The sequence below is a fragment of the Tachypleus tridentatus genome, chromosome 8, assembly GCF_004210375.1.
Source record: "Tachypleus tridentatus isolate NWPU-2018 chromosome 8, ASM421037v1, whole genome shotgun sequence".
Lineage (NCBI taxonomy): Eukaryota > Metazoa > Arthropoda > Merostomata > Xiphosura > Limulidae > Tachypleus > Tachypleus tridentatus.
Genome location: NC_134832.1, coordinates 39,943,059 through 40,051,193, shown reverse-complemented (window position 1 = coordinate 40,051,193; position 108,135 = coordinate 39,943,059). Strand labels below are relative to the sequence as shown.

The 108,135-nt window shown below is 30.8% G+C and overlaps 2 protein-coding genes across 14 annotated transcripts; one reads left to right on the top strand and one right to left on the bottom strand.

Moving 5' to 3' along the window:
• Window positions 1-204: 204 nt before the first annotated feature.
• Window positions 205-23,952, top strand: LOC143222226 (V-type proton ATPase subunit E-like). Of its 3 annotated transcripts, none has more exons than XM_076448409.1 (8): window positions 209-399; window positions 5,873-5,938; window positions 8,998-9,107; window positions 12,042-12,108; window positions 13,995-14,084; window positions 15,640-15,803; window positions 20,544-20,631; window positions 22,344-23,952. In XM_076448409.1, the coding sequence occupies exons 1-8, from the start codon at window positions 235-237 to the stop codon at window positions 22,404-22,406; spliced, it is 813 nt and encodes a 270-aa protein (XP_076304524.1). In that variant the 5' UTR covers window positions 209-234; the 3' UTR covers window positions 22,407-23,952. The 3 variants fall into 3 exon arrangements, with proteins under 3 accessions (XP_076304523.1, XP_076304524.1, XP_076304525.1); XM_076448410.1 differs by having other exon boundaries at window positions 260-399; window positions 5,852-5,938; XM_076448408.1 differs by lacking the exon at window positions 5,873-5,938 and having other exon boundaries at window positions 205-399.
• Window positions 23,953-29,371: 5,419 nt separating this feature from the next.
• LOC143222225 (mitochondrial glutamate carrier 1-like) lies at window positions 29,372-93,029 on the bottom strand. 11 transcript variants are annotated; one of them, XR_013012107.1, is made up of 10 exons: window positions 92,787-93,022; window positions 88,601-88,735; window positions 83,378-83,433; window positions 68,119-68,212; window positions 67,495-67,610; window positions 57,888-58,157; window positions 57,061-57,136; window positions 51,568-51,705; window positions 37,228-37,292; window positions 29,372-33,046 (listed from the first exon to the last, which is right to left on the bottom strand). XR_013012107.1 is itself a non-coding variant. In XM_076448406.1 (10 exons), coding segments are annotated over exons 2-9 (837 nt in total). In that variant the 5' UTR covers window positions 88,603-88,667; window positions 92,787-93,024; the 3' UTR covers window positions 29,372-33,046; window positions 37,228-37,241. The 11 variants fall into 11 exon arrangements, 9 of the variants coding, with proteins under 9 accessions (XP_076304521.1, XP_076304513.1, XP_076304514.1 ...); XR_013012108.1 differs by having other exon boundaries at window positions 29,372-33,043; XM_076448406.1 differs by having other exon boundaries at window positions 37,228-37,323; window positions 51,565-51,705; window positions 88,601-88,667; window positions 92,787-93,024.
• Between the last annotated feature and the right edge of the window lie 15,106 nt (window positions 93,030-108,135).

The window sequence follows — 108,135 nt, the reverse complement described above, 5'->3', positions numbered from 1 at the left end:
TACCGTACCCCAAATAACTATTTTGTGAAACATAAATATAGATCGATAAAAATAGAAATGATGTGAATCCTAAATAGGTGTAATAATAATGTGCATAATATTTTTAAATGATTTTTTGTTACATTTAATCACGCTATGTTAAAAATCTGCTTATAATGGTATTATTATTTCGTGTCACAGTTATGATAAATATATCATCTGATTTTGACTACAGGTGGCCAACCAAACAGTCACATGAATTGTCGAGAAATTTCACAAAGTTTTTCAGTTTTTAAATGTTGGGTTGTAGTTTGTACAAATCAAAGAAATCGTGAAAGTTTAATTTATATTTGTAAAGTTGGATGTTGTTTTGTTAAGAAGTTAACCATGGCACTAAGTGATTCAGATGTTAAAAAGCAGGTAATAATCGAGTTACTCTGTGTTTTAACTTGAAGCTTAAAAACTAATTGTGAGAATTGAAATTTACTCATTATTTAGAGCAACGGATGAGTTGGTTGGACCTGTTGAATAATTTTCACTAAAATTTTACTATATCTATTAAAATAGATAATAGTAATATGCTACAAATGGGCAGGTTATGTAGAATGTCTGTGAAGCACTCAATGAAAATAAATTTGTGTAGTGGTGAGACATAATCTTGAGAAGTTTGAACTAAATTGATAGAATAGCTAGGGTAACAAGGAGTGGGAATAGGAAAGTTATAATAAGTTTTTTATTTTTTAAAAAGTCTTGCAACTATGTCGGTCAGTTTGAGGATAAACACAGCAGACTGAAGAATTATTTTAGTGTTTGGATAATGTTGTTATTGTAATACTAATAGACTAGTTCAGGGCTCAATTTGAAGTGGATTATGATGTAATAGGAATTATTGAAACTAGATTAGATTTGATCAATTTGATAGTAGAAGTTATTTTAAAATGCCATATTACAAGCTCTTAATAATTGTAGACTTAGAAGTCTAAAAGAAGAGGTATGTTGGTTCTTTATTCAAGGGATGAACTGCAGCATGTTAGTATTGAAGAAATATAAAGTGGTTGACAAGAGAAGATTTATAAACCTGTAGGAAAGATTTAGTTAACATGAACAATATTTGAAAGATTTGTAGACATTGTGCCTACTACATAACTTGATAACCAGGAAAGTAAGAGCTATAATACCATTTTAACTGAATTTTTGAACTCTTGTGATTATCCTCTTCATACCAATTGTGGATGTAATTGTTAAATCTACTAACAATAGTTATCCTAGAAGTTCAACAGATAAACAAACTTGTATATAAAAATGCACAATCTTTTCAATTTGTTGTGCCCATTCACTATATCATAACTATGATAATTGAGCAATTTGTATCCTGTAGATTTTTCTTAAGTCTTACGCTCATTAGCTTGGAAGGTAAAGGTCTCAGTATGCTTTTGGTCCCATTCATCTTGTGATTAACATCCTGAATTTGTAATAAATAAGTGATTCTTACTGCAAAACTTCACTTGGTAGCTGAAAAAGTAGGGGTCACTACTACTTTCTTTCAGTCATTGACCTTTTAATAAAATGAACTGTTCTTACTGCTGGCTTGGCAGTTAATCACGGCCATATTAGTCAAATTTTAACATCTCATTGCTTCCTCATTTGACACATTAACTGAATCAAATGATAATGCAAAACTGTATTTCTACTATCCTTTGACTCTCAGTCCAACCAGTGCTTGAGATGGTCTCATCTCATCATCATGTTTACACACTTAATGTAACAACTACATCTCATAGTTGGAAAATGATACAAGGATCTGTCCAACCAAAATGGGCTTCTTTCTGGACACTTGTGCTGACAAGCTTGCTGTGACTACTGTGGTAGAATTTCTCACCATGAGATTTTGGTCTTCTCACTTTCTGAATATTAGGCAGCCTTATTTCATGCCATTACTGATTTATGCAACTCAAAGGAATGAATTCAGAATTTGTGGCCAAACATTTAGCTTATTGTAATGATGATAATTTTACAGCAAATATTGATTAATTAGTTAGCTAGGCTATGTGTCTTGTTTTACCCACCATAATTCCCAAAGGTGAACAAAAAATGTAGCCTGGCTAGCTATTGAATTAAGGTTTTGCTGTAAAATTTGTATCAGTGCTATAGTATAGCTATACATTTGGCTGCTGATTTTGATTTCATTCTGTTAAGTCACTCAATTCTTTTTTGAGTGCACTTTTTTTTTTTAATAGATATGATTTTTTTGGTCAACACACACCAACAAACCCCACCAAGTAAGAAAGTGACAATTAACATTATTCTTAGGACTGCAACACCATTATTTGGAACAGACCTATACCTTCCAAAACCAACAAGGTTCTTCAATATCTGATGATAGTTTTTGTCATCACCTACATGTACTCAGTAAAACTGTATTTTGCATAATATTTATGCTAATTGCTTAAACTGATAGTGTAATGCTAAATTTTCTGTAATTAGGAGAATTTCATAAAACTTTGTATCAAAGTTGGCAATGGGTAATAACTGTCTTTGTATGATTCTGTTGAAAACTTGAGCAAGAAACTGCTAATCCAATGTGCTTGGCCTAACCAGTACTTGAGTATTTGCATGTTTCTTCATGTAGTTTTGCTGCTCTATTTCATTAATCTTTAACCATATTGTTATGGATCAAAGACTATGTCATCTTGTTTTTCTGACTCTCATTCAAAATTTTATTAAATTAATATTTTATGAATTTATGTTAGTAAGTTTGGTATCAGACTCTTGATTATAATTTAGACTTCAGTATTATACATTATTCAATTTTTTAATTTAAAGGTAAATACTTTTAAAAAAAATGCACTTAAACATAGTTTTTGTGTGTGTTATGGTATGTTGAATGCAGTACCGGTTCAAATTAAATACTTGTGATGTAAAAATAAAATGTCTTTTTGTTTTTCCATGTGGTATAAATAAAATAATTTATTTTTTGGTTATTCAAATTTATATATAAAACTTTAAAAATTTTCATTTCACATTCTCCATATGCAAAATTTCTTAAGGCTTAGCAAGCTATGAAAATCAGCAGCTGAGTACAAATTTTGTAACAACAAGAGGTAATTGTTTGCTTTATTTCTTTGTTTACTCTTCTAAATTTTAAAGTTTAAGAACTTGATTGTAAATAATAATCTAAATTTATGTATAATGTATAGTAATTGAAATGTGATTGTTTTACAAAATACTAGTCCACTAAAACACAGTCAAATAGATCACTTTTGTAAAGATTAAAGGTCAGTTTCATATTATTGCATATGTTAATGTGCTTCACATCACAGTAACTTCTGTATTATCAGGCTAGCATGAATGGAAGGTCAGTATAATAAAAATGATAAATAACATAAATGTATAATGTCATGAGATTTTAGCTATTTAGCCTAAACACTTGTTTTTGTTTTATAATTTGCAATCATTCTAGAACAAATAAAGCATAATTTTTCTCCTAATGTTATGATTGTTATGAGGTTGGTCAAATTGACAGACTGCCCATCATTACAGTAGACAAAATAATAGAGAAAATACAAAGTTCTACTGAAATAAACATTTGAAATGTATTTTGGAAGTTTGAGATTAGACAAATGATATTTTGAATAATTTTTAATCATAACATGAAAATCAATTTGCATTCAAACTAGTAACAAAAGACTATTTTCACAAAGAAATCTTTAGTAAAAATACTATTAAAATCAGTTTTTTGTGTGTAAAATACTTGTAATGATTACTGAAAGTGTTAACAAGTCTGAAGATGCACAACTTTCTGCACATGGTGTATGTTTAGGCTAAATTTGACACCAAATTGCAGGTTGTAAAAGTATCAGTATAACAGATTTGAAAAAATTCCATTGCTTTTCTATCAAGTAAATGTTTTTTACTTTTGATACGAATAAAAAGAGGGTGGATAAATAAGAATTGGAGATTTTGTATCTTGTATTTCTTAACCCTTTCACTATGAGCTTGGTATCATATACATGAGTTTGTCTACGCATTTGCACACGTTAAGTATTTACACTATAACTTTTGATACAGCATGTGCATCTTCACAGAATCTGGTAGCCTTTTATTAAAGATTACAAATATTTTGTGTATAAAAAATCAAACTTTTTGAGAAATATTTTTTACTGAAGATTTGTTTGTGAAAATAGTCTTTTTTGTTACTAGTCTTAGTGCAAAGTGATTTCAAGTTGTGATTTAAAAAAACTAATTTTCATCCTAAAAATCTCAAATGTTATTTGCATAATCTCAAACTTCCTAAATACATTTCAAATGTTTGTTTTCAGTGAAACTTTTATTTTCCCTAACAATGTAGGGTCTATCACTTAACCAACTTTACAACCATCATATTAAAAAAAATATTGTGCTAAAATAACTACATATTATAACATGAAAATACAATTGTTTAGCGTAAGTGGCTTAAGTCTTTGCTCTACTAGATATGTATTTTTTATTATACTGATCTTCCAATTATGTCTACCTAACATTTCATAAATTGTATTAATGCAGTGCATGTGCACTCATGTTACCTATCCAGTAATATAAAGATGACATTTAGATCTTCCCTGTCTTGGCTGTATTTTGCCAAAAAACTCCAAACTGCTAATATTTATACAGTCAAATTTTAATTATTATACACTGTGTGTGTGTGTGTGTGTGTGTGTGTGTGTGTGGTGTGTGTATATATATATATATATATATATATATATATATAATTATTTAGAAATAAATGATTTAACTTATTTTTCATAAAATATAGAACAATAAATTGGAAAGTCAAGCATACAATTATCTCTTCTCTATATAACTTTTGTATTTGGTTGTTGCTGAACATAAGTTCCTAAACCTTAAAATTCACACCTTTAGGTTTTATATATACAGTTAAATAACCAAAAAAATCATAATTCCAATGATACCATAGAATTACACTATAATTTAATACACTTAGTAACTTAAAAACAAACTTCAGACTAAAGACACAACCCACCTACTTAAACTTGGATCAATAGAACACGGCAGCTTTTTTGCAGATGAAAATGTCTGAGAAAATCACTCTGGGAACAGTCTAAGCTGTTGATTTGTTATTCACATATAATATACTGTAGTAAGAATACATAAGGGACTGTTTAAAAAAAAATGAACGAGGCCACTGTGGTTTGATTCAGTACATAAGTTGCATCTCAGCAAACTAAAAAGATGTTCTTATTTTTATATTCTAGCTCGATAATATTAATAATTTGTGTTCCTAATTTGTATGAAACTATAGACTTAGTGTTTTGACATCACAAACATTAATTTGAAACTGTTGCATTCAACACACTGTGACTCCCTAATTTTAGATGTTTGTGTAATATTTCCTTTGAAATTAAGAAATTAACTCGGATATAATATTAAAGTTTGAATTGTATTCTATAATTTGATTCCAAACTTATTGACATAAGTTCATAAAATAGTAGTTCAATAAACTTTGAATTCAAGTTAACAAACATGATGACATGGCCTTTGACCCATGACCTGTTGCCAAAGGGCTAATGGATTGTCTTGAAATTTGGTATGTACAGTAAGGTTCCAGTAGAACACATCCATTGAAAGTATATGATAGGTTGAATTACCAGTCTGATGTACAAAAAAATTGAAAAATTCCTAAGCTCCCTCTCTCTCTCTCTCTCTCCTGTTAATATATTTTTGGTCATATGATACTGCTGAATGTGTTGATCTTTTGAGCATCTATGAATTCTTTATACATGTTCACTATTAGTGTTTTTATACAATTTCGAGAATAATGGCTGTAGGTTAAAAGTTATCAAAATGATATGTAACATTATCTCCTAATTTTAAGGCCTGTGTGATGTTTCTGTAGATAGAGCATATGATGGCTTTCATTGAACAGGAAGCAAATGAGAAGGCAGAAGAAATAGATGCAAAGGTATAGTAAAATATCAATACTTTTTCCTAATAGCTTAAAGTACTTTACGTGTTTGGATAACATGATATTCCATCACAGTTAAATAAATTATTATTCAATGGGCTAACAGGACTTATTTATTTGCAAATTTCTTTTCCTAACCAAAATGTTAAGTTTAATGAAAAAGAGATTATTAGTCTTAATCTATTCTTTGATTTGTTGCAACAGACTAGTTTGTTGAATTTACAGCTCATTGGTGCTGATTTGAGGAGCAAAGCAAATTGTTTTGACATAGTAATACTATGTTATTGGAATAGACTTTCTAGTTTTACTATTATTCATTCCCTACTGGTTCTGAAACTTTGTAATATAAAGTTAATCAAAAGTTCTATTTTACAAAAGTAACTTCATCCTAATTTTTATGGCATTTGAATTTATATTTAAGCCACTTCAAAAATATTCAGCTAACTTTAGCTAATTATGAATTTTTTTAAAAAATGAGTTTCTCTTTATTCGTACAAAGCATTTAAGTGGCTTTGTAATTATAAGACAATTATCTAAATTATTTTAAATGTACTTAAAAACATTAATCATAAATTGTCTGGAATAAAATGTCTGAAAAGTATTCACAGTATTGTTGTAACAGGTGATTGATATTGTATATATTGGGAACCATGGTGCCTATCTCCCATTTACAAGTCACATCCTGTGCTGCATTTGAAAAGCTCCATTTACTTTTGAAATGACAGGAGAACAGGCATGAATAATATTGATGCTAAATTCAATTTCACAAGCATAATATTCTACACTGAACTCTTAGGAATTAGTCATGCTATTGTTCATATTTCAAAATGTGACATAATTTAAAGAATAAAGCTGTAGATTTGTCGTCTGTTATTGTTGAGTAGCTTTTAGCATGAGTGAAAAACTCTGCATTCGCTCTTCACAGTAGTTGGTCAGAGCTTTTGTTCTGAATGAAACCAGTGTGCAACACAACTAACATTTTTATTTATATCCATGAAATAATTTAAATTAATAAAATAATTTAAAACTTTTCCCATCATTGGGGCAGTTATTTTTGCTAGATTAACTTAAATTTTCCCATCAGTTGTTACAAGTACTCCTGTTTTGTAAATTTAGCTTTTGCTGTTTCAAAATGTTCAACAATCCACATACCTAGCATATGGTTTCAAGATGTCTGTTATCCCCTGTATCACTAAACATTATTATATATGAATTAATTTCATAAGTTAGACGTAAATATTAAAGGAATACCCTTAAATACAGATTTTAGTGAGCCACATTGTATGCTGAATGGAGCACTGTTCAAAATTAGATGTTTGTGATGTCAAAATACTAAGTCTATAGTTTTGAATAAATTAGGAACATAAATTGCTAATATTATCAAACTAGAATATTAAATCAGAACCTCATATCTTTCTGTTTTGCTGAGTTGTTATTCATGTACTGAATCAAACACAGTGGCACTGTTAACCTTTTCTATTTTTGGAAATGGTCCCTTATATACACTTCCTTCAATATATGATGTGAATAACAAATCAACAGCTGAGAATGGCCCCCTAGTGGTTTCTGAACCACTTTAATCTGTGAAAAGGCTACCACATTTTTTCAAACCAAGATTTCAAGAAGGTAGATTCTGTCTTTAGTCTGCTCTAAGTTTTGTATTTTTTTTAACATAAATACATCTTAGTTATAAACTTAATAAATTGTTACAAAATAATAGAACACTAAAAACACCCAAAACAGGGAAGACTAAAGGTCATTCTTATGGTATTGAATACATAACATGAGTTTATGGGCACTGTGTCAAAGAAAGTTGTATAGCATTATGAGACTTAAGCTACTTAGACTAAACATTTATACTTTTGTGTTATATCATTCTCACATGAGAGAAGTATAACTTATATTTCCTGTTTTTTTATGATTGTTATGAGGTTAGTCAAGTGACAAGACCCCACATAGTTAAAGTATAGAAAATAATATATAAAGTCTTGCTAAAAACAAATGTTTAAAATGTATTTTGAATGTTTTGTAGATTATGTAAATATTATTTGAGATTTTTGGGAGGAAAAAGTTTTTTTAGTCATAACATGAAATCACTTTGCACTCAGACTAGTAGTGAAATAGACTATTTCCACAAACAAATCTTCAGTAAAAATATTTTATTAAAATCTGTTTCGTTTTCTTACATACAAAATACTTAATTTAGAAGTATGTCTAATTTTGTGAAGATACAGATGCTGTATCAAAAGTTAGTGCAAGTACTTAACATGCATATCTGTTTACAAACTCGTGTATATTGTACCAAGCCTGTCATGAAAGGGTTAACTTAGCTGATCTAAAATAATGGTAAATTGAGAATTAACTATTTTAATATAGTGTGTGTAAGTAATGGAAAAAGTATTTCTAACATTCATAAAACTATCTGTAGTCTCTTTTTAAACTAACAAAACACATGCAGTCAGGTAAAGCTTCTGATGCAGCACATAAATTAGAATACCATACAATCAGTTTATATATTGAAAATTAATAGAATTCTCTGAAAATTGCAAAGAATTCATTAACCGTTATGATCTACCCTTACCACTTTGCAACTTGGAAGAATAATGTATACATTTTTATGTGAATATCATGCTGACAGTTGTTAAAATTAGTGTGATTTAGGTTTTTTGATCTAATAAGTCTCATAAAGGTATATAGAAACAAATAAAAAATATCATCTAATCTAATACAACAAGCAGCTCTTCCATTTTAACATTTTTCAACTGTAAGCTACCTGTTGTATATTCATTCATCAGACTATGCATATAGACAAAAATTCAGAATTCATTAACTTGACTAAACTTGTATCTTTCAAGAAACGTGTATATATCCACAAATTCTCCAACTATCAATATTGTATTCCAGCAATAAATCTGAAATTAGTATAATGTGTTATTAAAACGTTTGCAACAATAATCAGCAACTGATTATTTTAAGAAAACAAGTCTTTTATTTTGGTCAATGTAATATTATGAATAAAATCATAGAACTTTCAATACTGCTTTGTTTATTTATAGGCAGAGGAAGAATTTAATATTGAAAAGGGTCACCTTGTTCAAGATCAGAGAGTTAAAATAATGCAGTACTATGAGAAGAAGGAAAAGCAAATAAAACTCCAGAAAAAAATGTAAGTTGTAAGAAGATGTAATGTTTCATGCTGTTGTACTAGTTGGGATACTTGTACCATGGATGGAAGTTATGTAAAGTTGTTTAATAAAAGGTTATCTTAGGACATGAAAATTTGTTTTCTTTATATATAATTTTTGGTGACTGATTTTTGGTCTTTAACTCAGTAAAAAAAAATGATTGGAATTTGATGAAACTTGGTGGATATATGTAGAATATTGTTTCTCATTTCTTGCCAAAAGTAGTCCATGTCCATTGATAACATATTTATGGAAACATTTTTGTATTTTTTTGAGAGCCAAGTGTGATCAGTGCTGCATGGTGGAAGTATGTGCTTTAGGGACAACCCCTTTAGTTATATATTTATTTACTTGCATTTATTTTGTAATATTAAAGTTTGTTGTAAGTTTAAGCATCTACTTATGATGTGAAAGATACATAGAGGAATAGTAAATATAATTGTATTATTTGTAACATTTAAAATGTTTTTATTTACCTTATATATTTAAAAACAACTGGTATAGGTAGAGAAAGCACTAGTAGAGGAGCAAACGTTTTGACCTTCTTCAGTCATCGTCAGGTTCACAAAGAAAGAAAGGGTTACTGTCCGGTAGCTGACCACATGTTTGAAGGCGGTTGTGTAATTGAGTATAGGAATGTAGGAATCTACTTTATTAAGTTGATATATCTTCTCTGTGTTTAATTGTTGGTCGGATCTGTTAAATATGAGGTTAGTCAGTGTTTTGTCTTGTTGGTGTCTTTTCTGTTGTTTGCATCTTAGTTTCTAGTTTTTTGTTGTGGCAGATCTTTTTGTCCCTGTTGTTCCTAGTGTTGATTTGGTTTATGTTTCGTTGTATAAGTCTGTAAATCTCTGGTTTTATGCAGCATGCCAGTTGGTCTAGGATCATTTTTTGTTTCTGTAAGTCGTAGTTCTTTGTATTTTGTGTTCTCGTAAAGAAACTAAGAAACTTAAACCCAAAAATTATCAACAAAAGAAATGACATCTTTTTCATATGTAGACAACACGATTGTGGGATTCACATCTACAGAACACACACTTAATTTTTTCAGTCACATTAACTCTATACATCCCAACATTAATTTCATATGTGAACAGGAAGAAAGCAATCAAATATCATTTCTTAACCTAAAAAATTACAAGAACCATTACACAGTTTAAAACGGGAATCCACCATAAAATCACCCATACTGGACTCCATACAAGGACCATTCCTTGGGACTCAGCACATGAAACAAAACAAACTCAATATACTAAGAAATCAATTAAATACAGCCGTAAAACTATGCTCCCCAGTTAAAATTAATGATGAATTAAACAAAATAAAACAATACTTCATTCCAACATCAATAAGTTTCCTCCACAAACCATAGAAAACATTATACGCACACACATGAACAAAAAGCAAAATCAACTAACAAAAGTAAATATACCTCACGATTTAAAAAATCACAAAACCATATACTGCTGTATATCGTATATTCCTGACATCAGCAGAAGAATAACTAACATTTGGTAAAAACTAGTAACAAAATATGACATCCCAGTTAATAACAAATTTATTCAAAAACCAGGCACAAAACTAAGTTCTTTACTATGTAAAAACTACACTGATAAACACAAGACCAACATTATTTATAGAATACAATGTGATAACTGCCACGACTTCTATATTGGAGAAACAAGTAGAAAAATGGAAACCAGATTCAAAGAACATAAAAAGTCACCTTCACACATTTTCTAACACTGCAAATCAAATAAACATAACGTAACCATAGAAAACACTCAAATACTAAATAAAGAAGAAAACATGAACAAATGCAAAATTAAAGAAACCTTACTTATACAACAACTCAAGCCCAAAATAAACCAATACAAAGGAACACCTTTATGCCTATATTAATAAATATAATCCAACATCTAAGCATGCCCTCTACATTCCTACACTCAATTACACAACCACCTTTAAACGTGGTCAGCTACCTCTCAGTAACCCTTTCTATCTTTGTGAACTTGACGATGACTGAAGAAGGTCAAAATGTTGTTTGCTCCTCTATTAGTGCCTTCTCTACCCATACCAGCCATTTTTAAATGTATAATTTTCTCTTAGAACACCACAGCCTCCTCTGTTGATTGGTTGTATCAGAAATTAACAAAAGTTTCAAAGCAAGATCACCTTAAAACTCCAATTTATTTACTGTTCTCTACTTCATGCTATTTGCACAAATTATGTCATTAGGTTTTAAAAATTTGAGTGTATCTGATGACATTTTTTCATATATAGTGAGAACTTGTTTTTGCTACCTTTCTTTCAGTGGTGTATATTTATTACAGTTGTATGTCTCATACAAAAAGTGTGATGAAAAGTTTTAAGACATTTTTTTTGCAATCCTAGATTTTTTGGGGGAGTCTTAAAAATATAAATTTTTTCTCCAAAGCAAATACTCTTGAAATAAAAAAAAAATAGACAGAAACAGATCATAAAACTATGCATTCTATGAACTAATAAAATGTACATTAAACATTTCGTGTAGGCAAGGTGTATGTAGCTACATGTTTGATGCACCTGTTTTTGTACCATTATACTAATATATTTTTTAAGAGTTGTGGTATTGAATCAAGCAGTACTTTCTTAATTGTTTCTTTTTCATCTGGTTCCATTACATTAACAATTGAATATGAGCCATTAACTTTCCTATGCTGGTTAAAGACATTACAAACAAAGAAGAAAAATTTCTTTTAAATGTTTTTTTAAACAAAAGATTTTCATTACTTTCCAAGTAAAGTCAGTAGAGAAAATGCATTTGAGACATTAGATTGGAACTATAATTTATCTTGGATCCATATGGACCCCACATTGCTCTTTAAAGTTTTTAAATAGGCTAGATTATAATAATTTTGTTTTTTCCCCCTCAGTCAGAGTTCTAACATGTTGAACCAAGCTAGACTGAAAGTACTGAAGGCTAGAGAGGATCATATCAGGGTTTGTTATTTTTTGTTTCTTGTATAGTAGGATAAAAGTAGAAGGATAATACACTAATTAGTATTAGAATGTTTAAACCACACACATTTACAAGTACATTTTAAGTGAAGATTATGAATAAAAAATTAAACATTTGTTGAACATATAATTTTCTCACCCAGAGTAGACGTGGTAGTTTCATTTGAAAAACTGAATTACGTGTAGTTTTATAAATGCAGTATTGTAGCAGTAGTACAAGGAGACTGGATGAATTTATTATTTTAAATATTAAGATGTTGACATATTGCATTTATTCTTGAACATTTAATCTCTTAATTAGCCAATACTAAATTTATAAAACCACAGAAGTGCAAAAAAAGGATACAAATTTATCTTTGTTATAATTACCTTACCAGCTTTCAGTTACTTGTAGATGAATAACAGGAAGTCATGTTTCATTGTTTGGTTACAACTTGAGTTTATCATGAACTTAATACAAAATATACACAATATATTAAATTTAATTGAAATAATGTTTAGTGATATTATTGAACTCTTTCATGAAACAGAACATGACTATTTAGTACATTTGAATGAATTGTTTGTTAATCAGCAGTTAAAATATTCTTTAGAATATATTAATTTTAACTAATTTTGGCCATATAAGAATGATTATTTTCAATTTATATGAGAGGTGTGAAGATTTTTCTTATTATGAATGTCAGTTTTATGTTTTAATGTCATGTGGTATGCATGTAGTTTTTAATGTTTTGTAATGAAAGAAATTGCTTGAATAAAGTTTTTTTTCAAAGTCTAAGTTTGGTGGTTTTATCATCCACTTTTCTCAAAAATATTCAAACATTTTAGGAAAACATTTTTTTAGGTATGACAGGTATTAAAAATATTTAGGTGACTTGCATTAAACATGACATCTTTTACTCGTGTAGCAGTGAATAAGGATTCACTTTGAGTCACTTTTTAAAAATTCAATGAAACATACGATATTAAGATTTAAATAGGTTTTTCATTCTTGGTTCCTAAGATCCACGAGAACTTATTTAAATTTTTGCTTATACTCTGAGAGTAGTTACTACATTATCTGTTTGTATGGTTGTAGTGATAAACATAGTGATGCTTTACTTTAGCTTTGTGCATTTATGATGTTAAAAAAACGTTGAGGTTCAAGAAGTCTTGATAGAAATAAAATAGAAATACTATAACCCGAGTGTTTTTGTAAGGTTCTATCTTTTGAAATTGCTTGGGTTGTAGGGTTTCTATTTCATTAGCTTTATACATATCATTACTCAACTAGATAGCTTATGGTGATTATTATCATATCTTTTGAGACCCCCCCCCCCAGGCTAACAAAAAATGATTAGCTGGTACAAACTATCTAGAGAAAATAAGAATTTTATTTTGAAAAAAAGTAACTTAAATTTTAATAGTTTTTGATGAAATTCAATTTAGGTAAAATTAAGTTGTATATTGGTCTCATTCTTAAAATCATCCTTACAACCAAAATTACTTGGTTAAGTATCACAATATTGTTCAAAGTTAATTCCACCTCATCTTTGTCATTTTGTGACAAAAAGGTAATTGTGGAAATTAGATAGATTGAAGCAATTGATAATGTTCTATTACATATTCTGAATATTAATTTTTTACAGAATTTGAAGATGAGTAGTAGAAGTTGTCTTTTTAAGGATAAATAATAACTAATATGCCTATTATTATTTTATGTAGTTGTTGAAACAGTAATAAATGCTTTAGTACAGCTACAAGATCTTGATATTCAACTGGATAATTGGGGTTATTTACATTCTTGTAATGCAGATCTGTTATTTACCCATAGAATTATGAATATGCAATAAATGTTATTTCATAACTAATAGTTTTTTGCTTGTTAGAATGTTTTGGATGAGGCTAGGAAACATCTAGGAGATTTAACAAGAGACCAAAGTCAATATCAAAAGATCCTTCACAGATTGATTGTTCAGGTAAAAAAAAAATATTGTTTGTCAAGAAAAATTCCTTAGTCAGATGTTTAACACAATAGTTGCAACTCTGAATATCTTAAGGACCAAATAAGTTATTTTGTCAAATTTCCATAAGTCCTACTATTTCATTTTAATTACCTATACATGTAATTATTGCTGTTTGTTGTCAAAGCAGGTAAAATTCTCTGCATTTCATAAAATGTATTTTTAAAGCAATAAAAAGAAATAATTAAAAATGAAATGTAATTTACTTACTGAAAAAGTGTACAATACAGTATTTTGTAAATGTGTTAGTGGAAGTTTTTTAATATTTTGTGTATGGCAAACATGCTATAGAGTGAATTTGGCACTGTTAATTTTTATTCTTTTCCGTTATTAATATCTGTGATTGATGCAACCAGGAAGTTTTGCATGATTTTGATAATACAACCATTTGTAGTGGTGGTGTGAGCATTCAAAATGTGCAAGGTTATACTCAGTTTACTATGGTGGGTTGTTTTTTAATACATGTTATGGATACTAAAGTGTGTGCATGATGAGAGTACTTACTGTGTTTTATCTTTCAAAGTTTAGGATTACAAACAAAGTGAAATATTTTGATTGTATATTTTGTTTCTACTCCTGAATAACTGAATAGATTGTGTCAAGCTATATTGCTTACAGCTCTCATGTTTTATTCACTTTGTGGTAGTAGACTGAAAAAAGGAAGATTTTATTACTTTTAGATAACAAACCTTACCCCATGACCAACTACAGTTTTTGAGTTATATCAGCTCTCATCAGAGAACAAAAGTGAATTTTGTGTCTATCACAAGACATCTTGTCAGTTTTTGGTTTTTTTATGCATCATAGTGAAAAAGTGTAAGAAGCTGTCTGCTTTTCAACTAGTTTTAATATTCCTATATCACTGATCAGAACAATTATACTACAACATTACAATTTGTAAGAGCTTATGATATGTTTCTTATTTTGGTAAAGAAGCCATTTATATATGGTCATAGACCATAAATAAAATTTATGACAAATGTTAACAGATTGTGGGTATCATGCTTGATGAGATGCGTTTTTTAAGTAAACTGTGAACCATGTTCAGGAAGAGCTTTGTCTCAACATCAATCCAATGTTATCAACTTGGAATTATACAAACTTAAATTCATTTTTCAGCTACTTACTAACTTTGCAGTTCTTCTAAGGGTCTGTAGTTTGAATTTAGTTTGACAGTGAATGAAAACAGTTTAATATAATTGGACATTTTGCATTTTATGAAAGGCATATGCTAGATCTTAGGCTTACTAAAATTTAGTTAGTTACCATAAAATAATTTTAATATTAATTTTATGAAAATTAAAAAGAAAATATTTCTGACAGAATTAATATAATAGTAAAAGGGAAAAAAAATCTGTATTTACATGTTTATTCTGATGATATGGTAATGATATTGGTAATGTTGGAAACTGTTCAAAATAATGCATTATTTATCCTTAACTGTATTAATAACATTATTGATATTATTAATATTATGTGTACAGCATTTAATATTTACTTTTATTTACAGGCACTACTACAGATGTTAGAAAAAGAAGTAATTATTTTTTGCCGTCAGCAGGATTTCATAGTAGTTCAAAATAGTGTGACACCAGCTTTGGAGGAATATTGTAAGACCACTAGCATGGACTGCAAAGTTGTTGTAGATCCTGAAAATTTTCTCCCTTCTGACATGTAAGTGCTTAAAGGAAGTTAGTTTCTTTTTTGTATTAGAACTTGAGAGTTAAACATTAAAAAATTTATGTTCAGGATTTTCAATATGTACACAAGTGTAGGATTATTAAAATGTTCCTAAAGTATATTTTGATAACCAGTATTTATCAAGTGTAACACTTTTGCTAGCAGTATCATGTAAGATTACTTCTAGTTCAAAATTTATATACCTACATTACAAAAAAAGGAATGAAAATTATATATTTTCATACTTTTGTGCCAAAAAAAAGAAATGATTTTACAACATTTATCTATTTAACTTTATAAATAAAAAATTTAAAAAAGTTGCTTTTATTTTTTACTGTCTGAATTTCACATTTTTCTATTTACAACTACAATAAGTGGTGTGTGTGTGTGTGTGTGTGCGCTACCAATAAACTATACTATTATTGTTATAATACATTCAGTGTTAGACATCAGTTGTTGTATAGTCAGTTATATTTAACACCAATATTATAACATAATCTATACTTACATAGTTGACTAGGTGCCATTTAGAATAGGTTTCAACATTGTGTACCATTGGCACATTACATGATGTATACCTTGACTCAGTTTGAGGAGTTGGGGGTATGAATACTTGTACCATCAAATGTGTTTTGTCTTCAGCCATGGGAGCATTGTAATGTGTTGGTCAATCCTACTATTCATTGGTAAAAGAATAACTGAAGAGTTGACAGTGGATAGTGATAACTAGCTACCTTCCCTCTAGCTCTTCACTGCTAAATTTGGATGGGTAGTGCAAATAACCCTTGTGTATCTTTTCAGAGTTCAAAAACCAAATCTATGTGCAGTGTGATACAATTAGATGCTTTTTCAACAGAAAATAATGTAAAATGATTTAACAACAGTATACAATGGCTATCTTGTTACTTTTATAAATAAACTTTTTTAAAATGTCAACTTTTGTTTTGGTATTATCTGAAGTCATAGCAACTGCCTTGTTTCTTTTTCTTTTTATTAGTACCATAGTTTATGTGGGTATTTACTAATGAATAACAGAGAAATATGTATCAGGTCATCCATTAAGTAATGTCCAATTTTAGGTTCAGGAAAAGAGAAAGTATTTCATACACTTTTTTAATGTTATTTAATCAATAATGTATGTTCCATTATTATTAATTACTTTCTTCCAATGATTCACAAGCTTCTGAATACCACTTCTGTAAAATTCTTGGTGTTTGGAGAAAAAGAATGTAGAGTGGGTAGTTTTGACATCTTCATGTGTTCCAAGCTCTTTTCCATCAAGATAATTCTGCAAACTTCAGAGTAGATGATAATCAGATGGGGCAAAGTCTGAAGAATAAGGAGCATGCAGAAATTTTTCCCAATCTAGCTTTTCAATCTTTTCGGATGTGATCCTTGCTGTATGGAGTCATGCATTATCCTGTTGTAACACAACACCTCTAGGATTGATCAAAGCAGGCCTCTTTCTTCCAGTGAAACATTCAAGCACTCTAACTGTTGACAACAGAAGCCTAATGTAATTGTTACACTGAGTGGCAGCAACTCAAAGTGGATCACACCAACAGTATCCCACCAAATGCTTAAGACTTTTCTTGGGTGGAGGTTCATTTTAGGCTGTGCTTTAGCCAGTTTACCTGTACTGAGCCATTGTCTGCAGTGCTTAACATTTTTCTATTTTTCACCTCCAGTCATTAACCTGTCCAAAAAAGTGAGTTACATTTTTGAGAGTGCAAATATCCATTCTTGCTCTGAGGTTGGCTTCTGTCAAATCATGGGGGGGACCCATTTTCCAAGTTTTGACACATTTCCAAGCTATTGCTGATGATGGTAAACTGTTGAATGGGTTTAATTAAGCTTCTGTGCTAGTTCTTTAACTGTTACAGCACAATCTTCATCAAGTGCAGCCAGCAGCAAATTATCATTAAACTCAACAGGATGACCTGAACATGGCAAATCACTTAAGCTGTAGTCACCTAATTTGAACTTCTGAAACCACTTTCAACATTTTTTTTTTCATTGAGTCTCTGCACCATAAACACCTTGAATGTTTTGAGTAGTTTCTGCTGTGCTATTGCCTTTTTTAAACTCGTAAAGCATTATGTGCCTAATGTGCTCTTCAGACATCCATCTTTATAAGGATTTATTTAATTAGTGATCTGAAAAAGTGGAGTTGGGTTAGTTTCTTTTTATTTGTCTGAACATTTTTATACATGTCCTACAATGTATTTTAATTGTTAGTCTTCTACAAAGAGAGAAATGATGCACTTTTTGTATTAAATTTTTGAACATTACTTGTGGGATGATGTGATACATTAGGTTTATGGAGGCATAAGCTGTCTGTGGTTGGTTTAGTAAACTGATCTTTTATTAGAGGTGAGTACTGCAACTTATTTTGATATTTGTAATTGTATTGCAAAAATCTTTGAATACTGAGGTCACTTTTGTCTACTCACTTATTGGTCAGTTGGGTTTTATTTAGGTTATGTTGCAATATTGTATACCACTGGTGGATTATATGATGTATGCTATTAACCTATGTACAGATTGATCCACTCAAAGTCCATGCAATTGGGATTACTCTTAGAATATAATGTTTAGTGTTAGGGCATTAAGGATTGTTTTGTCAATTTTATTTAACAATGCAGTTTAGATAGCTGAGTCTTGATATTATGATAGACAAGTTGAAACCATTCCTGTTGTCTGATGACTGCTTAAGAAAATTATAACTACATGGAGATTATTTAAAAATATTGCACCATAATTTAAATAAACTTAAATTTGTTGCAGATTTATCTTTTATGAGGAAATGTCAACACTATTTGTCAAACCTTAAGCTTGTGTGCATTTTTTTATGATTGCATTTTTTGCATCAAGCTATGTCTTGTTTCTGTATATGCTTTTGAAGATTTCCATTCCTTCTTTTTAAAATTAACATTTTGTAATAATATTCTTTCTTTAGTTAATTTATATCTATCATGAACATATCTCCATAGCAATACTGCCCTATTTGAAACAGTTTAATGCAGTACGTAGTTGGTGTGTGATGTTCTCTTGGGAAACAGTGACAGCCTTTATAGTCTCCTCATACAACTAGAGTACAAATACAGAAGCTATGTATATTTTACAAACGTATATATAATGTGGTACATTGATTACCGTACAATACAGTGATCTTACATGCAGTGCCACTATCAATGATAAATTGTGGCAGTGATATCAGGAGCAATAGCCATTACTTTGCATGAAGCCATTTCGAAAACTGTAAGGTTTAACAACATACTATTTGTTAAGTATATGTTTAAAATATATATAGCTACTGTATTTGTACTCTGTAGCTGTATGAGGAGTCAAACACTGGATTGAAGGGATGGCTGAACTATACTGGAATGGTGAATGGACTGGATTTTATAACTGCACAAGTTTTATACATACATGCCTTTGGAATGGCTTCATGCAGAGTGTATGGCTATTGCTCCTGATATCATTGCTGCAATTTATCATTGATAGTGGTACTACATGTAAGATCACTGTAATGTATGGTAATCAACACACCTCATTATATATACGTTTGTAAAATACATATAAGTACTGTATTTGTACTCGCTGTATGAGGAGACTATAAAGGCTGTCACTGTTTCCCAAGAGAACAACATCCACCAACTACTTACTGCATTAAATTAAACTGTTTCAAATATGGCAGTATCGCTATAGATCTATGTCCATGATGGACATAAAATAACTATAGAAACAAGATTATTACAAAATGTTAATTTTAAAAAGGAGGAATGGGGATTTTCAAAAGCACATACAGAAACAAGACAGGGTGTTTGGAAAGTCACTGTTCACTTATATATTTATTAACAGACATGCTTCAATATAGAATACAGGAGGTTAATATGAATGACAATTATAAACAATGTTGAAAAAGACCCATGTTGGCATCAATACAGGCCTGGATCCTTCTTATTTTGTTTCTAAACACCACTCTCAGTTACTGGCTTGAAATAGACTGAATAAAATATGATTACAAAACTGCACAGTGACTTTCCAAACACCATGTATAAGATCTGAAACCAATTACTTTAAGCTTTTTTGTTTTTCTTAGTAGCTTTTTCACTTTTTGTCTTATTCTGTGGTTACTTTTAGAATTGGCTGGAACTTTGGAAAAGATACTTTGTTTTTAATTGCATTGCATTTTGTTTCATATAATTTTGTTATTCTATTACATGAAACTTTTTCTGTTGTCTTTAGATTTATACAAAAAATGTTAAAGATCTTTTACCAAATTGTTTATTAAGGAAGATTATTTTATTTTGCAGCCTTGCTAGCATTTCCAAGTGCCATGGGAATTTTAGTCAGTTCCTATCAATTTAGTGGATATTGCCATTAAAACAATAATATAATATAGTGTGACTTAAATATTAATATCAAAAACATAGGTTTCTGTTTTTGGTTTTGAGTTTTTGTAGATGGATGTCAATGTTTTTGTATCTGATTAGGTCCATGTTTAATATTTTATGTGGGTGACAGGATAAGTTGTTTTATAATTCATCATACAGAATAATTTCTTAAAAGTTATGATTTAAATATTGAAAACTATGAAATGCGAAATGCTAAAATTTAGATTTGTTTTATAAATTGGTCACTGCAACATGTTCATCAGATATTTCTAAGTGAGGTCCAAGTTGTTTTTTATTTCATTTTATTTTCCATTTTTACTTCAAATTGTGGTAGGTGTGGAGGTGTGGAATTAATTGCTCAAAGAGGAAAAATCAAAATCAGCAACACTCTAGAGAAAAGACTGGAAATGATTAGTCAAAAGGTAAGTTTAATAATTTGTTATTGATTTAACAAAAAAGTAGAATTTACAATATGTATAATTTTGAGCGTGAAGTATACAATATTTGTACCATTTTTCATGCCAAATCTATCATAGTTTTTTCTTTTATTGTAGTTTGAGATGTTAAAATGAGACTTACTAGCAAGCATTAGTAAGATTACCCTTTATCTCAATTGATAAGGCACTCACCTGGCATGTTACAATTCTTTAGATTAAAATCCAGTGCAAGGAAATATGTTGCAAACAATTATCACAAAGTTCTGAAATTGAAAAAAATTAGGAAAGATAATTACTTAATCTTATATTACACCTGGTAAAAGAAAAAAAATAATTACTTGTGCTTTTGGCCTCTTAATGGAAGGTAATTAAGCTTAACATAACTAATAATCAGGAAATATGCCAGAAATTGAAGAATTGCACATAACTAAAGATTTATTTTTAAGACTTGAGGGGTAAAGAAAATTTGTTTATTTTGCAGCTGATTTGCAATAAATGCTTGGAGAATAAGGAGTGTAAAAACTATAATAGTTATTCCAATATTGGTTTATGTTACCGTTTTGCATGTTGGGTACGAGAATATTTTATTATTCCTGTTGTTTGAACTTTAACTTAAAAGGAACTCAATAGCTGTTTGCCAAGTACAAGCAGAAATACTGGTGATGCCAAAGTATCAGCTATAGGTAGAGTAATATGTTGTTTTTCATGCAGTTCTCAATATGAAATTTTATCCTTTTCAGAGAATTGTTTAAATGAGAATGGCACCCACAACTGGGTTGAAAGTCACAAAAACTGCCCATAACATGAGTTTGAATAAATTAAACAAAAATTAACATAGAATGTTGAACTGTAGTACAATAAAATGGCTCAAAAAAGACTAAATGTTTAGGCTATGCTACAATCATCAAGATTAAGAATTAAACTTGCCTTCAAGCTACATAAACCTACATTATACCTTTTAGTGTCATGTTATGTTTAATTTTGCAACTTAAAAGCTGAATAGCTTCAAACTTGCAGCACCATGCCAATATTTCATGTTTTATATTTCTTTTCTGTACAGTATCATATTTATGAGAGTGCAGGATTCTTGGGTAATGTTATTTTACTTTAGGTTTTTTTATTATTAGTAGTAGTAGTATTGATGGCCCATGGGCTTGTATATCCAGCTCATAAATGAACCCAAAGTCCATAATTTCAGACAAAAAAACCAGTTAACTACACCAGTAGGAAAGGATTTTTATGATAACTGAGAAACAGTTAGAACCTTACAAGGCCATAGATTTAGTACTGTGTTTAGGAGGAAGTAAAACCAGGTATCTCTAGGGCTGCTCTGAATGAAATGCATAATTTTTGAAAGTGACTTTTCATGGATAGCTTCAACAAAGTCATTTTATTTAAACAGTAAACAAACAAAATCATCCATGAGACACTTATCATTCAAACTTAAGTTTTTCCAAAGAGAAAACAAACAGAACATCAGCATATTCTATAATTTAACACTATGATCTGTTTAGTTGACTGCTTTGCTAGAATTTAACAAATTGAAGTAGTGGCAGTGAAGTTGGTTTACAAGTGATCTGCAGCTTTTAAATGTTTACTGCACATTTCCAGTATGTGTGGAATGTAGGAACTCTCAATACTTTTTGTAATTGTACATCTAATTTAACTCGCCATTTTATTTATTCTTTTAACTTTAGCTCTTGCCAGACATAAGAACAGCTCTTTTTGGAAACAACTCAAATCGAAGATTTATGGACTAGTATGGTGTCCATACCACAAAAAAAAAATCTATAGTGATTTCAGCAACTGCTTCATGCTGTAATAAATGAATAGAAACAATGTTATTGATCAAACTTGTTTTATCATGTGATGTTATCTTTATCATGAGATTGTAGATTAATTGTATTGTAAAGGTGTGCACTGAATTTTAAAAAAATTCAAGATTAAACTTGGCTTTCTGTTTTTAATGTAGAAAAAATGTCTTGCCAAAGGTTTGAGTATAAAACTTATTACTTTTGTTACTGTAGTTTGATAAAATGTAATTAATTTTATTGTTAAACTTTAAAGTAAGAATAATACAAAACTTTCATTTTTTTATATTTAAGTAAAAATTTTACTACTTGAAAAAAGTAGTGAAACCTCTTAGTATGTAATATTTTTAAATAACAAATTAATGAAGCATTTTAGAAGCTATACATGATATTTTGTAATATTTGCAGGTACAGAAGCTGTGTACAGCTTACATACAGTGTATTTTACTATAAATTTTACAGCTTTTCTAAATGCTGAGATAATTTTTTTATGGTTGATATACACCTGAATGTCTGAATATTTTATGATTAAACAAATTATTGAACTTATCCCAAAGAAACAAATTGAACTGTATATTAAAGGGGTGTGTGTTTTCTTATAGCAAACCCACATCAGGATATCTGTTGAGTCCACTGAGGGGAATTGAATTAAAAGCATGGCTTTACATTACTGTTTAAATTATAAAATACACTTTTAAGGAGTAAAATAAAAGGTTTACATATAAAAGCTTTCGAATTTAGTGCAAAGGGGGAAGAAAAGGGGAGGGATGGTAGGGTATAGAATTAAATTTTTAGGCATGCATTACTGCTTGCTATCAAACTTTGCAGTAATTTTAAATGTAATTAGATAGAAATAGCAAGAAAAACATTTTGTTTTCTAGGATTTACCATGCAACTTGATTTGTCTTTTAAGTTATTGAAGGTTATTTGAATTTTGTATGAGAAACTAATAAAACACCAAAATAGAAGTTTCATAGCATGTATAGGCCAGTGGTTTGACATTTTTACCACCAAGGACCCCTTTTATTATTCTCCCTCTTCCTCAATGTTATTGAAAGATTCTACCTACCCAACAAACTTTTTTTATCAGCTAATAATTAACCTGTTTTCTATTTTGCACTATCAGATATAAAAGACGTGTATAACCAAGTGTACATTTAAAGAAATGGCAGTATTAATAAGATGGGTATACCTTTGCAAACCTCAAGTTAAAAACCACTGGTATAGCCTGTGCTGTATATCACATGCTGTATATTATTGATACATAATATCAAGTATAATGATGTTTTGAATGTTGTAATGGTACGTTTTAACAAATGTGTAAACATAACAGCTCAATTTGTGTGTGAGGCATGCATGCACACTTTTATTTTGGTTCTTATTGCAACTTTAATTATTTACAGTTAAAATGTGTAAGTACTCTTGTATATTAATCAAAGTTGTAAATATTAATTTTTCCAGTCTGTTGATAATTCTTACAATATAGTTTTTACAATAACTATTTTTCTACTCCTTCACTTGCACAAGATTAACATGATTTCACTCTCATCAGTGATGTCAAGAAAACCCACTTGTAGAGAAATATATAGGCAAAAACGGCTCATTTGGGTTGAGAAAATATTTTACATAGAAGAGCGAACAACGTTTCGACCTTCTTCAGTCATCGTCAGGTTCACAAAGAAAGAGGTAACTGACCGGAAGCTGACCACATGTTTGAAAGGGAATTGTGTAACAGAGTGTCGGAATGTAGAGGGCAGTGTCAGATGTTTGAATATATAATTTTATTTATTTTATTATATTAATATAGGTATAAAGGTATATAGGTATAAAAAGTCACCTTCACACGTTTTTGAACACTGCAAGTCAAATAAACACAACATAACCATAGAAAACACTCAAATACTAAATAAAGAAATAAACATAAACGCAAAATTAAAGAAGCCTTACTTATACAACAACTTAAATCCAAAATAAACCAATAGAAAGGAACACCTTTATACCTATATTAAAAATAATAAAATAAAATTATATATTCAAACATCTAACACAGCCCTCTACATTCAGACACTCAGTTACACAACCCCCTTTCAAACATGTGGTCAGCTTCCGGTCAGTTACCTCTTTCTTTGTGAACCTGACAATGACCGAAGAAGGTCAAAACGTTGTTCGCTCTTCTATGTAAATTATTTTCTCAACCCAAACGAGCCGTTTTTGCATATATATGATTTCACTCTGTTCCAAAGTTCCTAAGATAGGGCAATGAATTTATTTCTTTTACAAGGTTAATTTGTAATGAACTATATTATGTGAATTAAGGGAAAATATTCAAATTGGTTGTTTAATATATGTTGTGTAAACTTGTAAAAACTAATCAACTACTTTTGTCATAATAAATAATGAAATACCCAGTTATTAGGATCTTACAAATCAGGAAATATAAATTTATTATGCAAAGAATGGTCTCTGTAGTCTTGGTGCAGAACTTGCATTTCCTTAGAATAAAAAATAACCAAGTAAATTAATTTTGTTTTAAATAGTTTAAGTTTATTAAACCCATGATGAATTTTATTCCAGATTTATATTGTGATATGGCACTGCAATATCCAAAACATGATTTGCTTGGGAAAGATAAAACTTTTTACAACTTATAAATATACTATTATCAGCTTATGCAGATACACCATTTATAGAATAAACTCTTGAAAAAGGGTTGTAAGGTTGATTTTAAACTAAAGTATGGACTTTTGGTATTGCAGAGAAGATAAATACCATCCTTCTATATTCTTATAGAGAACTTAGTAAAATTTACTAGGTTTTATTGAAGACCAAGATAAAATTCACAAAAAAGTGAATTAGATATTCCACAGAAATTACTCTCTATGCTATCTGTGGCTGTAGTACCAAATTGTTCCAGTAATACTTCTGTTAATTTGTGTAATATACATTGATAGAACTTAGATTTGTGGTAAATTTAGGATAACAAAAACTACTTGTACACAAGATGGCCATATCAGGATTATAGGCAGACTCTAATCATCATTTTAATATGATGGGTGTAGCATTTGTTTCTGTATACGACCAAAATAATAAATGCAGGGTGGCACTACAAACAAAAATGCATAAAATTTCACATTTGGTATTCAAGTTTTAGATAAGAAAACAACTGGTATATGTAACAATCGTTTTTATCACAGAACATAATTTTAGATAAAGGTACTCTCCTCACAACAAGAATGCAACTTTCACTAGGACTGTACCTTAGGCCTTTACTATATCTTTATTTAGATAAACTAAAGTTTTTAATTTAAAAATAAATTTTCAATAAAGAGTACCACATGAAAAAATAAATACATTAGTTTGTATTAGCACAGTATGAACACTTTTCCTGTGTTGCATTTCCCAGAAAAATCCTATTAAAAAAACAAATATGAGTATCATGATTAATAGCATAAATGGACATTTATAGGGTGGCATTTTTGCTAGTTATTATAATTAAAGCATAATAAACTGTTTAATGTTAGAGACTTGGAAGGAGGAAAGTTGATTTTCCACAGCAATTGAACATTTCTACAGTTTAGCCAAACTTTGTTCAGTTTTTCCATTAGCTTCTTCAAATGTCGTGATGGTTTTGGCATGATCCTTGCCACTTCCATCTTTTTAGACCAGAGCTTAACAAAGGTAATACTATCTCTCTACAGTATCAAGTGTTGGGTAAAAATGTGGGAACCAAAGTTGATAATCAAACAAGTGCTGGCAAATTTAATTTGCTCCTTTCACATCCCATGCTGAAGCCTAAATGTAAATTAAATTAATGTTAAACCTATGGGTACATGAAGCTACAACACCCATTACCATTATTATTACTATCTAAAAGTCAGAAAACTAAACTCCATCAGTCATAAGTAACTGAAGCAAAATTCAGTGGAACTAAGACTTTTCAATGCAGTTTTTATAACTAAAAGTAGTATTCTTGATGTCCACTGCAATCAGGACAAAGAAGGTAACAGTAAAGAACATTTATTATAACAATTTGAAGTTCATATTCTGTACTTTGTTCTCAGAACTGATGATGTGTCATTGCAGCCACCTTTTGGTAAAGAGTTTGTTTTTATATGTACGTTAGTTTACTGGTAGGAGATTTTAGCATTCTTGGATGGAATTATTCCTGGGAATGTAGAATGGCAAAAAGAAATTAAAGGTAGGCACAACATCACATTTGGTTAGACAATAGTTTTTAATTCTACTGTAATAATATGTATTACTATTTCTGCATTCTTTTATTTGACTGCACAGCCTTCTAATAGTTGATCCAGAATATCTCCAGTTGCATCTTCTGGACATTATCTTGCATTATCAGAATTGTGGTATTCTGGGAATGTTGTCTTTAAAGTTGTAAGAATTGTTGAATATGAGGTGCAATAGAAACTCTTTTTAGCTTAACTACCAACATATGTAGCTGTGCTATCATGTATGAATTGGAAAACCAACTACAGTGGAACCCCTCTAAAGCAGCCACCTTTGGGACTGAGACAAACTGGCCTGATTAGAAGGGTCCCACTGTACATAATTAAGGATTATGTAAACAAAAAAATGGACTGTGATTGAATGACCACTTTCAAGGGTTGACCGAATCTGAGGGGTGGCTGCTTAGAGCAAAACACAAAATACAGTCTTTCTCCATGAGGATAAGAAATCTGCTTGAATTAACAATGTATTCTCAAGACGGCTGGTTTGGGTATTAAAACTAATTAAAATAAAGTACAGAACAATGTTATATTGATACTTAGTTAACCTGAAGATGACCTAAGAAAGTCAAAATATTCTTCTGTACTTTATTTTAATCACAGTTTTAATACCTATACCTGCCATCTTGAGAATAGTCTTTTTTCCATTGTAATTTGCTACAGCCAGAGTTATTTCTTTTATTAAAAGAAGAGTAAATGGATCCTCCTTAATAATTGACTGGTGTGATAGAGTATTAAAGAAAATGATAGTACTTCCCATCTGAAAAGACAAGTATCCTCATGATAATAATTACAATTCTAAGCGACTCTCAAGCAAGAGTTGTAAATCTATGAAATATTTAATGGTATTAGATAGTCTACAAATCATTACAATTTAGCCATTAGTACCACATGTATATGAAAAACCATCATGACCAGCCTGGGAACTACCAGTGGCATCTATCTCATCGTTGGTTGAGTTGAGGTAGTTATATATTTTATATATTCGCTCGGTGAACTGGCTGGATCAGCAATTACAAATGGCATGGTCAGTGAGAGTTCTTTTTCATTTTTGCACCAGGTGGCTCATAGTTTGACAGAATAAGTTGAAGTATGAGATAAGATTAAGACTAACCAGAAACAAGTTGCTGGTATAAACCACAGCAACATTCAAGTCTCTTCACTCAAAATAGTTCATATTTTATTGCAATATCTCCCTTGTAATATGGCTGCTGTACAGAGTCATGAGCATCAACAAATACGTAACTTAACCATTCTGCATATTCATGCACACATTGGCATACGAGTTCAAATCTGAACACACCAGATTGGAAGAAGAGCTCAAACTGTTGCTCTCCTTTGAAGCATGCTTCCATATATTATATGGTTACCTCACAGCCAGCATATCTTCAGAAATACATAATCCTAAAATCAGTAAAGGACGTTGGGGTTCTCTTTCATAACTACCACTGTAATAATTAAATGCTGTTATAACAGTTTTGTTATTATTACCATTCCTAATGCTCCAAGGAGTCAGGTGGTGGTTTTCCAAAAATGTGTATGGATAACGTATATGTAATAATTAATTGAGTTTTCCCTACCTCATGTGATCATCTTATGCACACATACAAAAAAAAAAATTGCCGTTAGATACTGAGATTGTTATGTTGAAACTGCACAATCATCAACCAATGATTTCAAATGCTCTCAGATACAATAGAAGTAGCATGAACCACACAGCTAATAGATTTTATTATGTATTGTACCATCACCTGTCACTTTCATGCAATAATTTAATCACTGTGGCAGTTCGTGATAATTTGTGAAACTGAATTAGCCTAAATCCATAAAATGCCTCTTGATCATAAGAAGAAAATTGAATTTTATGGTCAAAACAAATTTTGGGAGAAGCCAGTAGACTGTTGCAATTATTTTCTTTATCCACAAGTTTAATTTTGTGAACACCACGAAAATGTTGATTGATTTTGACATATGGAATATTTTTAAATGTTTAAAAATCTTGCATCAGAGTAAGCAAAATTAATTGGTGGAAAATAATTTACTATACTTTTGAAGCTCTTGAAGTTATGACAGGAAACATATTTTGAAATCAGTTTTTGGCTATTTTACAAAATCATCTGAATAATTATATACTGCAACAAATTCACTATCCAATTGAAGATTAAACAGTTAATCAAGGAATTTTAAAATTTACTATCCTACCTGTTTTCTGTAGGTATCTCCATATATGCTACCCACCACAGGGGTCTTGACTTACACTGGTTAAAGTACACCCCTAGAAATAATAGGCAGCTCAAGATGAAAAGCTCCTACATTACTCTAGCAATTCATGATGAGATAAAAGGCTACCCTGAATGTCTTATATTCATATCTTGGTCTTCTAAACTCTGAACGTATAGTTTTGTTTTTAGTACCACTTGTGTTGCATAATTATTGTTTTACATCAAATACTAACATTTTTCATACAATATCCTTGGAAATCCTTGCCCATAGAGAAATTCTTACTCAAAACCAATTTAAAATTTTCTTCCCAATACGTGAAAACAAAAAACATTACCCAAAGCATACAAGTCATTAGAGAAATTAAGGAAAATGTGACTAAACTATAGATACAGAATTTTTTTTAAACTTATAATGTGACCACTACACCTATAAAACAAAAAAATTGTGTACAATAACAATATTTATTATACATCTATAAGAATTACATAAAAGTTTTAATCAAATACATGGACAATTACTCTATTCCATCACAATATGATTAAAAAGTTCACCTGAAAAACTTTTACCCTACCAATAACATGTAGCTTTTGAGTATGTTAACCATCTCAATTCCGAAGTTAACTCGTAGAATGTTAACATATTGTCAGCAGCCTCAAAGCTACTAGCAGCAACTTAAAATGATAAACTTATAATTTTTTATATTTTATCTGATATATTTTTAAACAAGTCACATATTCAGTAAGCTGGATAATGAATCACCTTTCTCATATACCAATCAACATTTTATTAATTTAATACAACTACTCTTTATAATGAAACACACAAAAACACATTTCAATGAAATGCCTATTTTCTACACTTGGAATAAAACTAGTATGTCTCCTGACCAATCTGCTGATTCTTAAAATTAAAGACAAAAAAAAAAAAGAGGGGGGCAGGGATAAAACTAGTGAATAAGCCAAATCAATCTCTTACCAAATTGGTGGGGGTTGGGGGAATAAAAGGTATTTAATAATGTGAATAGCTAGAAATTTTTCATTTAGAAAAAAGCATTATGTATAACTTTATACTAGTTTTTCACCTAAATGATGGGGATACTTTTTTAATATTAATTATTTGGTATTATAAATTTAAAGTGATCCAGAATATCAAAATGTTTTAAGAAATTGGGCATTATTATCATTACCATAATCCATTTAAACAAGAATGAGTTGGCACCTATATTAGACAACCATGTTTTGAAAATATTTTACTATTGTATTGATACAATTAATTACAATAGGGCTAAAATACACACACACACACACATATATATACTGCAGGTCTGTGCAGTATGGTGTTGTTAGAGTTTGTTTGATTTTCAAAAACAAAAAACTGCATCAGATAAAGAGTCATGATGCAAAATGAAGGGTTAAGTTTATCTATACGACACAAAGAGAAAAAAATATTCATTGCAAATACTACAACACCAATCAATGGCTAATAAACAGTGTTGACCACGTTTCTTTTGAAAATCATTTATGTTTAATACTATGAGGAATTCAGAACATATACCAGTGGTTATCATTGGCTGTAATTTCTTTGTTTTAAAAACAAAACTATTTTACATGGTTAAACTGTATGTGTTCTGTACTTACTAATACATACATCTAAAATGTGAATTATATTTTTTCAGTTCATTTAACACCACCCAAAAATGATGTATGAGCAATATTGTTGTAAATTATAAAAAAAATCATAACATCCAAAACTTACTAATTAGTGAACCATTAACATAAACCAAAACGTTATAAAAATATTTGTACATACATATAAGATTTACTTGCCCCATAATATTTTGAAATATTGTGTAAACACTTCAAAGATAATATGTAAAAAAAGGTTAACATTAACTTCATTTTTTAAAAACAAAATTCAACACCAATTCCTCATTTCAAGTCCAACTTCATACAAATCCTTATAACAAGAACCACAAATAAAACAATCACTAAATGTTACAACCATACACTTATAAACAATTTTAACAAATTAAAAAATTAAAATTGAAAACAAAAACTAACATCATAGGATAATCTGTCAAAAAAAGAACAAGTTTGTAAAATCTATCATTGTTTATGTTCCTACCATTACAGTATTAGTTGATTTACATTACAAAGTAATTTTAACATTTCCAGTTACAGCAAGAAAATTTTAAATCTTTGTCAAAACCCCATTAAAAATATTCTTTGGAAAACCACAATAACTCATGAGACCACACACAAAATACAATCTATAACCTTAATTGCTTTGTAAGTAGTTGTAAAAAGGATATTAACCTCAAATAACTATTTAATCATAACACAACAAGATGTTTTCCTGAGATATTTTAACAAGTCATACATCTTCAAATAATGTTCATTAAAAAAAATTGTATTCATCTTAACATGTTTTAATGACAAAATTTAAATTTACACACATTTCACAGTACTAAAGTTTTTCTACAAAATGTGACAGAAACAATTCAGCTGGTATGCCCACATAATATTGCATTAATTTTCCAATTCACAGTAATTATCTAAGCTCACAGGATCAAGATATGAGACTTACTTCAAGAAAATGTGATTTTACGTTTCTCAAAATACTTGGTTGTCTAAACCAACCACTTGCAACAGAAAATTTTCAATGGACTATTATCAATAGCCTTATATTTTGATAGTTAGAACACCCAAATGAATGAACAAACAATTAAATGCTCAATAGTTGTTGGAATGCAAGTCATCATTCAAAAGAATAGCAAACTTGTGGAATGAAGCAGTAAAACCAGTGTAGCATTACATCACATGTAAACAGATATTTAACTTACACTTTTATTCTTACCTTATTTCATAACCTTCTATGGGAATATTAAGGTTTAACTGTATATACTTTCTATTAAACATGGGATTTAGTAAACTGTTTAAATAATGTGAAAATTGGAGATACTGATGAAGAGAAGAAAATACCAAATGATGATAAATTTAAAGTGGCCTTATTTAATTGAAAAATATTACATTACCAAAAATTATCTTAACAAAGAAAATAAGTTTGTCTATTTTTGAGCAATTTATTCATCGAAAATTTACTTTATGTTCAATGGTACCTTTTAAAAATTTCATAAAGATTGACATATTTTATTTTCAGTAGCTGACAAACAGTTAAAATTTCCAGAGTTGCTCATATGCACAGTCTTATCCAAAACAGATTACATCTTCACTAAATAAACTCTACAAAACATGTACTATTAAATGTCTCACACAACATTTAAACAGCAACAACCCCTTTTTATAGTTTTTAACATTATTCACACACTTAACCAGGTGGAGTTTTGACCACATGTTCAAGATTAACTTTCAGTAATGAAAATAATTTACTGATAGTTAAAATAAGTAAGTTTATTAATATATTTTCACAGGTTCTGCTTATAATGATTAAGTATTGAAATGTTTGAACAAATTTATAATTCTACATGCCAATATTTTGCTTCTAACCAGTATAAATCAGAGTTTTAATTTTTTACCATAATAGAGACATTATTTTTGAACAAATAACAAAGGATTGAGGTCATAAAAGAGTAAACATAAAAATATGGAAATCATCTCATTACATACATAAACATCATAAACATTTTTATTTTTTCTACTTACAAGTATTGCAAAACATGAAAAACAATTCTTGGTTTCAGATTCCATATATTTTCACGTTCATATTATTATACTCTATTCTATATTTCAGAAATGTAAATATTTTAAATACAAATTTATACTTGTAAACAAAAAAATGGCAATGGGAAGTTCTATGTGCAAGTTATGTATTTTACTGTCATTTACAGACTTGTTTCTTTTCCTGGCAATGTAATACTTTAAACTGTGACAAAAAAAGTGCAAATTCATCCCTAAGTACTCTAAAAATGGGCATATGCAGAGAAGGTTATTTGGTACAAAACTTATTGCCATTCAGCTGCACTGTCATTAAGAAGAATTTAAATTCTATCTAATACCCCAGTGGGTTGTTTTCCTGGCAAGACTAAAACTTGGTGGAATGGAGGAGACACATATTTGGCCAAAATGTAGTCAACTAAATCTTCTCCTATCTTCTACATAACTACTGAAAATAGAATTACAATACCCAGATATTAGAAACAAAACACTAACTAGATATCTAATTTACATTCAAGTTAAAACATTACTTTTGTTACAAGTTACCAGCTTTGTTTCTTTTTATTAGTGATTTTATGATGAAAAGTTAAACAAACATTATTACAATAATAATAAAAAAAAGAAACAAAAACCAAACATCAACACTTGAGGTAAGAAAAGGGGTACCAACTGGCAAAAAAAAACCCACCTAAATTCTGATTTAACAGGAAATTAAAATTACAGATGTAGACAAGGTCTCAACATAGTCAGATGTGATGATACATGCAAGTCAAGTAACTCGTATTCACAGATGTGGCAGCCTTTTACAGTGATAAATATGTGAATATCTTAACATAATAAGTAATGACTGGAGAAATACATTTATAAAAAGCTGAAATAATTGCCTAAATTTCTGGCTCTATTAAACTTTCAATACAGAAAGACCTGATAATGAAGATATCACCATGGGTTGAGAAACCAAGGAAGTTTATTCTTAACAATTGCCAAGCTTTTCACTCCTACAGGAACACACACGGTAGAAACAAAATCATGGCTTAATAGGCCATGTTGCACCAACTTTGGTTTCAATACTACTGTACAAAACCACAGTTGCAACAAAGACAGCAAACTTGTAAGAACATAAGATGTTGTATAAATGTCTTTATAATGTTTAATGTTATAACTAATAATTATAACCTCAGCTATCTAATTACTGTCTAGAATTATTATATATTAAAGCTATACAACAGGCTGTCTTCTTTCCATCATGGTGAATCAAATCCTAAATTTCAGCATTGCAAGTCTGTAAAGTTACCTTTGAGGCATTATTAAATGAGGTTTATAAATCCAGTTAAGAGCTATCAACGAATCATAAATTAAGGTTTAAGAACTTCAAATTCAAGTAAACTGGTTTCAGTACAGATTACAAAAGCCCTGCAAACTGAGGACCCATACCTTTAAGCTGATAATAATACTGATGTCTGCAAGTACAAAATGTATTCAAGCAACTATTTTACAGAAAAAGCTAAAATAACTATTTGACCCAAATTCTTAAAACAACAATAAATAGCTACCTCTTAAAAGCATATGATCTAAGTATGTGCACAGATACAATCAATAACATGAAAAACTCATTGCAGTTAAATTATTAGCTTATGTGACATTAAATAAATCACCCAGTCTGCCTGCATTTATATTTTAACATGTTTATATATCATTTTCAAAAAATACAGAGTAAAATGCTTTAGTTATACATGTGCTTCAAATGATAATGGTAGTCAATATGGCCTTCTTTGTGAAGGTTTTGTAACAAAGTACATAGACAAACCTGAAACCTAAAATGCATGAACTATAAATACATCATAAAGGTGTCAGTAGGATTAGAATAAAAAGTGACATACAAAGTTGTCTCATTACAGTATTTTAAGTTCAGTTGTAAAAGCCATATTCATTGTAAACATGAAAATAAAAAAACATTTTCAAAATAATTACACAGCTTATTTTAATATCAAAATTTAACCTTCCACATTTTACAATAATATATTTCATTTTTGCTATCAGTGTACCCTCCAACGGCAATGTTAACAGACTATTATGTTTTCCTAAACTTAATGCTCTTTATGGTTCACCACCTGCTTTACTAACAAACACACATACAAACATGAGAGGCTGATTAAACTGAGTTTAAATCACTATACGGCTTTTAATCCCAGTGTTAGAGGATTTTGTGATTGCATTTATATTTTTCTCCCCTTCTCAATAAAATTATGTCTAACTATTGGGAAATAAACCACATTTGTCAAACATAAGCTCTCTGTTATTTGTGAAAGGGAAACACAACTTAAACATATCACAGGAAAAATGTGTCAATTCAAGTGTGGGCTATTCTCGAGCTTAGGGGTGGCAGAAGGCTTTATATAAGTTAGTAAAAGTTTACTTTCCTTTCACATGCATAATGGGAATGACTCTTCACTTACAACATCATTGATAAGAGTGGTAAGAATATGGTTGGGAGAGGTGACTGCAACTGCCAAATAACCTCCTGACTGACAACTGCCCTCAAGTGATTTTAGAGCACTTGATGTCTAAGACACCAACACATTGCAGCAGTACAATTAGTCTCAGGATGCAGAAAAAACAAATGTCAGGGCTTTGTTTCAATGTGACCTACACTGGTGTTGAGGGAGAAAGAAAAAGTTCAAGAGCTGACCAAGGAAAACTGGCATCAGATAAAAATGATTATGCACATCAACATTCCAATGGCTAATAGGTAAATACCTCTGTATGAATAGGAAGACTTATATACTGCTGTATCTTGTTAACTCTTACTTTTTATACTTTGAAGATTCTCATCACCTAATTAAATTAGCATCTTCAAAAGCAACAGACATAAAAAAAAATCTTGAAAGTAAAGAGTCAAGTAAATTAATTATAAAGTTGGTCAAGCACTGGATTTGAATAATCAATATTCCAACCTACTTGAGCACAAACATCTGTAGCTTGATTATCATCTTATTGAAGAGTTGCCTCATATGTAATCCAAATTAACCAACCATCTGTGCATAATGTGCCAAGCATAAACAGCTAAAATAACTTGTTAAAACATAAATAAAAAAAAGGATGGATCAAAAAGGACAGCTTTAAACAAGGAAATAAACAATGATAATACCTGAGAGTATGTTGGAAATACATGAAAGTAGATGCCCAAAAATATCAACTAATGTCAAAATTTGAAGAACATTCCCTTTAAGAATGAACAGTAATACAATAAAATTTAAGCTAAGTCAAGTCAATCATAAACTCTGGCCCTCATTTTAGAAACAATGAAGTAAAACTACATGGCTACTACAGTAGAAACTTCTTAATCTCTAAAAAACTCATGAATATCTAAAGAAGGAACAAGAGATCTCAGAAACAAACTAGAAATTAGAAATCAAGACTAATACATTCCAAATAACAGCATGAAAATACAAGGATCACAAGTGAAAAAAACAAAGTATGATGGCTTTACACCTTGGAAATTCTAAATCCCCAATCTAAACACATATTCATGATATAAATGTATGGTTATTTTACATAAAATGTCAAATGATGCCATTCCACATTGACTTTATTTTAGCTGTGAATGCCATATAATTTGCCAATGGGAAAAAAAAAAAGGCTCTAGCCAAAATCAAGCTAAAGTCACGTGTTACAATAGGAAAAAATAAATGTGGATATTTGATTACGAAATTTCAAAAGATGAAGATTATACGAGATAACAAATAATCCAGCATTTAAATGATCACAATAATTTTACTTATGATAATGATCTTAGGCTTCAAAGACATAACTGAGTTACAAAATGAGGAAATATAAGATAGATAAATAATATAATAAAATCAAATAGGGGATATCACAGATAAAATTTCTCCTGACAGTTGCAGGAAAATAATGCATCTTTATTATAAAAGAAAAATTATTTATTGAGTGATGCTTGTAAATCTTCGTTCAAAGAAAAAGAGGGAGAGAACCACACAAAAGACAGAAAAACAATAAAACTGCAAACAGGAATAGTCAAAAGAACTTAACAGCTATACCAGAGTCTAGGAACTTAGTTCTCTCAGATTTAAATAGAATCAGATAGTAGAACATACAATATCCAGTTCACTAACCTTCAAAGGAATATGACTACTGACATCAAAATAAATGGAAGAATAAAAATGAAAATACTCTGTTACATCATGGAGGAAATAGATGTGAAGTAAAATAGGAAAATTCAACCTGACACAGAAGTATAAAAATGTATATGCTTGTATGTATACATATCATTGATGGTTGTAAAAGTAAATTTAAAACAAAATCAATAAAGCAGAATCAGTTTGGTCAGTATACACTAAGGAAAAAAGGATGACTTCAAATATAAAGACATAATGCCACAGGAAGAAGCAAGATCAACATGTCAAACTCTTAGCTGTATATCAAAACAGATTTGAAGTAGCATGTTGCATTTAGCAGTTCAAACACAGAAAATGAAATAGAAAAACACAACAAAACAATTGAAAAATAAATTTTTTACAGCAAATAAATTTTAACTAAGAGAACTTAGAGTACACAAGTTAAATACATATTAAATAAAGAAACATGTTATCAAATCATATAGATATATACCTGATAGTTTGGTATCACATTTCTGTTAGGTCTTGTTTCCACTTGCAAGACATTAATTCAGTACTACCACAGAAAAAAAACAACAGACAGAGAGCACTGTTTAAATAGGAAGAAAAAATAGTCCAAAAAATATACAAACATCATTAAAAAACACAAAACAGGCTATGAATATACAAAATTTGACTTCAACTTCCTACTTTAAATGGTTAGATTTTTATAAAGCAGTTGAATTGAGTTTTCTTTTACTACATTCTTCACAAACTTTAATCAAGACATTATTAGCAGAAATAAATATGTTCTATAGACTAAACCACTAAACTGAATCAAGAGTAATTCAAATTCCAAATTAATTAAATTGTAAAGGTATACTGGTTCATCAATCACATAATTTTGGTCTAATCCTATCCTCTAAATTTGAAATAAAAATATTTTAAATTAAACTTTGTGTTTTTGGTAGAAAATTTAACCATTGAAATCTCTGTTGTGTGTCTAGCTGCAATAACCAAACTTCAAGATCATTACATCACACTACTATCTTTGATTTTCATTAACCCTATCTATATCAACAAATAATTTAATAATACAAACAAACAGTCATTTCAATGCCACTGAAGCAAAATTTCAGATAACCTGTTAAATTTATCTTTATTTCAATTATTACAAACTATTTGCTACAGTTACCCAAGTTTCTCCTTACACTTCTTAAAAAAAATAATCATGATCCGTGATGATGATAAAACCCACTTGTAGAGAAAAATATATACGTAAAAACAGCTGGAATGGGTAAAAAAAAAGCTCTATGTAGAGGAGTGAACAACCTTGTGAACCTGACGATGAGCAAAGAAGGTCGAAACGTTGTTCGCTCCTACCCATACCAGCCGTTTTTACATATATAAAATAACTCGTATTTAATGACCTAAAATTCTTTAGTGAATATCTGAAGGTGTAAATTGCTTAATTTGTTAATTTGGCAAAATGCAAATTTATTTAAACCTCAATTATTATTTGCGCAATAAGTCACATACCATAAATTTATAAGAATATCTCATTAGGGTATGTCACATTTATTAAATATAGCAAAGTCAAACTAATGAGTTCACATTATTCAACACTGCATTTTATACCCTCACACTTTAGTCTATTCAGACTACAATTTAACTGCTGAAAAGAGAAATACAATTACTTTTCCATCTGATCACTATTGCAGCACACAAAAAAATTGATTTTTTTAAGAATAATAGATTTAAATGTTTATATCAGCATTCATGTTCCTAACAATTTCATATCCAATATCATCATTTACTAAGTCATTCTGCTCTTCCTTGCAAAATCATTGTGGTTTTCATTCATATTTCATTACATTCTACATATATATTAATACACTGCTAAGACTCCTTTTGTTGCATTTTTTAAAATTTAACTGATAAACACCTGAAAGATAATACTAATACTTTTTATATTCAAAATAAAGGTGTCATCACAAGTTTGGTTTGTTAGTTATTAATCAAGAAGCTACACAAATTGTTATTTTTGCTATGTTTACCACAATTTAGCATTAAAAATCCTCAGATTTACTGCTAAACTACCAAGAAACATCACCATAAGATTTAAATAGTTTCACTCGGACAAATATGAACCAATTAAATGCAACAGAAAACCTAAATACTTTTTTATCACAAACTTAATTTATAAAAGTGTGTGTGTAATGTTTTATCAGTGATTTAGCTGATCAAGAAAACTGTTTGCAACAAACACTGATTGTGTCAATAAAAACAAAATGACCTTTTCAGGTGGATGAGTTTTTTCCATAAATGAACATATGCAAGAACAATTGTGCAAAATTTTGTACATACATGTTCTACCAATATAGAGACACTTGTAAATAGTTAAATAAATATACAATGTTGGCAAGCTCTATATCAAGAAAACTGTTACTAAAGGCCACTAAAGATATATAAGTAATTCAAAGCACAGGATTAGAATATTACAAGTTTTTATGAGTATGACAGAAATCAACACAGAATTTCAACAATTCAGAGTAATTTGTGGGCTATGCAAATATTTTAGCATTCAAAACAATAATTTTGACAATGTGAAAAATTTTAGAAGGCCTCATAAAACTTCCATAATTATAAGATAAAAATAAAGCCTAGTCAGAGTTGTGGTTAAATATAGATAAACACATTTTAATTCAACTACAAAAAATAAACTATTACAAATTTAACAAATCAAGGAAATAGAAATTAGTTTTTATAATTTAACAATTCATATTTCTTCATCAATTATCTGTTTTCTTCTTCTCACATATTCAATTATAGATTCAGAACAAGTTCCATAGTTTTTCTTTTTTTTAATAATAAGCTTGTTTCTAGGTGTTACAGAGTAAATACTCAACTACATGTGCTATTTTGCTAAGATAGAAAGAAAAAAAATGTTAAGGTGCCTATTTATTTAAACACATACATACAAAAAATACTGAGTATATTATTTGAAAATTATTTCAGAGCTTCATCACACCAGGCTCTGCAGTTTTATTTCCACTGCCAAAGATTCTGTTGTCAGAATGTTTGTGTCAAAAACATATCACTCCTTGTATGCTCTTCATAATCCATCCAAAGTATGTGGGCATAAGTTTCTCAGTACCCAATTTATCAGTCTGTTTTCATAAAATTACATAGGTTCTACAGATGACAAATTGATCAATAAGCGTTCGTAAGAATTGTAATGAATACTAATTTATTCTCCAGTTGTTTGGAGTATACAACAATTGAACAGACATATCATGGGAATAACTCATGTACATGTGGCTTGTTTTGTTTTTCAAGAATGGAGATCATATTTGATTACGTTTCATGCTGTTGCCTTGAACATGTGGGTGGCTTTTCCCACTGAATTTTGTGGATTCTTAACCTGTTACAACATGCCACAGTTTACTTACCATGTCTTAGGAACAATTTGCTACAGATTTCTTTCTGGATGGTTTAAATTCCCTACATCAACTCATATTCCATTACTTCTCAATACCATTCAGAACAGAAAATATCCTCCTTTGGAAATTCTAAATCCCTGATCTGAACACATCTTTAAAATATGAATGTTGGGATAGTTTGTCTCAGAAAGGACTTTTACCTGTCCTCATCATCCCAAACAATGGGTTTGTTTGTAGTTAACCACAAAGCTACACGACAGGTTATCCGAGCTCTACCCACCAGCTTTGTAAGTCCAAAGACATACTGCTGGTCCAGTGGGGGTGGAGCAAACAATGTCAAAATTTTGATTAGATACATACTGTTCCATTACAACTTTATATTGCCTGTGGATATCATGTGACTTATTAATTTGATTATTTAAAACTGTTTTAATATAACACACTCAAGCCTTTGTAAATCATAGTGGATATAATTATGGAAATGCACAAAAAATACACATACAAGTCACCAACAATGAGTAACTGTACAACTGAAAACAATTTAGATAAGCTGTCTGATTTCCATAAAATCTGTTTAGATTATATACAAGTCCATATAGCCTTAATGATATTCACATGGTATTTATGCAGACTAGGCCATGTCTATCTGTTCTATTTTTAATTCCAGATATTGTTTCAACTCATCTGTTGCATACTTGGGATCTCTATTTTTCTGAAAGATAAATCCCTGCCAAATAGGTCTTGTTTCTGAAGGAATATAATAAGTAAAAATTGACTTGTACCTGTCAGCAATGCAAACTTCCAATACCACTGGCTGAAATACATTCCACACTGTATTGGTCCCAGAGATTGCTTCACATGGTATAAATGAAAACTCCTTTACAGTTTTATATGTGTGTTTCCTTAAAGCAAAGACACACTTTGTTATCTGCTGAGCCCACCAAGGGGAAATGAACCCCTGATTTTAGCATTATAAATTTTTAGTTTTATTCATTCCATTCTTTGTAGTCTGATGCATATTGCAACCTTTGATTCAGTTATATCTCTTATGTAGTAATTTTTCAACAATTATGTATCAAATAAGGCAAGTTTGTATTAATATGTACCTTAATGTTCTTGCAATTAGATCACTTAAAAGATCTCTATTGTATTATCATTGACTATCTAAAGAGAAACTTAGAAATCAGGCTCTTCACAAATGATGTTAATTTCAGCTCTGACTGCTTCTAATCTCAATAACACTACTTTCATACACCCCTTTCACAGTTTCTCCAGAGCTACTATGAAACACAAAATTTTTGTCTCATCTTTCACATTTACCAGCCCAAGCCTTAAGTTCCATGTGTTTGTCAACCTACATTTCCATCCAGTGAACTATAAATGATTCACCACACTACTGCTAGAAATATCATGACTGCCTGTACCATTATGCTTCTATGGCACTGTCTAACATGATGACAGCGAGTCATGATGTAATCTATCACCACATAAACATATCCTAGTGCAGTTCATTTTCATATAATTAAGGGGAAGCAATCTTGTAGCATTTGCATTTATACTATTTTCATAATTATTTAAAATAGTGGATGTTATATAATTGATCCAACTAAATGTTATGTCATAAGATTAAACCATCTGAATATGAAACTTTATACTTTAAAAGGAAGTTTCGAGACTTTTCAATATTCCCTTGCTCTACAATCATGAGGATGATATAAAATTACAGTAGTATAGTATTATTAGTTCATCATGGCTTATTATAAAGTAAATAAAATATTACTACTGGTACTAACATTTATTGTAGCTTAGTTTTCTCATTGAACAAAATTACAACTTTCAGACCAACTTTAGATGAATCAATAAAAACGCTCCATTTTTGAGGATGATGTTCAGTGCTTAATTCTTCCATTAGTACATCAATATTTGTACAGAAACACAAAGTATCTTGCATGCTGTAGTGAGAAGAAATACTTTTATAGTGACTTTGGTATATCAAAACTCGCTTCCTAGAGCTAATAAATTCCACTGCTGAAAATGAGAGTTATGAAGTTCCCCATGCAGCTTTTACAGAGACAAGTCACAAATTAGATTCTTCAGCTCTTCTTGTGTGATCAGATGAGGCAGTTTATCAGTGATGTCGAGAAAACCTACTTGTAGAGAAATATATATATAAAAACGGCTCGTTATGGTTGAGAAAATTTTTTACATAGAGGAGTGAACAACGTTTTGACCTTCTTTGGTCATCGTCAGGTTCACAAAGAAAGAAAGAGGTAACTGACCAGAAGCTGACCACATGTTTGAAAGGGGTTGTGTAACTGAGTGTTGGAATGTAGAGGGCGGGCTTAGATTTTGAATATATAATTTTGTATTATTTATATTTATTATTATTATTTATATTATTTTTTAATATAGGTATAAAGTTGTTCCTTTGTATTGGTTTATTTTGGGCTTAAGTTGTTGTATAAGTAAGGCTTCTTTAATTTTGCATTTGTTTATGTTTGTTTCTTTATTTAGTATTTGAGTGTTTTCTATGGTTATGTTGTGTTTATTTGACTTGCAGTGTTCAAAAACGTGTGAAGGTGACTTTTTATGTTCTTTAAATCTGGTTTCCATTTTTCTACTTGTTTCTCCAATATAGAAGTCATGGCAGTTATCACATTGTATTTTATAAATAATGTTGGTGTGGTGTTTGTCAGTGTAGTTTTTACATAACATAGACCTCAGTTTTGTACCTGGTTTTTGAATAAATTTGGTATTAACTGGAATGTCATATTGTGTTACTAGTTTTTACCAAATGTTGGTTATTTTTCTGCTGATGTCGAGAATATACGGTATGCAGCATTATACGGTTTCGTGCTTTTTTGATTCGTGAGATATATTTACTTTTGTTGGTTGATTTTCCTTTCTGTCTAGGTGTGTGCGTATAATGTTTCCTACGGTTCTATATTGGAGAAACAAGTAGAAAAATGGAAACCAGATTTAAAGAACATAAAAAGTCACCTTCATACGTTTTTGAACATTGCAAGTCAAATAAACACAACATAACCATAGAAAACACTCAAATACTAAATAAAGAAACAAACAAACAAATGCAAAATTAAAGAAGCCTTACTTATACAACAACTTAAACCCAAAATAAACCAATACAATGGAACACCTTTATACCTATATTAAAAAATAATATAAATAATAATAATAAATATAAATAATACAAAATTATATATTCAAAATCTAAGCCCGCCCTCTACATTCCAACACTCAGTTACACAACCCCTTTCAAACATGTGGTCAGCTTCCGGTCAGTTACCTCTTTCTTTCTTTCTTTGTGAACCTGACAATGACCGAAGAAGGTCAAAACGTTGTTCACTCTATGTAAAAAAATTTCTCAACCCAAACGAGGCAGTTTATGTTGAGGTGCTAAAGGAATAGAATTAACAGATGAAGAAGATGCTTCACTGTCATCTGCACAGGATAACTTCTGTTTTTGAATTTGCTGAAGGGCATGGTTCTGGAAGACCACCACCATAAGTATTACTTTCATTACAGATGCAATATCTGAATATTTAAAGAATTATTTGGTTTTGTCTAAATATCCAAAAACATTAGTCATGCAAAAATAACAGTCAATTTCTGGGCTTGAACAATATCATTAGAACTGCAAAAGGCATTCTCACTCTTTTCTTGTTCAGCCACCAAGTCAATCTGATGTACAAACTGTACAACATACATAAGGAGTGTGATGTTTTTCTTGGTTCCCAATTTTACACTGAAAATAGTAGTAGTAAGCTACCTTTACCTTGTGCCTAATATCTTCTTTTGTAAAACAAAGATATTTTCAAAACACATGGCAGAAACTGTTTTGGTGACTTTTGCATGGGTGAAAGACCACATCATTGAGTTTGTTTACTTTATGTTGAATGTAGCACTGTTTAAAATTAGATGTTTGTAATATCAAAATACAAAGTCTATAGTTTCATACGAATTAGGAACTTAAATTACTAATATTATAAAACTAGAATATAAAACCCTCATCTTTTTATTTTGCTCAGATATTGCTTATGTACTGAATCAAACACATTTTTGGAAGTGGTCCCTTACATACTCTTACATAAAATTATTACATATATTATTCTGATACATTTAGAATGTCTCTAGAATAGTTTTCTCTGCAATTTTAATCTGTGAAAAGGCTACCATGTTCTTTTGATCCAAGTTTTGAAGTAGGTACGTTGTGTCTTTGGTCTGCTCAAAGTTTCAAATTAGTCACTAGGCTTAATAAATTATAGTGGTGTCGGTGTAGTCATATATAGTTTTTTGGTTATTCCGAAATATTTATATATTTTTAATATTTATCTATTTTTTTGTATATATTTATATATACAAAACTTTAAAAGAATTGTGTTTGATATCCTCCATGTGCAAAATTTTAAAAGTCTTAGCAACCTACGTCCAGCAACAACTAAGTACAAAAGTCACAGAGAACTGTTTGCTTTACTTCTTGATTTATTGTTCTGTATTTAAGGAAAATAAGTTTAATAATTTATTTTTAAATTGTAATAATCTATATACATACATACAATGCATAATAATTGAAATGTGACCATATGTTACAAAATACTAGTCCACAAAAACACAACCAAGGCAGGGAAGACTAAAGGTCAGTTTTCCTTCTTGATGATGAGAAACCCACTTGAAATAAAAATGTATCCCAGAACAGCTGCTATGGGTATTAACACTTACTTACAAGGAGAAAACAATGTTTCAACCTTCCAGGTTCTTGACCTGAAGATGACCTAAGAAAGTTGAAATGTTGTTCTCTCCTTATCAGTAAATGTGTTAATACACATACAAGCTGTTTTGAGATAAAAAGGTCAGTTTTATCTTACTGGATACATGAGAGCACATGCATCAATGCAAGTTATGCAATGTTAGCTAGGCATGACTGGAAGGTCAATATAATAAAAAATAATAAATCTGTATGTAAATATATAGCATTATAAAACCTAAGCTACTTAGACTAAACATTAGTATTTTCTTGTTATAATGAATAATTGCATAATCATTCTAGCATGAAAAAAGCATAATTTATATTTTCTAATTTTTTTATGGTGATTACAAGGTTGGTTAAGTGACAGACCCAATATAGAGTAGAGAAAATAACAAAGTATTACTGAACACAAAAGCTTGAGATGCATTTAGGAAGTTCTAGAGATTATGCAAATAATTTGAGATTTTTGGGGCAAAGAATAGTTTTTAATCATAACATGAAATCACTTCACACTCAGACTAGTAACAAAACAGACTATTTTCACAAACAAATCTTTGTTAAACATATTTAATTAAGAAATATGATTTTTTGTATAGATGCACATACTGTATAAAAAGTTATAGTGCTAATACGTGATCGTGTACAAATGTGGAGAGGAACTCGTGTATTATACTCAGCCCATAACAAAAGGTTAAATTGTCCAAGTAAACTTAATCTCACAACATAAATCTATTCTACTGAGATAAATACACGGTATTTCATGTAGCACTAATAAAATATTGGCATATTATAACTCAAAATCAAGAGGTGATAAATACTTCTGACTACATTTTTTAAATCAACACCATCAAAATACCCTTAAACACTTCAGTTTTCTTCAACAACAAATTTTTTGTTGTTCAATGTAATCAAAACCTTTAACAATCACAGTACAAGATTTTTGTTGAATAATAAAAGACAAAATTGGAAAAACACAAATTTGAAAGTGCACAATTTCAATAGTTCTATAAAAAATTTGAATAAGACAATTTTAAGTCGCAACTAAACCTCCAGTTATCCCCTTTAAAAACATGAAGCAAGTATTTTATTTTGCATACAATTTCATGAGTAAACTCAAAAAGAAAATAAAGTACTAAACAGAAAACTTTCAAAGCTATTACAATAATGTAATCCTTTCCATTTTCCAAGAAAATCACTCTGGTTTAACTCTTTTGCAACAGGTTCATGAAATTACCTTACAATTTAAGTAGCTTGTATCCATGAAGATAAACATACTGTATGTAAAAGTATTTAATGTATCTTCACAAAACTTGGCAAGATTTTAGAAAATATTACAAATCTTTAGAAAAAAACATCAAAATTCTTGATGACGAAAAACTCGCTTGAATTAAAAATGTATCTCATGACAGCTGGTATGGGTATTAACACTTTCACTAATTAAGCAGAAAACATTTAGACTTTCCTCAGTCTTCTTCAGTTTAACAAACCACCAGAATTTTTAATTAAGTATTTTAATTAAAACCTTTTTCATAAATATAAAGTCAAAATATTGACTGCTCTAAGTGTAAAGTGATTTTAATGTTAAAATTATAAACCTTTTTACACTTGAAAATTCTCAGCTCTCATTGTATTTCCAAAACCTTCTAAATAAATTTCAAATGTTTTTTTTAATACAATTTTATATTTTATCTGCTATTTTCTCTACTCTAACTCTATACAAGGTTACATCATAATATGTCATTTGACAGATTAAAACCTCAACTTTTGATTGGTTATAAATAATATGGTATTAAATATAAGAGAACTGCTGGTAATTTCTGAAACAGAGGATATAACAAGAAGTATCTAATTTTCCATTTTATGGCTTTATAATCAAATTACTGACAACTATAAGAATTATGCTTTGCATGAGTGATAACATCATACCAAGTAATATACATTTTACATTTCTCAGAACAGTGGTAAATAAAGTAGAGAAGAAGAGATACCTAGAGAGCAAATGTGACAATTCTCACACTATAAAAAATTCATTTTTTTAAATATTACCTAATAAAAAGAACTTAAATCATCTAATGTATTAAAACTCCAATTATTAGCTATGTTTTAATACAAGTTTATTCACATACCATGAAAACAAAGCAGTTTAATTAAATTTTGAATGTAACTCGGTTAAACCTTGCAACATGTGTGAAAAAAAAGATACCCACAGCAAAAGCATTAATTAAATACTGCAGCAAAAGCAATGTCCTATAACTGTTATAATTTTTCAGGCTTTAAACTACATGATAAGTCTTTAAAAATTCAGCAAACTCATTAATGTGATTCTCTTAAAAAAAATTGAAATTGAATGATAAAATAATGTTCCAAGCAGAAAACAATGTAATACAAATGTTATTTGACAGATTAAGATTTTGCCTTTCTATTGTTTATAACTAATATAGTATAAAACATCAAGAAGAAATAGTGGCAATTTGTGAAAGACAGTATATGAAAGGTGGGAATAGCAATAGATCTTCCAATTTATGATTCCATCAACAAATTTGGAGACTAAACATTATGTTGTGCTTTAGTAACATCAATATTATAATGAGTACTTTACATTAAATTTCAGACTTTTTGGAAGGGTGGTCAGTAAGTGGATAAGAGGGAAGACTTGCACAGAATACTAGGGGAGAGTGAAAATGTTTAAAAATATTTCTTTACAACATTATGAACTAAAGCTCACAAAATTAAAATATGATTTATTAACTACATTTTGATGCCAAGTTTATTAATATACCTTGATAACACAGTAACTAAATGCTAAATGTAACTTTGTAAAAGGTTGTGACATGCAGTCATTGATTGACCTAATCTGTTGCAAAATGGTTAATATTTAGAAGGCAATATAATAACGTGCAAAGATGTTATTCTTGGCTGCAACAATCGTATATGTATGAGATCCTTAACAAAAGTTAACATTTTCCTTGTATTAACACATATTTCCAATAGATATCTTTTAAATGCACAAGAGCTTCATTTCTTGTATTTGGAAGATGGCTGGTATGGAAATTAACACTTCAAAATAAAGTACAGAGCAATGTTTCAACCTTTTTTGGTCATCTTCAGGTTAACTAAGCATATCAATATAATGTTGTTCTGTATTTTATTTTAATACCCATACCAGTCATCCTGAAAATAAATTTTTACTTCATATGGGTTCCTCATCATCATAAGGTTACATTCCTTGATTCTCACAACTACCTATGCATATCACTAGTCTTAGCTATCTTACTTCCAAAACATGTTTAACATGAATGAACTGCATTAATGCACATCATCATCATGCAATGACAGCCCTACAACAAAAGAAAGATGACAACCTTCTTTTGCTTGGCATTGCCTAGAATGGTTATAATCAGGTTTATCTGGTTTAGTGCTAGTGTTTCATATAACCAGGAAAAAAAGTGAGAAAGATTTATTGATCACTTGACAGTATAACTTCAAGTATTACTAAATTTTATTTTGTACTGTGATAGTGATGATGGTCCTGTGTCTATAATGGCTACTAAAGAGTCATTTGTTTGTGGAGGACATAACAGCCATTTTTCAGTGTGTTGAAGTACTTTCGTGCACACTGGGCCCCTTCTTTCCATTCATTTGGTTGACGTCCCTTCTCTCCAATTTGAACACAATCAGAATGTCAATGATTTTCACAAACTGTTTCCCCAACCAGAGTTTGCTCTTGGGATAAATTTAGCTGTAAAGAAAATTACTAACCTCTTCCTTGAATATGATCTCACATGTTTCTTTCTCTTTTCCACGTGTTTTGATTCCTCCCATGGTTTACTACACAAAATCCATACTCAAGATTACTTCATCTTCCCTTTTTCTCCCGACATTAGAACCTGTGACTCATTTCTTGAACACTTGTATACCCAATTTTGTCTTACCTTACAGTCCCTCTTTATTTCCATTTCTTAATTCCCAGTATTTGAGATCTTTTTTGCTTGGGGAGCAATTCCCTTAACTCCTATTTCTCTTCCTAATACTTCACTTTCATGTCTTCCTCTCTTTCTTATCACTTCATCACTCTCAAGAAGGGTTTTCTGAAGAGGTTAATATGCTTTTTTTCATCAGAGGTATCATCTTGGAAGTCAATCTTTTCCATGTCAGCACTCGTTAATTCATATAAAAAACCCTCACTATCACTTCACATAAGATCAGTAGTTGAAAAAAAAACCTTTATCAAAAAAACATGATGTATTAGAGTGAATAACTGTCTTTCTGTCACAAAGTTTCAGTATTTGTTTTTAACATGCACATTGCCTAACCTACAAGTTTAGTTTTCCAAAAAATTAGGGGAGTGGGGATCCCTCATCAGAAAAATTTTTTAACTCTGATATTTTTCTAAAAAGCCTGATGAAAAATATACGAATCTCTAAGACTAGAAGGAGAAATAGAAAGTTAAGAAGACAGTTTCCTCAATTAACTGGGGAGAAAAAGAATTAGGGTATCTTGTACACCTATAAATACAGTAACATGATATATGTGCATTCATTTGTTTACCTCACAGAATGAAAATATCTATTTTATATTATTTTTAAAAGTTTGCAAAGCTACAAAATTAAAAATCATCTAACTTTTGAAGCATGAACAAAATTGTTGAATCAAATAAATATAAAATGATTTTATATTAAAAGATTTTGTTAAAATTTTATGTTATGCTAAATTTAAGAAACATGAAACAATACACAAAGAGCTTTTCAGTGAAATTTGGAAAACAAATTTTCTTACAATAAAGTTACATAATGTCAGTTTACTCTTACCTCTTTCCATTAGCTTACTAGAAATAAAACCAAAAAGAGCTAGCTGTAAGTCTCATGAAAAAACAACAACTAAGTTTTGTGAAGAAGCTATTGCAGTAAATACCTCTTTTAATACCTATATAACTAACTACAGCACACAAACAGTTCCAGTAATAAGACCCAGTATGTTGTGTGATAAATCTATTTACAATGAACTCAGTACTTCATTTGTAACATAGATATGTTCTATAATGTACTCTATTGCCCAATTTCTACCACAAAAACATTTTATAGCATATCTCCATAGTGAGTAACTAACTTTTGAGAAAAAAAAATTCTGTAAAGCAATTCCTGTCAATTACCATGTGGCACATGCACTTTCCATAATGTACTCCTGTGTCTATTAGAATAAATATGAACTATGACATATCATTATTACACTACAAGACAAGATTTTTAAGTACCCAATGTCAAACATGAAAGTTTAAAGTAAAACAGCAACTGTACAAAATATCTTGTTTTGATTTTATGAGCTGCTGTGGCTACAAAAAATTTTAATCTTTTGATATAATCAGGATATTTTACTTCTTTATTTATTCATATTATTGTTTTATTTTTTATATAGATACCTCATTTTTTATTATTTTCTAATTAACTAACATGCATACACATTTTTGTGACCACTCAATTTTTTCTTCAGTAATTGCATATTTTTTAATATGTGATGAGAATCGCAATTAAATTAGTGAAAGTATAAAATTATGGTACTGGATGTTCCTACTTCACTGCAGATAACTAACACATTAGTGATTACTACCTATGAATCTCTTTTAACTGTTAACTAAATGTTAGAGACTTTTGAATGAAAATATATTTGAACTGTCAACTTGTTATTACAGGAAATATTCATAAATTTTCAGACATTTTTACTCTTTTTCTCTACATTGGTGTAGTGCAAATATAAATTTTATAGCTGACAAAATTTTAAATTTGATTTTTTTTATTGAAGAAAGTTTTCTTTACAAAAGTAAAGATTGTCACATGTTAAAATTTTTTTTTTTTATGACAGTGGCAAACCTCATCCAGTTTTCTTTAGAGAAAAGCTATGTTAGAAAAGAATGCTTGTAATTTATATTCATCTGGACTCAAATTCAATTCTTAAAAAACTTAAATAATTTTCAAAACTTGCAACATGTTTTTCATTATCATCAAAAACAGTAAGACACATCGTAACAAAATTTTAAGTTTCCCAAATCAGTATTTTTGTCGTACTTATTAACATCAAATGACTATATTTTAAACTTATCAATATGCATAAGTAACTTATTCCCAAAAAAAGTGATTAAAATATTCAAGCTAATTGGATTTTTAATGGTGTCCAAGTGATTCCTTACAATGTTTGTACATTTGTGTGTGCACTCCTCAGTTTTCAGGATGCACTGAATGATAAATGTTCAAGATGTTGCCAGCAATCAGAGAATTATTGTTTGTTATTCATCATAAATATGCAAGCTCTTAAATATAGAAATAAGTTTCTTGTGAATCCATGTTACATAACAGTATGCACACTCATGATGATAAAAGAAGAGAAAAAAAAAAGGGGAAAAGGTCACATTATAATAAAAGTGATGTAATATATAGCATGACTGGCAACTATTATCCTGTTCTATCACATTATATTCTCTTCAAAGCTAATTCCAAGAATAATTTATTATCATTCTGTTATTTTTACTCCAGATGAAAGAAAAATAAGTTCATTACTGTTCACAAGCTCATGAAATCTGGCTGTATTAGATGTTTATTGAAAAACAATTTGGCAAAACAAAGCAATCACAGATAAGATTTTAACTTACCCTTTTTTTAATCCTAGTAACCATTCAGCTATACCAAAGTAGTAAACTGTTTGTGCTATGCCAAAAAGAGGGGCTATAACTATCATTCTACATCCAGCACCTTTGAAAAATGCATTTATTCCTTCTTGATGGTAGATCTGCCTGAAAAGGTTTCAGTTTAACTCAATACCTTAGCCATTATAAGTCTCTTAACAAAATAATGCATAAGATACAGAAAAACAAATGTAAAGTATAAAAATTATAAAGCTAAATTTTATTAAAATACTATTTGATGTGTAGCATTATATAAAATTATTTTTATACATTTTAATTTTTATTTAAAAATTGGATCTTCATTTACAATAATTATTTTATGAACCTTTAGTCACTTGACTCCTAATTGTTCTTTGGATATATGAAATAGAATTTTCTGATAGATAACATTAAAAAAAACACAATCTTTATGTTTTAAAACAGGTTCTTTTCATGCAACAGCTTGAATGAACAGAAGATAAAATTAGTAAATTAGAAACTTTTAACTATTCTGCTTTCATTATAGTTTGATATGTATTCATGCAAAGCCCATCTTCAAGCATGGCAAAATCCATGTACAAACATATTTTTTAGTATTACCATTATATTCAAAGATCATATCAAAAAGTAGGGAAAAACGGATTTAAAGGGAAACAAAATGGATAAATACACTCTACTGATGTGTAGGTTTATAGCACATGAAAATATTTAAACCCTATAACCATGGGTGTCACCTATGCCATTTTTAAACCCCTTCTGTACATGTTACTCAGTTAAATTCAAAATTTAATTAAACCACTTTAATCCAAAAGTACTTTAATAAAATTACTAATAGCAAGTATTTTGTAGCTTAAAGTTTTATATTATCTAAGTCTTATTTTTTTATTTTAAAATTAAACATTTAAAACAGCAATTACAACTGCAATTTAACTTGATATAGTTTCACTTGTGGAAATGTCAAAGCAAGATGGTGTCATTTGCATGTGCAAGCATTAGTGAAAGAGTTTGTGGACAACCTTTGTCCTGTAATAATGAATAATAACTATGGGGTAATGTTGGTATGTCTACATCAAGAATAAAAGATAAAGAACTGGAAAGAAAAATTACAAGCAAAAAGATAAAGATGTGAAATTACACATATGACAATAAAAAAGATTAAAAACACTAGAAACATTTAAAAAGGTATGCACATGCTTGTATTTCTTCAATTTAATCATTTCATTACACTGTAGATGATGGTAATATCTATATTTTATGATATAATAGAAAAAATGGAAAATTAAATATAAACATTTACTTTAAAAAATCTGATATTTATTTATTTAGGAGGTTGTAGAGATTATGCAAATGAAATCTGAAGCTATAATATAATAAATCATATTTATATGTTCAAAATGAAAATCATGTTGCATGTTAACTATTCTGAGTGAGTGCAAATAAATACATTAAATAATGAACTTTTTATTATAAACAGTAGAAACAAAATTAAAAGTTTTATTTTTCTAAAACCACATAATCTTTGGATTGTGCAAGACAGTTTTAAAACTATTTCATCAACTAGTTTCATTTTAATAAAGCACTTTTAGCAACTGGGTTAGAGTTTTGTTGGACACTTACAAAAGAATGAATACAGAAATAACAATTATGCATGTATATCTTGCATTCATACACACCCCAGTGACTATGTGGTAACTTTCAAGGCTTATAGTGGTCAAATGTCAGGTTTGATCAATTCAATGGGCACATCACATATAGCCCAATATGAAGCTGTTAATTAACAGCTAACAAATAAAAGCATCTATAAAGGAATCTATACACAGTATACAGTAGCAAGTGTTTATTTCTTGAAAAGGAGGTGTTAATAAATAATTCTGGTGATTAATCCTTGAATTTTATGAATAAGCATCTGTGTTAAGGTCCAAAAAGCTTTCACATTGGTGGAAAAGTTCAGATGTTTATTTCTAACACGGACAAAATAAGTTCCAAATTATAACTGAAGATCAACTATTACTTTGTTAACTCTTAGCTACATTAAGGTCATAGAGCACATCTTTTATACAATCACACATTTAAAACTTAATGTACATAAATACACTTCACACAAAAACAATATTTTCTTCAAATTTTTATATGATCTAAATTCTGCTATCACCATTTATGTGAGCTTGAGCTTCTTCAATCAATTTTTTATCACCAAATAAAGGATAATGCAGTTTATAACCAATTAAAAACCCATATTATACATAATTACAAACAAGAACAAAATTTGCATCTCCAAGATTTTTGCTTTATTGAGATATTAATATATTTGTTAAACCCACCACCTCTCCTTTTACCCTGGTTCTCAACACTGATTACTAATTAATTTCACATGGATAATGGACACATTTATAACCAATAAAGAAAACAGATCCTCCTCCACAGGAAGCTAGTTTCCACTTACTTATTTTCAGTACCTACATTAATCACTTAACTGAAGTTTTCAGTAGCAACATCATTATATTGTTAATCCAGACAGCTTGAGTTTGTGTTTTCCTTGCAGAAAAGTCACATCAGGCTATCTGCTGAGTCCACAGAGGGTAATCAAACCCATGATTTTAGCACTGCAAGTCCATAGACTTACTGCTGTACCAGTTGGGGACCCTCTAGACAGCTAACAATGTTTTACTTACTTACAGATTATTTAGAAAGCTGCACAAGTAAGAGTAGTAACAAGGTAATTTACTCTAGTAACTGATGTAATTTCTATATTCTAAAATACTTAGTTAAAAGCTACATTATTTTTTATTTTTTCAGACAACCAAGTTCACAAGCTTACGGAAAGGCACCTATTCAAGTTCAAACTATCAAGTATTAATGAATTCTACAAATCCTTACTTTTTATGTACTATTAAATATACTTTAACAAGAGTAGCTAAGATATAAAATCTTATTGCTAATCAAAACAAAACTCCACTAAAATGAGACTTCTAAATTTAAACTAACAGGACGCCTCACAATCATACACATGAAACAGCTAAAGGACTTGAACTGTGTGTTACTGCTTTTCATGTGGAAATTACAATTGAAAAAACAGCACCACATTGATAATTTTGCTTCATATAGTATTAGGGTTGCAAAAGTAAAAGATAAAATTTAATTTTTTAAAACAATTTTTGACATCACTTTAGAAGTTTCTAGTACTTATGCAAATGAAATATGAGAACTGTAAGATATATATAAAGTATTTCTATTTTCACCATAAAAACCACTTTTCACTCTTGACTTAGTAAAGGCTTCAAAAATTCAGACAAATTCTTAATAAACATAATTCATCATCAAAAAAATTTTTTGTGTGTATAAAAGACTTTTGATGTTCACTAATAGCTTGCAAAGTTTCATGAAAGTATGTGTATCAAATCAGAATTATAGTGTGCTTTGCTTAACAGAAAAAGATTCAGTTCAATGAAACTAAACCATTCTTAAAGTGTTACACACTGTAGTGGTTGGTTTGGTGTCTTATGGCACAAAGCAACTTGGCTATCTGCACCAAACATCTGGTAAAAAGTTAAAATTAAAGTAAAATTAGTAAAATTCATAAAAGAAAATTAAGGTAAAACAAATATAAATAGCATTAAAACAAATTTTTACATAGAGTCTACAACGTTAAGAGAAAAACTACAGTAATACAAGGTGTAAAGGACTTTCTGTAGCATAATTGTAAAAATCATAACCCACCAGGAAGACTAACGGGTAAGTACAAAAACCACCATTAGTCATCTGAAGTTAGCCTTTCCAGTCCTGGTTCTAAATTACTTGACATTATGGCCATTTTCAGATAGTAAAGTAATAAAGGTTTTAAAAGATTTCTAGCAAAATTTTAAATTTAACTTCCCAGGATGACTAATGTGTACTTCAAATAGCAGCGTTGGTCCCCTGAAGTTGGCCTTTCCAGTCCTGGTTTAGAGTTATTTGACGTTATGACCATTTTCTAATTTCATATCGAAATACATGTACTTTAATTCTTAAAAGGGAATCACATTAAAAAGAAGTCTTATGTATAAATTAAAAACTTAAATGGCATTAAAAAGATTAATATCCTTTAAAAAACTAAATACATTTCCAAGGTGGATAGTGTCACCATTACCAACACTGTCTAACATTATGGATAAACCTTGAGACAGAACATGTTTAAAATGGTGCCATCGTTGAGTCATAATGGTGGCAAGACAGTAAAATTTGGCATATTTTGACCCTAGTGTTACACAGACAACACATTGGTGCATCAGTCCCAGATAAAAGGAAACAATGAGTTAAAAACTGTGACCAATGCGTAATCTAATAAGAACAACTTCCTCTTTCAGATCCTTACGGTAGCAAGATGACCAAAGTCCATAAAAAGGTTTTATTTGGAAAAGTTTGTTTTCACATTCCTCACTCCAAGTCAACTGCCAACTGGCATGGAGCTGAGCCTCGAATACAGGACCATAAGTCCATGTATGGAACAGGCACAGCAGTGATTGTGCCAGACCAGACAGATTTAGCTGCAGTATCAATGAGGTCATTCTTGCAAATACCAATGTGGCCTGGTATCCAGAAAAACTGGAAAGAAATAGACGTTAAAGAGAAATAGGCCAGTCAGTTTTGAATATCGGCAAGAACAGGGTGAGAACTGGTGTGAAGCAATTCTAGGGCCAATAGAGAACTAAGCAAGTCAGTATAAATAGTGCAATTTGAGTACTGCTTGGCTTTATGTGATCCAGGGCAAGAGAATTGGTATACAGTTCAGCAGTGAACACAGAAGCTGTAAAGGAGATTCTGCACACAACCACCAAACAACAACAAACCATGGCAGAGCCCACAGAGTCACCTGGTTTTCAACCATCTGTATAAATAGGAACAGAAGGATGGTTTGAATAAAGGTTCAGCAAATTACACACAGTATTTCCAATCGGGAGTGTCTGCTTTTCTCAGATGACTTAAAGATAGGTCACAATTGGACTCTAGCCCAAGTGGACCAGCCAATTGACCCAAGGGGGACCACCCAAAGGCCACCTGTCTACAGGAATTCAAGACCGAAGTAGTGTGTTAGGGTTGGACCCCATAGCCACCAGGATCCTCTCCTCCCCTTCACGGGTTGCCACGCACGGCAAACACGTGGGTGGGTGTTTAGATCCCAGAGGAGGTAAACTGAAAGAACAGAACCTTCCCTGGGAGGTCCCCTCACCACGTACAGGAATCCACACCGAGTGGGAGATGAATGGAAATGTTTGTAATGAAGCAGGGAGAGATTGGAATCAACGTTTGTAAATATACACATTAGTTTAACAATAATATACTACCATCTCTGCATAGCATCATATTCGTTACACCTATGTTTAAACGCATGGCTAGATCTCATAGTTCCTAACTTACTAAAAATAACTCAAGTTACAGCATCTAAATCAAGTTCACATAAATGATATAGTATGCAAATTATTGCAACAAGATCATAAAATCACATACTGGAAGGCATCAAGTATTCCACTATATGATACTTCTCCAACTCCTTTCTTTAACAACTGAAGTCTTGTTTTCACCACTGAAAAGAAAAAAGTTAACTTTTAACTCAATATGATATTCATTACTCCTACTTCAATTGCATTTAGATCTAAATGTTCAGTCTCTTTTTCATACTACCTTTGATTAAACAATAAATTTCCAATTATGACAAATCTTATAACCAACTAAGCTAACTGTATACCATATTACCATGATCGTCACATTTTAATTTTAAGTTAGAAAAATATATTTTATTAGAAAAAGCCCAATTCCCAACTTTTCTTATCAGCTGGGCAAGGTCAATTTACTGCAGAAAAGGTCAAGGACCACAAGCAAGGAATAGCAGGGAGAAAAAAAATAACTTGACTAATACATTGTAATTGAGAGAAAAATGTAAAAATTTCTTCAATTATTATCAATTATCTTCCAACTTTACTTATTTGTAGTGCTTTTATTTTCCTTATTGACAAAGATATAGCTGGCAAATTAGATCCTAAAGTCCTTTAAGATTTGTGTTTATTAGCTGTCTAACACTTTTCCTGTTGTTGACTGCATTGTCATCAGTAATAAATAATATTTATACCATATATACACACACACATTTTTACATTTAGAACACATACAATTCAAGCATTAGAAATGGTAAATAATAAAAATGTGTCAACAAAAATAGTGTTAATCAACACAATATTTAATTTTGAAAAAAGAAATAAAATCCACTAACACTGCTAATATTATGCTTTTATTCTGCAGCAAGCATACCATATTTTACTAAAATACATTTTTCTTACCATCAATGGGATTTACAACAAAAGCAGCAGTTGATCCTGCAGCACAACCTGCCAAAAAGGAGGACCAAAACACCGCCTCTTCACTACCATCATTTTTTCGTGGACCAAGAGCATTTAACCGAGCAAACATTGGAAAGTAAATAATAGAAAAGTTCACATCTCTAAGCATGGTAGCTCCTGTACCCTTGTACAGCCCTATGATTCCCCTAGTTTTTACCAAGTCAAGAGCTAGAGTAGTTGCAGAGATCCGACCATTGGTTTTCTGTGTAACTGACAAATGGGAAAACAAGAATACATATAAAGCAATTATACTTTGAAAGTGAGACAACTTTTAAAGATCAATTTTGATAGATTAAAAATTTGGCCTCCTACTGATCGTAAATATAATATTACATGTCAGAAAGAACTATTTCCACTTTGTGAAAAAGAGGATATTACAGGTGTGCATGGCAAAAAGGGTCCGATATCCTAGTTTATGGTTTTTCAATCAAATAAGATTAAATGCTATAAAAATTATGCTTTGCCTGAACAATGACATTATAAAGAGCAACTTACATTAGCTTTCATATTTCTTAGTGGGATGATAATTAAAATACAAAAGATGGGACATCTAGAACAAATAACACAATTCTTATAAAATGGAAAAATTGAGGATTTTTTTTATTGCCTTATAAAATTAAGACCTTAAAATATACAATAATACCAAAATTTGACTTATTAGCTAAGTTTTGGTTCCAGGATAATAGTGTTTTAATTAAACTGTGAATGTAAAATACTGTTTCATAAACAGCAAAGAATGCATGTAGCACAAGGGTCAAGAAAATCTCAACATTTGAAATATTAGAAATGATAACCAATGAATGTCTGTGTTAAATCTGTAGAACCTTTAATATTCCTGCAATGGACAAATGAAGTACCAACAAAGTACATCAGGGATTATATGCCCGATTAGACCAAAGTGTAAAGTATATTGATTATCTTATCACATTTCTTGGCCTTAAACAGTGTTATGTTTATCAAATAACATCAACTAGATCATCATCAAAGCAAGCTTTCCAACTCTTGCAATTTAATTGCCTAGTTGTAGCAGACCTTCAACTGCACAGATTAACTGGCAATTATTTTTTCAGTATTTTGGGAAACTTGGGTAGTTCATCAACTAATCATTAGAACTTAAATTTTACTAACTCCTTGAGGATGTGAGGCTACTCACAAATGCCCTTTTGTTTGGTCTTTATTCCAACTTTGACCTGTTTACATAAGAACTTCTAAAATAACAAGAACTTAAAAAATTGATATTTCCTACAGATAACCAACGTCATGACTGTCTCATGAGACAGAGCAGACCTCAACAACTACAGTTTACAAATTCACTATCCATACACACATTGTAAAGCAAATAAAACATCAAAAGAATGTACCTGATAACACCCCATGCATCTAATGGTAAAAGAAGAACACTACCATTAAAAACATGTTATATACTATTCAACATCACTAAAGTTCTTTTTCCAAAATGTATAAGGCTTATGAATAAGAATTGTACTTGATTTTTAATTCACATTCATTGAAAACTGTATCAAGATTCTGAAAACTACTTATAATATTACAAAGTTCTCTAATCCTTAAAGCAGACTGACGATGATTGCTGGAGTGTCAGTTTCTAAAATCAACAAGTTTAGTAATTCATATGCTAAAGACACTCTACTCATAATGTGAAGGTCATGAGTTCAAATCCATGTCATACCAAACATGTTTGCCATATCAGCTGTGTGGGTGTTATAATGTGATGGTCAATCCCACTATTCACTGGTAAAACAGTAGCCTAAGAGTTGGCAGTGGATGGCCTTCCCTCTAGTCTTACACTGCTAAACTGGAGATGGCTAGTGCAGATAGCCCTTTTGTGCTTTTGCACAAAATTCAAAAAACAAACAAACATATGCTAAAGGTAAGGTTACGATGCCATTTCATGACATGAAAATGGGCTTCAACCAAAGCAAGATATTCCTTTATGCACATAACCAAAACTGAACGTCCACTGGCATTTTCAAATGGCTTGTACAACTATTTTGCAAATCTTATGATTGTAACAGACCATAACTGTTCTACTAGCCTAACTTATATTTCATTTTGCAATATCAATGTTTAGAGAACAATGTTTTTTGACAAATAAGTTGAAATTTATCTAAGATATTTACATAATGATTGTAGATCTGATAATGTCATAACATCATAAACAGTAAACTGTTAATAATCTATAATTCTAACAAAAAATCCACAAAGCAATAATAAATATTATATAACAGACTGTTCATACACAACTGTAATTTTATAAATTACCACTAGATTTCAGATAGTACATAATCATCTTATTGTAATTATTAAATATGTTTACTTTGTAGATCATTCAATGGTAAAGATGTTTCAATAGTAAATACAACTGAACAAAATTAATAATTGTCAATTTGGATGTTTCAGAATAATTCAAACCAGTTGAAATGACAAAAATATGTATTGTCTTCCTAAGTTTTTCTTCAAACTTAAGATAAACAGGAATTTACTGTTTCAGTGCTACTAGGTGTTATCTCAGGTGCCAAAAAACAAACATATGCTAAAGGTAAGGTTAATCAGCTGTCTGTATTAATGTTTACACTGTCATTGTGTTTCAATATTCTCCTTTGTCACATTACAATGAAATCTCTTAAAAATGTTGGAATTTTGGTGAATGCCATTTCTCTGTCAGTATCTAAGATTACAATAAGCCACACTACGCAAAAGAAATAGGACAATTACTTTCCAATTTTAGGTGGGAAAGTGAATCAATTATTTTTCTATCCTATTACAATTTTTAAAATTTCTCTTTTCAGATTTTAATATGCTAAATTCTCATGAATTTGTCATGGAAGTTGAACAAAATTTATGCATTGGTTTATATTTCTTTTTGAAACAGAGTTGAAACACTAAAACCCTGTAAATGTTGACATTTTATTCAGAAATTTTTCCATGACAATAACAAATGTTTCTGCCAGGAACAAAACTTACCAAATAACATTTCTTAACCTCAAAATCACTAAAACAGAAATACACAGAAAAATCACTCATACTGGATTATACATTCCCTGGGACTCAGCACATGAAACAAAACAAAAAAAAACTCAATGTATTATGAAACCAAATAAACATAGCTACAAAACTATGCTCGCCCACTGAAATTAATGATGAAATCAACAAAATAAAACTTCATCAACATCAACAAATTTCCTCAAAAACAATGGAAAAAAATTATATGAATACACCTAGACTGACAAAAAACAAACAATAAACCTGAAGATACAACAAACTACAAAACCTTATACTGCTGCCTACCATATGTTCCAGACATCAGTGAAAAAATAACCAACATTTGAAAAAAAGTTATCATACAACATTCCAGTAAACACCAAATTTATTCAAAAACCAGGTACAAAACTAAAGTCCACACTATGTAAAAACTACACTGACAAACACAACACCAAGATAATCTATAAAATACAATGCAACAACTGCCACAACTTCTATATTGGAGAAACAAACTGAAAATGAAAACTAAAATCAAAGAACAAAAAAAACACATCTTCACATGTTTTTAAACACTACAAATCAAGTACACACAACATTATCACAGAAAACATCCAGATATTAAGTAGGAAAAGAAATATAAGTAAATGCAAAATCAAAGCCCTACTTATACAGCAACTAAAACGAATATAAAGGAACACCTTTATACCTATACTAATTAATAATCTAACATCCACCTGCAATACCCCTTACAGTCCCGTACCTGTTTAAACTCTTGTCCCTAATGTGTCATTCAACAGTCACATTCAAACTCTTTCTTAACCTGAAGATGATCTAGGAAAGTCAAAACATTGATCTCTGCTTATCAGTAGAAATGATAATACTCAAGTTAGCCATTCTGAGATACAAAGACATTTCATAATCCCAATTTTATATCCCAGTCTTTTTTTAAAAATAGTTATCTTTATGTTAGTTAATTAGAAACAGATCTTCCAGCAGGATAAGCAATATTAAGATGTTATAACAACATCTCCCATTCATAATTACAGCAACTGCTAAGTGACACCAACAGTTTAACTAAAAAGATTGCTATCTTAAAGTGATTACTGCACAATATATAAGGTAATGAATAGCTTAAATGAAAACTAAAGAAATATGATTTTTTTTGTATTCAACCAGAAAAAAAATCTGAAAATGCTAATGAGAATAAATTGAAGTATACATTTGATATCTTTCTGCCCCCTTTTTCTATGTTAAAGTATATTATGATTTAAATCCTCCATATTTTAATTAATAAAAATGTTCAAGAAGAAATTTTCCCCATTAATTAATTACAGCAAAGTTAGTAACAAATATAATAAACCTACAGAACCTCTTCTTTATAACTACACAAAACTTATTCAAGAATTAAATCCTAAATAAACTGATAAATTGTATCAATTGTGACTTCCATTGTTTTCATAAAAATAGGTAAATTAGAAGTTAAAGATTAGAACGTAAAACTGATTTCAGAAAAAGGTATTAAATCCAGAATTAAAAAAATAAAAATAAATTCTTAAGGTAGCATATACCTTTTAATACTAACAAACATATTAAAAGTGTAAGTTTCACAATTTACAGATGTGGTACACCTTTTTCAACTAGACAATGATCCATAGTGATAAATTTGCACCTAATTTTAAACATTTTTCTCAAAATCTGACAACTGACATTCTCATAGTGTGTTTTTTTAACACAAATTCAGACCTGTTTATATCAATAGACTTCACAACTGGTACAAATATGTATTATTAATGTTTATACAGTGCATATTAAGGTAAGGATAAGAGGCTTGTTTTTTGTTAAAAATCAAATAATGAGTCATTGTAGCATATGTTCTACTTTGGGCATGCTCCTTAATACCATAATTTGACCTTGAATTATATTTCAGTTTTCCTTAGTTCAGACTAATTTTTCTGATCCAATAAAGTCTGGACCCATTTTCAGAAGTATTCACTTATGCTTGTAAAAATTACCAGGATCATAGGGTACTCTTTTGTACTTATATTTATAATATGCAAATTAGCCACAGTGATAATCTTCTACAACATTTTCCAGGATATGTTTTTGTACACTTAGCATTCTAAATGTTTTATTTGGAAAAATAATAACTGTCAAATGATTTTGTCCAATATTTTTGGATCATTAAAAATAATATTCCACTTTAGGAATGTTACACAAACTTAAATTCTTAAAAACTACATGAGTTACTCATTAAAACTTTATATACTAAAATACATGTGATAAGACTTAATTAGTTTTTAATAATCTATTTGATAAATTTGTAGATACAATTACTCTAAAATTTACATTCACTCAGCATCAAATAAAAAATATACTTAATGAAAAAGTGTATAAGCAAACAGTTCATATTCTGATGGGTACTAATCTTTCTTCAAACATGGCCAACTTGTATCTGTTCTTTAATGAAAATTCATTTTTGAAATGGATAATAAACTCTTATACATAACTATTTTACATTATATAGATGACCTTATTATCTCCATCCACTTGAACTTTAATCCAAATCAAATATATCCAAAAGAACTTAACAGAAAGAAGCAGTTGTAGTGATATTCATGCACATCATTTAGGTTTTAGTTATCAATTTTGTAGAAGTCAGTGTAGTTTACGGTTTTCAATAAAAAGAGGGATGCACGTGTGCATCTTTTCACACAAAAAACTACATAAAAAAGAAATGTGTTTGTCATAGCACTAACAGTAAACAATTTAGAAACCCTAAATTTTGCACCCATACTAAGTAGACCTTGTGGGTGTTCACCTAGGTATTATTACTTATCCATGTGCATGCATTTTTTTTTGTTTTTTTCATTGAGACAAGCTAGCAAAAAAACACAGAAGTGTTATGTCTTAGTGAAATTAAAATGTTTAAAATATGTTTAACTGTTCTTCTATGTTCAAATAAGTTCAGAATAACCTGAGTAAAGCAAGGTACTTTTGCTAGTTATTGAATAACAGGATAAAGGTACTAGAAAAATCCAATTCAAACAATTGATAATTTTCCTAAAAATTGTAATGAATAAATATGTAATGTGCAAGAAACTCCATATACTGGATAAGCTGATACATAATATGATTGTCTAGTGGGCTGTTTATAACCATCTTGCATCATTCCATGTGTTACTTTAACAAATAAAATTGCTTTGCATTTCTTTTTTAAGCAAAGAAGACTGACTACAATGTATTGTTATAAAAAATGTTTGAGTTTTGATGCAATGGGTACATCCAAAACAATAGCATAGTCAAATTTACTAAGCAACCATGGGGATATTTACTGCCAAATACCACCATTCCTTGTCATTTTACTGAGTGCAAGAAAAGACTGCTAAAACACACAAGCACTTTGAAAGTTCTCATTTCTGTAAGTGTCAAAGGAGAGAAATTCAATTTATTCAACATTATACAACAAAATCATGCAAGTATATAATACTGGCATAAAAAACACTAAAAAACACACACACAGACTGAAACACAACAAATATATACCCTAGCTCATTCTTCTCATGAATTTTTTCTGTTTATATATCTGTTAAATATTTCTTTTAATCAGTCAACAGACAAATTTTCATTTTTTTGTTCATAAACTTCCTTCACAAAAGAAATTTTTTATTAAGTTTTTTTCTCATAATGACTGTTTAGAATATACGAAGACTAACAGATCAGTCTGAAACTTTAAGAATTGTACAACGTGAACAATGTTCCTGCAATGTACTCTTGAAAAAATGTATCATAATTAATAAATCTTTTTCTGTGATTAACCATTGAGGAGATATAAAACATGACAGACATTATAAAATATACATATTGTTACAGTATTCTTTGGTTCCAATTTATTATATTTTAATTTATAAGTAAACTATTTCATGTAATAAAATTAAATTTATGATGACTATAACAAAAAGTATTTTTTGAAGTTTTTTCTACAGGTGAAAGGAAAAGTTTTTCAGCCATTTGAATCATCTAATTTTATATAGCAACTTTGTTACTTTTTCCTCTATCTTTTATATCTTTTGTTTCCTTTACTTAAATACCAACATAAAATATATTACATTATTTTATGTATTAACAAATATGAAGTAAAAACCAAAAGCTGTATGGAATCACTTCTCTTGAAGAATTCTGTGCATAAAAAATTGTTATAGCAGTTACTTGTGCCAATAAGATGCAAAATCTTGTTACCAGTGATAGTGATTTTTGACTAATCAGTTACAGAGTGTTTTTATACAGTTTGACCTAGAAGAGAATTTCACTGATTCTTACAAAGAATTAGGTACTGAAAACTCCACCCACCTTTAGCTTCTAAACAATTCACTAGCCATAGGATAAATGTAAATGTTTTATTGTTGCACTGCTGTCTTTGATACTCAACGATTATAACTAAAGGAGAATTACACTCTTAAAAAATAATAAATAAATCTTCAGTATCAGTTATGTTATTAGCAATAAAAATGTATGTTAAGTCCCCATTTTAATTTTATAAACTGTAATATGTACAAAAACATTACTGAAACCTACTAAAAACCTACAAGAAATTTTACAGATGGACATAATGCAAAATGTTTTAAAAAGAAAAAAAAAATTCTGCAAAATTTCCAAAGAAACAAATCATTTACAAAAAGAAAAAGATTGCTTTAATCAATTTATACAACACAGAAATAAGGGGGTGACAACTCCAAAACTAATTAGAGAGTTTGGACAACAGCAGTTGAAATAAAACACTCCTAAATCTTTTGCCAGAAAAGTGAAAACTTAAATATTAAAAATTCAAATCCCAGTGAAGTTAAGAAGGATCTCAAAGTGAATAAGAAAATAAAATAATATTACAAGAATTTTAATCACTAAAAGGAACATACAGAAGAGTCGGCTATTTATTCTATCTAATATGCTAATATTGATTTAATGTATGCAAATGACGAAAAAGAACAAGTTCAATCTTGCACAAAAAGTGCATTTGGCATAAAGAAAAACACAGAAAATACATGGGTAGTGCTAGGTAAATAAAACAAAAAACACTAGTACCAAAATGTGAAACTGTCTTAAAGAAAAATATATTAAGCCAAGGTGGAAAAAAAACAAAAAAAAAACAAAACTGATGGCTGAAATACAAAAATCCCAGGTTTCTTCACTGAGATTCTAGCAAGAACAGGCCTAAGTTTGTTTTTATGTCATAGGAAGATTGTCATAGCAATAATGTTTGCTAGGTTAAAAGATAACAATACAAAGTGGAAAAGTGATAGAAAGGCCTAATATTTTCAACATAACCAAGAAGAATGGATAATTGTTAAATTGAAAAGTGCTATATTAAATTAATTTTATGTTAACTAATCAATTTTGTTATGTAACTTATCCTTCTCATTGTTTCACAAATATATCCAAAGATAGTTCAACTAGATTGATATCACTTTCTGTAATGGCCAAGGAGAATGCCTGAAATGATCGTCATGAACCAAGTCTGAACAATACAAACATGTTGAATTATTATATTTTAATCTTAGAAGAGCCTAAGTTTATTAGGATGGAAATACTCCACTACAGGGTGAATGTGGTAAGAAAAATAAATGTTCAAGTGCATTCTAAATAAACCAACTGCTACAAGAGCACCCCCCCACACACACACACAACCACCTGCAACTTGTACTTTTAAACATTTAAAAACTACAACCAGCATCTATTATATTGTGTTCTCTCAATAGTTTTATTTTATGATCACTATAAAACCTGGTGAAATGTAACCCTTCAGACTACAATATATGCATATCTTTTAGTTTGTACTCTAAGCATTACAGAAGCCATAGTTCTCTTTGTATATGAGATAAGCATTTTTGATCTGGTTATCTGCTGCCTTACAATCCAAAATAATTCAATCCTAACTCATGTTAGAGAACCAGTCAACTGGAATACTGACATTTATTGCACCTTGAAGTCTACCTAATTTTCTTTTTCCATGGTCTATCTTTGAAAGTTCTCTACCACAGTTTTTCCTAATATCAGATATATTCCATTTGAATTATCTTTATTTATAAAGCTTTATGAGAAAAATAAACATTTTGTAATGGTACTTTTTGTAAATAGACATAGCTAATCACAGATCTTTCACACTGACTTGCAGACAAACCATGATAGTGTACATCTAATCAACAGAGTTCACATGACACACAACATGATTAGTTTATTTTGCATATACAAATAAATGTAGTGAACTACTAATGTTTGTATATGAGACCTAATAATATGGCTAAAAACTGCAAATTTTGGACACAAAAGATATAATGCTTTGATATTGAATGTACATTATTTTCAGGAGCTATTCACAATAAAGAAATGCAGATAATATGATGTGAATGCACTCTTCTTGAAAGACCCCTTTAGAGAGCAAGTTAGTGTGTTAAAAATTACTAATATTACTACTATTTTATGACCTGTTCCTTTTATTCTATGAAATACTTTCATTTTCTATTCAAAAGGAGCTAAATATATTGCTGATACTTACCAACTCTACCAGCATCCTGTAACTGAATTTTTAATAACTCCATTGGAGTTGTAACAATTATTTGACAAAAACCTGCACACCCTCCAGCAATCATTTCTCGCTTCAATGGTAGATGACTAAAAAAAATTTTTTTTTAAGGTTGCATGCAATAAAAAGTTCATTAAAGACAAATTATAATGGCTTTGATGATATATTCACTTATAAAAAGTCCAGTTTATAGTGCATAATACTTATGAATTTTCAAATTAATTAATATTAAAATAATTCTATTTTACAAATACATTTATAAAACAAGCTCTCACATTTTGGATTTTTACGCCAATAAACATGATGCACTTTAAAATAATTATTTATTGTCTATTTTGGTAAACAAACTTTGAAATATCTAAAATTAAGAGACAATAATTCTAAACTACATCATACGAATTGGTTTTAAAAGTATATGTTTGATATTACATTTGAAATAACAAGTTAGTTTCTAAACCAAGAAAAAATTTATTATCACAAGTAACTAGTACTTTAAAGCACAAGAAATTAAAATAAAATAAACTTTGGATTTAATATCATGTTTCTTTGAACAACAGAAATCATAATGCAAATATCAACAAAAGCTCTTAAATATACCTTGCTTCAGTAGCAAGATGATGGCGAAAAAAATCATTAGCTGCAAGCTTGATTGCTTTTTCTGGAGTTATCAACAGGATATTAACAGCTGAACCTGATTAAAAGATATTCATTTTCATATTATACTTTCACCTTCCAAACATCTACATCACACAAACAAAGAATTTCAATTTAGTTCACTTTACTTTAAAAAAACTGGTTTTGCTGAATTCAAATCCTTATACTGCTATATATTCTTTAAGGTTTATGAAAGCAAGTCAAACAGAAATTAATATAATACATTACCGGTATAAATTATTTTTATTAAACATTACATTTTATGACGAAAAATTTATAGCAACAAAACTACAGTGAATTACAGAGAACGAGCAGATAAAATTACACTTAACACGATTTTAACGTTGACTACCATAATATTCAAATAATTTGTAAATTTAATGGTGCAGGCTCAAAAATCTAAATTCTTGCCCAAAACTTAAGACAAAAACAAGATTTGTTAGTAATTCATTAAAAGCTACAATGCTTGCTCACCAGAGTAGCATTCACATCAAATGTCTCATGTTTGCACCTTTAACACAAAGAATACTATTACTGTTAGTACACTTTACAACAGCTTAGCTTAATGTAATATAAAACATTATGGAAATATCATGCACAATTTAAAAATGTAATGTATGTACATATAATTGTTACAAACTTAAAAAAACCTCATTTAGCATCTTACATTGAACATATTACAAGAAGCCTGCAACTGTAACTCATGTATAACATTTTAATCTATAATAAGAATAAAAAATACCATTTATAGTTATACAAAAAATATTACCTACAGAAGTAGCTTTTGTTAAACAGTAGAGAATTTGTATCCAGCACAAGATTTTTGTCAGCTCATATTTTATTTTGCAAGAAAAAATAAAAGTAATAAATCAAACATCACTAATTTTGATAAGGTCAGTAATAAAAGCAGGAAAGGGATAAGTATGAATAGAGAAAGAGATTTGTCTCTTACAAAAATTTCAGTTTCATATTACTACATCCCATATACAAAATCACTGTGCATATATCAAAGTTTAATGTAATAACTGTGGTGTGGTGTGGTGTGGTGTGTGTGTGTGTGTGTGTGTGTGTGTGTGTATTAAATGTATGAACTGAACATAAGTAGATCCTTTCTATATTTTACGTACAGTAATATTACTCCAAAGCAACAACGTGTCAACAGTTAAATGGTGCAACAAAATGCAGTATGTAAATGTAAATGCAAGAAGGATGAATGAAAACATGTACTATGTTATCATGTAACATTTTAATTTAACATTACAGGAAAGATATAAAGAAAAAAGTGATCTACCCCATCTCTCCAGACCTCATACCTGTGTTGCGAAAACAGTGTTCAAAGATGGATGCATCTCTTGCCCCTGTCATAATAAAAATGGACAGAAAGGAAGAGCAATGTGTTTGCATCAAGGTTTGTGTCATAACTGATAAAGGAGGAACAGAAATCCTCAAAATGTTAAGAACTGCCCTTAGTGATGATTGCTCAAGTAAGACTGTCATTTATCAGTGAATAAAATGCTTCCCAGATGGCCAAAGATGACCCATATTCTGGGTGACTGTTGACACTATCCACTGATGAAATGGTTGCTAATGTAAAAGAAACAATTCGAAGTGATCGACGATTAACTATCCACACTATTGCTAATCAACTTGATATTTCCTTTGGATCGTGTCAGGCGATTTTAACTGAAAAACTATGCATGCGTCGAGAGTCTGCAAAATGTGTTCTAAGGCTGTTGATGGACGACCAAAAGTTTCACTATTGACAAGTATGCGAGGATCTGAAAAGAAGGCAAGAACTTGATCATAATTTCATCAATGTCATTATTACTGGTGATGAGTCATGGGTATATGGTTATGACCCTGAAACAAAACTTCAGTCATCCTAGTAAAAGTCTCCATCATAACAACATCTGAAAAAGGCACAGCAGTCTTAATCAAATGTGAAGACAATGTTGATTGTGTTTTTTTATGTTCGAGGTATTGTTCATCAAGAATTCGTACCTCATGACCAGACACTTAATCAGGCCTTTTATAAAGAGGTCTTAACTTATTTGAGGGAGAAAGTGAGAAGAAACTGCCATGAGCTACAAAAGAAAGGTATCTGGTTTCTTCATCATAACAATGCACCTTCACACACAATGTCTGTTCAAGAATTTTTGGCAGAAAAAACAATTCCTGTGATACCACACCCCATATATTCTCCCAATCTCACCCTATGTGATTTTTTCTTCTGTTCCCAAAAATCAAATTTAAGTTGAAAGAGATCTGATGACACTATCCATAATAATGTGAAAGCAGAACTCCTTTGCATAAAAGTTGAAGACTTCCAGCACTGCTTCCGAAAATGGAAGAAACATTGGAACAAGTGTGTATCAACTGGGAGAGATTACTTTGAAGGGGATAGCATATAATACTGATATATGTACATTATTCTTTGGAATAAAAGTGAAGTCTTACAAGTTTTTTTATCACACCTTGTATTGTTCTTTTTACATTTTTGAACTTAACTACATGCATCATACTTACAAGCCATATATATTGAAGTGGAAGAGAACCTTCTAAGTCATATAAAATTGCACTAATATCTCCCTCATGTTCTATACAGTGCTGTAATAGTTAAACTTTGTGGGATAAAAATAAACTGAAAAGTCTGCATGAAGTATAACAAAATCTGCTAAATCTACCAAAAAAATGTAAATACCTCTTCAGATACATTTGTAAAAATTATTAAAACTTAAAAAGTCTGTACATACAACTCTACTTTTTAATAAATATTCTTTTCCTGACCTCTATATGTAGAAGTAAGCTGGAAGAGCAATAAAATTAATAAGACAGATTAGCCATCAAGAAGACTAAGTGTCAGATGTGGTATAAATGAAATAAAATGCAAACACTTCAAGATTTAAAATTACACTACTATACAGAAGCATACATAAAATATTCAAAACAGTTACTATGAAGCAAAACTAGACTGAAATTAAGTTCACTACAAAGCAACAATTCCAAAAATAATGCAACTTTCTCATCAACTCAAAATTTTTAATAAATGTAAGATGTGAACAAAAGTCCAGTCACTTAGTATTCTACTCCATTAGCACATCCTTTTCAAGCTGAAAAACAGCATTATGCACATCAAATATAATCAGATAACTTCAAATTACAAAGGTAAGTTTGAGTGTAACTAGGTACAGCAGTGGGTAATTTAAATTACATATGAGCATTAGTTACACCTATTAGTGTCATTTAAAATAATTAATTTATCAAAAATTATTATTAAATTGGTCACCATCATAAAAATAAACTTGTATTTCCAATTACTACTGTTCTAGATTTTTTCAAAGGTAGTGAGTAAGTTATCAAAATCATGATTGACTAATATGAAAATAATAAACTGATCAAAATATTACCAATAATATTTTTCACAATTATTTTCAATTAATTTAAGCTCATTCAGCTGTATTACTGTAATACATTCAAATTCTAATTATTACTTTTTCAATTATTCCAACTATTAAAATAATGGACATTATGTTTATTTGTTCTTAAGAACCATAACATACAATGGGCTATGTCTTAACCACCACAGGTAACAAAATCCAATTTGTAGTATTATTTTTAAGTCAACTCATGTGAGAATAATCAAAGTGTTTATTTATGTTTTAATAATCTTGTAAAAATAAATTAGTTGAAAATATTTAAATAATAAACCCAACAATAAATAAGTTAGTAAATTCCACTGATGGTCAAACACTAACCACATACAAAGCAGAATGTGGAGAGCATATTCAATATGCCTTTTTGTAAGATATGGAGTGCATTTGCAATCTGACAAATACACCCAAATATAGGGTAAATGTCATAGCTTATCATTTCATCAATCTTTTAAAAAGAATACTACAACTCAAAATATAAAAATATTACATCTGTCAGTGTATAATCACTTAGATAAAGCAATAGCAGGTGATCAGTGATTTCCAATACATGAAACATACAGTTGAAATACCATCATACACTTTCTTATTTGAAGTGGAAAAAAAATCTGTAAAGAAAAATCACTGAAATTTAGTCCTATTCTCATGCAATACCACACCTATAAATTATTAAGAAATAAAATGTTACAGATGATACTTGTAGGAATTTCAATGAGATCAATTTCTTCAATATTTCTAAAATTATTTTTGAATATTTTTTAAAAATAGGTTTATTATTTTACTTCAGTTTTTCAGTTCAGTCTAGTTTTGTTCATGCTGACTGTTTTTAATGCTGTTTGGTATGATAATATTCATGTCCCAAGTTTTTCTTTTAAATTTGTTGGTTAGCAAACAAGATGAAATCATATAAAAGCTAAATATTACACAAAAATATTGCTTGGGTACTAATAGTTACTGCATTTTATTTCTTTTCCTTAATATGTGTGTGAACTGCTTCTTCAGTAATATTCTTTCAACCTTAAATAAACAAACTTATTACAGCTCTTCACTTTTTTTTTTTCTACTTCCTAATCCTGATTACATTAAAATTAAATTTTCTTCAAAATATTGTTTTTGTCTATAAAATGTAATGCTATAAAAATATTTTGATCACCTTCTACATGTTCTAGTCAATAAATGTATTAAACTTAGATTTCATACAAAAAGTAGAATTAAAATACATATTGCCCCTAATGACATACAATTTCAACACTAGACTGACATAAAGATGTACATTTAATGTTTCACTACTTTGAAAGTTTCCACTAATTCAAACCTGTTAGTCTGATGTTAGAAAAATAAACAGAAAAATTAGTTTGCAAACACACACACTATGGTTGAGGCTGTGGTAAATAAAGTTTTGGTTTCCTACTATACTCTGTATAGGTTTTGAAATTTAACATGTAACAAGATGTTCTATTATACACACACACACACTCCTCTTTTAATATTTTGGCTATAAATTCTTTCATCTCACCTGGCTACAAATTGTGACCTTTCAACATGATATAAGAGTCAACCTAGTTTTTATACTATATATTAGTTATTCACTGTTGTAACTGATTATAAATTATAATACCTATGATTCAGCATATAAGACATGGATGTGCAACTGACATCAAATCAGTATTTATGTAAGCTTACTCAGCACTACAATAGAAATTTATATTTTTTAGAATCATGTTTAAGTGTATTTGTAACCCTACTATGATGGGTCACAAACCAAAAGCCATTTCACTGAGTTTGTTGACTTGCATTCAAAATTTTACTGAACTATTATTTTATGAATTTATCTCAGGTTTGGTATCAAACTATTGATTATAATTCAATTTTTAGAATTATCCACTAGTTAATTTCTCAATTCAAAAGTAAATATTAAAATAATAATCCTAAATACTGATTTTTGTAATGTTAAATGCCAAATAGCAAACAGTAACAAGCTAAAATACAAGAGCCTAATGTATTTTTCATTTTGCTGAGATTTGGCTAATCTACTAAACTTGTTTCTATTTTTGGAAAAGGTTCCTTTGATATACTTACTTCAATATGTGGCATGTGAATAGCATTCAACAGCTTAAAATGTTCTCCTAGTCATTTTCTTGGTCACTTTAATGTTTTAGAAGGTCATCTCATTCTTTCAAACCAAGATTAAGGAAGTAGGCATTGTCTTTAATCTGCTCACAATTTCATTTTTTTTTAAAACCTAAATACAACTTAGCTACCAAGCTTGATAAAATACAGTGGAATTCTATAGTACTGATATAGTAATTTATTATTTTTGGTTATTTCAAATGTATATAAAAAACCTAAAAAAAATTTGTTTCATAACCTACACATGCAAAATTTTAAAAGGCTTAGAAACTTACATCAAGCAGCAACTGAGTACAAAGGTCATAGTTAGAAGAGAGAATTGTTTGCTTTACTTCTTTAGTTACTGTTCTATAATTCAAGAAAAATAAGTTTAATAACTTGTTGCTAAATAGTTACAATCTATGTAATGTTTACATATATGATGCATGATAATTGGGGTAACTTTGTAAAGACTAAGTCAGTTTTACATTATTCAATACAATAACATAAGTGCACATGCATCAAGTCAATGTAAGTTCTGTAATGTTATCCAAGTACCACTGGAAGGTCAATATAATAAAAATAATAAATATACATAAATATATAACATTATGAAAATTAATATATTTAAACTAAACATTTGTATTTTTGTGTCATAATCTGTAGTCATTTTAGAACAAAAAAAAGCATGATTTATATTTATTTCCTTTTTTTATGGTGGTTACGAGGTCAGTTAAATTTAAATACCCCACACAGTTAGGGTAAAAAAAATAACAGACAAAATATAGTCTTATTTAAAACAAACATTTGAAGTGTATTTATGTTTTAGAGATTACACAAATAATATTTAAAATTTTTGGGACATGGAACAGTTTTTTTAAAATCATAACATGAAAATCACTTCACATTCAGCCTAGTAACAAGTCTTGATATTTTCATAAACAAATATTTAGTAAAAACAATCTTGAAAATCCAGTTTTTATATACAGAAGTCTATACTAAAAGTCTACCAGATTTTGTGAAGATACACATACAACATCAAAAGTTATAGCACAAATACTTTACATGTACAACTGTGTATATAAACTGATGTATATTATATCAAGTCCATTGCAAAAGGGTTAATATAATCATTCTTTTTAAAAGGCTGTCATATCTATCAAAGTAGAATTGTACAAAAATGATACTTGCAATTAATCTTTTTTAATATCAAGTAAAAATACTATAAGACCTTACAGTAAATGCAAAATTTAATTAACTTATACAACTACCAACAGACAGGCCTGAAATCAGAGACAGCATGACTTGCAAAACAAACCAATGGGTTCTTGTGTTTAGCCATGACCATTATTGGACAAAGACACTTCTTTTTAGCCTACCTGCTTAATAGTTAATGTTTCATTTTAGGAAATTTAATTATAATAAAAACAATAACCTAAAAATTTGATAATACATAACAAATGTTATGACAATACTTCCAGGAAAGTTAACATTTTCCTATACTGAATCCCACACTGAGAAGGTAGAGAGGTCAGTGAGGACATAATCCATCCAAAAACATCTGCATAGAACGGTGGTGTAACAACATAAATGGTACAAATGTAGAGGAACCTCACTGTATTCAGAACAGGTATGTTCTTCATCCAAAACTTAGTTCTCGTATCAAAGGTGGAACAGAATATAAGTAATCATCATTATAGGTCACCCTTAACCAGGTAGCCAAGAATTTACAACTTGAAGTTGGAATTAAAGAGTCTTTGTCCCTGCATGTTAGTAGCTAAAGTTATTGGACCACAATGTTATAGAAATATTTTAGGTTGATTGGATCTAAACCTCTAGCCATAGCATGATGTGTTTTGAATCATAACAAAAGAGTAAACAACAATGAAGTGAACAAACTTCCTCTTCCACTTGAAAAAGTCCAAAAGGTAACATCCCAGGCTCAGAATGATGGGATCATGTATGCCATACTCAACCAAAGGAAAAGAGCTAATATTATGAATGTTCATCCTCACTTTTCCACCAAATGAGCAAGACATTTTCCAGTTGCTCCTGGAATTACAAAAAGGACTTAGAACCAGTGCTCAACCAACAGCCTAGGACTGGACCATTAACAATATGAAACCAACACTGATCAAAGAGAAAGACCATGCACACCCTAACAGGTTAGCATGTGTCAAATCTGAACCAGAATTACAAATAGGTTCTCATAAATATTGGTGTCACTCCCACTGACACCTGGGAAAAACATCCAGAAACTTGAGTAAAAGGGCCCCCAATTTCACCTTCTTCTTCAACAGTAGAAGAACACATTTTAACACTCTGGAGGAAAAGCTTCTGTTCATCAACCCAGTGAATGGAAACTGGGTGTGCAAAAGACTCCCACTCCCTAACTCTACTAATAGAATCTGGAGGGAGGGAGTAATGCACATTGGGGAATCCTGAGGAACACTGTTCTGGAAACAGTGCAATAGGCACACCAAGTTTCCTAAGTTTATAAAAGCAAACCAACCTTGATTTGTTCAGTCCAGTGACAGGCAGAATTCCCTTTAGATTTACTTATAATAGTCCACATGTAGTGGTATATGATAACATGGAAATAACATATAGTAAGTGCCAACATGGTCTCATTTCTACAGAGCCTGTTACAACCAGTAGTAAGAATAATCAAATTGGTTGTTAGTGTGAAATTGGATTGAGACAAGCATAACTGTCTGGGCAACACTTGCCACAATGTAGAATCCAGTGAAAGCAATATGTAATGGACCCTGGGAAACAGACAGACAAGGCTGTGACAAAAGTACCCAATCCTCTTTATAATCCATGATGGGTTTACTATTATATATCAGTATTTGTTTCAGTTAAATATATATTTAGAAATGTACATAACTTGTACTTTTAAATGTTTATTGCAAAATTCTCTAACATAAGAATCATCGATATATTTTATGAAAATACTAGTGTATTTTCAGTCTTGTTGGCCAACTGAAAATTTCTAGAACTATGCCTAAACATTTATCAACCAACACATCAAAAACTTTATATATTGTTGGATTATTTAAGTTAGTATAATCTTGGAAGCTATAACTGTGATAAATGCTTATCAACTGGGAAACTACAAATACTTGGCAAGGAACATTTATAAATTTCAAACATCACAAAATATTTAACTTCAGCAGATCACCACCAGACACTGATACTTCCAAAAAGACATTATATAGCTTCAGCTGTGAATTTTTCACAGCTGATCAGCAAAAGATTGCAAGCCACCTGTTAAATGAACTGTACTGATATTAACTCAAAATTAATTTGCTTATTCTGAACTATTAATAAAATACCCAGTTTCAGAAGAAATAAGACTTCAAACTATTGTAAGTATATACAACTTTTGTATGTAAATCATTTTGTGATAATTGTTATTACAAACTGTATTATTGTTTGTATATTAAAATACATGTAATAATAAAGAAAACTGTATATTAAACTTTTTAGAAAATATCATAAACTTTATACATATTGACATTTAACTTCTAAATCCAAATTACAATTTAGTTCAGTTTTAGGCTATTACAAACTGTAATACGTAAACAAATCCAGCAGATGTTAAAAACAGCCATGGGGTAGGATAAGTCCCAGAAGAAAGCTGCCTGAACATGTGAAGAACGTGAGAGGAAAGCATTGGGAAAAGTACTCCACTGGACAAATGAAAAGGCTAGCAAAAAATAAATGTGGTGATCTGATGAGAAGCAACTCAGGATATGCTTCATTTGCATAGACTAAAATATACAAAATGGATATTTGGGAATACACGTTTAAAAAAAAGGGGAAAATCATGGGAAACTGAAGAATCCCAATGAATACACAGTCAAAATATTCACCACAGTAGGAGGTAGACTAGGGCATATAACACTTCCAGGGCTGACATGTCAAACCAAATTATCAGATTACAATCAACTGTAGAGGTGAGAAATGAATGGCAAAAGAATTCCCAAGTTGTCAGAGGCTTAAAAAAAAAGGACCTGTCAAGATATAGCAGAGAGGAAGTCCTACAAACATGCCAACAATTTCAACTTATGACATCAGCATGCCAGCAGCCAAAAACAAAATTATTTTATCAAGAGGCAGAAAACCAAGACAAACAAACAAATGAGGGTGCAATGTTCATCTTTCCTGTCATGTAATAAAACAGTAAGTTTTTCAGCCTGAACCATGAATTTTAGGGAGGAAAAACTAAATAGTCCTCTTTTTCCCCAACAATGAAGGAATAAATTCAAAGTGAACAAAGAGAAGCCTCCAAATCTCACAAATCCAAATGACCAATTGACAAAAAGGAGTCAGTGAATCCAAATCAGACCCATGAGAAGCTGACATAGTAAAGAAAGATGCCCGAAAATATCATCCAAACTCTCTACTGGATCAATAGAAAAAGTAACTTTAGAAGCTGCAGGAGAAAATGCCCAAGGCCAAATGAATGTCTCCATCTCTCAGTGGATAAAAACATGGACAGTCTCAAATGAAGATGAACTGCCCAACCACAGAGAGAAGTTAGATAACAAAGGAGCAGTAGGACAGGTCAAATTAGCCACCTTTCTGACAACCATAAGTTGGGACAACTTGTATCACTTCAAAGAGAAATGTTACTAAACTTTCTGAAGAAAAAGTGATTACATTATTTAAGTGAGATGCTCATATACAGTACCAAGATAGAGAGTACACTGACAAGGGTGGAAAAATTTGCAAAGTAGATATTGCCAAGGGCATTTAAGTGGGGTATAAAAAACTAGAGTATGCAATACCAATACTTAAGATAGGGGAAAGCCAATATCAAAGAATAGCTATATTGTCACAAGATGGTGTGTATGTTTTGGAATTACTTGTATTTTCCAAAAGCACAAAACATATCATTTACCATCATGGCTAACATTTTTGCAAGAAAATTAAAGTACATGAAAAACATATGCCATTGTCCCAAAACGTTAATTTCAAACCCTCCCTTTTTCAAAAAGCATCCAACAAGTTTAGCCATGTGCATACAAAGTACATGCTTGACTAATTACAGACAAAACAAAAAAAGACAATGATATACTGCACAGCTACAAACTGACCTACAAGTTTGTTACTGAACCTATTAAACATTTATGAAAGTAAAAATATTTATCTATGGCATCCTTAATTAAAATGGATTTTGGATATTTCATTAACTCTTTTCTATGTGGTGTTGGTACATTCCATGGACCTTGTAACCACAAAGTAACTATCAGTTTTTAATACTATGACTTTTAATATTGTATATGTAACTTCATAAATATTTCAAGCTCCCAGTAAATATTACAAAACATTTGTACAAAAAGAAAAAAAAAAAGGTTGTTTTAACTAGGTATTTTTCACAAAGATTTATTTATGAATGTATGGAGTCAGAGTACACTGCTCCTAGTGCAAGATGATTTTCAGGTTAAAATTAGATTTATTTTGTTGTTGTTTTTTTAATTTCATGTAAGCACTAAAACTTCCTAAATAAATATTAAACATTTTATTTTCAGTAAAACCTTATATTTTATGTATTTTGTTTCTCTTAAATCTATATAGGCATGATTTGACCAACCTTGTAGCCAACATAAGCCTTTTTTACAATTTAAAACAGCTAAACACTAATAGAAAACTACAACTGTTTATCATAAATTACTTAAACACTGTATTACTTTCCATATCTTTCTACTTATGTTTGTTATTTTATTATCCATTGAATCATGTCTTAACTAATAATCCCAACAAGTTATAAACCACTTGGTGAATGTGTAACTCATATAATGATAGTGAATGGCATAACACCAAAGCCATTTGTGAGCATATCTAGTGAAAAATATTATTTATCATTATCTTACCTAATCTACCCTAACAAGTTTCTCATTTTTATATTTATAATAATTTCTGCTGTTGGTTGTCAATGAAATTTAATAGTAGTACTAGGATATTAAATTTTTAATTAAATAATGCATCTAAGAATGCAATTATAACACATAAAGAGCAAAAACTATCACAAGTTAATTAGCTTTCTAACTAAGACAAGATAGACTTAAATTAATTTCCTTTCTGCTAAATCTGAACACCACATGATAAACTTTCAAAAGAAGAAGGAATTCAGATTGGTCATAACTGGAAACAATATCATTCTCTATGCCACTTGAGAGATTAAGTTTTGCATTTCTACTGGTTGTAAATCATATAGTATAAAATAAAGAATTTTTGGTACTTTGTAAAGGAGGAGAAGTGATAGGAAGTTGTGGAATGTGGATTTGATTTTCCAGTTTATGACTCCATAAGCAAATAAAATTGAAGGATATAAAAATTACACTTTCTCTTAGTAGTATCTATGTTACAATAAATAAGTTATGTTAAATTCTATACTATAGAGAGGAGTGTTAACTAAATTATGGAAAGAGAAGGCCTGAAGAACAAATGTTACAATTTTCATAGTAGGTGACTAAGGATTATTTCAATATTTCCATATAAAATGAAGAAATTAAAATTTATATAATATCAAATTTGATTTATTAACTATGTTTTGATGCCAAGTTTATTCACACATATATTAGTAACAAAGTGGTTTCATTAAATTTTTAACATAACTGTAATAAGATGCAACATGTACTTTGACCTACCCATCACAACAGGGTTGCAGCGAGATAGAAAAATGACACTATCACACTGAGTAAACATAAAAAGTATGGATTTGATCTGAACTTTTTTACAGGCCTGCTCTTTAACACTCCTACGAAAAGTGGGGCCTAATAGGCCCCAGAGCAACTTTGAAAGGTCATTAATATTAGGCTAATAACTTTGTATTTAAATGAAATTGCCATTTCATTTAATGAAATGAAATCAAATGAAATGGAAACTTTGTATTTAAATGAAATTGCTATTTCATTTAATGAAATGAAATCAAATGAAATGGAAATTTCATTTAAATACAAATTTATTAGCCTAATATTAATAACCTTTCAAGTTGCTCTGGGACCTATTAGGCCCCACTTTTCATAGGAGTGTTAAAACTTTACATTCATGGTTCTCAACCTGTGGTGTATTGATCCCTAAGCATTCCAAAAGAGGTTAGCAATGGTAAGATTTCCATATTATAGTTTTAACAAAAGAGAATAGTATGGTTCACTTCAATAACAATTATTTTATTTGAAAATTTGATTAAACAGCAAGCTGATTTATGTTTATAAAAGCTTCTATACGCCACAGAAATCATGAAATTGACTTGGTTATTGAAAGATCCTATATAAATAAAATCAGGACTTGAAAGTGCTTAAATCATTTATGTACATTAAAACTTAAGTAATAATAACCTACTGGTCAAAATTACAATGTAAAATACGTAAAAAAGGTATTCTTAAACCTTACATTTTTTTAAAATTAATATGGTTTATCAGAATCACTTACTTCTAGTTAACAATTAATTATAAATTTATATAAGCATTTAAATGGTGATTATGTGGTTTTTACACTGTTTACAAAATCCATTTTGCTATCTACTTCTAAATTAGTTTTTTCCCTACAACATATTCACATATTTATGTTAGTTCTTTTACTAGCTGCAAACAATCAGCCTCATATGTCAGGGTGTCATATAATTTTAAAATATAATGAATGTCTATGCAAATACAAAATTAATGTAAATACATAAAAGCTAACAATAAAGTGATATAACTTATAAAACTCAATCCAATTTAATCAAAATATATTTCAGATCTACTTATGTGAAACAGCTCAACTACAGTATAAGCTTATGACCCCACAACTGCAATATAAAATAAATAAGAACTCCATTTAAAAACAACACATGAACAAGTCATATATGTACCACTAATTAATTAACTAACATTCCTTGTGTATAGCAAATGCTGTAAATATGGGAGTATTTAAATCATTACATAAAGCCTGAAAATATGAATTTTAATATGCCTTGTAATAGTACAGAACATTTTCAGCTCCCCAAACCTTCATTGTTTGTCTACAGCTAAAATTCCATGTCATATATGTGTTTAACTAATCTTGTAACAATATTTGATTTTTTAATTATTTTTTTCTGATTACTCCACAACATTGAAGCGAAGCAATTTATAGAAACTCAAGTTATTTACCACAGTCTAAAAACACACAAGCATGCCACATGCAAATATGATTACTACCTTATTGAAAAGAAATCTGTTATAAAAAATTCTCAATTACTGCATTTGTTACTTTACACTACTTACAAAAAAGTAATAATTATTTCTTAGAAATTAAAAATTAAAATTGTTTTTCACTAACTGTACAATGTCCTTTTACAGTACATGTACATTTTACAAAATAAAAATGAAATTTTCAGTGATGAGAAACTAGAAAACATTTTATTAGCTGTTTCATTTATAAATAAATGTTCCATAAATTTCATAGCAAATATCTCATATGAAGTTTGCAACTGGTTTCCTCCTACCACTATAGGTAGTTGTTAATAATCAAATTAAACAAATGCCCAAGCAAAGTGCCACATACACTCTTAGTGTCAAAACAGGACAGATTGTGCTGTCCTTACTCTGTACAGCAGACAGTTGGGGGGTTCGTGGGTCAGAGCGAAACGTTTGCTTGTGCTGTTACCTGGAAAAAGGACATCTGTTAACCCGCTAGCTAGGAACCCAACTTGGTCCACCAAATAATATTGGTTAAGAATACAGTTTTTATTCTATAAATAATCTATATGAAAGTAATAATTAAAAGATACATATTTAAAAAAAAAAGTTATTTTACAAAAGAAACTTAAATGCACAATAAATTTCAATATTAATTAAAGCAACCTCTATTTTTAGACTAAGAAATCTTTAAATAGTTACTTCCTATAAACTGTACTACAAACAACAAAACATTAAGAAATAAATAATATACTATGAAACAAAACTATTTATTTGTAAAGTAATTCATCATTCTTATTTCCAATGGAAATTTTAAAATTTCCTTTAAGCCTTATGAGCTCTTTAAAACAGTTAATATTTTATGAACTGTAATAACTTAAGAAACTGAACCCTGCATTGTTACAAACACAAAAGACTAACAGAATTTATTTTATATGTAGAGTCAAAATATCTAAAGAAACATTTTACAGCAAGAATTTGTATTATGAAATTATTTTACAAAGTATTTATAAATATTTGGAAGTGATATATTTATTAACATCTTTATAAAATAATGTACTATATGAAAATTATCACAAAACTAAAGAAATTAACATGTTAACAATCAGTTTCAAAAGCAAGCATTGAATTATTCAGAAAATGAACCCAGTTGTAGTTATGTATACAAAAAATAATGTTAACTATAGCTGTATGTCAGAAAACACTGAATAAAATCATTTATCAATAACTAATTGCAGAACAGTCTTCAATAATTCACAATAATGATAAATATAAGATCAAAAGAAAATACATGTAAATTAGCATAAGAATTAAATTGATCAGTTTACATATTCACATTTTTTTAAATAAAGCAAAAAGTAAAATATCTTCCATATTGTTTCATTATCAAACAGCTTTCTACTTTGTTTTCATCACATTACAAAAAATACTAAATTTCTAACAGAAGTTATTTAACTTGTACAACAAAAACAATAATATTAGAAAGCATACCTCTGTACATGCCAAAAAACCCTTCTGACTTGAATGTTTTCCGAAAACAATCAATCCTGCAATTAAAAAATAAATACTAATTTCACTAATAAAACCTTGCTCAAACAAACTGCTTTATTTATACAGGCACATACTTGGAAGATAAAGTTATTACATTGTTAGTTATTAAACTGTTCAACTTGATAACAAGTGTAAATCAGTGTTGAAAATTTAATTAAATCATACTCAAAGGAGTATGAATGATGAATATATAATTTTTTTTAATAAATAGAAAAATAATGTTAACCATTAATTTGTGATCACATATTTCTACCAATCAAAATCAGAACAGTAAAATGTCTTAGATGCTGGCTATCCAATTATTTATATAAGAGCATTATACAAGTTTAAGCTGGTCAGTAAAAGAATCATTTACAAGGATGGGCATTTAAGCTGCATATAAATAATACAAAACATAAAACAAAATCTTATTTACGATATTTTTTGTGGCAAGAATGCTTTAGGGGTATCGTTATACTTCACAGTCACAAGCAATGCCATCATTTCTTTTTTCATTTCAAATTTGTCCTACTATCTCATAATCCTGAGTACACTTAGTATTATCGTTTAATAATAATCACACTGATCATTTAACTTCCTCACAGATATATAATTTAGAAAATGATCATTATTATAAAATATCACAAATAAAAACTTTAATTCATGAAATAACCATTAAAAACAATAAAATTACTCACATTAAAATGTCATTACTGATATCAGTTTATATGAAATATTATATCCAATTTCTACTCCACTTTAAACACAACCAATTTTAATTCAATTTTAAAATTGTTAACATTATCTAATTTGTTTTCATTTTCTATGATTACACAATGTTTTGACTAAAAATAAAACTGAAAGAACTACATGCATAACAGATACAAGTAAAAATACAAGCACAATGTACATACTGCTCATATATAGAGCTAGGCAATTACACTCAAGTAATCTAGCACTCTTGCAAAGTAGCTTAAAAACAATAGCTACAACAATATTTGGGCTTCAATAATTTTTGCTAAAAAGTTAAGTTAAACAATAATTGTTCATAGATTATCTAAAACATTTTATTTTCTGTGGCATTTTCTGAGTTCAATTATTTTTCTGTAGAGAGAAATGTCAAAAAAACAGTAACATTTAAACTGTATGAGAATGTACTCAAATAAGGTTAGAAGATATAAAATATTCAAGCTGCATAAAATATCTGTTGATGGCCAGACAACACTTTCCTACTATAGGGCTTAAGCCATATAAAGAATAATTTATATGAGAATATGCAACTGATGACTCTTTAAAACAACAAGAACTGAGAAATTAACTTGATTACCTAAAAGTACTAACTACACTGATTAATGTAATGTATAATAATTGACTAATAAAAACTAACTGATTAATGTCACAATAAAAATAAGCTAATTGAGATGTGTTTTTCTTTACAGTACTGCCTCATTTTAAGCCATCGATTATGTTTTCTCATATATAATGCTGTGATGCCTTGGCTTCCAAATATTTAATATCATAAGCTGCTTAGTTCATTGCCATGTGTCTTCAGAGATTAAAGTCATTACACTATACTCAGAAATAAGGGAAAAAAGGAGGAAATCCTGAGTGAAAAATACACAGATGTGAATATAAAGTTCAGATGAGAAATGGATATTATGATGTTGAGAACAACATTAGAAAGTAATCTGGAAATGTGACTCCACCTAAAATAGAAAAAAAGTGTCATCAATACAGTATTTGTAAAGAACATGTTTAAAGCCACTTCAGCAATTTTCCAATTATGTGAATTCAAAGTAGCATAGAAAATTATTAGCTATCATCCAATTCGGTAAGATTTCAACCTATATGGTCATAATGACATCATTAAAGACAAAATGGTTTAACTTTGTGAAGAGGGCAAGAAGTTCCAAGCACTATTTATTGACAAAACCAAGATATTGCTGTGTCACAAGGAAATAGATATGGCAAGTTAATTGCAGCACAGTTCGAGAAAATTTACCAGCTCACTTTTTGGCAAGATTTTAATTATCCAATGAGAGTTAATATTTTCCTACACTGAATATAAATTTCTGACACATACCTACCACTTCTAACAGTTACAGCTATTATTGCTTTGAATGCCTTTTAGTGTGTACATATTTACTTGCTACAAGCCTTTAGCTCTCACCTAATTCTATGTGTTTTCCATGTGGTTCAGCTACATTAAGCATGAAAGTTAACAAGTGACAACTCTCCACCAATAGGAGTTCAACACACCCACCTGTTGCAGTTAACTCCCTCTGTGCAGTTTAACTCAATCATCACTTTGAGATTAGGCACAAGAAACATCATCGGAAGTAAAGATGAGAAGTAGAAAGTGTCAGAAGTAGCTATCCAAAATACATTTTCAGTGTAGGAAAATATTAACTTCCAATATGACTACTTACTTCCTCTCACAGTTACAATTAGAATCCTGCACTGTGCAGTATAAAATTACCGAGATGAGCACCCTTCAGATACATCTGAAAAGCACCAATGAAGTTTGCTACCTTTATAAAGAGGAAATACACCACTGGGAAACTGCACCATAGCTGAACCAAGTATACTCTTTGCCTAAGTGAAACCAACTGGTGTTGAGTCACAATCAAAGGGCAGAGCAAGCTCTCCATCCCAAATCCAAAAGGAAGAGGAATGTATCTAGAGTGCCCAGGTTGCATTGAACGATAATCAGGATATTAACTTTAATCTATACCAGTGCCAACAGAAGGAACTCAACTGACCTGGCAGGAGGATTGTCTTTAACCATCAATTCATGCGTAGGAACCAGAAGCAAAGAGCAGTCTTCATTTCAAGAACTTAAACCAACATGTGTCCAAATCTCAACACAACTTTAAACAATAAATCCAAGGAATGTACATCCAGATGACAACACAAAGTGGAAATGTAATCAGGAGGGTCAATTCTAATCTGAAACTCTTGCATATAACCCATCATTTGTAATAATTAGTAATAACCATTACTATAAAACGTTTTTTTTGTTTATTTGTATATTAAAATATATTTATGTTAAGATAGAAAATAGCATGTATCAATCTTGTTGGCAAATATCATAAATCTGATACATATAAACATTTAATTAACTTCTAAATCCAAATTACAATTTAATTCAATTTTAGGCTATTTCAGTTTTGTAATATGAGTTAATAATTTGAAGTTCATCTAAGATAAATTATAACATGTAACACAATAAACTTGAGGCTCACCAAAGTTCAATTACACTATGTACAGAAATTTTGTTCATGGATAGTATATGTTATTTCTTAACTGCTTATGTTGTAAAAGTACAGAAAATGGCCATTCCCTTCAAACTTTGCTTTTGTGACCTGGATAATGAAATTTAGAAATTCACCTATTTTCTGTGTAAAAACTGGCAAATTTGCACATTTTCATTTACATAAAATCTGAATAAAACAACATATGAAACAAGATTTACATGTATTTATGCTAAAGTTATATGAAAATGATTAGAAGTGAATAGTTTCCAAGATTTGCGACTGTAATGTAAGTCACGTTCACGTATCAGCCCCTAAATATAGTCTCTCATCATGTTTTCATTATACTCTCCTTGGTAGCGGCATTCAAAGTCCAGTATACCTTGGTGGAAGCGTTCGCCTTACTCCTCTGAGTATGCTCCCATGTTCTCCTCGAATTTATCAAAGATATGGACTTTCAAGGACATTCTGCAGCCCATTTTGTCATAGTTCTTTGCCAGAGCCTCAACCAGTTCCATACAATTTTCAGCCTTGTGATTGCCCAAGAAGCCCCAAACCACTGCAACAAAGCTGCCCCAAGCTCTTTTATCCATCCTACTGAGATTCCTGGAGAATTCTGTGCACTCTAGAATCTTCTTTATTTGTGGTCCATGGAATACGCCAGCTTTGACCTCTGCCTCAGACAGCTTAGGGCAGAAGTCTCGAAAAGCTGTGACAAATTGTTTCGTAAGACCCAATTTTATGTGCAATGGTGGGAACAACACCTTCTGGAGATCCATTAGTGGCTCACACTTGACATTGTGCCTCCTTATAGAGAACTTTGCCCACAGTGACCAGTGCTTCCTGTTGTAGTGTGCTGCAGTGTCCCTGCTCTCCCAAAGGCAAAGATAATAGGGAAACATGGTAAAGCCTCTTTGGATAGGTCTATGTGTTCACTCAGGCAGCTAGAACTAAACTGAAGTGGCAAGTGGTGAGCCCCTGTATATATATATTTCTATGGAAAGTTCTAGAATATTCTAAAAGGTTCTTGAAAATTCTCGTAGGTTCTACAACATTCTAGAAAGTTTTTAAAAATTCTTTTGAGAAAATTCTCTATCAGCTACTCAGCACTAAATTTACCTGGAATGTTCTGCAAAATGGGTAAATTTGAAAATTTCAAAAGCAAAGTTTTAATAGAAAAATAGGTCTCTTCCATTTACTTTAAGCATAATAAGCAATTGGGAAATAACACTTTCTCCCCAGGAACAAGAAAAAGTAAAAATTTTGTTACATAGTGTTATTTTACGTAACATTGATTATAATGCTACCCCACCCATGTCACTCAGGTGCACATGACACCCAATGGTAACATTATAATGAGGAAGTACTGTATTACTATTGATTACAGTAATTATACAAGCCCAATATGAGAACAATTAGTGAGCCTGACAATCTATTAAATTCCATAAAGCACTCTGTTCTAATTACATCTGAAGTACCTTTAAAGAAATTTCTACATCAAATAAAATAACCCATGGAGGGTTTCTTCTATATGTATACCACCAGATCAACAAATGAGCAGAAACTAGTCTGCAGATACAGTAAAATATCCAAAAATTATTTACATAAAATGTTTGAACATAATCACATACAATGACTATATAATTTGTATGTTACTGCAATACAAACTTTTAAAGAATTCAGTGACAACTGTACCCATTATTACAATAACAGTATCTTCAAATTTATGAAAAATTAAAATATCATGCACATTTTTACTCCTTGTATTTATATATTTATTCTGAAAAACAAAATGTTTAAGTAAAAAACATGTTATTTATAACATTCATTTTTCTTGAGATAAATAGTCCCACATCTAAAATGTGAGAATAACACAACTCTAGATAGATCACTGTAAACATATGAAAAGAAATACATTTCTTTCACTTACATTGATGTATATAACTGTTGACCATTTGGTCCAACTTGTTGATTCTGAAGACGAGTCTTAACGAGGTCTATTGGAAAGACACAAGTAACACCAATAATTCCTGCAATACCACCATTGACAATCTTTGGTATCAAGCTGCAAAACATCCAGTTTTAGTTACAATATACACATCAAAATAAGCAAAAACAAAATGCATTAGTAACATTATTTTACAACCATTAGAACTGTCTCATGATACAAGGTATTTGGCATTTCTTAAAACAGTGATATTCACCATGAAATACGTGCAGTATGATATTAACGTAAGAATAATTTTATATACACAACCTCTCAACAGTTTTTTTTTTGTTTTTCTTACATGTAATTATTAACCTATTTTACAGCATTGCTTTGGAATAACAAGGAAAATTTTCCTCAGATTTATCTTATAAATATCATACCTAGGCTGGTGGGTGTGTCAAAAATTATAAAACAATCCAAATATATGAAATTAGGTAATTACTAATAAAACAGTTTTTAGACCTCAGCTAAGAATACAAGGCATGCTAATCAACAGTAACTAAATTATAAAGAAATGTTAGCTATTTTCAAAAGAAATTAACATGGTGTTGGCAATCACCCACAAAAATAACTTCAAATAACAGAAAATCGATATAAATAAACAATTTACTGTAAAATTTTTACACTATATTTCTGTTATACCTATAAAAACAAAGTTACTTATAATTTAAATAATATGTATCAAAACTGCACATATCTGTAAATACGTTTTCTTATTATGTTTGGCCTAATTCCAGAACCTCTGTCTGCCTCAGGCTTCAACATTATCATTATTCATTTTAGACCTTCGTTATACATGTTGAAAATTTTAATTTCCAAGTCATTGTTCTATAATATTACTACTAATATCTATGTAAATCTCAAGTTGTCTTTTTTAATAACCACATACTTAGGTTACATATTCAGCAGAATAAAAATTAAAAGCTTCTGTCTACTTCAGTACAAATTTCACACTTTTTGTGCTAACTTGCACATTTTCCATGGCCTATCATTAGCCTCCACATTACTGCATGTAACTGAAAAATACTTGCATTATCTCAGTAAGACACAGATGCAGAGCCAGTAACACTCATATGTTCTACCTATCATTCTGACTAGTTATTACATTACATTTCCACATGTACCTATTTTCCACAGCTTCTTACTTGAACACATTTGGGAATGTTATTTCTGTGGTTTAAATCAAAGTCATAACATCTTAGAAACATTTGAGGACCCCTTGTCATCTTCCCATACACTTCATAACACCCATCTTTCTATATCCAGTCACAAGTTCTTAAGTACTGAACACTGAGAATTAACTCTGTCATTTATAGTTGGGTGGAATCCACCCAACTTGTAACCACAAAAGTATCCATGAAAGTAATTAAATTTTGATTTTTAATAATATATACACATTTACAAAATTATGCAGGCTACTAATAAACACTACAAGGCTTTTGTACACAAAACATAAGCTTTTTAAATTAAGTATTTATTATTTTTAATTAAAGATTTTCTCATGAAGTTTTTTCTCTCAGAATGTTGACAATCCAACATGCAGAGTAATCTCCATTTTAAGATTACAAATACTTTTATGCATAAGAAAATTTTCAAATTTCACTTGTGAAATCTTTATAACATATTGATAATTATCAAATATTTTTATAGAAAAACTTTGTACTTGTTATCTTCACTATCAAATTGGAATATCTTTAAATGTTAAACAGATTTGACCAATCTCATAACCACCATAAAAAAATTAGAAAATATAAATTATGCTTTGTTTTCTTTCTGGAATGACTACAAATTATAACTCAAAATCACAAATTTTTAGTCTAAATAGTTTAAATTTCATTGCATTATACATTTATACATATTTGCTTTTTTTTTTTTTTAAATGTGACCTTTCAACTACTGTTGGCTAACTTACAAAAGTTACAATGATGTGGCACATGTGCACTCATGTTACTGTATCCAAGAAGACAAAACTGGTCTTTATGAAGTGACCTGTCTTAGCTGTAGACTTGCATTTGGTAAAATACAGCCATATTTTAATTATAACATATTATATATGTAGAGAAGAAAAGAAGTTCTTATTTTATATTCCAGCTTTTAAATATCAGTAACTTGGGTTCCTCATTCATATAAAAATACATACTTTGTATTTTGACATCACAAACATCTAATTTGAACCACTGCTATATTCAACATACTGCGTGACACACAAAAATTGATGTTTGAGTATGCTTTTTATATTTACTTTTAAATTAAGAAATTAAATAATATATAATGTGAAAATTTGAATCAAAATCTACAGTTTGATACTAAAGTTCATGACAAATTCATAAAATAGTAGTTCAATAAAACTTTGAATGTGAGTCAACAAATGCAATGACATGGTGTTTGATCTACGATCCATATAGAATGGGTTAGTAAACTTCTAATTCTGTTGCTTCTACTATGCCTGAACTCAATCTATTTCAAAGACTGACCACTCTATTCAAAAAATAAAACTGCCTTATTTGCTGGCAATGTCTTCTGAGCAAAGTTTTAAATGTATGTCTGTTAGTCCTATCACTCTTACCATTAAAAACATAAAACCTAATGTATAAATTCTATCTATCCACTTTAATATTCTGAACAATTCAATGATGTCTCCTATAACCTCATATTTTCTAAAGAAGAAATTTATAAGGAATTTAACCAAAAATCATCACAGTAGCTCTCTTTTACATCCTTTACATCTCAATATCTTTTTTAATATAAGATGTCAAGACTGAACATGATACCCTAAATGGGAACTAACTAGGAATCAAACAAAAAACAACACAGAACAACTAAACAATAAACTCCTTTGCTACTTTCAGTGAAAATTGTAATCACCATCATTATTATTATTATTATATGATACAAAAAAATGTTTTCCATAACTTCAGGTTAAGTATTATTCCCTTTCTTGATGACAAGAAACACAATTGAAATAAAAATGTATCTCACAACAACTGGTATGGATATTAACATTTTTACTGATAAGCAGAAAACAATATTTTGACCTTCCTAGATCATCTTCAGGTTAACAAAAACTCTTTGCAAACTCTTTTTGTTAACCTGAAGATGATCCAGGAAGGTCAAAATGTTGTTCCCTCCATATCAATAAAAGTGTAAATACCCATACCAGCCATTCTTAGATGTATTACGATTCCCTTTATTTAGTGGTGATTTGTATGTGGCCTGTGTGTTAATATAGAACAAGTTTTCTTTACTTGCTAAAACTAGCTGAAGTTAAATGGCATGATGTGTGCACTTTTTCCTCAAAAACCTTCAACAGATTTCAGAAACTGCACTTTCACATTCTCTTACCCACTCCTGTGGCCCTCCTGATTAATTTGTTTGTTTTAATGCACCAATTATCCCACAATATAAAGTAATGAACTGCAAATTAAATAATATAATAATTTGATTATTTTTTCAATCACATATTCTTGTTTCTGAAATATTTAATATTCTGGCTTTACATATAAAATAAATACTTAACTTCATATAACACCAGAAATGCACCAAACTCTGAAATAAAACCTTTTAGTTTTACATATTTGCACCATAGAAGCTACACAAATAAAATACACGTTATATATATTGATATTTTTCCATTCAATGACATTTGTATCCTTAATGTTCACACACAAGTAAAACAACATACAGCTAATTTTTATCAATTCCTATCCTCAAAATGAGATACCTTCTTATAAATATGGTTGACACTCCCCCACACGCTAAGAAAAAAAAAATCCATAGCTTTTTTAGTTACTTAAATCTTTGCATCGTTGACCATATGCAGTTAGCCTAAACAATTTGTTAATGTAGCCGGTACAGGTTTTTTGGGTACGTTCTAACACAAGTACGTATATCCTTGATTTTGAACTATAAGCAATATTTTTAAAGCCAATAAACTCAGTAGCAGTAAACCTGATCCAACTCTAACTTGACTGACTTGTTTCAGCATTATTACTACTGCTACTAGTAGTACTTGTAATAGTTCAGTATATGCGATCCTGGAGTTATAGTAACACCTTGTAACAAACCTCAATTCGAAATATTAAAATTATGGAGTAACTCTAATAGTAGTAACACTGCCTGTACTTACGAAAACTCTTCTCTTTTAGTTTTAAGTGCCATTACAGAATTTCCTTTATCAAAACCAGCCAGTAGAGGTAGTCTTTCCTAATGCAATACTTATATTTATAAAAACAACTTTTAGGGAGTAAGACACAACCAAAATTTATCAAATATATTCGAAAGTACTATCACACTCCTTTCTAATACCACTATGGCCTACATACATGCGCATCCTCCTCGTCACACATGAACAGTGTTTGTGACGTCAAATACGTTTTCGTACTTGTTTTACTTATTTTTATAATATTTTTAACCTTGAGCTCTATAACGTAATAATTTCTGAAAGGCCAAAATATTATTTGACCTGTTGTTTGTTGTTAAACACAAAAGGCTATCTGTACTCTGATCACCACGGGTTTCTAAACCCAACTTCTTGTAATAGAAGTCCGCAGACATTTCGCTGTGCCACTGACAGGCATGTTTAACCTCTAAAAATTTCATTCTTAAGGCCGACAAACATGTTTAAAATAGTCAATGGGATAAAAATGTTTATTCTATGATAATAATTTGAAATTCTTTACATTCAAACGCTCAATATTAAGACGTTTGAAGCGCTCCTAGTGGCTCAGCGATATGTCTGTGGATTTACAATGCTAAAAACCGGGTTTCGATACCCGTGGTGGGCAGAGTACAGCTAGCCCTTTGTGTAGCTTTGTGCTTAATTCAAAACAACAACACATTTGAAGCATTTACTCATTGTATACGTTACTGGATAAGATAAACTTCTAGAAACAGTGTGGTTATTTTCAAATTCATGTCTCTAAAAAACCTTGAAGGCACCTGTTTCATTTCGTTTTGTATGTAATATCGTTAGAAAAACTGATTTTCACGCAAGCATCATACAATTAAATTTTTGAGGTAATTTGAATATGACTAAACAACTGACCCTGACGTGGCCGGGTGGTTAGGGCGCTTGACTCGCAAAATGAATACCCATCCCATCAAACTTGTTCATCCTTTCAGCCATGGAGACGTTATAATGTGACGTACAATCCTACTGTTCGTTGGTAAAAGAGTAGCTAAAGTTTTGGTGGTGGGTGATGATAACTAGCTGCCTTCTGTTTAGTCTTACACTGCTAAATTAGGGACGGCTAGCGCAGATAGCTCTCGTGTAACTTAGCGCAAATTTCCAAACAAGCCATATTAGAATAAACAACATAATTCTAAGATGTAAGAAAGTATGAGATTGGATATATGTTGGAAAGTACGAAGCAGTTTTACTGTAACACACACACACACACAAAAGTGTGCGTACTTGCAGCAAATAAAATTGCACTACCACTGTATTTGTGAATAGATCGACGTCTTCCTTCTCTTGAGATAAATTTTTGCAGAACTATTTCTTTCTCGCAACTAAAGAGAACTGAGTACAGCAAATGAGTATATATCAAACTCAGACTTATTGTACAAAAAAACAGAGAGTTGAGGGAACATAGTTAGCGTACCACTGATAGTAGAACCATGTAGCTTGAAAAACAAAGTTATGAGCACTCACCATCAAGGCCCGCAGGGCAGATTTCTCAAATTTGGAGGGGGCAGTACTCTGATCCCTCCAAAAAAAAATAACATCATATATTTGTTATTAAGAATCAAAAAACGTAAACATAAATATTTCATTGCAGGTAGTGTTTTTACTTTTCTTGCGCATATAACATAAAACCAAATAAAATTCAAATAAGCAATAAGTTTTCATGATTACTCTGAAGAGCAAAAGCATTGATAATCTCTTCCATTTTGTTCTTCATCACAGAATTTGCAACTTTCTTTGTTAATCTGAAGATGACCTAAAAAGGTCCAAACATTGTTCTCTACTTTATTTTAATAAAAATTTTGATACCCATACCAGCCGTCCTGAGATACATTTCACAGAATACCAAATAATAGTAATGAATATCTTAGGCCATCAGTGGCGGCGCCAGGATATTTTTGTTGGGGTGGCTGAGGTAAATTGTGGAGGGGCTTCCCAAAATGCCATCAATTTGAAGTATAGATGGTAAATTACAAGAATGTAAATACCAAGGTACATGTCAAAAAGGTGTGCTATTTTGAACTGCTATTTTCAATGCAGTTTTCATTGGAAACTCATACTCTGATTAATAATTCATTATTACAAATTAGAAATAATCTGTTTATGAAAATATGCGTATATGTAAAAGAGGAAGCTCACCTAAATTCCACCCAAGGTAATACATAACAATAAAGAAAATCAAGATTAGCTTAGATTGAACATTTAATATACCATTAAGAGTAAAGCTACAAATCAAAAGAAATATAACATAAAGACATAGTTTACATAGCAGAAACGAATTATCCCATGTGAAATTAATACACTCTGAGGAAAAGTAAGGTCAGGCTAACTATCTTTCATCTTAATGAAGACGTTGAGTTCTACAGATCTATGTCTCTTTGATGTTAATTAACAACGACGATTGTGTTTTCCATATTTTATGAATATATGTAGGTAACAATATTGGGGGCTGAGGGGGCTTGGCTCATTTTTTTTTTTTGGGGGGGGGGCTCGAGCTCCTCCCTGGCGCCGTCATCGTAGGCCATCACTAACTTCATACACTAAATATAAATGCAAGACTCCAAAAAATAGTATATAACAACAATAATATATGTTATTATCAAACTATAAACAGTATTAGACAAAACTAAATGAAAATTTCTATCACACGTAGAATTCATAACATCCACGTATAGTGATTAAATTTATATGATCTTCACATGTGTATATGTAAAGATCATTTCTGTAGAAAATACTTTGAGAATGTTCATATGGATACCATTACAATCCAAGAATAAGTTGTTTAAATTACATAAGATACTTCTTTTATAAATTAAATTTAATAATTTTCTAGCATTACTTGTAAGGAGTGAGAAGCCATCAACGCATTTACCTGGAGACAACAGAATATGATATACTTGAGAGCATTAAGGGACTTGTTTGGATGTGCTACCCAAATTCAGATATATGCTCAGTTACAGTATTGTCATGTAATTGTATAATATTTTGGGGAATTAACAAAAAGATGGCAAAATATGTGAGAGAGAACCGTTATTCCAGTCCTTCATATTTTTACCAAATGCAGACAACGGGTACATGTTTGTTTAGCATTATGAATGAATAAATGTTATCCTAAGTATGCCCTAAGCCAAGAGCACGCCAGTTTGTTTAGGTTAATGTGCCATTACTGTCACTTGTTTGTTTGTTTGTTTTTTTAATTTCGCACAAAGCTACTCGGGGCTATCTGTGCTAGCCGTCCCTAATTTAGCAGTGCAAGACTAGAGGGAAGACTATCATTGATTCTGACATTATTAGAACTGTATTTCACTTATCTAATATTTACTGATGGTATTTTAACTGTTAATGGTACCCCAAGTTGTGACTTTATTTCACGATTTGTAAGTGGACTAAAGTGAGAGGAATGTTACTCATCAAACATAACTTAAAATTATGTTCAATATTTTTTTCTTTAATAATTCTGTTTCACTGTTTAGTTTATAGTTGGGAGCATATGGGCCATCATGAGTTTTTTTTTATTCCGACAAGTATTCATTAGACCTTCCTGCTCTTACACTTTCCATTTAAAGCATACGCACATACAACCGCTAACACATTCTCTGGTAGTGCATTGTAACTCATTGTACAATATCGCACTCTGTTTCTACTGTCTTCATTGGAGCTCAATAAAAATTTGCTTTCTGTGTAGCATCTATGCAAGTCTTCTTCTTTGTAGCCCAACTGTTACACCCATGGAAAGCACTTCTACATGCGAAATCCACGAATCTTTCGTTCTTGTGGGTCCAGACATCTCTGCTTTGCCGGAAATCCTTTAAATAATACAGAAGTTAAACGAGGTTCATAGTCACAGAGGTAAGCATACAAGTAAGAAACTTACAATAATTAATGACAAATGATGAGACAGTATTATTTAAGAAATAAGAAACTAACACAAATATTTCAATACTAAAAGTAATATTAAAAGAAATACAATATTTACCTCCAAGAAGGCCTGGACTGATTGTCAGAAATACTCAGCAACACATAAACCATTTAAAGGAAATATCTAAAAGAAGAATAGTTAATATTTGGAAACTAACAAATATGATACTGATAACAGTATGTTTAACAGTTATCTTAGTGAGTATACTGTTGCATTGTTCACGTAGTAAAATAGTAGGATTCAAGTTGCTAAAACATAAGGCCTAGCAAATGAAAAAAAAACAAACGATAATAAAACCCTTACGTACAGTTGAACTAAATGATTTAGAAAGAGACAATCAATTGAGGAAGTAGAGGAATTGAATATATATATCAAAATTCTTTAGTGTACATAGCCAATTTATGAAGTTAGACTAAGTAAATTTTGTTTTTTAGAAATCTTGAAAACTATGGCTAAATTAGCAGTTAGGAAAATTGTGAGAAATGAGGAGTTAATCAACATAATAAAATAAAAACAATGGCCCAGTGATAAACCAACAGCCATTAGATATACAGTTGACTGGTGGCAAGACATGGTTACGAATGTGGGTGTCCTGGGTTGACAATAGAGTACTTATATGAATTAAAGAGATACCTGTGGAGACACAGAGTGCCCATAGCAAGCAGTGTTATTGTGGAAATCAAATGGTTTTATGTGAATAAATAGTATGTTGTAAAGGATTTAATGTGAAACTCCTATTTTTCGTTGCTTAGGAAAAAGTATATTTCTTTATCTCCTCCCACACCATAAACAACACCTCACTGCCAAGGAAAGGCAACAAGTGGAGTTGGCCACCTTCCTCCAAAGTCTCATTTGGGACGAGTGAAAACAGTATAACTCAGAACTGTTTATGGTGTATGCAAAAATAAATCGAAATGCTCAAAATTTACTCAAAATGTATAAAGAAGGCACAATTCCTGAGCCACTTAATAGGTTGACCCTGTTTAATTTGGAAAATTGAATTGTCAATACAATACACAATATACAACCAGATCACTAGTGTTATACTTGGAAGGTTAATGCCCTCTACTACTGGCTGTTACATTCTTTACAAAGCTTTATGCTCAATTATTCGTAAGTACAGATATATGTGTGTGTGTGTGTTGCGCGTAAAAATAAAATACTATGTGTAAGATTTCTGTTTTATATCTGTATAAAGGATTAAATAGAATTGTTATGTATTACAGATAAATATGAGGGAATTCTCAATAACTCCGGTACTTTAAATAATTTTAGGCAAGATTAGAGTAAATCAAGATACACGCTGGTGTGTCGTGCGACCAAAACAACCTGTAGCAGAACACAATGTGTCATTTGCAGGAATTATGGTTTGGCGATTTTCCATCTTCTATATATCGGACTGTGGTAGTCCAAACAAACATATATTTTTCAGTGGATGTGCTCAACTAGATTCTTATTTCAAATACAAAATTTCAAGGAAATTCACAAGGGAGTATTTTAGACACAACATTTCTAAGTTTGATTGAATTTCTACCTTTTTTTGTTACCCCGCTGGAATAGCAGTAAGTCTACGGATTCAAAAAGCTAAAATCATGGGTTCGATTATCCTTAGTGGATAAAACAGAGAGCCTGATATGGCTTTGCTATAAGAAAAGCACACACATCCCTTTTTTTGTTTCTTTGCACCAAAAGTTTTATGAACGTCTTTAGAAAACTGGTATGCTGATAGATCTTTTTAATCTATAATTGAGTGTCTTGTTTGGTGTAAATACAAGTCATATGTGCAATGCTATCCAACAAAAACGGTTCAAATTTTACGAAAATTTGACGCATGCTTACTCATGTGGCTATCGATAGTGGGTAATGTGAGCTATCGATCTGACATTTATACTGCAGTTTTACCTGAGAGTAAAAATGGACCGTTTTAAGTTTTAGTTTGTCATTAGAATTAAAAACGGTTGACTTAGAGCAGCAAAAATATAAGATGAAAGAACGTACACATACATAAGCATTTGTTACACTACACAATCTAGATTATCAGTTTCTAGTTCAAGTTTTCAAAATAATTATCCGAGTGAATGGTTTATCGTCACGTTATAATGCTTCCACGGAAACTGTTAATCTAAATTCTATGGCATTACTGTAAAGGAAGTTAATGCTGTTTCAGATAGGAAGCCTTCCGGTGGCACTATGGTGTTTGGGAACGTATGTTGGGTAGAACATAGTCCTTTATGTAGTTCTGTGCTTAATAATAAACAACTAAGCAATTAGAGAGGAAAAACTATCACCATATATTTTAAAAAATATATATGGTTCTATGCTCGGTTCTGTGAAATAAAGATCTGCTCCGAAATGTAGGGTTGCTATGGAGTGTTGATGTGTACTGACAAAAAGTCATAATATCTAATCAAAAACACCTTAGGTGTTAAAAACATAAGTGAGTGTGCAACTTAACTGGTGACCAAACTGGTAGCTAGCTAGGCCGCATATTTTGTTTCACTCACCATTGTGCCCCAATTTGAACACAAAATTTGTTTGTCCAATTTTGTTAAAAACGTTTCTAAGTATAGATGTAAAGAAGAACGCATAAAATTTTGATAATAAAAGATTACCAAGCCAAAAAGTGTTCATTAATGGAGAAGTGAGGAGATGACACAGATGAGTAGAGGGAGAGAGTTGATGAAGATTATTTTACCAACTGTCGAAAATGATTAATACTATGAAAAGATAACGTGTTATTAAATATAACTAAACTAACAATAAATTGGTCAACAAAAAACAAACAAAACAACAACAGTGTTTTGATAACATCAAGAATATAATATATAAAGATACTACTAGCTAAAGGATACCTGAGAAAATAATTTACCTTATAATGAAAGAGTCAGAGTCAGACTAATTTTACAACTTTAGTAAAAAACGAGATTTTCTGCGTACAAAAGATATGCAATGTTCGCTAAAAGCTCTTTAAATTTTGTGAAAATACATTAACTAGATTTAAAGAGTTTTGGCTATATGGATGGTGGTTAAAAAGTTGGTCACAATAACCAAACCCATGTAGAGAGGACTGAAAACTTGGTAGCATATGTTTGACAGTCTGCATTACCCATTCTTTTGAGCCATTAGACCTTACCTATTGGTAAGATTACGAGTCGCACGCTTTAACACGCTTGGCTATACCGGGCCACAGGGGGGAGGCAAGGGGGTACATTTGTCCCCGGGCGCAGCATCGTGGGTGGGGAGCGCCAAACTGATGTTACATAATTAAGAATGAATTTCAGAATCAAATGTTTTCCCCTCTTAACCAATTAATGCCCAGTGTCCCATATATTGGAGTTGCAACGTCATGTGTTGCCACAACTTGGTTGCGATTTAGTCACGTTATACCATAACGCTGTCGAAACGTTGCGAAAACGTCAGATTGCAGCGTCACTTCCTGACGAATAATGAACGTTGCTATGTAACGTTGCCACAACGTCGTAATTGGTCACATTTTTCTATTAAGTTGTCTAAACGTTATGAAAACGTCAAAATGCAGTCACTTCATAGGGAATAATCAACGATGTTATGTTAGTTAGTTAGTTAGTTATCACCAGTAGATTCCATCTAGGAACATAGGGCCGCAATCGCTTGCGGATTCTTCAACAAGTATTTAAGTGAGTAGGTTGTTAGCCCACTGCACCGAGCCGTCCCTAATTTAGCAGTGTAAAACTAGAAGGAAGGCAGCTAGTCATCACCACCCACCGCCAACGCTTGGGCTACTCTTTTACCAACAAATAGTGGGATTGACCGTAACATTATAACGCCCCCACGGCTGGGAGGGCGAGCATGTTTGGCGCGACGCGGGCGCGAACCTCGGATTACGAGTTGCACGCCTTACGCGCTTGGCCATGCCAAGCCATGACGTTGTTATGTAACATTGTGTAAGCGTTATGAAATGTAACATTATATGCTGTAAATCAGTAATCAGAACGCACATTACATGGATACTTCACCGAACAAAGCCAGTAAATTGTCTATTACTTGATCCAGTTTTCGGAATGCTACCATGGCCTCAGCACCCTGTCCTTCGGGAGTAACAGAACGGCTATAACAGATAATTGAAATGGGGATTTAAATGACTTTATCAGACCCCTGCACGTCTGGTAAAGCTGGAAACGAAGCCGAGGAAATCTGACTGAAGTATCTAAGCGAAGCCAAGAAAATCTAACACTGGACTAGATTATGAATTGCAGATACGAGTCTCAACTTTTCCCACCTTTTCGGCATTGATCTTAAAATTGAAACGGGTGAGCTCGCAACCGAACCAACGGCTGCTTTTGAATCTGACTTACCAAGAGACTAGATCGCGTCCAAGGTGGTGGATGAGTGACGCTCGTTTGGAATAAAGTTTTATCAGAAATTTGTGGATAGATGCATCTCAGGTGCGTAGCTATTTTTGTGACAAGAATGATTTAGATGAGAGCAAAATTGCTCAAGCAAGGCCTTTTTTTAGATTTTATGATAAGATTTTTGGATGCGCCGTTATATGCCCAAGGTGAAAATTATTGCTATTAAATCTATAATTTGTTTATTAGTTGCAATGTTCATGTATCGGTTATATCATTTCAAAGTACTCATAACGACTTCGCTGTTAAAGATAAATGTAATGGGGATTTGGTTTCAAGAAGTGATGCCGTGCAGTTGTTACATCGGATTCTAACATTTGAGTTTTTGGTTCTTCTTTGGATCTGGAATACTGTACTTGTCAGGATTGAATGGGTTCAGAAAAGGCTTCAAGACCACACCATGAACGTCCGTAATGCTGCTCAAGATATTCAGGCTTTACAAGGGTATTTCCTAGAAAACAGTGATGCCATATGCAAGAATTCTCTGAAAGAAGCAAAGGAACTGTGCAGTTCCTGTGATGTTCAAATTGATAGACGGCAAAGGAAGAAGAAAAAAATGCCCGGAGAAACAGCAGAGGATGTAGGACTCGCAGCAGAAAATGAAACGCTACGACTGATGAAAAGTATGACTGACAAAATACACACAGAAATGGGAGACAGATTCATCAGCTTGAAGACATAAAGGAACTTCTGTCCACAACTAATGAGAATAGCTTGAAACAGAGATGCATTTTTACGGGAAGCTCTTATGATACAGACTTGGATGGCTTGGAGATAGATGCTCAGTGAAATAATGGACTGCCAAATGCTACTCAAGACAAGGGCTGATGTTAAGCTTTCGATACCAGAGGGCCTGCTTCGCTTCATTGTGCAATTTGGGGATGATTTATTTCGAAATCTGAAAGTTGATCTGCAGATCTTACTGGCTGTTGCAACATCTATTGCCAGTTGTGAAAGGTCTTTTAGTAAGTTAAAACTTATCCTGTCTTACCTGAGATCATCCATGGGACAGGAAAAATTGCCAGCCTTGGCTTTGCTGAAAGTGGAACGAGAGGTTACCGACAGCATAAAGTTTGAAGAACTAATCAATAAATTTGCAGCAGCAAAGGCAAGAAAAAAATTCTCTTTGAAGTTACATAATTACATCCAAAGCATTATATCAAACTACACTCTTCAAAACAAGAAACGCAAAAGGGATATTTTTTTATTTTAAAGAGAAATGTATGTAAGAACGTTACAAGCTCAGAGTATGTGATGTTACACGTCTTAAAGCACTGATTGTCAGACCAAAATGACAGTAAAAGTTGTGCACTTTGAAAACGGAGGAAAACATCGGATTTTTCGCCAAAACGCATTCGTGTCCAATAAAATTGTTTGAGAGATCTGCATGTTCTGCAAGTGCAACATGTGCAAAATCCCTATAAAAGTGACGGGTTCTCGGTTTCCATAGCTCAGTGTTAAGCCACTGACACGCAATACAGTTACGCCAAGACTGACTGAAGCACAACGCAACAACGCCATTGGTCGCTTGGAAGCAGGCGATTTTCCATCAGATGTTGCCAGAGCTGTGAATGTCCACCCAAGCACCATCACAAGGCTATGGAATCGTCATCAACAACATGGATCAACTCGTGACCATCCACGATCTGGCAGACCTCGTGTGACCACGCCCGCACAAGATCGCTACATCCGGTTACGTCACCTTCGGGATAGGACCACCACTGCGACGTCTACTGCCTCAACCATATCAGGGCTGCGTAGGATTTCCGATCAGACCGTACGTAACCGTCTACGAGATTCTTAGGCCCCATCATGGTGAACGTCAACGACGTTTTTTCAACATGACAACGCTCGTCCTCACACAGTCCGACTCACCACTGTTTTCTTGAGACACCACAACATCAACGTTCTTCCCTGGCCCTCCAGATCACCAAATTTAAACCCCATCGAACATTTTTGGGACGAGTTGGACCGACGTCTGCGACGGCGACAACCTCAACCACAGACTCTACCTCAGCTTTGCAGGGTGAGTGGACAGTCATTCCACAGGATGTGATTCGTCATCTCATCGCTTCCATGGGCAGGAGATGCCAAGCAGTTATTGATGCTCACGGGGGGCATACTCGTTATTGACGTTGAGTGACGTTAAATTTCACCTAGTGAGCGTGGACTTCGCCTTTGCAGACTTTGGATGTTCAGCAGTGAATGTGCAAAGTTTCACACGTCATACAGAACTACCTGGAATAAACTTAACAATTTGTCTCATATTTTGCCTTTCTTTTTTTGAAGAGTATATTTCTTTTACTTTATGTTAATTTTGCAGGTTACTATATCCAAGTGTTTTAAGTTTTTGCAATGTTATATTTGACTATTATTTTAGTATAAAATAATTCTGCATTAATTTTTTATATGCATTCTTGTTTCTAATTCTGTCCTTCTCTGTTATTCAATTATATCTTCAAAGTACCATTGTTGCCTCAATTATTTGACTTTTTTCATCTCCTTCGTACCCTAAAAATACGCCACGAAATGCAGGTTTTCATGTTCTGAAACTCATAAATTTCCGGGAAAGCATGACGGACCCCCTTATGGCTTACATTTTGTTACGAGGGGGCGCAAAAACTTTGTCCCCGGGCGCTGAAAACCACAGCTACGCCTCTGATAGTACATTTCATGCATTGGCTCTAGAATCAAGTTGAATGTCACAGATAAAATAGATTTTATTCATGGAAAATGACTTGTGTACCTGGCGTAGTTTTACTTCCTTTCCCGCATATGTTTGTGCAGTCCTGTTCCTGGTTTGGATATCATTGGAGATCTTTACCATAGAATGTCAAGTCACCAATTTCATAAACAAAATTTACCAGCAAGGTCTGCTTCATGTCCACCCAACTATTACAATACTACAGGATGTTTGGAAAGTCACTGTGCACTTATATATTTATTAACAGACATGTTTCAATAAAGAATACAGGAGGTAAATATGAATGACAATTATAAACAATGTTGAAAGTGACCCCCGTTGGCATCAATACAGGCATGAATCCTTCTTATTTTGTTTCTCAACACCGCTATCAGTTGCTGGCTTGAAATAGACTAAATAAGATATGCTAACAAAACTACACAGTGATTTTCCGAACACCCTGTTGAACCGAGACTGACGCTTACTACCTTCATTCTGCAAGCAATGCATTTTAGAAATGATTGGAGATTCACCTCTAGTTTGCCTCTATTTATTATAACAAAATTTGTGTTGCCAATATAACTCCTCTATCAATCAGAAGCTCAATCTCTCACCCTTATAGTCAGATAGGTATGTATACCAAGATTCATTCGACCCTGAGAGAGAGAGAGAGGAGTTGACAATAAATTCTTTCAATGCAAGCTGTACGTTGCATTACTCTACGTCTGTAGCTAGATCTGATTTGGGCTTCATTAGTTCTTCGGAGCTATAGCAAATGTGTTTAATGTTTGTTTTTAACTCTTGTATCTGCTAAGCTTTGTCTACCTCACTGCTTGGCAAGGTACGAACTGTATGTTCGAAAGTGTCCCAATACTCCACAGCTAAACCGGACGCTTTGATGCAGGATATAACAATCCTATGACACAATAGTAAACTTCCTTGACCGAATCTTGCTACCAAATATAATAAAATCTAAGGAACTAGACTTTCAACTTTAATCCTCTAGTAGACAAAGGCCTTTATTATGAAAATCAGACAGTAATAGAAGACATCACGTTCAATATGTTTGGTGTAAGCATATGACCAGTTCATATCACAACACTCTCAAGTTCTGATCTTATAATAACTAATGGGTCACAATTCCAGAGGTGATGGGCCAGCGTCTGTATGACAAAGATGCATGGTTGTCTCATATTCACCAAATTCTTCTTCAAAACAGCTATATTGCGATTTCAATCCTTTGTTACTGACTGAACTTCTAATCTCCATGTATCTAAATAACTTGAATATATTAGAACTTCCTTGATGATGAAACCACAAGCCTTGTGAGATGTGCTGACAATAGCACTGTGAACCACAAGTGGACCTGGCAGTATTTTGACTGAAATACCACTAATATACTTAAAACTCATTTTTAAATAAAAAAAACAAACAATTTTTTGTACACAATTCTAAAAATGAGTGTTCCCATTCTCAAAAATAGAATGTACTACAAATGACTTACTGTACAGTGATAATTAGTCTCTAGGATTATTTCTTCTCCAACTTATTTACCACACTTCTGAAAGTGTGGAATTTAGTGTAATTTATTCATAACAAAGTTCTTATTTCGTAAACGTGTATTTTTATAACGTGTGATCTTATTTGGCCTCAGAGCCATATACTGGAAAATTAGACCTTTCTTGCCACATACCTTTCTTACCTGGCCCGGTTTGGCCAAGTGTTTAGGGAGCTCGATTCGTGATCTGAGGGTTGCGGATTTGAATCCTCGTCACGCCAAACATGCTCGCCCTTTCAGCCATAAGAGCGTTATAATGTTACGATCAATCACACTATTCATAGTTGGCGGTGATGACCAGCTGTCTTCTCTCTAATCTTACACTGCTAAATTAGAAGAGGGAAGCGCAGATAGTCCTCGTGTAGCTTTGTGCGAAATAAAAACAAAGAAACACACGTACAGGATAAAAGAAAATACTCAGTGAGACTGGAAATAATCTCATGCACTCAACATTTTTCGATGTGCTTACTGCACCATCTGCAGGAGTGCAATGATTTGCAAGAATCACATTTATCTATAGAGTTACAAAAATTAACAATAAAATTTACATATTGAAGAATTCCGCACCATCTTTTGTCAGTATTTCAGGCTGAGTTTTGTTTAATTTTATTATGTTCTGTTAATGGTGAAATAGTTAAAAATTTCCTTTGTGTTAATTCACCTGTATTTAAAATTTCTTCTGATTTGTTTGAAGTTCAACACAAACCAACACAATGGGCTGTGCTCTGCCCATAACGGGTATCGAAACCTGGATTTTACCGTTATATGTCTGTAGACATGCTGCTGTGCCACTGGGAGTTTCTTATACTTTGTCCTGTTCAGACCATTTTAGCATTCAAATAATATTTTATATATGTCAAGTTTTAAATTAAATTCATTTTATCCTTAGTTCCATTAAAAAGTTGGCTAGCTTCGTTTGTCGGTTTACATATCGGAAATATATTCATTTTTTATTAAATTGCTCAGCTATTTGACAAGACAAATCAGGTATAAATGACTAATACTAAACATACACTACATGACTAAAAGTATGTGGACACCGAAATGTGTTTGTTGAACATCTCATTCCAAAACCATAGGCATTAATATGGAATTAGTTCCCCTTTGCTGCTATAAAAGCCTCCACTTTTCTGGGAAGGCGTTTTACTAGATTTTGGAACATGGCTGCGGGAATTTGCTCCTGCCGGCCAAAAGAACATTAGTGAGGTCGGGCAAGAAGGCCTGGCTTGCAGTCAGTGTTCCAATTCATCCCAAAGGTGTTTGATGGGGTTGAGGTCAGGGCTCTGTGCAGGTCAGTCAAGTTCCACATCAACCTCAGCAAACCATGTCTTTATGAACCTCACTCTGTGCACGGGGAGCATTATCATGCTGAAACAAAAAAGGGCCTTCCCCAAACTGTTGACAGAAAGTTTGAGGCACACAATTTTTTAGAATGTCATTGTATGCTGTAGCATTAAGATTTCCCTTCACTAGACCTAAAGAGCATGCATAGCCCAAACCATGAAAAACAGCCCCAGACTATTATTCCTCCACCACAAAACTTTACTTTCACCTTTCAAATCAAGCATAATAAATCCCTATTTTATACATTGTTATGAGCAGGTTGTCAATCCAAATTTTAACTCGGATTTTACAATTCATTCACAAACTTTAAAAAAATTTATAATGTTTAAGTAAACTCAGTTAATTTATCTTAATCCCATGGAACAAGTTACTTTAAATTATTTTTCCAAATATTTGAAGAGGTCATTTATTTCAAAAACAGTGACAGAAAAGAATAATTTAGAAATGCTAAAAATGGGAACCAACAAAGCCCAAAATTTGGTGGTATAATATACCTTGAAGCAAACTTATAATGCTAAACAATACTCAGAATTAGTTTTAAAAACTAAGTTTGGATGAATTCAAGAACGTTTTGATACACAACTTTTACTTCTAACATTAAATAACAGAACCACTGCAAGACAGTAATAATATTCCATGGATGGGACTAACTAATGTAATGTGTTTAATGCTCTCAAAATTATGACTAAGTGTTGACAAATTGTATTAATAAAGGTTTGCTCACTTTTGAATTTTGCATATAGTTACATGAGGGCTATTTGTGGTAGCTGTCCACAATTAAGCATTGTAAGAGTAGAAGGAAGGCAGCTAGTCATCACCACCCACCATCAACTCTTTGACTACTTTTTTGCCAACAAATAGTGGAATTGACTGAAACATTATAATGCCCCACAGTTGAAAGAACGAGCATGTTTGGTGTGACAGGGATTTGAACCTGCAACCCTCTCATTGCAAGATAAGTGCCCTAACTTCCTGGCCATTAGTGAAAGATTTTGTAAATAACTGAAAAAAAAAGCTGGCAAGCATTACGTAGAATGCACATCTTACTTTTGTTAAGAGTTTCTTTTGTAGCAATGTTTAAAGGTTTTAGTTACAAATAAATTAAAAAGTTCAGAAAGATGCCTTAAACACTAGTTCAGTATTTATTTGTGCATTACAAGGAAGGAAACTGCAACTTTTTCTCCTTACGTTCAAATACTTTTTCCACTTCTGCTCCTAGTTAATAATTAATGTGACATACATCTGGCTTACAGCAGGTTACTCTACACAGAACATATAATTCAAAATGCACATGATGAAGTTTAGAACAGTATTTCTTAAAAATATTTTTACTACATGAACCGAAGAAAACTTTTTAAAATAGTTATTCTGTACTTGCACAAAATAATAATCCATTT

Coding starts and splice junctions, on each gene's coding strand:
- LOC143222226 (XM_076448409.1), top strand. CDS start 235: ATGAATTGTCGAGAAATTTCACAAAGTTTTTCAGTTTTTAAATGTTGG. Junction 12,109..13,994: donor CTAGAGAGGATCATATCAGG/GTTTGTTATTTT, acceptor TTTGCTTGTTAG/AATGTTTTGGATGAGGCTAG. Junction 20,632..22,343: donor TGGAAATGATTAGTCAAAAG/GTAAGTTTAATA, acceptor TTTTAACTTTAG/CTCTTGCCAGACATAAGAAC.
- LOC143222225 (XM_076448398.1), bottom strand. CDS start 92,818: ATGGCACTTAAAACTAAAAGAGAAGAGTTTTC. Junction 67,611..68,118: donor CATCTTGCTACTGAAGCAAG/GTATATTTAAGA, acceptor AATTTTTTTTAG/TCATCTACCATTGAAGCGAG. Junction 58,158..67,494: donor ACAGGATGCTGGTAGAGTTG/GTAAGTATCAGC, acceptor CCCATTTGTCAG/TTACACAGAAAACCAATGGT.